Raw genomic sequence first — 117636 nt, 5'->3', positions numbered from 1 at the left:
ACAGCTTTGGAAAAGACCATTTGGCCTGTCTTTTCCTATAAGCAGCAAGCCATAACGATTCCATGAGTACAAATGTTTTCCCCACAAGATACCAGCTCTGGGTTGTCCCAGGTCTGAATAAATAACTTGTCTTCTGACTACTTTTATGGGCTCGCATATATCTTCTCATGATGCCTCTAGCGTTTACTGCCCCTAGTCCAGATATCTTTGTCCCATCAGATTTTACAGGCTACTGTATTTTGTATAAAAAGTATAAAAGTGTCATACTTTGGTCATTTCTTCGCAGTTAACTTTCTTGTAAAACTCCTCACGTGAATGTAGAGGTAATAAATGGTGTGGTTTTTCTCTTCTTAGTCCTGTATTAACTAGGCTCCAACCTCTCCACTGGCATTGAAATTCTTTTTTTTTTTTTTGAAAATTAGTAACTTTTATTGTCCAAGAAACAACTTTATGCAATAATATACATTTCTATACATGGAAACTTGCTGAGTAGCTAATAAGATAGCTACTGCATACATCTATTTTAAAAAATTAAATTAAATTTAAAAAAATAAACTAACTTCGCTGCCTGTAGGCTAGTTTCTTACTAATGTTAGCACCAAAGAACAGGAATGGAACCGTCTGGAAAAGAGGCAAATGGTAACAAAGACCTATGGTGAAGTGATTAGAGCTCCACTCTTCACTATCTTACTAACAACTTACCTACATACGCAATCCTACTTCCTAAAGAACAAAAACCTGGCACAGCAGTTCTGAAAACAACAAAATTCAACACGACTCCTAGCATTTTAGGGAATGAGAACAACTTTGAGACCTCACTATGAAAATAAAATGCACGTCCTCACTTCTCGAGGAGTGATTCTAGCTCTTCCTGCAAAGAGCTGAGCTGCTCTTTCTCCCTGTCTTCCTTCTGTTTGAGTTCATCCAGGACAGCCTGGAACCTGCTCTTGAGGGCCAGGTTCTCTACCTTCATGATGAGGTCCTCCTGGCGCTTCGCCCTGTCTTGGGTCTCCTGCAGCTTGCCTTTCATGCTGTCAATCTGTTTCTGAATCCCCATAACCAGCTGGCTGGTTCCTTCGTCCCCCTGGTGCTGCTCATCGGACTCGTTGAGCTTGTCTTGCAGCTGTCTCTCCAGATCTTCCTCGGTGTCGACGATGTTCACGTCCTCCTCATCCTCACTGCTGCTGCTGAGGTCGTTGAATATCTCTCGAAGCTCATCGTGCTCTAGAGAGTCGTGGCCCTGCCTGTGGCCAGACATTCCTGGAGAAGAGATATCGAGGCCCTGATTTTCTGTCTCCTTTGTTTCATCTTCGGCAATTATCTCCCAGCGGGTGCTGACAGCTTCTGCGTCAGTGCTCAGCAACCTCTTCACTTCTTTCTCCACATCGGGAGACTCGATGTACTTCTTCTTGGCTGTCTTCCGGAACCTTCTCTTTCTGACATTCTTTAGAGGTAGAGTGATTCCATGGTTCCAAACAAACTTCTTCTCTTTGTCCTTATCTTTTTTTTCTTGCTTGCTTTGGGGTCTGCGGGGGCAACTGGCTCCTCCACAGGAGGGTAGAGGTCGCCATCCACTGTGGATACAAGCATCTGACAGATATCCGCCGTCTTATAAAAGGTTTTTTTATCAATGGTTTTCAAGCTTTCCATGACACAAGGCAGATCTACCAACTTTGAGGCCAGGGGAACTCGATCCACTCTGACAATGCCGTGACGCCCATCGGGGTGTAACTCAATAGTGAGCCTGTCTTTCAGGTTGACGTGTCCAGACTGCACGGCCCTCCTCACAGTAGAGGCATATTCTGGAGGCAGTCGTAAAATAAACTGGCTCTCCAGTTCGTGAGGCGCGTCATCTTTGCTCTTACTCATCTTTAATTCCTTGCGAGTGGCTCCTCACCGCGCTGAAAAGTTTTAGCTCGTCCTCCGGCGGCTGCAAAAGGCCACTCGCTGGCGGAGCCAGCGGCGGGGAGCGGCGCTTCCGGTCGCCCCGCGGCGGGAGAAGCCACAGGTCCCGCCGCGGCCACGCTGAGCCCCGCGGCCGCGGAGCCGACTGCCGGCATTGAAATTCTAATCAGTCAACATTGTGTTGTAGCCACAGCTTTCAGGGACTTTCAAATTTGAGTGACTAAGACCCAGGAACACAGTGTCCAGTCACCCCAAGCCACATGAACCCCAGAGGTAACTCATTCTTTTAAACAAAAGGTAGTAGTAGCTTTGCATTAATAGGCCTCAACAAAGCCTAGATACCTCTACTTTTTCTAAGGAGTAAATAGCAAAGCTGATATTTGAGGTGCCCCCAAGGCTGGTATTGCTATCCCTGTTTCACAACTTCAGAAATCAAAATACTAAAAGTATTTAGGAACCAGAGCAGGAATAAGGGACTCAAATATTTTTGACATGTCTGGACTTCAGTCAAGACAAAACAAAGCACATTTTGGACTTTTGGCCAAGGATACAAGTCAAGGCCCCTATCTTTAAACATTCTGCCCTATTTCCACTTTAGGGCTTCTATTGCTGTGACAAAACACCATGACCAAAAAGCAAGCTGAGGAGGAAAGAGTTTATTTGGCTTACACATCCATATTTCTATTCATCTTTGCATCTTTGAATGAAGTCAGACAGGGCAGAAACCTGGAGGCAGGAGCTGATGCAGACGTCATGGAGGAGTGCTGCTTGCTGGCTTGCTCCCCATGACTTGCACAACCTGCTTTCTTATAGAACCCAACACCATCATCCCAGAGATGACACTGTTGGGAAGAGGCAAAAAGCACCTTGTGTAAGTACTGTCATTTTGACTTCAGACTCCACTTTACCTGTAGGGTGAGACAAAGTCAGGTTCCCAAACCCTAGGTGAGCTGAGAACCTTCCAATGGCTGACTTACCTCCTCCTTAAACCATAGAAATAGTCGTTATGCATCTCTAGTTCTCTATAAACAATCATGATTGTTCCTAACAACAGAAAGAACAAATGAGTCTGATTGGTTGGACTGAAAAGCTTACCTTCTATATTGTTTGACTGATGGAACACATAGGGAAAGCCCCTAATTATTAAATCCTGATTGCTCCAAAAATGGAACTGTAACTTGGGCATGGATATTTGTGGGATTTCTGTTTAAATACTTTCTGAAATGAATGTTCGGGGTCACAGTTCAGCTCCCAAGTCTGTTCTGTCACCCTGATTGATCAGGCTTCTGTAGTGCTGTTCAGTAAGAAGTCTTGCTTTGCAGAACCTCTTGTGTCTGCTTGGGTTGATCCAGAGCCTCTAAGGACAGTACCATCCACAATGGGCTGGCCCCTTCCCAATGAATCACTAATTAAGAAAAATGCCCTATAGCTGGATCTTACAGAGGCATTTTCTCAATCGAAGTTCCCTCCTTCCAGATAACTCCAACTTGTGTTGAATTGATATGAGACTAGCCATCACACCCACTCTGAAGAGGAAAGCCTAGCCACCATCAGGGATTTAGATGATGCTCAACCTGGCTTCTTTCTGTTGGGTATAGTCATCTGCTGTGGTGGGCCTATCCAAGGGTCCTTAAAACCAGCCAGGTATAGTGTGAAAAAGACGTCACCAAAGGACACCTAGATAGAGGTGAGGGGTAAGAGTAAAATTAAGAGGGGTCTGGGAGATTAGGCATTGAGTACAGAGGGCTTTAGGGATCCCACTTTCAGCCTTGGAGGGTGATCAAGGGAACTCAGGTAGATAAAGTTAGACTTTCTTGGGGCTGACTCCTGGCCAGCTGAGGTGATCCACAACTGATTAACTCCTGAGGAGATAGTAATACAGAGTGTTGTAATGTTAGGTCAATTGGGAAATCAAATCTCTACCCAGAGTTAGAGACAGAACTTTGATTCCAATCTCTTGAGCAGGAGGAAGTAGTAGCTTTTCATGAATAGGTGTGATGTCCCAGCTCCTGGCTAGAAGAGGAAGAGTGTCATAGATCAAGGAGCTGCAGGCAGATAAGACATATTTTGTTCACCAGCACACAGATTGTTAGGCAGGTAGTCATTAGGCAGGCAGCTGCTGCCAGGTATCCAGACAGACACAGGCTGCATGCATACAGGTTTACAGACAGATACACATAGGCAGGTAAGCAAAGACAAAGGCTCAGGCTTCTGCCTTCAAGACCACATTTATGCAGAACCCACATGGAAGTGTCATTCTGCTACAATGTGTTATCTAGTAATTGACACAACTATTTACTTTGGGGTTCCCTGAACATTCAGTACCAGCCATTATGTGCTGACTCATAGTTATACCCTAACTCCAATAACTATTTATAGGCGGGGTGTGAGTGTTGAGACAGGGTTTCTCTGTGTGGCTCTGGCTGTCCTGGAACTGGCTCTGTAGACCAGGATGGCCTCAAACTCAGACATTCATCTGTCTCTGCCTCTCAAGTACTGGGATTAAAGGCATGCGTCACCCCCTGCCCCCATCCCAGCATCCAATAAGCTATCTTGGTCCATGTTAGATATCCACATCAGCATCATGTTATCTAAATATAAACCGGCCCCTTAAGGCCCTCTGTTCCCAACAATGGGCCCCAATAAATACCAGACAACTCCACCTTCTTATATAATAATTTAAATCCTAAGGTGTAGTGATGCTGATGCTTACCTTTCTAGTGTTACCAAGGAAACAAGAGGTAGGGTCCATCTTCTTCACAGTAATAATTTAAAAACTGAATGCACTAAGCTGGAGTTGTGGGGCCACTCCTTTGATCCCAGCACTCAGGAGGCAGAGGCAGACAGATCTCTGTGAGTTTGAGGCTGCCCTGGTCTACAGAGTGAATTCCAGGATAGCCAAGGCTACACAGAGAAACCCTGTCTCAAAAGACCACAAAAAAAAGAAAGAAAAGAAAAGGAAAAACAAAAAGGTAAACTAGAGAAGTATGAATAGTTACATAAAAATAATTTGTTGAGCCAGGCATGGTGGAACATACTTTTAATTCCAGCACTTGGGAGGCAGAGGCAAGCAGATCTCTGAGGCCAGCCCGGTCTACAGAGCTACTCCCAGGACAGCCAAGGTTACACAAAAATTCCTGTCTCAAAAAACTAAAATAATAACAATAAATTGTGTGCTTTGTATATTTTGTCTGTTGGGGACCTGAGAGAGTGTAAGTCAGTCTGCACCCGTAGATCTGTCCCATCTCTCTGACACCCTGAAGCTACTGTTCTGCTCTTAGTTACATCCTCTGATTAGCTTAAAAGACAGATTTTGCATTAAAAACTATTTTTAAATGATGTCTTACCCATCTATGATTTTCAGAAGTACATATTTCTATGTATCTGAACTTTATAAGCTATACAAAAGCTTACAGAGTTAGTGTTGTATAAGATTAATGCAAAAGTCACCAGGAAGTGTTGCTGCCCAGCACCTCAGTAGCTGAGTGTGACTAAGGGAGAGACAGTAATAGAAGCTACATCCAGAGCCAGGCTGAACAGTGCTACAGCACACCAGAGACTAGCCCTGATCCCTGTTTTGAGCTAACCCCACTCCAAATGGAGAAATGCAAACCTGGGTAGGAAAGAGAAACAACTTGCAGAAGATCACAGAGGACTGACAAGGAATTCCTCCCAGTCTTAGGGTTATTATTGCTGCAACAAAACACCATGACCAAAAGCAAACTAGGGAGGGAAGGGTTTATGATTTCCGCTTCCACTTTGCTCTTCATCACTGGAGGAAGTCAGGACAGGAAGTCACACAGGGCAGGAACCTGGAGGCAGGAGCTGATGCACAACCACAGAGGATGTTGTTTACTGGCTTGCTCCTCATGGCTTACTCAGCCTGCTTTCTTATAGAACTCAGGACCACCAGCCCAGGGATGACCCCACCCACAATGGGCTGGGCCCCCTCCATGAATCTCTAGACAATGTCCTAGAGTCTTGCCTACAGTTTTTTTGTTTGTTTTGGTTCTGAATTTTTATTACTTTTTTAAAAACTTTTTTGTTCTTCTCTCATACATTGTATTCCAGTCTTCCCAGTTCCTCCCCCAACCTCTGCTCTTTCTAAATCAACTTCTCCTCTGCACTCTCCCACCAAAAAAAAAGCAGGCTTCCCAGGGATATTCACTGAACACAGCCAAACAAGATACAGTAAGACTAGGCACAAAGACTCATCACTACTGGGCATAGCTACTGGGCATGGAAAAGGGTCCCAAGCACATGCAAAAGAGTCAAGGACACTCCACTCCCATACTTGAGAGCCCCACAAAAGCACCAAGCTCCACAATTATAAGTTATAACAAGTCTCTCCGGCACAGACCTATATAGTGTCCCTGTGTTTTCACCTCAGTTTCCTACTGCTGGATCTTATGGAGGCATTTTCTCAATTGAGGCTCCCTCTTCTCTGATGATTCTATCTTATGTTAGATTGACATAAAAATTGCCAGTACCCTCCCAGTCACACAGCTGGACATAAATTTGTTCTTTTCAGAAAAAAGAAACTTTTTCATGCTGTCTTAGACATCGCTAACATTTAGACATTTTTCTTTAGTTTCCTTAGCTGCTGATACCTGATTACAATGGATGCTTATGAACCTCCAGAGACCCTGTCCACCCTCTGTAAAAAGGTCCCATTACACATGTGGTATAACCCTAGTCTCTTAATGTCTGACAGGCAATAATCTGCCATCTGGACAATTTTGCCACTTGAAACCTTGGTATTAATTTGTGTGCCCTGACAAAATAATAGCCTATAATAACTAAATAAAAGTTATTACTAAATAATACCAATTAATAATTAGATAATAGCTATTAAATAATATTTAATAATTAAATTAATAACTATCATTTAAACAATAGCAAAACAATAGTCTATAATAACCAACAATAACCCTAGATTTGTAAGAGATATAAAATTTAGGGTTTTGCCAATGCTATGGCCCTATTATCCTACTGAGTCAAAGATTCTAAATTGTACTTTAGTAGGAAAGTTGACTTAATACACACACACACACATACATATACAAACTTGTATATAATTCTTCTGTGCAATAATGCTACTTATCACTGACTCTTTTATATATGTATTACATGTCCTCTAAGATATAAAGCTTTTAAAACCCACTTTATTGAAATGATGTCCTTCAAAGTAGCAATGTTAATAAGACTAACTTTTCCCCAGATTTATATTTCTGTAATCTTGATCTCATTTTGGCTACGCTCTTTAGCAAAGACAAAAGAGAACAGCCCTCCAGATGGTTAATCAGGCACATCTTCAGAAAATGTTGTTCAAAGGAAAGGCAGAGAAGGATGGGAGGGAGTCAGGATTGAAATGAAGTCACGCTGCCCATGGTAGGTTTTGTCTGCAGTCCCAGCACTTGGAAGGCAGAAGATGGAGGATTTCAAGTTTGAGGTCAACCTAGTCTTCAAAGCAAGATCGTATCTTAAACCAACAAAGTAGAATCCCTTGTACCAGCCCCCCAAAGGTCACTAAAAGCTAAATGGTTACTGAAAACTGGTAGTAACAGTTGACACAGAATGTATTCTGCTTATATTTGTTTCAGACATAAACATTTTCCATCCGTCTCAAGATTTAGATGCCAATGCAGAAATGTAATTAGCCTGGAAGGAATGAAGATATCCCAACGAGACTCTTGTGTACCTCACTTTGACTATCAGACTATTGAAACAATGGGCCCAAGAACTAGGATTCCCCCCAGGAACCTCACACTGGAAGGACAGAAATCCTAAAGCCTAGACCAGGCAAAAGGGAAACTTTTCTCCCAGAAAGAGATTTACGGTTTCTCTGACCACCTTACAGGAGCACAGTCAAAACAGGGATGAGCAGAGCATGCAACAGGGGGAAGTATTCATTTGGCTTGAGTTTTTTGAAGTTTTATTTCAGAGGAGGTTGTATAGAAGGCATCAGGGAGTAAACAAAGCTTTGAATGAATGGTTGTTAGAAATCTCTTTAGTTAATCTCTTTGAGCAGTTTTGCGTTTTGTCACAAGGACGTTAAATCACCTATGTAGGGATTATATAAGGAAGGGCATCTGAGGAAAGGGCAACCCAGTCCCTAGGCTGGAGAAGTTCAGGTAGGGAAGCAGGGCATGCTAGCCTGGCGGGCCCTGTAATGGGTAGGGACTAAAGGATGCTGGGAGAACCTGCCTGCCAGGTCTGCTGTGATATGTTAAATAGGCACCTCAGCCATTTTTCCCAGGTTTAAAACCTAATAACGTTCAGGTGTTCTTTCTTTACACTATAACCCCCTCTGATACCATATGTACTCTTCTCCCTGTCAAACACACACATTTCACTGGACACACGTGGTGGCACACACCTTTAGCCCCAGCACTCAGGAGGCAGAAGCAGGTGGACCTCTATGAGTTCGAGGTCAGTTTGGTCTGCAGGTTGAGTTCCAGAACAGCAAGGGCTATACAAAGAAACCCTATCTTGAAAAACAAAAAAACAAAAAACAAAAAAAGGCAACCAACAAACAAAACACACATTTCTATCTTCTTCCTGTTTCTTCCCCCTGGCCCACTCCCTTCTGTGTGGGCAATCTGGCCTGGACCTGGGCAGCAACTAATAAGAATCAAACTTTGGTTTTCCCACTGAAAAATGTCCAGGCCTCCCCCATGCAGTTTCTCCAGCCCCGATGTTTTAATCAAAGCCAGGATCACATTCTGGGTCCTCTCAGGTGCTAAGTCTAGATCGACTCCCCTGCCTTATGGCTGGCTTACAGCTACTTAAAACCAGGTTTACTCCCCACAACAGTCACACTCAGAAACAAAGTCCCTCATTCCTTAGACCCCAGCCCCACCGAGTTACATTTTAAAAACTAATCTAGTTCAGTCCTCGGATTTCCAAACTGCTTCTCTAAGGTGTAAAAGTCCTTCACTCTGCCTCTTTTCTTCCTCTCCCCACCTCAAAGACACATATCTGACATCCAAACTCCAACCTCACCCCACACACTCCACCCCACACACTGGGAGTGCAACTCTCAGTCAAAGCACAAAAGAGGGGGGGAAAGACAAGGCTGAACTGACCAGCCATCCCTTGCTTTTATAACAGAACTCTGGCAAAGGTCCACTGTCTGCCAGATAAAAAGCTGCAGTCTATCCTTTACCCTTCTCAGTGGCTCAATACAACCATATTATATGTTACTTCAACGTCTTCCTAAAGAGTTCATTTGTAATCTATGTCATTTTTACATTCTAAAAGCTAAAAGGCTTATAGCTACTCCAAAAAGTGACTGTGCACTCCTATTATTTTTAAGGTATGTACATATTGTATATAGAGGGGTGTATGTCTATATATAAACATGTTGAAGTATTTTAATTTTATTATTTTATGTCCATGAGTATTTGTGTCTTATGCCTGCAGAGGCCACAAGAGGATATCAAATTCCATGAAACTGGAGTTACAGATTGTTGTAAACTGACATGAGGGTGACAGAAATTGAACCCAGGGACCCGGTAAGAGTAGTCAGGGTTTCTCAACCACTGGGCCATCTCTCTAGCCCCCTAATTTTAAAACTATAACCAGCTTACTGGCTAGCTCATTTAACCCATAATTGGAAAGCCTAACTGGTTGGAGCCAGCAGCCAAAATGTCTGCTTTAATCTAGCAATGTTATTTAGCAGATAAAAAATTTGTGGTCAGAAAAAGAGATATACAGTAAAGACAAATTCAGATGGAAAATAAAACCTCTAAATGTTTTACAGTGTATTTAAAAATGCGTGTGGGCTTGGGAAAGAAAAGAAAAAGGATAACGGTGTTTAAAAAGAAACAGAGTAGCTAGATGTGGTGACGCATGCCTTTAATCCCAGCACTCAGGAAGCAGAGGCAGGTAGATCTCTGTGATTTCAAGGCCAGTCTGGTCTACAAAGTGAGTTCCAGGACAGGCAAAAATACACAGAGAGACTTTGTCTCAAAAAAATATAAAAAAATAGAATAATTTAAAAAAGCCACACAAAGATGGAAAATACACAGGAAGTATGGATACTGTGTGCTATTGTGTGCTCTTTGACTGCTGAGGAAGGAGCAACAATTGCTAAAAGACATTTGATTATAAATGCTGCTGGATTAATCCAAACTATATATTTTAAAAATCCCTTGACTTCAAAATTTAAATCTAAGGACATGTTCCTTTGGAAAAGAGGTTCCTTCCAGACTTGGAAGGTTTGATGAAGCAAGATCCCCCTGGCGCAGGTGATCCAACATCCAAAACATCTGAGACTATGCAGCCTCAGACTACTACATCCAGGATTTGGACAGATGTTTGCATTTTCTCAGGATCCCGTTGGGATTGACAGCTTCCCCAGAAAGCACTTTGGAGAGAACTATGTTCACATTCCCAAATATTGTTTATAAATGTTTGTTTTCATTTAAATGGGGTTGGCTATAAATGGTTAATGAGCACAGTCAATCTCTTTCTAAAGAAAAAAACAGAATATGAGCTAGAAATGAATACTTTACATCGGGTACAAGTTTAAGATCAATTTTGTTATATGTATATTGCTACTCTTGTTTAGATACTGTGTTTATACAGCTCTTTTAAAATGTAATGTATAACTAAAAATACAAATTTATAGTCACCTATAATAATCAAAACTTACAGTTATGTTAGTTAGCTTTTCTAGATATACAAAGATATATTTCAAATGGATAGGCATTCTTCAAAACCTTTCAAAGACCTACCAAATATGGCCTTTAGAATGGTTTACTAGGGTTGTTCATGATAATGAGACACAATTACTCATGGCAACACCAATTGTGTCTGAAAGGAAGATGGGTACCATAGAAACTCATTATGGACTGTGCCTTCAACATGACAGGAATAGCCATTTGAACAAGAAACTGCTCTTGCCTGGACTGCTTGACTGTATGCTGTCCAAACTGGACATGCAGGACCCACAGGAAAGTGGCTGCTGAACTTGCCAAAACAAGATGGACAGTCCTTCAGAGTTCCTGCTTCACAGAAGAGTCTGCCAGACATTCTGCAGGACACACAGAAAAATGACTGACAAACTGCCAATACAGGCAGGACAGTTTCAAATTTCCTGCTTCACTGAGAAGTCTGCCAGACACTCTAGGCCTGAGGACTGAAGATGGATGCCCCGATGTTACAGAGGAACTTTGGGTGACTATCCAGACAGTGAGATGTCTCTGTTAATTCTAGAGTTTATATATTATCCTTAGTTAAAATAAAAGATAAGTTACATATAAAACTTCAGACTCATGAAGATAGGATAGATGATAGAATATTTTCTTTAAATTTTGCTAAATGTTAATGAACTAAATATTGTAACTATAATTCTAGCTTGATAACCTTTGTTATATATAATTTTACTATGTTAAAGTTAAAACCTTCCTTTTTATTTAGACAGAAAAGAGGAGATGATTGGGGGATTTTCTTCGGTACACATGTGTCTCTTATTGGTTGATGAATAAAACACTGATTGGCCAGTAGCCAGGCAGAAAATATAGGCAAGGCTACCAGAGGAGGAGAATTCTGGAGAGAAGATGAAGAGAATGAGTTACAAGAGGGTAGTCATGTAGCTGCGGAAGGAGTACCAGGTCCAGGCATTGTCCAGTAAGCCAAAACCACATGGAGATATACAAATTAATAGAAATGGGTTGATAATTAAGAGAGAATTAGAAAATAAGAAGCCTAAGCCATTAGTCAAACACTTGATAATTAATATAAGCCTCTGTGTGTTTATTTGGGTCCAAATGGCTTCGGGACCAGGTAGAACAGAAACTCCATCTATAGCTTAGTGGTTAAGAACACTGGCTGCTCTTCTGGAGGACCTATGTTCAATACCTAGCACCTACATGATGACCCCCAACAATCTGTAACTCTAGTTCCAGGGGATTTGGAACCCTCTTTTAGATCCTATGAACAGTGTACATATGTGATACACAGACATATATACAGGAAAACACTTATACACACAAGAATAATAAAAAACTTGTTTTTTTGAGACAGGATTTCTCTGTGTAGCCCTGGATATCCTGGAACTCTGTAGACCAGGGTGTTCTCAAACTCACAGAGATTCATCTACCTCTGATTTTCAAATACTGAGATCAAAGGCGTGTACTACCACCACCCAGCAAATATTTTTGTTTTAAAAGGGTTTGGAGCTGGACAGTGGTGGTGCATGCTTTTGATCCTAGCGCTTGGGAGGCAGAGGCAGGTGAATCTTTGAGAGTTCAAGGCCAGCCTGGTCTACAAAAGGAGTTCTAGGACAGCCAAGACACAGAGAAATACTGTCTTGGAAAAAAAAGGGGGGTGGGCATGAAGAGGACAACTAAATATAATGTGGATTCTGAGTTGGATTGTGCGTAAGAAAACAGGTGTAATGATGAAACTGGGAAAAGTCAACCTCCAATAAAGGACTAACTCAGTTATATTCCAAACTGCATGTGACAACAGAATGGCCCTTGACAGCCCCCAAAGACAACTTCTAGCTCTTGGGAGATCCTGTCTGAAAAGATGTTCTCTATCTAGGACCTTGATCCCTGTGATTTGTGGCAAGTCCTTGTGTTAAAAGAAGCCTACATCCTTGGGCCAGCTGTTTGACTTCTCAAGGGGTGGAGACCAAGTGAGGTCTTCCTCACCCCTGGAACTGATCCAGCACCTCAGGACAGCAAGGCTCAGGCGAGCTTCCCTGGTTGTTAGCACTTCTTGCATGCAGCCAGGCATGACTGTTGGAGCAGTAACTACTATGCACAGGGGAGAAGACAGCCTAAGTTATGCCTGCTGTCTCTTGGCCTGCACACCACACACTTTTTCCCCCATGCATGCCATAAACTGAATCCTTACACTGTACTAATTAACTACTGTGGGCAGATGTGTAACACAGTGCATGTAAAGGTCAGAGGACAACTTTTGGAGACTTTCAGTTCTTTCCCTCCACCGCAGGATCAGAGACTGAACTCTGGTCTTTGGCTTGCATGGCAAACGATTTTACTGGCTGACCCATACTGCTGTCTCACTGGCCCTAATTTCTTAGGTATACCATGGGAACATAAGACATTAGCATTAGAGGAAGCTGAATGGAAGGTATATACAAATTCTGTGCTACTTTTTGCAGCTTTTTAAAGGTCTACACTTATTCAAACTAAAAAGTTAAAAACAAAAAGCAATAAAAACACGAGATGACCACTAACAAGGCTGCTATCACATACATGCAGGGGTCAGATACACACAGATGGAAACTAGATGAGCATTGTAAAGACTGATGCATGTGGGTGTCAGACACATGTGGGGTCATTATTTTGTTCTCTCCATTTTTCTACATGGTTTTACTTCTTAATTAAAATTAAAAGTAAGCAAAGAAAGCATGGTGGCATATGCTTCTAAGCCCTGCAGGATAAGAGGCTCGAGGGCATGTTTGGTACAAGCATGCCTTAGCACATTTGTACTGGCACACACATACACACTCTAAACAATTTTTTAAGATGTGGAAATTCTAATAGATGCAAATTAAGTAACTGCCCATGGTCAATGATGGCACAAATGCCTGAAGAAGCCAGATGACCATCTCCAAACAAGGAGGTCAAGGCTACATTTATTTGTTTGTTTGTGTGTGTGTATGTGTGTGTGTGTGTGTGAAAGAGAGAGAGAGAGAGAGAGAGAGAGAGGGAGAGAGAGGGAGAGGGAGAGGAGGGAGAGAGAGAAAGAGAAAAGGAGGGAGGATGAGAGAGAGACAGAGGGAGAGAGAGAGAGAGAAGAGGGGAGAGGAGACGGGAGAATGTAGCAGTTAGCCTGGGCAATGGTGAACTTGTGGCTGTCAGAGCACAGCTTTCAGAAGTAGATTCTCTCCTTCCACATAAGACACAGGGATCAAACTTGGGCCCTTAGACTTGTGCAGCATCTTTGCCTTGTTGAACTATCCCACTAGTCCTTGTCAAAGTCATCTAACCTGAAACTGTCACCCATGTGTAGCTACTACCAACAGCCAGGAGTCCAGACCACACAGTCCTAGTTGACATATTCGGTGACCCTGGGTCACAGGGAACTTCATCTTCCTTTAGAGCAAACTGGACACTACCTTGGGGATACGCTGGGGAGCTGTGTGGTACCTTAGAGGGCAAGTGTCCATGCATATGAACACACCCATGCACATACACATTTTCGAGTGTTCGAACACGCACACATATAACCCCAGTAGGAAGTCACCTACTAGGAATCATTACGCTTCAGAAATCCTGCCAAGAGACCTGGCTCTCATGACTACTTTCTCAATATTATGCAAGTGGAACAGGAGTTCATCTTTGTCACCTGATATTTGGTTCAAATGTCAGATTGGCGATTTATTTATTGTGCAATGGGCATATAGCATTGCCTAGTTCTCCCTTCCTCCCCGGGGAAAGGGTGGAGACCTGCTTCTCCTCAGCACCCCTCAAACATCATGTGTACTCTAATGATAAGTCTGAAACAAACAAGGTCATGTTACAGCAAAGCCATTCCTCCACAGAGCATCCCTTTCCCGAAGGAATCACCTGGAAGCCTTCTCAGCTCATGTAATGTGACTGACTCACCTCCCTGCAGGCAGGACAGGTCTAAGATTTCCCTGTGGAAACAACCACCAGGAAACATGGCTTTAGGCCCTAGCACCTCAAAGGGATCCCTAGCTCTGAAACTGAAGGCTGAATCTTTCCAAGATGGTCTAGCAACTGACACAGCACACCCCACTTGCCCAGGGACACAGGCAGGAAAGGACAAGGCCTTAGTCAGTGTTCTGGCTGGGCCTGTAAATTCCAGCCCTCGGGGAGGAGAAAGGGGTGGAGCCAACAGTCAGAAGTTTGAAACTGTAGGAGAGAGGCCAGCCCAGGCCAGCAGAGCTGCCCCAGGACAGAGGCGAGTCAAGGTGAGTCCCAGGCTGCCAACAGAGAACTGTAAGACCCTGCCAAAGGTGCAGTAGGAGTCTAGGCAGCCTTAACGGCTCTGAACATTGCCTTCTTACCTTCACTTATTTACAAGCACCTCCTACAGGTTTACACTTTGGTAGGGGGAAGCTGGCAACCCACAATAAGAAAAATGCAATGAGCTACTTGTCCTGCCTCTTAGACGTTAGGGCAGACAAAGGGTATCAGCAATGTAGGCAGGGGGCTTGGGCTGTTAAAGGAGGTGCAGGGAACCTTACTGAGGCCTGACACCGAGGTGAGACAGAGGAAGCCACAGTCACATCTGAGGAAAGGGGGTCCAGGCAGAGAGAGAGAGAGCCCTGGCAAAGGCTGGCCATGGCAGGAACCTGGGGAGCTGGGGAAGAGCAAGAGCATTGGCGGAGAGGAAGCTAGAAGCAAGAGGAGGCAGCTAGCAGCCTCCCGGGAAGGCAGGCAGACAAAGCAATCCTTATACATGCCAGGCCCCTCTCAGTACCCCACGGGCCCACTTGAGAAACCTGCATGGGCTGTGGCCTGACAAGGGTACCCCCTTCCTCAGTTCTGTTCTCACTATGGAATGACTAGGCCCTTCCTGTATTCTCAGACTCAGGGGAGGAAGGAGAGGAAAGCAGGTGACAGTCAGCAGGGAAGGTTGACAGGCACACGCTGGGACCAGGGAACACAATGCCACCTTCTTAGCTCCTTCACTGCTTCGGGCAAGAGTGCATCAGAGGGATGCCCAGTTTTTACGGGAATGCTCAAAAGGGCTGCGTTATTGCAGGGTCTCTGAAGGCTGGAGCTCACTAGGAACACTGGGGAGCTGAGCCTCGGCCAGAGGTAACAACAGGGCAAAGATCAGGAGGGGGCGGGGGAGAACACAGTGGCAGTGCCGGCAGGCTAGCTGGTGAGAAGTATATGCTCATGCAAGGACGACTTCCCACAATCTTGTCTCCCTTCTGGACACCGAAAGGAGAACATGACCAGAGACACGGAGGTCAGGTGAGAGGTGAAGGTGGCTGAGTAGTAGCCAAGGAGATGACAAGGGACAGATGGAGTTAGGGTGCTCAAAGAAGGTAAATGGATAACTAGCTATTGACTCACTGTGGGAGAATGGGTGACTCTAAAAGGCCAAGGGTTTGGTGTGAAGGAGGCAAGGGCCATCTTGGCTTTTGAGAACAAGGGACCGAGGGGAACACTTCACAGGAAGAGAGTAGCTCTCCTCCCTTTCTTCCTTTTACAAGCTTCCCCTTCCTCCTCCTCTTCCCTCCATCCTCTTCGACAGTGATGGGGATTGAACCCAGGGCCTTGTTTGTGCTAGGCAAGCATTCCCCCACTCTTCCACTACTATTTTGAGACACAGTCTCACTAAATTACCCAGACTGTCCTGAAACTCATTCTCTACTCCAGCTAGGTCTTGTGATCTCCTCTGCCTCCCAAGCAGAGGGACTTACAGGCCTATGCCATCAGGCTCTACTCCACAATGCTCATTAGTTATCACAGAAATGGAGATAAATGAGGTGAGGGGGACCACAGAGGCCCTGAAGTGAGCATCCCAGTAAGGTAAAGTTTGAAAAGGTATGCGCTTTGTGTCAGACCCCAGACAGTTCTCAGCCAACCCTAGTAGTAGCCTCTCACTCAGCCTCTCTAGGAATATTCTCTCCCATGTATCTCTCGCTGACTTTTCACGAAGACTGTCCCAGGTATTGTTGTGACACAAGCTACAGAGTATGGAATAGAGGATTTGTAGTCAAACCTTGGCTACTGCAGACAGAGCAACACACACTACATTCACTCAAGAACAATGTGTGGGCCATGGCCAGTAGCCATGATGACAGGGTGTGAGTGGGAGTGTGGTGTCATTCAGGTAATCAAGACAATCCCTGGCTGACCGCATCCCTGGGTAACACCCCCCAGTGCTCAGAGCAGACTCTCAAGGCAGCCAGGCCAGAATTGTCTGCCCTCAGATACCAGACAGATCCAGGATGGGGAGCCCAGTGCACCGAGTATCACTGGGGGACACCTGGAGCAGGCAAGTGCACCCTGACATAGACAGCGAAAGGTGCACACCACCCTTCAGTGTGGAGCGGCTCACCAACATCCTTGACAGAGGCGTCCAGAACACTGTACTGAGGAGAAAAGTGGGTAAGCAGAGGCAGGAGCCAAGAGCTGGCTTTGAACCTGCATGTTTTCTTCTAGAATAGGCTGTTAACTAATTGTGTACTCCTCCTTTAATTAATGTTCCCTGTTGCTGCCAGTGCTGCTGCTGCTTGCTGTTTTGAGACAGCGCCACTTGTAGCCCACGCTGACCTCAAACCGCTGTGTAACCAAGGATGATCTAGAACTTCCAATGCTCCTGGTTCCACCGGAGCATAGCTTTCCAGGAGTGGGCAGAGCACATTTCTCTCCTTGGGGGTCTCAACTGTTTCACCTGTTAAATGACTGACAAATGACTTCCTTCCCTAATCCATGAAGCAAGCGGGTGGGAAAATTCAGGGGTGTCAGGAACTTTATCCAAGTCATGAAAGTCCTCTGTTCTCTCTGCTGCAGAAAGCATTATCCAAGGTGACCCAGTGTTCAACTTGAAGGACCATTACTTCATGACCCAGGATGAGCAATACGAGGCTGCAGTTCAAAAGAAATTCCACCTTGAGATACTAGCCCGGCATCTGGGCTGGTCACTAGACAGTCCTGAACGCAATTATGCTGAAAGGTGCTCATCTGGGGCCACCCCAACCAGAGAGGCTTCCCTGCAACACCCCAAGCCCATAAGACATTTCCCTCAGCAAAAGAGGACTTACTGGAACACTAGGATGCCAGATACCCCCTCCCTCCTGCACCCCACCCAGGTTGAAGGTTTATGGACCTGTCTTCCACAGGCTACTCATCTGTTAACCTCTCTCTCCCACAGAGCACTTTCTGGATATGCCAACTTAAACTTACAAGGCATTGCCATGAATGCGATCAGAAGCCTGGGCTCAGATGAGCAGATTGCTAAATGGGTCCAACTTTGCAAAAACTTCCAAATCATTGCAACGTATGCCCAGACAGAGCTGGGACATGGTAAGCCAGAGCTGCTTCATGCCGTGTTCAGACTGCACAGCTCCAGGGTGCCCACTCATAGCTCACAGACGTGCATGCTAATTTGGAGATTAGTGCCTTTTTCTAATGTGTATACATACATTGTATGAGCTCCCACAGAGGCAAGTCATCCCCTTAGGAAGTGTCGGCATGCATCCCTAATGTCCTCACTCTGGCCATAGATGAAAGGGAGAAAGGGCTGTGAGTTCAGTCAGGGGCTCACCTTGTCCCCCACTGAGCCCAGGCCCACCTAGGAGCTCCCAAGTGAGTACCCCACCTTGGCCCAACAGTCTAACTCTCCTCCTTAATCCCAAGGGACAAACCTGAGGGGCCTGGAAACCGAAGCCACCTATGATGCAGCCACCCAGGAGTTTGTGATACACAGCCCTACAATGACTGCCACCAAGTGGTGGCCTGGGGACTGTGAGTATGCTCCTTCCTGCTTCCCTGTCTCTCCACAATGAAGACAAAGCTGGGGCTGAATAGCACTGACTTTGACACCCAACAGGTTGATTTCCTGTTCTAGGATAGTCACCCTGAAACCAACTGACATAGGTAGGATGTTAATTTCCTTAGTACGTGACTGGACAGTCCCAAGGGAGCTCTGATGAGGAAATGCACCCAACCTGTGGGTGATGAAGGCCAAGAACACACCACATATGCACTGCTCCCACACAGCACATATGTGATGCACACAACACACACACACACACACACTACCCTACAGACTGATATGTAACCATACAACACACATAAAGCTATACTTCCCCCTACAGTCTCACACACACACACACACACACACACACACACACACACACACACACACACACATATCACATGCTGCCCCACAAGGCAAACTTTGCCCCTACAGACATATGCATGTGCACACTTCCCATACATAGACAGCATGTAGATGTAAACATACACATACTGGCCCCCATAGACATGCATGTACACAACACACACACTGTTGTCATGCAGTGCATATACACACCTATGCACATACACACCACACACACAAACCCCCAAATGCGTATGTACATAATACACACTGATACCCATATGTAGGTACACAGCATATACTACCCCCATATAGACACACCCGTACATGTACACAACACACAGACACTGCCTTTATCAGAAACATGTACATAAAAATATGCACACTGCCCCATCACAGACATTCATGCATGTATAGAACACATATGTTGTCCCGCAGGCACACTTGTGCATATACACAATATACTGATACTCAGACACACACACTACCTACTCTTGTCCCAAGAGCTACCCATAATATCATATGTTCTAGCCTCCCAAGTTAACAATAAGCTTACTGCCTACCAAAGCACATGACCTGGGACTAGTTAGTCGCTACACATCCTCCCTGTCCCTGCCACTCCATACTCAGACAAGTTCCAATCACACAGATACCAGGTAGCAGACACAGCGATGTCTCTGAGCTCCAAGACAGGGTCTTACCAAAGACCCCTTTGAGAAAGAATTTCAAAGAGCTTCTTACTGGAGACCCAGTAAGAAAATGCCTGGTGTGGACATTGAATAATTATTTGAATTCAACCAAAGCAGGGCAGGTGGCACAGTGGGGGAAGCAAGGCAGGAAAGAGGAGAGGCTAAGGGGGACAAAGATGATTGAGTGGTCAATATCAAATCTGCAGGGGAAAGAAACCCATCTTCAAGATCAGGTTGATGTGGTTTTAATTCCAGCTTTCCCCCTCCAGACCAGTGACCTCCAGTGTGTCACTCTGTACAGAGCCTCAGTTTCCCTATCTGGAAAATACTATTCCTCTTACCTGTCCTGCAAGAACTAGGAAACCTCACTGGGCAGCAGTGTGCACGCCTTTAATCCCAGCACTTGGGAGGCAGAAGCAGGCGGATCTCTGGGAGTTTGAGGCCAGACTGGCAAGTTCCAGGACAGGCTCCAAAGCTACACTGAGAAACCCTGTCTCAAAAAACCAAAATAACTAGGAAACCTTAGCCAAGAGCTGGGCTCTCACTGGGATTTGATAAGGGATGGTTGTGCTTATTATGGGGCTGGCTGACAGCAGAGTGATTGATTAGTTGTTGTGGTAGGGTACAAAAATTATCTCAAAGTTTGCTCACTTCAAACTCCCCTGCCAAGTCACTGTGTTACTCTAGCTAGTTTTCTTGTGACCATTCCTTCTGTCATCAGTGGCTTCCCAAGAACCCAAAGGTGTCTATCAGTAACCCCAAGCTCTGGATACATAGGGCTTGCTGTAATGGGCCTCTCATCTCTCTGCCTAGTGGGACGGTCAGTCACCCATGCTGTAGTCCTTGCTCAGTTGATCTGCTCAGGAGTCCAGCATGGCATGCATGCCTTCATTGTGCCCATCCGGAGCCTACAGGACCACACCCCACTGCCAGGTAAGCCCTGCTGCTTCCTCAAGGACTCCTCCCATAAGATGATCCCATCAACTTGACCAGTCCTGAAGGCCCAAGAGATATGCAGAGGAAGCTGTGATATGTCTCCCTTGGCCAGAAGGAATCCAGTTCACAGAGCTAGTATGAGCTGGCTGTTTGACTGATACAAGATTCAGCATCTGTCTGATTTCGGCTTGCTTACCTGCAGCCTGGATATCATGGTGTATGCCTCTGTGTATCTGTGTGTGTGTGTGTACCTGTGTGTGCCTGTGTATGATTTTGTGTATAGATGTTTGTATCCCTGTGTGTATGTGCCTGTGTGTGTGTATGCCTGTCTGTGTGTGTGTCTATGTGTGTGAATGCCTGTGTCTATGTGTGTGAATGCCTGTGACTGTGTCTGTGTGCCTGGCATACTACATGCACCCAATTAACAGGCATTCTCATCTCTACCCTCTTCTAGGAATCACAGTTGGGGACATAGGGCCCAAGATGGGCTTGGAACCCGTAGACAATGGCTTCCTGCGGTTGAATCACGTGAGGGTTCCCAGAGAGAACATGCTGAGTCGCTTTGCAGAGGTTAGGTGCTGGGGAAGCTATGGACCCAGATGGTCTAGGGAGGGGACTTGCCCTTTATACAGCTGCCACAGGCTCTGGTTCGCCTCAGCAAAGCTGAGTTTGGACCACAAGCCCCCTTCTCCCTGAAAGAGGCTTGGGGGTCCCACAGATAAGAATAAAACCCAACTTAGGAGCACAATGGTATTGGGAAAATCTTGTTACGTGAAGCCCCAGACTCCCCATGTGTAAATACTTAGCACTTGATTTTCAGAACAGTTATGAGGTTCAGTGGCAAGGCAATCCCCAGGAAGGGGAGGAGCTGAGGGTGAGCATATTACTTTCTTACAATCAGTAACAGAACAGATATGACCCACATGTGGGTAGAAGATCCCAGTAATCCAGTCTTTACCTTTTTAGGCGTAAAAGGGGGGGGGGTTTAGGGTGTCTCATGCGAGAATTTTCATGTGTCAATGACCATGCTGCACAAGGGGTCTGCTTTGGGTGAGCAAAAGTGGGGTGCCTGCAGTGACAGAGGCTCGTCTAGGCAGCCTTGGTTTCCACCTAGCATCTGTCTCCGTTGTACACAGGTATTGCCTGATGGTACCTACCGGAGGCTCGGGACAGCACAGAGCAATTATCTAGCCATGTTGATGACACGGGTGTGGCTGCTGTCAACAGGAATCCTACCCTACCTCCAGAAGTCTTGTGTCATTGCTGTGCGCTACTCAGTCATACGCCACCAGTCCCATCTTCGGCCAAGGCAAGGAGTAGCCGAAGGGTGACCTTGACAGAGACGGCTAACACTCAGTCCCACAGTGTGTGCCCTGACGCCATCTGCGCCAGAGCAGAACCCACACGTGCACGTGCACACACATGCATGAAGTTCTGATGAGGTCTATGGGTCTCCCTGCTCTACCACCAGACTGTCTGGCCTAACCCGTTAGTCACTCTGGGTAACCACATCTATCACCCTGCACCATCTTCTGTGACTGGGACTGTTTTTTGACCTCCACTTTGTCCTACGTGGCTGTGACTAGTGCATCTGTGTCTGCCAGTTGTCAAGGCTGGATGGTTGTTGTCAAGTTGTGTCTGCTTTAGACTGCATGTTACTAACCTCATGCTACCTGGCTCAAACTCAGTGCCTAGCTGTGAGAAGGCTAAGTCTAGACCCTTTCTTTTCATTACGTCTGTTGTATCTGGCTCCCATTCCCTCCATTCTGTAACACAGAATGGCAAGGGCTGCTATATGACATCTGAGAGTATGTGTGTATATTTCCAAAAAGAACACACTAAATTTAAACTTCAGGGAAACAACTGTCTTTTTGGAATATGTCCCAGATTCACACACACTCTCAAGATGCAACCAACTACAGTGAGAACAGGAAGTGGGGGCAGAGCATGTCACAGTCTAATGGACTGTGGTACTAAGGAAAGTTTCCATCCCAGCCCTGCTGACTGGCTCTGGGTTTGAGGAGGCCCTCCCAGATTTGTGTCCGACCTGTGCATAGTGAAATCACCAGAATTGAGCTGGAGAACATTCAGCCCGGGTGCCTGGTGGTATTTCATGCGATGGGCCCCAGTCTGTCATAGACACACTGAGGATTAGATGCCAGGCAGACTTGGGCATCATGCACTTTTTTTTCCCTCAGCTTCCATGTCTGCAAAATAGAGGTGCCAGCGACAGTTTCAGGGTGGTGGTAAGGGGGAAATATGGAAAGAGAACTTAGTTTGAATCTCAGAGGCCCTTCCTTTAGAAACCCACGACAGCCTCAGAGTGAAGGCTTTTGAATTCCAGGCAGAGGGCATCTTCCCTAGAAGACTGAATACTCAGAAGAAAGTGGTGAGAGCGCTGCTGCTGGCCTGCAGGCTTCTACTGGGCAGCAGGGGTGTCCCAAGGCTGGTTATGTGCGCATGTGTATGAGGAGAAAATGTTGTCAAGAGATTCCACTCTCTCCCAATCCCATCACTCAGATTTTTACATGCTAGAGGTAGTCCCGGGTGCTGAAGACACAGCGATGGTTGTGGAAGACACAGTTCCTTTCTTACACCCTAAGAGTTGTTAGGCTCAACACATTTCTTAGCACACAGTAAGCACATGGTCATGGGCAATGAAAGGTCGTGAACGCTAGTCATCAGTGGTACAGGGCCACACCCCTACACCTGGTATTTGGGTCCAGATGATTTGGAGTTCAGAACCTTTCACATTTTCCAATAAGATAACAGGTGTGTATGCTGTGGATATTTTTACAGGACAATGTATGAATGTTGATATGTGAGGTTTAAAACATAGCAGCCTCATGTTGGCTTTTCAACGGTCCATTCTTATGACTTTGACAGTGTTAGGGATAGGGGAGGATGATTTGATGTGAAATGCTAAATCTTTTGCTTCTTTTCCCTTCAGTGACCCAGAAGCAAAAATCCTGGACTACCAGACCCAGCAGCAGAAACTCCTTCCTCAGCTTGCCATGAGTTATGCCTTTCATTTCCTGGCCACCAGCCTCTTAGAATTCTTCCACAGCTCCTTCAATGCCATTCTGAACAGAGACTTCAGCCTCCTGCCTGAGGTATTGTTTGCTGAGAGCTACTGCTGGAGGGTGGTTAATGCTGTTCCAGTTGTTGGGAAATGGCTACAGCCTATTCCATGGGCCCTCAGTGTCACAATGTCCCAGGGAATCAGGGTGAATGTATCATAATGCGTAGGTCCACAGACACCTACCTGACGCCTAGAGAGTTCCAAGAATGTTAACAGTAATGTGACTGTAGACGACACAGAGCCACAACCCCAGTGTATGACAGAAACCAAAACAACCCGAAACAAAGTCATTTGAACTCATTTGATGGCACAGTTTGACCTGAATTAACCTGCCTTATTCTACTGGCCACAAAGTAACAGAACCATGAGTATGTTCAACCACGAGTATAACACACCTCACAGGCTCTTCTCCACCTTCTAAAAATCCAAAAACAGGCCCAGAAGCACCGTGGTCTAAGCTATGCATTGATCCAATACTTCCAGAATCTAGGAAGAGACTGTGACTCACACACCTTCATTCTGTGTGGGCACTGTGCTTTTAAAGCATCGCTTCTTTAACCCTTCCCATAGTATCCACCATCTACATTCTTATTGTGCAAGGCAGTTGAAATAGAGAAAAGGAGACCTTCCTCCCATGGATGTGAAAGTCTGAAAGTCTGAAAGATAGATAGGGGCTTTCAAGAACCAAAACTTTAAACCGAGTGGCTGCCTGGCAACTTCTTATCAGTCTAACGAATGTCTGTAGACTCAGCGACTTTTGTATACAACAGAAGTTAATTTCTTACCCTTCTGGAGATGTCCAGCCCCTCTCATGGTGCTATTGTTTGGTAAGGGCCTTCCTGTTGTGTGATAACATGGCAGAGGATATCATATGAAAAAGAAAGAGTGGGAGGGCATTGAGAAAGCAGACTCAAGTTTACAACAAAGCAACTTCCACAATATGGAGCTCAGTCCCATACAGCATTAACTCATCTGTGACACAGGAACCCCCATGGCCCAATCACCTCTTAAAACAGTTAAAATGGCAACTGTAGGGCCAGCAACATGGCCCAGTGGATGAGGGTGCTTGTTGCCAAGTCTGATAACCTGATTTCAAACCCTAGAATCCACATGCTAGAGAGAGAAAACTGACTATTGCTAGTTGTCTTCTGACCTCCACACATGCACTGTGGTCACACACACACACACACACACACACACACACACACACACACACACAAGCGTGTGTCTATGAGAGAGAGAGAGAGGGAGGGAGAGAGAGAGAGAGAGAGAGAGAGAGAATGAGAATGAGAATGCTTTCAAAGGCAGCAACTGTGTTTCAACACAAGTTTTGGAGACACACCAGCCATTGCATCCACAAACACTCTTCATGAAGGATTCACCTTATAGCCTCATCCTTGTCAAAGGTCCACCTCCTGACACCATTTCTCTGGGATTCAGAGTCCAACTTATGAGTTTGGATAGACATTTGGAGCATGGCACCCTCCTGCAACCTTGGAAGTGGGCTGATAGTAGACACACGCCTTCTTTGGCCACCTTTCCAAACGTCTGTCTGCTAGCAAGCTCCCACGACTCTTGTAGGATGGTGGATCCAATCCAGGAAGGCTCCTCTTCTGAAGATTCTAGAGACACCAGCTAGGACAGATTTTCCCTCATTCTTCAGACCCACAGCCACATTAAACAACTGTGTGACTTTGCATGAGCCACAACATCTGAGTACTAGCTTTGTCTGGCACTCCAAGAAGCAGTGAGCTAAACACAGCACCACCCTTACAGCTGTGGCAAGCATGCGTGGGCAAGTGCTAAGTGGGTGTCTAGATGGTACCCTTACACTGCTTTGTTCTTGCAGCTCCATGCACTGAGCTCTGGTATGAAGGCCATGGTGTCAGACTTCTGTGCCCAGGGGACAGAGATATGTCGAAGGGCTTGTGGTGGTCACGGCTACTCAAAACTGAGCGGTCTGCCAACATTGGTCACTCAAGCGATAGCCTCTTGCACCTATGAGGGTGAGAACACGGTGCTCTATCTGCAACTGGCCAGGTAAAGTCCATAGTTTTCCAGACCTCTGATCCACCCTGGGGCTTCCCTAAGCCTGTGCTTTGCAGAGACTTCTGATGCCATGGAGGAAGCAAGCTTTGGAAAAGTACCATTGGAGGGCTGTCCAGTGGGACCCTAATCTGCCCATTTTCCCAAGATTTCCTGCTATTTGAAGCCAGGCCATCACTCTGTGTTGGGGAAGTCCTGTGTCAATAAATCACTGTTGGCCTATAGAGAACCAAGATAGGTGGGACTAGGAGTTCAGGAGAACTCTGGGAAGGAGAAACGGAGAGTCAAGATGTAACGCCATGGGGTAGGAAGCCCGCAACTATTCTCTGGTAAGAGAAATACTTAGATTAACAATTATGGGGTAATTACTTAAGCAGGGTTAGCCAGTAAGAAACAAGCAAGGCCAACAGCTTCATAATTAATATAGACTCTTGTGTGTTTATTTGGGACTGATGCAGCTCTAGAACCAGGCTTCTCTCAAGGAAAAGGCTTCCCTTTACAGCTCTGTCTTACTCAAACAACAGCCATCAGGCTCCTTCTCTGGGGTCTTGCTTCTCTCCTGTCCCTAATTCTCCACAGGCAACCAGGGGGCTCTTTTCAAAGCCTAGAGAAAACACATCTTTGTCTTCTTCACTCGCTTCTCTCTACTTGAAGGAAAATGCCATAGTATGCACTGCTCTTTCAGTCATTATGACCCAGATGCTGCCTGCCCCAACCTGTTCTCAGGTCCTCCTGCCTCCGCTGACCACAGTCTTCTTTCCACGGTGCTCTTGGACCCCTGGCACCCCAAACCACATGTTTCCTTTGGAAATTATCACAATCCACAATTGTCTACAACTTTTTGCTTAGCTTTTTAACTTTGCTTCCTATCGAAACCAGGATTTCCTCGAGGGCAGGCAATTTCCTGCCTTGCCCACCAAAGTATTCCAGGCTCAGCAGAGAGCAAAGACGCCACCTTGAGAGGTGGTTAGACCTCACCAGCCTCTTCCAAATAGGCTACTTCTTGCTAGTTGCCTGGGTTTTTCTTTTTCAAGTTATAAAAATAATAGCATGCATTAGGTAGCTTGCACCCTGCACTTGACAATTTACAAGCATCTCAGTCAGCTCTGTACATCCACCCTGCTAGACATCATTGCCATCATCATGAAGAAACTGAGGCTTAGGGAGGCACAGACAATTCTATAGCATCCCAGTGGTCTCAGGGGAGCTACTGGGAGTCCAGGATTGTCTGAGCACAACTCTGGGTTGTCTCACACAGAAGCAGCCTGGAGTCACTCCCCTTCTTCCTCATGTCAGTGCTCCTTTGTTTTTAAAAAGTCACATGGTACTTACACCCCAAGTCCCCAGTCAGAAACCCTGATGGTGAAGCTTCTGTTGGCACAAACCTCAAAAAGCTTGTGTTCAGGATCTAAGGGAGTCTAGCCCAGCTTTGCATCCCCTGTCACCTGCTAGAGAAGCTAGTACTGTGGGTACATCTCGCTGAGGGTCCTACAGAAGACAGGGGTGAGGAGGCTGGAGTGAAGAGTGGCTGTCAGGAAGAAGCTGGGCAGAGGCTTGGAGCCCCTGGCTCTTCCTGCTGGAGCACAGCATGAATGTGTGTGTCCCTGGGAGTGAGCGAGCTGGGCTGGGGGAGGGGTCCCACAGAGTCTCACATTGTCTCATCTGCCTCTACCTTCACCCCCAGGTTTCTGATGAAGATCTACCTGCAGGTTCAGCTGTCCCCAGGCTCCACACCACAGAAGCCTCTCCCTTGGTCTGTCAGGTACCTTGCCACACCAGGGCCAGCCAGGTGCACAGCTCAGACAGCAGCCCACTTCCTCTGCCCAGATCTCTATACCACAGCCTGGGCACATGTGTCTTTCAGGTAAGTCAGTGCTGAGAATCCCAGTCAGCTGGATGGACACTAGTGGACAGTACTTCACAAACTACCACCATCCCCAGCCTCTCCAAACCTCTCAGCTCCTGTGGCTGTGGGTGTAGAAGGGGGGACGCCTCCCTCCTCAGCCTCTGACCACAGTTATTGCTTTATCCTGGCCATAATGGTAGAAATGATCCCAATCTGGCTAGTGGGAGGAGTTTTTTAAACCTTTAGGTTCCTATGGTGATTTCTAATATAGCAAATGCACTCATACATAAATCATTGTAAACGAACCGATATGCAAATCAATGCCAACAAGTAATGTAATGTTTTAAGTCCGAACTATCCCACAGTCTAAAAATAATTTTGAAAGTCAAGTTGATATCTGCAGCACCCATGTAAAACAGGCAGGCACAGTTATAAGTACTAGCAATGCCAGGGCTGTATGGGGCAGAGACAGGGTGACCACTGGGGCTTGTTGGCTGATAGCCTAGCTCCAGATATATTGAGAGACCCTATCTCAGGAGAATAGGGTAGAGATTAATAGAGGAGGGTCTCTGATACCCTCCTGGAGTTTATGCAAGTGTATGTATCCTCTAACACACATACAGACACACACACATGCGCATACTCATTAAATAAATAAATAATAAAAGTTATTTTCAAAGGTGTAGTTACACCTCAGAATAGAACTGGTTTGTAGTCAGAGTCTAGGAGAGTCCAAAGAACATGATCAAAACCAAGGACTCAGAGCTAGACAGATGGTTCAACAATTAAGAGAACTTACTGTTTTTGCAGAGGACTCGCCTTTGATTCCCAGTATACACATGGGGTGGGTAGTTTACAACTCCCTATAATGTAACTCCAGTTTCAGGGAACCTGACACCTTCCCTGAGTTCCATAGGCACCTGTACATAATGGTACACATAAACCCACACAAACACAAATGCATGAAAATACATGTCTTTTTAAAAAGAATACGTATTATTTGCTTTGCTTTTCTTAAATAAAGGCTCACTATGTAGCCATGGCTGGCTTGGAACTCATTGGATAGACTGAGCTGCCCTCAAACTCATAGAGATCCATCTGCCTCTACCTCATGACTCCTTAGTGCTGGGATTAAATGTATGTATTACCATGCCTGGCTTAAAACATGCATTTTTATTATTTAATTATATGTGTATGAGTGTTTATCTGCATGTGTATCTGTGCACCACAGGCATGCAGTGCCCGTGGATACCAGAAGTGGGCACTGGATCTCCTGGAACAAGTTACAGACAGTGTAAGCTGCCCTGCAGAAGCTAGGGCTTGAACCTGGGTCCTTGGGAAGAACAGCCAGTGCTCTTAATTGCTGAGCCGTATCTCCAACCAATAACATGAATTCTATTAGAAAAAAAACAAACAAAAACCCAAGAATTTGCACATTCTGTTATTTTGTCACCAAATACTATGTTTCAGAAACAACTCAGTGTTCCAGAGTCTGGGAAAAGAGATATATCCTCACTAACTAAATATGAACACCATCACTGAACAGATTTAACTACCAAGAAGGGAACTTTCTCAGCTGTGTCCCAAACCAGAAAGCCAAAAACTGGAGAAAACATTTCCACTGTGCACTAAGAAAGCTTATGTTACAACATGTGTCTCAAGGAGGGTAGCAACTATTTTAGGATCAAAGGCAACTTGAACCATTGCTTATTTATTCCACAATACTTTTAAATGTCTGTAACGTGCCAGGTACTGTGTTCAGAAATGGGGATCTACCATTAAACTAGCCTGATAAACACACAAGACACACAGGGCTAAGGTAGCTGGGAAGGTTGGGGAAGGGAAAGACAGATTACTGGGTCACTAAAATACCATTATGCATCTTCTTGCTTGGAACTCAATGAACCATCTGCTTATCAATTCCCTGACAAAGCAAATTAAATGTTGCTTAATAAACAGTTTGTTTTCACCTAAATTCCAAGTGCCAGATAAGCACACAGGAGAAGAGAACAGGCTAAAGGTTAATGTAATGGCAAATGGTTAAGTGGCCCGGAGGATGGGAGGTGGTTCTCTGGTTTTATCTAGGTACCTCAGGTAGGACTTACAGCAGGATTAGCCTCAGAAGAATAAACATTTTCTGGCCATAAGAAGTCAATCAACAGAATGACCTGAACTTACCTGAGATCCCAAGGCTTAAAAAAAATCCCAAGAGGCTAAAGCAGGAGGATTTAAAAGTTCTAGTCCACTCTGGGCTACCCAGTAATATTGTCTTAACAGAGAAAAGAAAAGTCTTACCCCTATTTCTGATTAGCTGTGTGACACTAATCGAGTTAACTAACCTCTCTGGGACTCAGTTTTCCTACTGTAAATTGGGAATGCCTGCTCTTAAAGAGATACTCATGAAGCATTTCGCTTTATGTCATCTATGAGGTCAGTGAGGCAATTTTCTTTTTTTGAGAGACCCCAGCAGTCTGTCAGTTCTCTTTCTGGCTCATTCAGGGTCCTGAGCCTCTTTTCTTTGGTTTCCAGGCTCATAAAGGATGCGGTACATCATACACAGACCCTCATGAGATCTGGGGTTGACCAGCATGATGCCTGGAACCAGACTGCTGTCATACACCTTCAGGCTGCAAAGGTGAGACCTGTCAGCGGAAGCTGTGAGGCGCTTGTTCCGTTTCCCTGGCAGGCCACCATGCTAAGAAAACCCAAGTTCACATTCTTCCCACCCCTGTTCCACAGGGATTGCCCTCATCTCACATCCAAGGCTGTAGTCTGGAGAATATTAATTAAAGGGCTTAGCTCCACAGCATCTTGCTGGCAGCCTTTAGGAGAATGTAATGAGGCGTTGCTACTGAATTTGTTTCAGGTTTGTCAAATTGCTCCTCCCAGTAAGAAAAGCAGGTCAAGTCTCCCCTTAGCCCCACAGGCAATCCCAGGATGTCCAATCCAATTTACATTCTCTTTTGTATTTGTGCATATTTCACCCCCAGTCTGCAAATATTTGAGCACTCACTCTGCGCCAGCGCTGGAAACTAAACAGCAAAGACCCTGCCTACAAACAGCTATAATCAGGGAGCACTAGGATGGGATGGGAAGTGGCAGCTGGTTAGGCTCCCTGCAGATTCCAAAGGACTTCCCAGAAGAAGGGGGTACCTGGGCAAAGATTTCAAGCAGCAGTTGACTGTCTGAGGGTGGTGGCAGCTTGGAAGAGGTTTCCCAGCAAAGAGAGCACAGGTATCAAAACAGGAAGGAAAGGCCAAGTGCCTCGGAAGCCAGAGGAGAACTGAACTGTGGTGAGGCAAGCTGAGCAGAGAGAGCAGGAGGAGGGGGGTGAGGCGTGAGGCCTGAGGCCTGAGGCCTTCTGGAACACCGTGAGATAGCTGGTTCTTCCTTCCCTTGCAGGGGGAGACTGCCAAGTTTGGCAAGAGTAATCATAACTTCTACAAGAATCATGCATGCTGCAGGGGGTAGGAAAGGGCTGGGCGCCAATCAGAAGGAAGCAGAGGCAATCTGCTCAGTCCTGAGGGTGGCTCTACCATGAACATGATGGAGACTGGGGAGAACTGGGGAGACAGAGATCTATATGTGGCTTAGGTTACAGAACTCAAAGTCGAGCAGTGGGGAAGAGGTAAGAACGCCTCCTGAGCTGGGGCCGCTGATGTGTCTCACTCATCAACAACTGGAAGACTGAAGTGTTCACTCCACTCTCAAAGCCCAGGCCTGAAAAGCTCTTGCAGAGTCCGTCCTAGGCCAGGCTGTCAGGCAGACTGAGCACCAGTGCCACCTGGAGACCCAACGTTCAACCACAGGCACTGGGGCTGGCATGAACTCTGCAGCCTTCAGTTTCTGGGAATCTACTGCCTGCTGTGCTGAGACCCCTGCCAAACAGAGGGTTAGCCAGAACTGCACACTCTCCTCAGATCACAGGAGACACACTTGCCCCAGGTTCATTCGTCTGTCCTACTAACCAGAGGGTTGGCCAGAACTGCACACTCTCCTCAGATCACAGGAGACACACTTGCCCCAGGTTCATTCGTCTGTCTTCTAAACCTCGGTGCTCTGACTTCACACACACCAGCCACTACTTGCCAGGGCTCCATCAGTTAGCATGAGGGAGGCTAGCAGAACCCTTTCTAATATAGAGGGCAGACAGCCCGGAGTGTGAAACAGCTGAGCCAGGACACCTTCCTTTCCTGTGTGCCACAAAGGCGCAGATGTGTCTGTCCTCAGGAAGCTTCCAGGGAGACAGACCTGCTGCTGAATAAGGCCTCCCACTCCCTGGTAGAACGCACAAAGGGATTCCTCCCTGCAGCAGCCTCACATTCCTACCATTTAACAAACAATAGGGGTTCTGAAGGCCTCCCACTGAGGCAGGCGTTCACCCTGCAGTTGTTGGGGTGTGGAGAGGGGGAACCCAGGGAAGGAGTCCAAATGGCAGAGGTTTGATAGCAGCGGTCATTTTGCTCATTGCTCTGCACTCTATATTAAGTGATTACAAACACATGGACAAAGTGCCTTTTTTTTTGTTTTTGCTTGTTTGTTTTGGTTTTGGTTTTTCGAGACAGGGTTTTTCTGTATTGTTTTGGAGGCTGTCCTGGAACTTGCTCTGTAGACCAGGCTGGCCTCGAACTCACAGAGATCCACCTGCCACTGCCTCTCCAGTGCTGGGATTAAAGGCGTGTGCCACTAACTCCCAGCCAAAGTGACTTGCTGGGTCACACTGCAGCTACCCCCATGGTCAGGTGAATAGCACAGCACGTGTTCGGGGCCTTATGCTTCTGTTAGTATGCATTTCACACATACATTCCTCAGTGCACACACGGCGCACGCTGCCTTAACATGGCAGACAGTAAATAGCTGTTTTCTTGAGAAAGGGGGAGGAGGGCAGCCACCCTCGGAGTACTCTAGGCTAGCCTCCAAGACTCCTATATTCTTTCTTCTTTCTTTCTTTCTTTTTCTTTCTTTCTTTCTTTCTTTCTTTCTTTCTTTCTTTCTTTTTCTATGATAAGAGTTCTTTTTTTATGTCAAAAGGGAATGTAATCATTTAAATGTATTTTTCAAAGTTAGATGATAAATAAGCCAGTTTTGAATACTCTTTGCTGTAGAGTTTGTGATTTTGACATAGCGTTGTACAAGAGTGATGCAACTTTTACAGGTAGGAATGTAGCTGGCTTGGTCTTCCTAGCATTGTTGCATGCGATATTTACTTGAATTTGCTCAAACTTAATAACATTACAGTTGGCAATCTAATTAAGCACCTTCCTAACACACTTTCCAATATTTCCAAGAGGTTTGAGAAAAGGAACCTAACTAAATATCCAAACACTACAATTTATTCCTTCTCAGCTTCCTGCTTCCCTTTTATTTATCATTATTTATTCTGTGTGTTTTTCACATCATATATCTTGTTCCCATTCATTCCCTGTCCCTTCACATCTGCCTCTATCCCTGCACTCCCCGCCCCCTGCAATAGAATGAAATTCAAGAGAAAAAAAAAAACAATTTGGGGGGGTTAGAAAGATCATCATGGAAGCTGCATTGTGATCCTGTATACCCCTTTGTCCATACATCTCTACTTGGAAGTGTTCATTGCAATTTCCATACGGGAAATGGGGACAGCTCTCCCATGATCACAATTTTGGGGCTGGCTTAGCTATACCTGCACTTAGTGTTGACTGTGCTGCCCTAGCAGGGTGCTGGGCCTACTCTGCACTCTGCTTAGTGTTGCAGCTGGTGGGGGTCAGAAATGGCTCCCCCACTCTTATGATCATAGGGCTGGTTCTCCTATCTGCCTCAGGCATTTCTTTCTACTTTCTGATACTCTTGAAGCTGTCTCAAGTAAATGAGGGATCCAAAGGCCCTATTTCATAGTGCACCCAGCCCCCAACACACACACACACACACACACACACACTCACACCACCAAAAAGGTCCAGTAAGACAAAAAATAACTACACTTAACTCGGACCATCTTGCCCAGCTTCCGGAATGTCCTGTGGAGCTGGAATGAGAGTTGGTGGCCTGAGCATCTTTGTTTCTTTGTAGGCTCACTGCTATTATATCACCGTGAGGAGTTTTAAGGAAGCTGTGGAGAAACTGGACAATGAGCCAGCGATTCAGCAGGTGCTCCGGTGCCTCTGTGACCTCTATGCTTTACATGGTATACTGACTAACTCAGGTGACTTTCTTCATGATGGCTTCCTGTCTGGGGCCCAAGTGGACATGGCTAGAACAGCCTTTCTCGACTTGCTTCCCTTGATCAGGTGAGTGACTGGGACTTGAAACCATGTTAGACCCTGGTGCAAAGGTTGCTTCTCACTCTAAGACAGTGCAAACTTGGGGTCTGGACAGGCTTATACCCAGCACAATTATACCAGCAGAAAGCATTAGGGCTTAATGAAAGAAACATTAGAGGAATTAGGAGAAAATTAGAAATTAAAGTGCTAAAGAGTAAATTAGCTACCTCGGTTGAACTCTTCAACATTGGCAAGAAGCAGTGTGTAAGGAATGAGAATAAAATCAAGGCTCCTATATATGGGTGTGCTAATAATAATAATTTTAATCATAACCAGTGTTTAATGAGTATTTGTGTGCTAGAAGCTTTTATATGCATCATTTCATTTAATCCATACAGCCTTTGAACTGGATTTCATCTTCCTGTTCTACTGAGGAAGCTTAGGTTTATGAAAGTCAACTGTTGTACCTTTGTATGATTAGGCAGAAAGGGAGGTGGGAACATTCAGAGCTTCTGGCCACTGAGCATGCGTTCTTTACCTGTGTGGTAAGGTGCCTGGGAATTTATAATTATGAATACACTATGCCTATTCAGGTTTTTGATGACTGACTGTGCCTTAAGCAAATTCTTACTAAGTTTAATAAATGTATTTTATGCCAGGCAGTGGTGGCACTCACCTTTAATCCCAACACTCAGGAAGAAGAGGCATGCAGATCTCTGTGAGTTTGAGGCTAGTATGGTCTACAGAGTGAGTACCAGGACAGCTAGGGCTGTACACAGAGAAATCGTGTCTCATATATGTGTATATATATATTTTTTAACTCCCTTACATCCTTTCATGTACTGATTTGTAAACCAATAATACAGATACTTTTAAAATGTAGAGTTGATCCTATACAATTTAGAGTCATGGATACTATTGACATTTATTTTATACATAAACTAAATATTGCTTTAAAAACACATCAATGGGATGGAGAGATGGCTCAGAAGTTAAGAGCACTGGCTGCTCTTCCAGAGGTCCTGAGTTCAATTCCCAGCAACCACATGGTGGCTCACAATCATCTATAATGAGATCTGGTACCTCTTCTGGTCTGCAGACACACATGCAGGCAGAACACTGTATACATTATAAATAAATAAATAAATAAATAGATAAATATAAAAAAGAACACATCAAAACCAAAGTCTGTCTTGACCAGGTAAATAGAAGAAACAGGTATTAAAACACTATGAATTATTTACTAATATGAAATAAAACAAAAAAGAGATAATTTGAGAGTACAACATTTTTGAAACCTTGCTGGGCAAAAATGATACCTATTATATGTGGAGGGAAGTGACTTTTCCCCTGGGACTTCCAATAGTTCTCATTAACAGTAAAAAGATTTTAAATTAAATTTAAAGGTTTGCATAAGAGGTTAAAAACATTCAACCAAATGCTTTTTGTTTGTAAAATTCAGTATTAACAAGCCCCCGTGGCTATATATCATCACCTGACAGATAGCTAGTCGCTAGTAAATGTTTGTTCAGTTGAACCACTAAAGATGGAGCCAGAGAGATGCCTTGTGGGTCAAAGAGCTTCCCACTAAGCCTGACAATCTTTGATCCCATGTGGTGGAAGGCTAATACCAGCTTCCATAAAGGCATCCCCTGATCTTCAAGCACATACTATGGGCATCTCCACCAAAGTAAATAAATAAAAATACAAACAAAAGTAGTCAAAAGTATAACTAAGGCAATTATACCAAGTCTTAAACTTACCTTAATGCAGGAGGATCCAGTATGGGACTTCTAAGGGTGTAATTATTACTCACAGTTCAAGCACAAGTTGGCCTATATTTCTGAAATGATTAGCATTTTTTAAACACATGAAAAAAAACCACTTGGGCTTGGCTGGTGATAATCAGAAACAAAAGAGAACCATTAACACCTCATAAGCATGGTGTGTGCTTGTGTGTGTGTGTGTGTGTGTGTGTGTGTTTTAATCTGCATTCTGCTTTTCTAAGTGCTTGCCTTGGCTCCAGAGACACAAACTGCCAACACATACCTCCAAACCACAAACTGATTTACTTACATTGGGTCCTAAGTTTACTTTCTTGCTGTAGGGTAATTATTCATGAAACAGACTCCATGCTCTTATCAATTCAGCATAACATTCTCTTCCTGGATTAGCCACTATCTCCCTCAGATTTCAGGGATGACAAATCAAGGACAGGATGCTTCTGAGAGACATCAAATCTAGCTCTCAGTGTGAGGCCAATGAATTGATCTGGCTGTCTTAGTACCGTAAGGGGTGCTTAAAACCTCCACTGATGGATGGACTTCTGAGTAATGATGGCAGACTGAACATGCATATTCATTTCTGAAGCCCTCCTAAAACATCAGTATAAATGTCAAATATATATTTGTTTTGAGACAGAGTCTTATGTAGCCCTGGTTTTGAACTTGCTATACAGTCAAGGATAGCCTTGAACTTCTGATTGTCCTGCCCTCCATTTTCCCAGTGCTGGGATTACCACCATTAGCCAGCACACCCAGTTTTTATGCAGTGCTACAGATTGAACCCAGGGCTTTGTGCATGCTGGGCAAGCATTCAACCAAGTGAGGGGCCACCCCCTTAGCCCTTAAAACATTAAACATTTAAAGGTATCAACCCACAGAGAGGAGGACAAAGAAACGTGACAGTTGAAGGACACTACTGACCATGCAGACAGGTTCAGCAGCGAACTCAGGACAGTGCTGGGACTGACAGTGGGGTAAAGGTGAGGTGACAGAATGTACCACACTCCCAGTTCCCCCCGTCTTGAACCTGTTCTGCTAAAAAGCAAGGCCATAGACTAGAGAGCACAGCTGAGGACAAGACTGTCCTATAAAAAGCACTTTTCACATTGGTTCCTAGAAGGCTGGCGGCCTGCATGTATGAAGAGGACAAAATAGTCCTTCAAGAAGCCAGGAGACAGAGCTAAAGACGCAAGCCTCTTTTAGCCAGGAGACAGAGCTAAAGACACAAGCCTCTTTTAGCCCTTATCATCCATCCAGCTCACCCCACAGTGACCTCACTAAAAAGTAAACACAGGCTTCTGCTTGTGTGACTAGTTATCACCCCACTATCAGCTAAGACCGGATACTCGGGATCACCATGTACCAGAGGAAAGCCCTTAGGTAAAAGAAGGAGACCCAAATAAGCAAGAACAAGACAACTTAAAGGATACAAATAAACCTGTAGGGAAAATAAAACTTAGAAATAGAAATTTTAAATCATCAATATCTCCAAAGAGCTGAGAAGGTCAAAATACTGCAGCTATGAAATAAGAAATCTGCCATCATCAGAGAGCAGAAAAGAGTTCTGAGATTTTAAAATGATCATATAAATGAAACATCAGTGAAGGAGTTACGTATGGTAACTTCAGAGGATATAAGAAACAAAACAAAATAAAATACTTTTAAAATGATCATATAAATGAAACATCAGTGAAGGAGTTGCGTATGGTAACTTCAGAGGATATAAGAAACAAAACAAAATAAAATAATTTTAAAAAAGAAGACCAATCAATAAAAATTTTTAGGTATATATTTAAAGAAAACCCATATTCACAGTCTATCATGTGAAAGACAGATCAAGAAAAAAAGACAAAGAAAGCCAAAAGGTGACAAATCATCAATAAAATAATTTACGAAAATTTACCTAGAATGAAAGATACAGAGTTTCAGGTTGAAAGATCCATAGTGGCTGCAAGTAGGAGACAGGCCCCCGACACAAGCACACATGTGGGAAGAAAAGTATTCGCAGGAAGGTAAGGATTTCACTGGGGTGGGGGGCAGAAGCGGCATTGAATTTCAAATGTTCTTGTTTTAGTTTTTGTGTGGTGTTGGGGATCAACACCATGGCCTTGAACATGCTAGGCAGGTCCTCTACCTGTGAGCTATAGCTCCAGACCTGCAAGCATTTAACTACGGCCTTGAACATGCTAGGCAGGTCCTCTACCTGTGAGCTATAGCTCCAGACCTCCAAGCATTTAACCACGGCCTTGAACATGCTAGGCAGGTCCTCTACCTGTGAGCTATAGCTCCAGACCTCCAAGCATTTAAGCAGGCCGCCTGCCGGGAGAAACGGACCAGACAAGCTGAGCACAAAGAAAAAAGCCACAGAGGTAGGAAAGGAGAATGCTTGGCTTGTCTACCCAGAGGCCAGAAACAAGGCAGTAGAAGAGGGGAAGGACGGCCGAGTGGAGGAAAAGACCAAGGTTAGAGAGTGTGGGTATGCAGTGACGCAGGAGGAATGGGTATGTGATTGCAAAGACTAAAGATTTGGGCTTTTACTGTGTGTGAGAATGGTAAGTTTGAGCCAGGCATTGGTGGCGCACGCCTTTAATACCAGCACCTAGGAGGCAGAGGCAGGCGGATTTCTGTGAGTTCGAGGCCAGCCTGGTCTATAGAGCGAGTTCCAGGACAACCTCCAAAGCCACAGAGAAACCCTGTCTCAAACTGCCCCCCCACGGGGGGGAGAGAGAGAGAGAGAGAGAGAGAGAGAGAGAGAGAGAGAGAGAGAGAGAGAGAGGGAGGAGAGAGAGAGAGAGGGAGGACAGAGAGAGAGAGAGGAGAGAGAGAATGGGAAGTTTATGAACACAGCACAATTACTATAACCCTGAAACAACCTAACCCTGTGTATATTCATGCCTGGGGGGTAGGTACATGTTCTTTTGTTTTTTGTGGGTTTTTATTTGTTTTGTTTTAGGTGTGTTTGTTGTTGTTGTTGTTTTGTGTACACATGTGAAGACCAGAGACCAGTGCACAACCTCAGGTGTCCTTTCTCAAGCACCAATGGGTTTTTTTTTTTTGAGACCGTTATCTCTCACTGGCCTGGAACTCACAAGCAGGCCAGATAGACTGGTCAGCGAGCCCAGCAGCGATCTGCCTGTCCCCACTTACTCAGGATAGGATTACAAACATGTCATGCTAAGTGGTGGCAAATGCCTTTAATCCCAGCCCTCAAGAGGCAGGTGGATCTCTGCAATTTCTAGGCCAACCCTGTCTGTGAGTTCCAGGACAGCCAGGACTACACACAAAGAAACCCTGTCTCAGAAACAAAACAAAATAAAAAACAAATGTCCAATACAACACTCGGTGCCCCCTCCCAAAATCCTGAGACTCAAACTTAGGTCCCTGCAGTTTATCAGCTGAGCTATCTCCCAATATATATATATGAATAATATAAAGCAGGAGCTTTATATTTATAACGCTATTGGTTTAACCCACAGCCCCCAAACGAACCATTATAAATAAAGTAATAAATAGCAGCAATGAGATGGGTCTGAAAGCCAATGCAGTGTTCCAGATAAGAGATGATCATGAACTGGTCCAGAGTGGAGCACTGATGTGGCAGGAAGCAGGCAAAACTTGGACATGCTTTGAAAATAGAACAGTCTTTGCTGACAATTAGAGATGGCACAAGATAGGAAGAGGAAATCAGACGTTTATCTATCGTAAAGGGGAACGCTACAGGAGGGCCAGGGTAGATACGACAGACAAGATCAGGACTTTGTTTTGGGATTCAGTGCGTTTTAAAAGCCTGCTAGAAATCTAGCACGGAACCAGTAAGCAGGTGACAGAGGAGGGATAAATTTGGAAGTCAATGGCATGTGGCTGATATTTAAAGCCACGAGGGAGATGATGTCATTGAGGAGTGAGTGAATAAGAAGTATTAGGACCCTCCAAATACAGTAAGGAGACCTAGTCAAGAGTTATTTTGGTGAATTGCTGCAGAACCCAGTCCTCTCCAGAAAGAGCAAGAGAACTGGAGATAAGCAGACAAAATACTCCCAGACTCAGTCAAAAGAGGAGCCAAGATCTAGGGTAGATGAAGGAAAGGAGGGGAGCCAAGTGCTTGCTAATTTTATAACTATGCCTCCACACATGTAAGTGCACCACACCTGTGCAATGCCTGAGGAGTCACAGACAATTGTGAGCCACCATCTGAGTGCTATCAGCTAAACTAAGGTCCTCTACAAGAGCAGCAACTGTTATTAAACACTGAGTACTTTCCAGCACCCCCTACCAAGCTTGTCTTAAGAGAGATGACAGCAAGTTTCTACACTGATGGAATGATCTCAGGGGGTTTCTGACACTGTACAGGAAGGTAAAGAATCTTTCTCCTGTAGGTAAGGTCTGGAAGCATCTAGTGAACCAAGAAGTAGGTAGACTAGGGGCAGGGATTGGAGTTGACCCGTGTAAAGGAGGGCTGGGTACCATGCTCACAGAAAGTCCATGATCAGTGAAATAGGATGCAAAATCACTCTAGTAAGGAAGGGGAGGTGGGTGTTATATACTTGAAGATGGAAGAGACTGAGAAAAATCACTAGGAGAGTGGGTAGGTGAACAAGGGATCAAGATTGCTAAACTGTGGCTCTGCTACCTGAACTCTTAGGACAGCAGTGTAGGCTGGTTTTTCCAGTCATACATTGTCACATGGGTGGTGGCAGAAAATCAGTGAAAACAAGGAGTGAGCTGGGCTACACCAGCATAAGAACAAAAATTGCTGGATATATTCTTAGGGAGAGAATATAATGGATTGTGGAACTTCAGTTGACTACAGAGAGAACCAAGACCACCAGGGTCATAAAGGACATTAAACAAGAAGTACAGCTCATTAGTTATTGCCAAAACAGGATTAAAGACCAATACCATGGCTTGATGGGCAAAGGTACTTGAAGCCAAGACTGACAATGTGAGTTCAGTCTCTAGGTTGATGGTGAAACCTTGATCTCAAAGACTCACAGGTGGAAGGACTGATTCTTTCATCTTGAACTCTGACCTCCATATGCACTGCACAGTTCTAGACCAGCCAGAACTACACAGTGAGACCCTGTCTCAAAAACAAACAACTGAGGCCAAGTTGAGCTACATAAGAAGTTCAGATCAACCAGACCTTATCTCAAAACAAAATTTTAAGTCATACAAATATAATTAGATTAATTATCCAGACACTTCAAATGTTTTGATGTTACACAGTCACCACAATGTCAGCCCCACTGAACATTAATTAGTCACAAATTGCAACTATGTTTGGAGGTAAGAAAGGCAGAAGCAAGAGCTTGAGCAGATAGGGGTAAAGAGAAAACTGCCCAATCCAACCAAGTGTGTGGAGCATGCATGTAATCCCAGCAATCATGAGTCGGGGGTGGGGCACTGAGGGCAGTAGCCTGGGTTGCATAGAGTTCCAGGTCAGCCTGGACCGCATGGTAAGATTTGTCCCCTTTTACTCCCCAAAAAGGAAATCCTTGCTTTTATAACTGTCAGTGAATAACATCTAAATCTGAAACATCAAGAAGTTGCTAGCAAACCAAAATAACCCAAACATAGCTGGGCAGTGATGGTGCACGCCTTTGATCCCAGCACTCTGGAGACAGAGGCAGGCAGAGCTCTGTGAGTTCAAGGCCAGCCTGGTCTACAAAGCTAATTCCAGGACTGGCTCCAAAGCTACACATAGAAATCCTGTCTTGAAAACAAAATTGCCAGCATTACACAAAAATATTAGGAGATATTTGTGTAAATATTAGCTAAAAGACTAACAAAGTTGCTAAAGAGAAGAAAACTGGAGTAGAGATGCTAGGTGTACTAATTGCTTTCTGTTGTAATAAAACACTGACCAAAACCAACCTGGGGAAGAAAGGGTTTATTGATTCTTAGGTTATAGTCAATCATTGCAGGAAGCCAAGGCAGGAACTCAAGGCAGAATCTGAAGGCAAGAACTGAAGATGAGGCTTGGATGAGTGCTGCTTACTGGCTTGTTCTCCATGGATTGCTTAGTTGCCTTTTTGATACAACCCAAGACTACCTGCCCAGAGATAGTACCACCCACAGTAGGCTGGGCTCACCCACACCAATCATTAATCAAGAAAATGCTCCAATGATATGTCTACCAGCCAATCTGATGGAGACAATTCCTCATTAGAGGTTCCCTCTTCCCAAGTGACTCTAGTTGGTGTCACGTTGATAAAAACTAACCAACACACTGGGTGGTTGGCTGATTTTTTTCATTTTTTTCCAGCGTTGGGAATTGGATCTTGGACTTTATGCCCAGTAGGCAAGCCCTGTTTTTTTAAATAACAAACCTTAAAGAACTCTATGATTCTTTATCCTGTGCATATATAACTGATAAACAGTAAAACCCAGGGGCTGGTGGTGGCACTCGCCTTTAATCCCAGCCCTTGGGAGTCAGAGGCAGGGTTAGGAGTTACAAATAGGCATGCAGATCTCTGAGTTCAATGCCAGCCTGGTCTACTGAGAGAGTTCCAGGACAGCTTCCAAAGCTATAGAGAAACTCTTTCTCGAAAAACAAAACAAAATAAAACAAAGTAAAATCCAGCGGGTTGGAGAAATGGCTCAGTAGCTAAGAGCACTGACTGCTCTTCAAGAGGACCCAGATTCAATTCCTAGCACCCACATGGCAGCTCACAGTTGTCTTTGACTCCTGTTCCTGGGGATCTGACACCCTCACACAGATATACATTCAGGCAAAACACCAATGTACATAAAATACAAATAAAGAAAAAAAAAGAATGGTTTAAAAAGTAAAATAAAACCTAAATAATAAAGATGAATTATTCAAGCAGATAATGATGCAACTTCTAATTATTTCCTGCGGATCAATTAGATTCCTAAGAGTAAGGTGAAATGCTCATAGTCTGTCTCCTCTCTCAGGAAGGATGCAATCTTCTTAACTGATGCTTTTGACTTCACGGATCATTGTTTAAATTCGGCACTCGGCTGTTATGATGGACATGTCTACGAACGTCTGTTTGAATGGGCTAAGAAGTCACCAGCTAATAATAAGGTAGTTGAGTGGAACTCATTATAAATTATGTAAAAGAGCAGAGAACAAGCAGTAAAAACATCTCCATGTTTTCCCATTTTAATCGATTCTGCTTGGGTTGAAAATTACTTGGCATAGAGCATCTGTTTAAAATACTTCCAGAGAGTACATAAAAGAAACCAGGGGTGCGGTTTGGCAGGAACTGAAATCAGCAAAATGCACAGCTCATTTCTAAATCATGGCTTGACAAACCCAAGGCACACACATATAGCAGCAAGCTGACTTTTACATTAACAAAACTAAGATAAATCATAGCAGTGGTAAACCATCTTATTTTCAGCCTTTTAGCTCCATTTTATGCAGATAAAAGTGCATAGTCAGAGGTGATAGAAAATTTGAGGTACTGCCAGTTATCCCAGCCTCACGAGGCAAAGTTAAGAACATCAACCGGTAATGTATTTCTAATTTAGGGAGCCCATATTGAAAAGCAGACTTGACACAGATGATTCCAACAAGGGACCCATCTATCTTAGGCACACACATGAGTTGTTTCACAGTGTTGGGTATAGTAGACTTTATAAACAAATGCTTTTCAACTGGTGAACTTTCTCTTTAGTCCAACTTCAGAAACATATCTTTACAATGCAGTGACCAACACTCGGGCTTTCACTCACAAGCAAGGTGATATTAGATTTGCTCTTGACAGTTTGTATTCCGTCACACATCAGAGCTTAGCTTAACACTATCATCCAAAGTCATAACCTCCAGAACGGGTGTCAGACAGGCCAATGTATTTCAGTCAAGGGTCATCCACAAGAAGACATCGTTTTAGGAAATAGAAACAATTTACCTACACATTCACTGCTCCTATGGCTAACCTACTTCTAGTACATTGCTTTTCTAATGATAATTCCTCTGTCCTCGCTAATGTTTAAATCCTGGCATAAAAGCAAAGCAATCCTTCCCAATCCAGCCTGCTTTCCGTGTCTCAAGAGAGACCAACGTCCATTGGTACTTCGTAGAACCATCACACCTCTCCCTGCTCACCTGTCAGCAAATACTGAGACACATAGCTCAGTGGCAACACAGGAAAATACTCCACTCCCCTGGATTCCTCGTGGCTACTAACGACTGTAGTGGGTCATTTTGTTTTTCTTCCTTCTAAAACACTTTAATCTGGAAACCATGGCAGGTTTGTAGAAACAATTCTGTAAAATGCTGACATACTTCTTCCTGCGCTTTCGTCTCCACTTCCTTCTACTTGGCCAAGGATGGAGCTTCTTATGACCTACATAATGACACAAAAGCAGTCAGTGCATCCAGATGCCAGGTACTCATCAGCCGGCCTAATGCTACCTTTTTAAGTGACAGGCGCAGCAGTGTGGCTCTTTCATGCATGGCAGTTTAGGAATGGGAGGATAGATGACTTTGACTCCACTTAGTCAAAATCTTACGTGGTTGGCTGCTAATATACAGCCACATGATCTCATACTTTCTACTTCTTCAGAAAGCACCAATAGTTTCAAAGTCTATTTTTTGATCTGCCATAGTTGTGAAGTACAGCACACATTGTAATAGAAAAAAGGTACATTCCAGGTATTTTAACTAGGTTAAAACAGCAGCTATGTTCAAACATGCCCTGTGAACACAAAGTACAAGTGAGAAAATATTTCACTGGTGCTCTTATGCCGGATGTAACGTGGTATGTGCTAGGCTGCATTCTTAGCTCCAAAGAAGTCTCTCCTGTCTGGAGCACACTGTGCTGAACTTTCTCCCTGAATAGGATGCCATGCTCCCCTGGTGTACTCTGTGATGTCCACTTTTGGATTTCTGGCTGATCTAGAAAATTGCACAGAGGATTCTACCTGTTCACATCCAAGTGACTCCCTATGGAAGCAAGAAGGAATCATCGGGGGTCATTGCAAACCAAGAACCCCCTTATTTTAGTGTTTAAGGGTCTTGTGTAGCCCAGGCTGGCCTTAAACTCCTAGCTCCCAAATGCCAAGATTACATATGCACATCACTTCGCCCCAGCAAGAATCCAATTCTCTCAATAACTATATTGTAAAAACATGCTAAAGAAACAGTGAGAAGTATTAAACACATCTGGTCCATTCATTCAAAGAATATTTATAGCACAATGGTGGTGTGCTAGTATTGAAGAAACAATGGAGAATAAAATGTAGACCTTTGTTAAAGATCTTATTATTTTTTAAGATTTATTTATTACACAGTGTTCTGTCTGCATGTATGTCTGCAGGCCAGAAGAGGGCACTAGGTCTCATTACAGATGTTTGTGAGCCATCATACAGTGGCTGGGAACTGAACTCAGGATCTCTGTAAGAGCAGCCAGTGCTCTTAATCTCTAAGACATCTCTTCAGCCCCTAGGACTTTATAGTTTTACTGTAAAAGAGAAGGAAATAAGCAAGAAAATAGTACGGAAGACTAGAGTTTAGCTATGGAAAAAAAGAATGCAGACACTGCATTAGACAATGATGGGGCCTGTTCTGACACAGAATATTGCCCATCTGATTCTACTTTCTGGTTGCTCGCTTTGTGGTTCATGTTCAATTTCAAAGAGCCTCAAATAGTGAAGGCTTTTATTTGTATTAAATTCTGAAAACAAAGAATAAGCTGTAGCTTTTTCTTTTAATCAGGCACCTGTGTGCATAATTTAAAATCTGCCTAAGAAAGGAGGCTTTTTGGAAAAGTGTTTACTATATGTTCACACAAAATGAATTTTAAAAATAATTTGAAAAATTAAGAATCTTAGGTAACTGCCATGTGGTGGTGGCACACACCTGTAATCCCAGCACTTGGGAGGCAGAGAAAGGCAAATCTCTGTAAGTTCAAGGCCATCTTGGTCTACAAAGGAGGAGTTTAAGGGCAGTCAGAGCAGAGAAACTCTGTCTCAAAAAACAAAACCAAACAAAAAAGAATCTTAGGCAGTGTCACTCATTTAAAGTGAAGTACTTAAATATTAAAGTGAAGTCATTAATTCTAGAAGTGTTCTAATAATGTGATTCCTGTAAACATAGGAGAACCCTGCCTATGGGAAATACATCCGACCCCTGCTACAAAGCTGGAGACCCAAGCTGTGAAAAGCCAACTGTATTCAGGATCAAGAAGCATCATGGTGGTACTATAGCATATACATAAAAAGAATTAAAGTTAAAGCAAAGGGTGGAGCGACTAGTTCAACTCACTTAGTAAGTTAGCATGAATGAATGTTCATCATATTATTCTACTTTTGAGTATGTCTGAAATTATCCTTTGTTCATTTGTGGCATGTATTTGGTTAAATGCTGGAACTTCACTTTAAATACAGCAAAAGTCAATAAACTCATTAGTTACTACTTGTGTTGTTTATTTATCTAGGGAAAGCTGAGATTGAAAAGTCTGAGTGATATCAGCAGGCACTCTACTACCCCTGTGGCCCACAAAATACTTGTAGCATTTACACTCAAGCTTACAAGGACACACATGTAGCCCTTCCAAGGTAACTGGAAGTGCTATAATCTAAATAAAATATAAAGGCTCAGAATGCAACATATCACTTTTTAAAAGTTAACTCTTCCACAGTAAAAATTATTTAAGACTTCAGAAAGAGACAGGATTATCTCAATATATCCAAATATAACCAAACTACATTCTTCATTTTGTTTTCAATTACACAACAACATAAAACAGTTATGGCATGGAATGCAGCCAAGTGATGAACACTTACTTAACTAACAAGAACAAGACCCGGTCAATCCCTAGGACTGAGGGAAAAAACAAGGAAAATTTAAGAATTCTGCTGGCTGCTTTTATTTATATAAAAGCAATCATTTACATGCTAATAATTAGTAAACCAGAGAAAATTTGCCAAAAGCTAACTTCCCTTTTGGGAGAATGGGGACAAGGAAGAGAACTCAGAAGTTTTCCTTTTTCTCAAAATTGAAACTAGTATTACTCCTCCTTCTACAACTTTAAAATATGTATGTATGTATGTATATATATTATTTTTAAGTGTGTGTGTGTGTGAATGGTGTCAGAGCTGCCTAGAGCTGGAGTTACAGGTAGTTGTGACTTGCTGATGTGGGTGCTGGGCACCAAATTCTAGTCCCATACAAGAGTAGCAAGTGCTCTTAACCCAGAGCCCTCCACAACAGTTCTGAACCCAAATCATCTTACTTCATGTTGACTTCAGATAGCCCCATGGCACATGACTGATTTGGGTCTTCATTTAGGAAACCACATATAAACTTACAACAGGAGCAAATGTTCCAGACAGTAACCTCTTCTCACCAGTTCACTAACATACAGAACTATAGCAACTTGTCAGTAACACTGAATTATCCTAGTTTGAATATGAGGTAATTACGGGTTTCTTGTGTGTGAGTGTGTGTGTGTGTGGGGGGGGGGAGGGTAATCTGTCAAATCTTAAATTTTCAAGGAGACATGTAAATAAATATTTTCATCTTATTTTCAAAGGGAGGAATCTTGAAATCTCAGAAGAAATAATCTTGTCTGCCCCAGGGATAAAACCACAGAAGTCCACAATTTCCTTAAAACAAGGAAGTTTGTTACACAATGTTCACAAACTAGATAGTCTCACCATAATTAACACACTCCTGCCTATGAGAAACTTTCAAGCAACAGAATCACATCAACTCTGAAACAAGACAACAGTGAACTAAGTAAATGTATATACATTTTCCCAAGTGTTTCTGATCCTTCATTGCAATTTATTTCTTCTCAGAGTTGAACTTAAGTTTGATAAAAAAAGACAAAAAGCAAAAAACATATATTTGTGGTTACCACAATACAATAGAATAAGATGGCTGGAGTAATTTTGTCTCCATGTGTATGTAGCACAAGCTGGAGTGAGTCACATTCATAGCTGTGACATTTGAAAACCCGATAATATTCACTGTAAATCCTATCTGAAAATGGTTTTTTACTCTTTAGACAAAACTACTTATCTCCAGAGACACAGCTGGCTTTATGAACTAAAATCTGAGGTTCCACTGAGTCCTATCAACTCTACTACAAATGTGCTATAAACGGTTTAATTGAGACATAGGCAATGCATACTTTTGACCAAGAATATGATTTTCCCATTATATAGCAATAAATACAACCCTTAATGTTCATACTCCATTTTTTATTAGATTTTTCTTTCCCGGTAGACAGTACACTTGGGAATAAAACTGTACCAGGCATAAGGTTTCTACCACAGGGACATTTTATATTGAGAATCCAATATAAATATTTCTAGTCAGACATTCCAATGGCTACAGATATTTGGTTGCTTGATTTATATGCATAGAAAGAAACAGTTGTCAAAACTGTAGGAAGCAGTCCTTAACAAGTACCGGCAGATGACTGACCAGTTTTCCTTTAAAACACTACTGCCTACTGGTCTGGAATTGAGCTCACCCTACATGATATTCTGATTTTTTTCAAAGACATCATGAATACTCTGCTTAATCTTTCATTACTATATTTTTAGCCTTCTAGTTGAGTTAGGGACCACATTATCAGAAATCATTTTAGCACTGTTAGGGCAGATTATATATCATAATGATTTTCAGATCTCTTTTTATCAAAAGGTTTCTGGATTCTGAACAGCACATGCATACTTGGGAACAAAACAGGGAGAAGACTGTCCACACATGAAACTTCCTTCTGGTCCTCAATGCTTTCAAATAAATATAAATATTAAAAGGGAGGGCACACTATGATTTAAAAAAGAACAACAGTCTCTTCCATGTCCCCCAAAAACATGAGCTTACAGGAAGTTCTCCCCAGGGCTGATAATCAGTCATCTGTCTTCCGGGCCAGTCTACAGAAAGTCCAGTTGTGCTCTACTGTGTTCTCATTGGCCCGCTCGCTCATGTGATGCACCCGAGTGTTGCGGATTGTGAAACCTTGCTTTGTAATGTATTCCATCAGGTGGACCCTGAGAGAGACTTCCTGGTGATAATCACATGGTCCAAAGGTGAAGGAAACCTGGCAGTCTCTGGTGTCCATCATGTGCTTATTCCACTTGGTGAAATAATTTGAGATGCCTTCTAGTAAGGAATGGACCTTGGTGGTGATGGTTAATTGGGTTATGATGACAGCCACAGGATTGGAATATTTAGAAAGCTTCCGGGTACTAGACAGCTCTACAACTTCTTCAAAAGTATCCATAGGATACAAAGGCTTAGGGTCATTGAGACACTGAATCAAGGGTTCAATCTGGTAAAAATCAGCTTCTTTCCGAAGCAGATCAAATTCCTTAAAGTCCAGGGGGAGGGTCAATTCTGAAGTTCGTAAGAAGTTGAGGACATATCGGAAAAGAGGTCCATCTCGATCAATGAAGTAATTGCCTTGAGGGTCTCTGGCTGTGGGGAAGTCCCCCCCAAACATAGCTCCAAGCATGGAATCTGGATAACGTGTCAATGTGGTAAGGGATGTTGTGTACAAGTGTCCACCTACATTCAATGTGACTGGGTCAGTCATCTGAAATTAAAAAAAAAACAGTTATTAATAGAAACCTCAAAATCTTAGCTTCAACAAATTAAGAATATCAAGACCAATAAGCAAGGATAAGACTTCTTCAAGCTATAATATATTTGGCAGAACCATGGTGCAAAATGGCTTTACTTTCAATAATAAAACTTAGGAGAAGGGCTTCAACATTTGCTTTTATGTTGTTTTTTTAAGATTTATTTATTATGTATAGAACGTCCTGCCTGCATGCCAGAAGAGGGTACCTGATCTTATTATAGATAGCTGTGAGCCACCAGGTGGTTGCTGGGAATTAAATCCAAGTCCTCTGGAAGAGCAGTGGGTGCTCTTAACCACTGAGCCATCTCTCCAGCCCCAACATTTGCTTTCAAATCAAATAAATCCAATCTTTTAAAAGTTACTCTACTCCTGCCAGATGTGACCTTTAGTCTCATACAGTCAAGTCCAGAAACCTGAAGAGGTTTTTGGTGAGATCTGCCTGCCCTCTTCCTCCCTACTGGAATTAAAGGTGTGTGCTATCACACTTGACAAGACATTCCAATGTTTAAATTTAGCAGAAGCTAGAATAAAAATAATCTGATAATGTAGACCAATTAACTTTGGGGATTTTGGTTTTTTTTCCTTCAAATGAGTCATGAAATGGTAAGATGTAATTTTTTTTTTGAGACAAACTTTCACATATCATATACTGGCCTTATACTTACTGTGTGGCTAAGGATGGTCTAGAATTCCTGATCCTCCTGCCTCTGCCCTAGTGTTAAGATCACAGGTATGCACCATCACACCCAGCTTCAAAATATATATAATGAATGTGAGTGTTTTGCCTGCTTGTAAGTATGTGAACCTCATGGAGGCCAAGGGCATGGATGGATCTAGGAATTGGAGTTACCGATGGTGGTGAGCCACAGGCTAGATGCTGGGTACCAGACCCAGGTCCTCTGCAAGAACATAAGTGCTCTTAACTGCTGAGCCATCTCTCCAGCCCCCAAAAGTATCTTAAAGACAAAAAATTTGTTAGAATCAATCTTAGTAATTCTTTTCATGGAAGCAACGATTTCTTTTTTTCTTTTTCCCTCACTCACTCTCTTTCTTTCTTTTTGTTTTATGAGACAGGGTTTCTCTGTGGAGCCTTGGCTGTTCTGGAACTCACTCTGTTGACCAGGCTAGCCTTGAACGCACAGCGATCCTCCTATCTCTATCTCCCAAGTACTGAAATAAAAGGCATGTGCCACCACCATCCTATGATTTCTTTTTCTTTTATGGTTTTTGCTTTTGTTTTTGTTCAGACAACATCTTACTATGTAGATAAAAGCAGGCCACAAACCCACAAACCTTAGCACTCCCAGGTGCTGACATTACAGACCTGTGCCACCATGCCAGGAAATAAGTTCCCAACACTAAATGAAAATATGTAAGGTTTAGTACACACAATCTAGCCTACATTCTCTCCCCAAACTACCACATACCCAAGGGCTGGTAGCAACTTCAAAATGTCACAATCTGATTGTGCATATATTTTTGTAATGCTATTGTTGCAATCTGACCTTTAATTCTGAGAAGGGAACTTCTCAAAATAACATACCTTTAGCTTTAGAAATTTTATTTAAGAAAAAAAAGTCAGTCTTCATGTTCTAAGTAAGCAAAGTATTTCTTACCAGATGAAGAAGAAAATGGGGAGACATGGACACATGTGAAAACTGCAAGTAAGAAGAAACTCCTTCCACCTATTAATCCCTTTACTACAGCAAAGCATTTTCTATTCCATTCTCCCCAGGCCCTTTAGAAATTCCATTCTATGGACAGGGAATTCAAAAGTAACATATACCTAAGATCAAAGCATAATGGTCTGTCTGATTTTAGTGGCTATAAGTAGGTTAATAAATAGGCAGAGAGACGTCAGGAGTTAAAAGCAATGTACTACTGCAGTGGACCTGAGTTTCATTTCCAGTACCAATGTCTGAGTGGCTCACAGCAGCTCTAGGGAACATATGCCCTCTTCTGGCCTCCAAGAACACTGCACTCACTGCTTCACCCACACATCAGAAAAATAAAATAAGGAAATTTAAGTTATTTGGAGAATTTTTCGTTGAGTCTTTTTTATTTTTTTGAGACAGGGTTTCTCTGTGTAGCTTTGGAACCTGCCCTGGAACTCGCTCTGTAGACCTCACTGACTTCAAACTCACAGAAATTCACCTGCCTCTGCCTCTTAAATACTGGGATTAAAAGCCTGCACCACCACTGTCGGCAAGACTTTTACTAAAATGTCAAGCCAAATAATAATGCCCACTCCAAATACATCTACACAAATTAGATGGAGCTGCACAAATTCATAGTTTTCATCCTTGCAAGATAACCCTATAAATGTGCAAAGAGAAAGACATCAAAATTATTTGTCAGCCTTCAAAGTGCGGCAAGACCCACTCACCATATAGCCCCAGTCTCCATTATCCATCTGCTCCAGCACTTCGTCTTCGGGAGCTCAGGAGCCAGAAAGACTTTGAAAGAAGAAAACAAACACATCACCATGACAATGGAGAATAAAGGCTATTCTGCCTGATGTAGAAGATCAAACCTCACAGTCTGCTCACATATGATCACCCAGCACCTACACCAGGACAAAGATATGGGAAGAAAGCTATACCATGCTTTGTCCTTACCCCTGGAGCCCACTTGGCACAAGAGCTAGCCTATTTTTGGAGAAAGAGGAAAGACCATTCTGAGTCTATCACTCTGGGCACCTGAAAACCTGAGTTTGATCCCCAGGATCCTCATGGTGGAAAGAGAAAACTGACTTCTATAAGTTGTATTCTGACTTCCACACACACAGTCATATGCACCACCACATATAATAAAAACTCTGACAAATGATGCCACTGTACTCTGAAAATGTAATAGTTTAGATTTTCAAGGAACGTTATGATTAGGTCTACAACCTTACATCGATTCAGACCTAAAAGATGCTCTACATCAAAAAAGTCATTTAAGGGAAAAGAGGGGTAATTTCTTTGGATCAGCAAACAGGTCAGTTGGCATAAACTAAGCATCTCAGAAAGCACTTAATATCATGAGCTTCAAAAGTAACGGTCACTTCCCAAGAGAAAAACACCAGGATATTATTTTATAATGTAAAAAAACCAATCACACTTAATAATGAAGTATTTCTCTTTGCACATTAATCAAAACAGACAGAAACTGATTTAAGCTGTTAAGGTACAATTCGGTACAAAAAGAACCTTACAGACCTGGCTGAGGGCCACTCAGCCAGCACCATGGAGAGCCAGCCTTAGGCCACTAGCAAAGGCCCATGTGCTAACGATGCGGCTTTGCTTTTGTGGCCAATTCCAGGGCATGCCACTGTTCCGCAGCTACTGAACTGCCTTGGCAGTTCCCGCTTACACACTCTGTTCCCAAAATGAACCTGCAAAGCAAACTGCAGAGTAAATTTCAAAGCTGCTAGCAAAGATGCGAAGAAGCTTGGATCTATCATCCTACACCCAAGAAAAGCCCCAGCCTTGTGTGTGGTCTTTGAAGATCCATTTTCCCCCCACTTTTAGAGGAATCTGGTCCGCATTTTCAGAACAAGAGCAAGCCCTGGCTACAGAAGATGACAAAGGCTCTTTCTCAAAAGGTCACTCAGGCATGGAGAGAACATTTGCATAGCACAGCAGGGGCTGAAATCAGAGCCTGCAGCAGCTACTTTGCTACCTTTCTTTACAAATTCTTCAAAGCAAACAAGCTAAAATGTGGACTGACAGAAGCATCAGCTGTCATCCTTTACCCTCAGCAGCGAGGTAGGGGTGGTCAGGCCTCCATGTGCTATAGTGAGATGGAACAGACGCAAACCCAGAGCTGTTTTACCTTTTCTTTCTCTGACTTAACTCCGCAAAGCCCAACTGATGGACGGAAGTGGAAGGTTTTGGTGTCATTACTGATAACAACAAATCAGTGATGGAGTAAGTTAAAAGGCATTTCCCCAAACTCAAAGCATTCTTTCCCCAGTGCCTTAGTAATCATTCAGACAAAATTTATCTTAGGTCCCCTATCATGGGGCGAGGGAGTCCATGTGAGATACAGATACACAGGAAGAAGGAAGTATAACACTGACCTCGTGGAGTTTTCAGTCTACAAAGGCAACATGCAACACCTGAAGCCCACAATGTAATTCCAAACTGCTTTGCAGTAGGATGGACTGGTGGAGTCCTCGGGAGGAAGAGACCTAGACTCCAAATGGGAAAATGTAGGGCTTCAGAAGATAGCTCACTCAGTGGAACACTGGGAGAAAATGCACAGCCTGAGAAGGGATTCTCGAGTCAGGCAGATGTAGCAGTCTTTCCTCTGGTGGCACACCCAGTTAGCTATAAAACAAAGAGGCAGGGACACCTGGACAAGCTTGTGTTTTCTGACTCCTAGTCTAGAGTTTTCCAAAAGCCCCTCCGATAGTAGACATTCAAAGAACAAAATCCAAAAAAAAAACAAAAACAAAACAAAACAAGAAATTGAACAGCATCAACTTTACATCCCCCATAGCCAACTATTAACCCCATCTACCTGGCACTTTATTTACAATTTTACAAAAACTTAGGCTAACTAGTCATAATGAGTCTGAAAAAATTTCCACTACTAAATGAAAATGGCAAGAACTACTCACTAGTGAGACTGATGGCTGCTGTCCATCTTAAGCAAAGGAAGAATCCCAGTTCATGAACATTCAAATGGCTCGTGAAGAATGGAAGGCCAAAACATAAGAAAATTATCAGACAGAAATGTCACCACTACTATGCCAGGACTAACCTTTCATATTTATGTCTTCACTTTTAAATCAAAACAAGATAACTTTCTGTGCAAACATTAAAACAGCAAAACAAGCTGGGCGTTGGTGGCGCACACCTTTAGTCCCAGCATTCAGGAGGCAGAGGCAGGTGGATCTCTGTGAGTTCAAGACCAGCCTGGTCTACAAGAGCGAGTTCCAGGACAGCCTCCAAAGCCACAGAGAAACCCTGCCTCGAAAAACAAAAAAACAAACAAACAAAAAACAGCAAAACAAATTTTTTTTGATGCTTCTGAATCTCTTCCACAGCAAAAGCCAAGGTCTGGCTACAAACTCGTAACAGATGTCAAACTTAATAATCAAGGAAAGTAGTCGTGGGAATATACACTCACTCACTCACTCCTTCCTTCCTTCCCTCCCTCCCCCACTTTCTTTGTGTGTGGGGGGGTTGGAGGCACTCATGCTCTGATGTGTGCCTTTTACTATCAAGCTAGCTCTGTAATTCAAGGCCAGGATCGCAGAGTCTTATACTTGTATGTAAGATACATCAAAATAAAATGAGACAGTCACTACTAGTTACTTCCAATATAATTAAGATACCTAAAAAATAATAATAAACTCTTCACAAATAAACTCAAAAAGCAAAAAAAAAGGTAGTCTCAATTCATTTGAAACTGGTCTCACGCCTTGCCTGTAAACATCTGCTGGGGTGGAGCATCTCTATGAAAAGTTAGTGACAGGAGCGAGGCAAGGCTCTTGCTTACCCAACAGCCGGGCTCCGAACTGATGACTATCAGAGACATCTCAGACATGGATTCGATAAAACACAACCCCAAAGACTTTCCACAACAGCTTCAGTCTCTCCCACTGAACCCTTTCCCACGGGTGCTAACAACTCATTTCCTTTTCATCTTCTCTCCAATCCAACACAATCTCAAGAGGGGACTTAATGAGAAGTTTAAATAACCACAAGCCAGGCAAAAGACGGCCTTGAAGTGGGCACCAAACAGGCCTGTTTTACTTGAGGGCAACGTCAAGAAATACTTCTTCAGAAAATCTGTGAGACATCCCTCATAACATTCCCTTAAAGGTATTTCCCTCACTAAAGATCCTTCTTAGGGCAGTGACTACAACCAAACATTTATAAAGTTCAAAGAAAGGCCTTTTGGCTTTGTAAAATCAGTTCACCTGAAAATATCTTACCTTTGATACAAATAAAATTCATGGCCCAGAGACTGTAAGGCGACCCTGAAGTTCCCTATGCTTAGGCTTCAAAGGTTATGGTGTCAATTCATGCTAGCAGGTTGTTAAGAAAAATATATCCGGAAGAATTTCTAGAAGCCTGAAAGACATTATGAACTGATTGCCCCAGTGAATCTGAAAAATGCACAAGTCAGTAAGCTAACAACTTAAAAGCATTTGAGAACCCCCAATGGTATCCTTCTTACTCCAGCAGAGCTGCCGTTAGGGGCTATGGTAAATTAACACAAATATTCTAGACTTACTTCTGCTATAGATTGAGGCTCCCCCAGGGCAGAAGTCCTACTCCCATATGTGCTGTAACACAAACCTCCAAATTTGAAGGAGTAATGATACCACTGTAACCACTTCCTTCCCAGTGTTTCTGGGTGGCCCCTTCAAGTGCTTTTCTACTGAGACCTTTGTGCCTGGCATCCCAAAATGAAGACTCAGGAAATTTTCTCCACTTATACTTACCTTCCAAACTGCCTTTGTACTGACTTTCTCTGTTCTTGGGAACGTGGGTGTTTGAAAGTGAAATACTTTTTATAGTAGTTGGTTCAGTGGCATCTAAAGGAGTCCTCTGAGTTAATATCCACATACAGGCCAGCACAAGTTGCCAAACACATAGGATAATGGGATCGTAAAACTAAATTACCGATAAACTAAACCAGAGATGGATTTTTTTTCTTTTTCTCCTCTCTCAACCATGTGGGCTAGAAGAGCTGAAGGCAGAAAGACAGTCTTACAAAAAATTATGAATTATCTAAAGTATCAAACCAAAAGAACACAAACTCTGCAGCTAAAGTGTTGACACAATCCAAAAAGAAAAAAAAATCATAAAATCCCACTGCCCCTCAGTTTCCACTAAAATGGGCTACTATGACCTTCCCCAAAGTAAACACAGCTAGGTAAAAAACTGGCTGGCAGGGCAGCAATGACTTTCCGAAGTCACTGTGCACCCTCCCAGCAGAGAAGGGCTAACCATGAGAAAACGAGAACCTGAGGAAAGTCAGGGAAAGTTCGGTCTGTGCTCCCAATCGCCCAGGCCCTCCTTTCCCAGGAGTTCCCATAGCGGCTGCAGCGACGGTAATAAGTAAAGGTAAAGCATGTCCCAGCACTCACAGACACAACAGACACGTGAGCTCCGTAACTTCTACAAAGCATGACTCAGGGTTGTCTCCAAGTTAAGCAGAACACGAGTATATGTGATCCATTTAAAATAGACCCCAGCTACTAAAATCCAAGATACACTGAAAGATCAAAGGCATGACCATAGCATTGCTTTATGTGATACTGCTTTCCCTAAAACATGCTTTAAGAAAATTCGAACCACAAACCTTATAGATGGCATCATCTATGGCTATCTTCCTATCTGAGACATTACAAAAAACTAAGAATCCGTGAGGGTAACTGGTTTTCAAGGGTGAGTTCTCCCACGCTACCTATCTGCCTACCTGGACTTTTGCTCTTTTGAAAACACTTCTCGGTTTCAGGCCTGTGTTACCGCAGCATTATTCCTATACTTGAATATTTGCAACAGAGTAAAAGATGAGCCTGCCAAGAGGGATACGTTGGAGACAGATACTTGGGATATTCCAAACATTCTTAGCCAAACCAGATCACCCCAGGTCTATTTGTCAGTCAAACACCTTGCATCACCAAATAACTACAACCCGGTTTATCAACTTGCTGTGTACTGAACAGAAACATGACAACTTCAGCAGAATATCCAAACAGGATCTCAGTCACGTTTCGTTTCTCTGTCCCACCCTCAGACACAGTCTCCTCTGCCATCGCCAATCAGGTGCTGCAGGGGCTCTCCACGACCTCGCCAAGGATCCCCTCTGACACCCAACACTAAAACGCCGTGACATCCCGAAATCCCAGGAGAAAGCTGCAATCCGAGCAGAAAACCCCAAAGGCAGGGCTCTAAACTAGGGCAGTGCCGACTAATAAGCGCCACTCTCCAAAAAATAATCCTTTCCGCGCAGAGCTCGGGGATCCCGGGCCGGGCCGCACTCCACGGTCGCCCGCAAGCCAAGCCCGGCCGGCCACGAGCACCGAGCCCCGAACCCGAGCCGGAGTTCGGAGTCCGCGGCGGCCGCGCGTCCCCGAAGTCCCCCGCCCAGGCCGCGCCGCGGGCTCGTGCCAGCCCCGGGACGCGCGGCCGCCACCCGCCGTCCTCCTCAGCCCGACTTCCCGCAGCCCCAGCCCCACAGGCCCGGCTCCCGCCCCACTCACTGCGCGAGCGCAACGGCGACCCGGCCGGGAGACGCCGGCGGCCCAGAGCGCGAGCGAGCCTGCGCCCGGCGGCAGCGTCAGCGGCGGCGGCGGCGGCGGCGGGGACGACTGAGCCGGCGCCCGGAGTTGCGGCTCCAGCTGCCCGGCGCGGGCGGCGCCTTCTCAGTGGAGTCGCGGGGCCGAGAGCGCGGATGCCCCCTATCGGCGGCGTGAGGCGGAGGCCGGGGAGCCGGGCGGCCGCGGGCGTTCGGGGCGCTGCCTGGTCGGCGTGGTCAGGAGGGCTCTGCTGCAGCGCCGAAGCCCCGCCTCTGGCCCGTCCCTAGCCCCGCCCCGCACAGGACTCCCTCTGGGAGCCCCGCCCAGACCCCGCCCCTAACTCCGCCTCCGCGCTCAGGCTGTAGTCCTCCTAGCTGTGGGTGGTGTCTTCTGTGCGTGCCACGGCCTTGCCAGTCCCTGCAGCTGTTTCTCCCCAGCTGTTTTCACTAAATTGACGGAGCTCATCGCGTGCTGGGCTTGGGGAGTGCAGCATCCTCCCAGACCGAAGCAAGTTCCGAGACTCAAGAAAGCAGCCAGTAGACAAAACAAGACAAATTCGAATCCTGCTGGGAGGGGCCCAACTAGAAGGCTGCCGTGGAGAAAGAGGGACGAACTCTTGCTTTCAAAACCCTCCTGGTCTTATATGTAGGCAGGCCGTTCTGTAAATTAATAACTGCGAGGGACCACCTATCCGGCCTTTTGGGAAGCGGAGATCAGCCAGTTGAAGGGCAGAGCTATATCATCATATGCAAAACCTCAAAAGAGCATGACCTGGATGGGGTAGGCAAGGATACTGTCCCCACTTCAGCAGGGAGGCCAAGGCAGTAGAGCTAATTGGACTCTGCATAGACGATATCCAGAAGCCGTTTGCTTACAGTTAGCTGGGTTTTTCACTCGTGTGAAAAACCACTAGCCTTAGAAACTCACCTGGGCTTGGTGTGGTAAAGGTGGTGCATGCCTTCAATCCCAGCAAAAGTCAGAGACAAGACGGTCTCCTGTGAGTTCTAGGTTAGCCTGGTCAACATAGAAAGCTCCAGGCCAGCCAAGCTGCATAATGAGACTTTGTCTCAAAAGAACAAAACAGAAACTCACCTGGTTTATACATATGCTTGTTTGTGAGGTGGTTCTGGAATCTAGTTTTTATGAAAATGATCACCAAGGGTCATACCTAACATTTGATTTTTTTCCAAAAATCAAATTGATAGGTTAAATAAGTAACATGGACTTCAACATAATGGAGGGCTATGTTGACATGTTCACTAAGTGAAAATACAAACGAAGTAAGGATACAGGAAAATGCTTACACAAATCAGTATACAAAATAATGCATGCAGTGTCCTAATGTTGATTTTTGTTTGTTTGTTTGAGGGGGGTGGAAGGTGATTGGGTTTGGTTTTGGTTTTTTCGTGTCAAGGTTTCTCTTTGTAGCACTGGCTGCCCTAGAACTCATTCTGACTGGCTTTGAACTCCAAAGATCTGCCTGCCTCTGCCTTGAGAGTTCTGGGATTAAAGGCCTGCACCATCACCACCCAGCTAATGTTAATTTTTAATGAATATTCATAGAAAAAAGTCGAAGGATAAACCATTGAATATAGTGTTCCAAGGTAACAGTCTAAAAATGTCAGTGATCAGTGACTTATTCTTTTAGAGACAGGATTTCTCTGTGTAGACTGGACTGTCCTGGCACTCTGTAAACCTAGCTAGCCTCAAACTCACAGAGATCCTCCTGCCTCCTGAGTGCTAAAATTAGAGGTGTGTGTGCCACACTCAGCTAAGTCTGATCATTCTTGTCTCAAAGGTTATATAGATATTATAAATGGCATTTCCAAATGTATAATTCATTGAAGTGACTTTGGTATTTTTGTATAATAGCATTTTATCCAGCAAACTTAATTCTTAGTTTTAATAAGACTTGAAGTGTGTTTAGATTTTCTGTATAAATAACCATAGAGTACAAAAGTAATGGCAATTCATAGCTTTTGTCTGGACTTTATCTAATTGTTTCCTTTTTGTCTGCTGATTAAATTTGCCCACATTGAGCTGAATACCACCCATGACAATAGGCATTGTTATGTTGTCCTTTTGATTTTAGAATGTCACCACTAAGTGTGGTGTTGGTTCTTAGTTCTGACAGAGAATCTTTGTAGAGTTAGGAAGCATCTGTTTGCTATGAATGGGTATTAATTTAATGAGTTCCAGTCTTGAACTGTTGTTAAACCATCCATGCATTATTGGTGACGTATTATTTTTTAACAATACTGCTGGATTTTGGTGGTTAATATTTTATTAGGAGTTTTTTGCTTCCATGGTATGAAAGAGATAGGCCTATTTTTGTATATTATTCTATCCTTCTGTGGTTTTGCTATCAAAGTAACCTGAGACTCTTAAACTAAGAAGTGATTGTTCACAGCAGAGAGGCTTCTCTGTGACTGAGGTTTTGTGTAGTTCAGTACTCCTGTAAATCATCCAGAGCTCTTGGTTAGGGATTGATGATGGAAGGTTACCCTGGAAACTATTTGACTCTGCACACAGCTCAGAGGTACCAGCCTGTAAGGGAACACCAGCTCCTGGCTGGCAAATCCCACCCATACACCCACACTCCACTCCAATGATTCCTGGGAACCTCCAGGTGTCAAGGCTCCTGTGCTGAAGAGAGTCTGGATGGTCTTGTCTGCCCCATGGCTGGGTTAGCCTGGAAGAGGCTGTTACCATAGCAGCTACAAATGCTACCGTAGGGAATCCAGACCAACAGGCTGCAAGAAGACAAAGGGGAAAAGAAAGCCACAGTTGAAAAACCTGCCTGTTGGAATTCAGCCTGTCAATCTGAGTTATCCCTTACCCTACTGCTGGTTGGTGTACCTCACCTCCCACATGACAGAATGTTGAATCTTCAATGGATCTCCTGGAAACCCTCCTCTACCTGCTCAGGATTTACCTGCCTTTCACTGCCCTTTCTAATTAAGATGGTTAAGGAAGTCTCTTTCCTGGCCAGATGAATCCCACCTAGGGTCCATCCCTGTTTCTAGCCCTGGAGCCTCCCTAGAATGATCCCTTCTGTTCTGCCTCTGCTGACTCTCTGCAGATAAACAGTCACAGGACTCTAGCTGACACTGATCAACAGACCTCCCCTTTCACCTAGTGATCCCTCCCTTTATTTTCCTGTTATAAATCCATGACCCACACTATTCAATCTGGGCCCACCTCCTACTTAAATGGGTCCTACTAAAACTAGTAGGACTTTCTGTGGTATTGAACAATCATGACCCAGGCCTCTACAGAGGGGCAGGTGCCCAGCGCCTCAGGATGCCATTCTCTCTGCTTTTCTCCTTTTATAACTCCTCCTGTCACACTCAGAGGGGCTTCTCTTGCTTTCCCCATCTCTTATACCTGAGTTTCAGTGGCAACCTCCCCTCTCTAACATTCTCCCCAGACTGGCTCAGGCACTTCTATGAAGTTCATGGCTGTTTCTATGCCAAGCATTCCCAGGTCCATACCTCCAGCCCAGGCCCTGCTCACCTCTAGAGTGATCCCTCTCTAGGTCCTGCATCTATAGACACCCCCAACAATGTGCCAGACACTGTGGGAAGTGCCTTTATCCTCGGCAACAGTTAGTTTTCTCTTGCTTGGTAACAAATCATCTCAAAATATAGGGGTTTAGAGTACCTGTTTATCACTCATGTTCCCTGGGCTGAGGTCTTGCAGAGCCACTGTCATCCGTGGTTAGTCATCAGAAAACTAGAGAAGTCACCCCTTCACTCATGTGACTTTTAGCATGAATCATTAGTTCCTTGTCACATGAGCTGTCCCTGACAAATGGCAGCAAGCATCCTCAGCATAAGTGACATGCCAGATGGTAGCCGTGTAAGTCAACCTCAAAAGTTGTATGCCCACATCGTTTGTTTTTTTTCCTCACAGACCCAACCTTTTACAATATGGGAGGTGTGAACAGCAGTAAGCGAAGGCCATGAGGGCCTACTCTGCAGGCTGCCACAACTGCTCTGGAGATTGACTGGCCTCCCCTTCCCACCACACACACGAGAAAACTAACTACTCGAGAGGGCTGAGAGCATCGGTGAAGCCGCTCAGCTAGGTACGTGAAGGGAGCTTCACACCACCCCTGCTTAGCTTCACGTGGCTCCTCCTCTCTTACAGCTCACCATTTGCCAGTCGACCCCCCAGCTTCCTCCCTGATAACTTCAAGCCACACTCTCCCACCACCCTCCAACCTCCTCAGCCCCAACTGAGCTCAGCAAATGGCACCACTGTCCTCCCATCTGCCCAAACCAACAGCTTTGAGTCACGCCTGCTCCTTCCTCCCCCGCACTCCCCAGTGCCAGGAAGCGCAGGCTTGCCAAGTCTCCCCCTAAGCAAAGCCAGCATCCGTCTCTCCTCCTCCCTCAGCTTATGCATCACCAATTGCACCAGGCCATGCCACCAGCAGCTCCACTATGGCCATCTGCAGAAGTGTTCTCTCTGGACTCCCTCACTCCTGCCTCGCACCTCCATCTGCCCTCTCTTCAGTGTGAGTCACTATCTCTTGCAAGTGGTTCCCCAGCCCCAGCCCGCCAGGGTATAGTCCGGTCCCACTCACATGTCCAGCCTCCTGCCCTGACCCTCTTTCTTCTGGTTGGGCCCTCGCCTCTCTCACAGTTCAGTTTTGAAACCTCCTGCTCACTTGTTCATGTCAGGAACTTCACGGACAAATCTGCTGTTCCCTATATGCAGAACACCGTGCCCCTGCCTTTGAATTTCTGTTTTCGCCTTCTCCCTTCAGCAAGCACACTGTCACTTTTTGATCGCCCCCAAGAGTCGTGGATCCTTTAGCTATAAGGTACGGGGCCACCTTCCCTCTCCTTGCCTCCTTTTCCGTTGGACCGGGAACTCCCTAAAGGCAAAGGCGGCATCTGTGTGACTTAGAAGAGCAGCACACAGGAGAAAAGCCACACACGTGCTGGGCACTTAGCACATACTCAGCAGTAACATGACAGTTTGGAGCATTCTCTGCATTGCTCCTTGCTCCCGGGCACCTCACACGCCAGCAGAGTAGACAGTGTTCCTCTCATTAGGTGAGTCCTAGGACACCCCACCCCCATACCATTCCACGTCTGTGCACATGCTGTTCCCTCTGTTCATTCCGGTCACGCCTATTCATTCATCAGCAGTGTGGATGGCCAGATTTGGCAAATGATGACACTCAGTTCAATTTGGAGCGGAACTAAGCAACCTTTTTAATATAGGTGTGCTCAATCACGATACTAAATATGTCTTGTCTTCTGTCTGGCAGCCACATCGGGAATCAACACCCCTGCTTCCCTCTTCAGGCCGCTAAACCGGCAGTTTGGCTAACATAATGGTGATACAGGTAAAGAGGAAGAGGAAAATATGGGTCCTCTGCTCACCCTCTATCCCCACCCCAGGCTCTGAAACGAACCCGCTGCTTGCCCCCGCCAAGCACAAACTCTGACATCATCTGTTGCCAGTGAGACCTGATAGCTTGGATTTGGTGTTAGTCTCCATTAGGAGCCTCTTTCATCCAGGACCACCTGGTCCATAGAGGGAAGCATTAAAAAAAAGCAACAAAGAGAACGGAGTAAAGGAGATGGGAAAAGAACCCAGAAATGAAATGCTGCCTGAAGACATGAAGCAGGCAGAATGTTCTGGACAGCTGCTTGCAGCAGAGAGCTCCCCTCCTGACCTTGCATCTGTTTCTCAGTGCCACCGCCCTCCCACCTCAGAGCTTCAAGATCCCCGAGAAAGTGACACAGAAAGGAAACGTTTGGGTCTCTTCGGTTTTCAGAGTCAGCTGTGTGAGCATTAGAATGGTAGACCCCAGAAGGAGCAAGGTCTAAAGAATGCCAAGGCAGGGAGGCAGGACTCTCGGAGCTGCGCATGTGAGGTCAAGCTGCTATGAACATCCAAGCCACTAACCGGAGGGCAGAGGTCACACGTGTTCTCATGACGACTCACATTACCTCCCGCAGCCCCTCAGAGCTGAAGGTGTTGCTGGGAACCCAGGTGGTGGATGTCCCACTAAGGCAACTGGTGACACAGGTTCTCTGAACTCAGATTTGGCTGTGCAGTTCTGTCTCCCCATCAGCCAAGCATGAAAAGCAGGTCCACTCTGCAGCTCCTCAATGCTAGGTCTCTCTCTCTCTCTCTCTCTCTCTCTCTCTCTCTCTCTCTCTCTCTCTCTCTCCCTCTGTCTCTGTCTCTGTCTCCCTCTGTCTCTCTCTCTCTCCCTCTGTCTCTGTCTCTCTGTCTCTCTCCTCCGTGTGTGTGTGTGTGTGTGTGTGTGTGTGTGTGTGTACACGTGCGTGCGCATGTCTCTCTCTTTCTGTCTCTTTTTCTGTATCTCTATCTCTTTCCAATCCCACCCTTTTCCCCCAATCCCATAGTTCCCGGTTTCACCAGTGAAGGTTGGTAGGTGTCCCCCTCTAACTGCTCCAACTCAGAAATAAATTCCTAAGCAGACTCCACCTTTCTGTGCCTGGTTGCTGGTCCCAGGCCCATTCAACATGTGTCCCAGCCTGCAGGGAACCCCTTTGGCAGAGGGGAGCTGTAGCAGTAGTTTTCAACACCTCCCCCACTGCCAGCAGCTGCTTAGGTAAATTTGACAAGAGTGTTTTTCCTTTTTACAAGATTTCTAATTACCTGCTGTTCCAGGCCTTCTCATTTAATCAGCTTCCAGAACTCTGCTGGGAGCGACAGAACCAGAGAAAGGAATCTGGTTCTCACCGGCATGAGAGCAAGGCCTGTGGGTGTCCTTGGATCCCATGGCCTCTTTACCATGATACTTCCCATAATTACAGAGAATGCCCAGGCCTCAGAAGACCTGGTTTCTGTCTTTAGTACCATGGCTGTCTCCACATGCCAGCTTTGAAAAGTTTCCTGGTCCCGACAGGCTCTCTGTGTCACCCAGGCACTAAAGCTGCCTGGTCACAGCATCGCCAGCTGGTCAGCAGAAGGCTTTTGAGAACTCCGCATTCTGAGACTCCTCCCTGGCTGTTCTTGAACCCACACACGTCAGTCCCACATTTTCAACCTTGCTTTGCCTTCTTGTCCATTCCTAGCCCAAATGCTTCTGCATGTGTCTGTTAGTTTGGCAAGAATAAATTCACTTGCCTTTGTCTGGTCTTTCCAGGCCCTCTCAGGCTGCGTCTCTCCAGGCCTGAAATTCCCCCTTTTCATGTTTCTTCTTGCCTGTGTGTCTTTGTCCTCCCTCAATTAGCAAGGGCCACCCACAAATGTCCCCCAACTCAAATACAGGAGTTCTGCATGACAGTGTCAAACAACGATGGTTATAGTGGAGTAGAGGATACAGCACTTTGGCTGAAGGAATTCATTTTATTCTGTTTTTGAGATAAGGTCTCATGTAGTCCAGCTGGCTGGCTTCACACTCACTGTGTGATGGAGACTGGCTATGATCCTTCAGTCTGTACCTTCTGAGTTCTGGGATAACAAATGTGCATTTCTATACCCAGCTTTCAAGAGGAAGTCATTTAAAAGAGAGGTACAGAAAGTGATCTCTTGATTCCCTAAAGCAGTTTGGAAGTCCCTCATATAAGTTTTCTGTCTTTGCTCCAAGGAAGAGCTCCTCTCTATCTCCAAATTCAAGGAATCTGATAGACATAAAGACTTTGACAAAATCCAACATCCATCCATGTTAAATTCCTGAAAAAAAAACTCGGAATAAGGAACATATTTCAACATAATAAATGCTATAAACAACAAAGCTATACCCAACATCATATTAAATGGAGAAAAATTTGTATAATTTCCACTAAAATCAGGTCTACTTTTCCCACTATTGTTCAATATACTACTGGGAAAATCAGCTACAGCAAGATAAGCTATTAGGAAAGAAGATGTTGGAGTGTTTTTATTTGCAAATGGTATTCTATATGTAAGAAACCCAAGAACTCAACCAGAAAACTTAGACATGGCAAACAGTGTCAGTAATGTGCAGGATACAAAGCTAACACACAAAACCTAGTGGTTTTCCTACATACAGAGAAGGAAATCAGGGAAATGGTTCCATCCACAGTAGCGAGTAAACCTAACCAAGGAAGTGACAGACCTCTACAGGGAAAAGTTTCGAATTCTGAAGGAAGAAATTGAAGCAGACACATGCTTATGGCTATTTGGGAGAATGGCTACACTACCAAGAGTAGATTCAGTGTAAGTCCAACCCAAATTCCAGAGCCATCCTTTTTAGAAAAGATCGTATGCGAGACCCCAGGAAGCCTAAGCAATGCTGAGCAGAAAGAGCAGAGCCGGAAGAGAGATCACTGCACCTGACTTATAGAGTGATAGTAATAAAACAGCATGGTATGGACACAAAAGCATACGTGTATATCAGTGATTTAGAATCCAGACCTAGCCGTCAATTCACACAACTATAGCCACCTTATGTTTTAGAAAGATGCCAAAAATACAGTACATATATGCATGCAGGCAAACATGCATGTCTTAGTTATAGTTCTATTGCTATGATGAGACACCATGACCAAATCTTAGGAAGAAAAGTAGTTTTTTGGCTTTTTTGAGACAAAGTTTCTCTGTAGCTTTAGAGGCTATCCTGGAATTTGCTCAGTAGACCAGGCTGGCCTCGAACTCACAGAGATCTACCTGTCTCTGCTTCCCAAGTTCTGGAATTAAAGGTGTGTGCCACCACTGTCTGCCATTCCTTTTTTGTTTGTCTTACTTTTTGTTTTTGTTTTTTGTTTTGGAGGCAGGGTTTCACTGCACAGCCTTGGTTGTCTTGGAACTCACTCTGAAGACCAGGCTGCCCTTGAACTCAGAGATCCACTTGCTTCTGCCTCCTGAATGCTGGATTAAAAGTGTGGCCGCCACCTCCCAGCTGAAAGAAAACATTTAATTGGATATGGATTAAAGTTCAGTCCGTTACTCGTAGCATTTTGTTTTCTTTTGGTTTGATTTTGTTTGTTGAGACAAGGTTTCTCTGTGTAACAACCCTGTCTGTCCTGGAACTCACTTTGTAAACCTGGCTGGCCTCTAACTCACTGAGATCCTCCAGAATGAGGTCTAATTCATTTTCATCATGGCGGGACGCACACAGCATGCAGGCAGACTCAGTGCTGGAGAGGTAGCTGAGAGTTCTACATGTAGATCCACAGGCAACAGAAAGAGCCTGAGACATTGGGCCTGGCTTGAGCAACTGAAACCTCAAAGCCTGCCCCAGTGACACACTTCCTCTAACAAGACCACACAGTCTCTCCTGAGATTCATGTAATCTCTTAGCTGTAATCACATAAAAAATCAAAATGAAAAAAACATATTACGTATGTCCAACATACAACAGCACAGGATACAGGATACATATTACTGTTCCAAAGTGAAGGAAAGGGAGCACAGTGAGGAAATACTGAAACAAAACAAGACCAAAAATCATCTGGGCAAATGTCAAACTTGTTCTGGTAGAACCCCCTCCCCCATTTCTCTCTCTGCATCTGCTGCATAGCCTATTAAATGATGACTGTTGTGATTTTAAAAAGCAGCACTCGAGAAAAAAAAGCCGCGTGACAGAGCATGGGTGTAAGGGTTTTTTATTGGGGGAAAGTGAATGGGAAAAGAGGGGAGGGACAGAGCTACCTCTGGGGACAGGAGCAGCAGAAGAGAAGTGAGAAGCAGAGAGAGGAGTAAGGGGAGAGAGAGACAGAGAAACAGGCAGAGAGCGAGAGGGAGGAGGAAGAGGATGGGGAGGGAGAGAGGGAGAGGGAGACAGAGAGCAAAAGAAAGGGAGAGAAAGAGGGAGAGAGGGAGAGAGGGAAGGAGGGAGAGAGAGAGAGAGAGAGAGAGAGAGAGAGAGAGAGAGAGAGAGAGAGAGAGAGAGAGAGAGAGAGAGAGAGAGAGAGAGAGATGCCAGGTGGGCAGGTCCCTTTTAAAAGGGAACATAGCGAATGCACACAGGTGGTGCTCTTAGTGGCTGCAGTTGAGGGCGTGTCCTGTCAGAACCCCACAGACAGGCCACTACAGATGCCTGACTATGAACATTTTGTTTATTATAGAAAGGTGAGCGGTTGGAAAGGGGGGGGAGGTGAGGTGGGATGAGGATGCTATGTTATCAAGACCTCCTGCTGACCTGGGGGGTATCCTTCATCATTGGGGGACCTGGAAAACTGGGGTCCTGACCATGTTCTGGAGAAGCTAGCTGCCTCACTTCACTGCCCAGGCTCAGTGGAACTGCCAGCCACTGCCCGGACCTGGCAAAAAGCTGTTCAAGGTGGATCCAAGTCAACTCCTTTCCCATCACTACCGCATCACCAGGACATGTTTGGTAGTCTTGCACCTCCAGCTCTGTGGCCAACAGTTGGTAATCCTGCAACAACAGCTAACTAAGAATGGTCAGTGGGTCTCCACAGAACATCCCAATGGGAGCAAGGAGGTATTGTATACACGATGACACAGCCCACATGAGTGAGACAGAGAAGACCCAATGGTCTGCAATTCCTAGTGTCCCAGGAATTCAGAGGCAGTCAATTTTGAAACAGGCACAGGCTCCTCAGTGATATGTCAAACACAGAGCCAGAGCCAAGGGCACTGAGCCTGAGAGAGACACAGTCACGTGGTATCGGGACTTTGAGAAAGCCAGAAGGCAAGGAGAACACTGCTCAAGAAGTGAAACCTCACATCCAGGGAACGGTCTTTGGCTGGTTCCACTCCCTGTTAGCAACTCTCCTTGGCAGGTGTTCCAGGACTCTGGTGTCTCCAACATCTTGAGGTCTCCAAGGTTCACAATGACAGCTTCAAGCAATGGCTTTCCTAAGCCTCTATTTAGGAACACCCCTGACAAATGCTCGATCTCATTTGCTTTCCTTAGGTATGGAGGGAGATTCCTTTCTTCTATCCTTGACTCTAGAGCCAGAACTACATGGTCAAAGCTGCCAAGTCCTGATTTTTGGGCTTGGAATATGCCCCGCCCCCAGCCTTGCTCAAATACATTTTCATCAGCTTCCTGTTTCCAATAGTTTCTTTCACTGCCTATGCTTGATGGTCCCGGAAATCTCTCTATACAACAGACGTGACTTGAACTCAGAGATGCACCGGGCTTTGCCTCTGGAGTGATAAGATCAAAGGTGTGTATCACCATGCCTGACCTTAAAGTTTTTAGTGAATTCCTTTTCATTTTCTTTAATTCCTTTTTACAAGTTGGGTGCTTAGCTGAGTGGGGTCTTTCTCTGAGGTCACCACTTCTTTCATTCCATTTAGCAGCAAACTTTTCTTTAATCTGTTAATCTGTTTACATTTCCTGACCCCCCTTTTCTCCTCCAACTGGACATTTTGTATTTTTCCTTGCTCAGTTTGCTCATTTTCATTATAGATACAAGACTGGCCACTAATAGCCATACAACAGTCAATGCTAAATTGTTTCGACATCTCCTCTGCCAAAGCTGTTAATCTATAACTCTTTCTTCAATTTTGTCTTGGGCAGATTTTTTTCCAGATAAGGGCATAAAGCAGCCATATTCTTCAACAAAATGTCACAAGAATAGTTTCTAGGCCACATACTAATATTCTTCTCCTCTGAAACCTCTTGAACTGGGCCCCCAGAGTTCAAATCACCCTCCTCATACCACTGTCTTTCATGATCTGACTAGAATGTCTTACTAAAGCTGGATTAAAGGATTAGCTGCTTTTCTAATCCAAAGTCCACATTTCTCCAAACAAAAACATAGTCCAGTGAAGGGAGATGTTATTCTGTATATGTTTCTCTTATTGGTTGATGAATAAAACATTGACTGGCCAGACAGGAAGATAGGCAGGGCTTGGTGAAGAGGAGAATTCTGGGAAGTGTAGGCAGAGAAGAGTCATCATAGGAGCCTGGGAGGAGAGGATGCAGGTCAGACATTCTCCAGTAAGATAAAACCATGTAGAAATATGTAGCATAGTAGTTATGTGTTAATAATTAAGGCAGAACCAGTCAATAAGCAGCCCAAGACACTGGCCAACAGGTTTATAATTAATATAGCATCCATGACTGATGTGTCTGTGAGACCAGCCTGATAGGAAGAACCATTCACAACAAAATGGCACTGGCAACATCATGGATTGTATGAACTTCCATGTGGAACCCGACAAAAACTTAAAAAAGGGATTTTAAAAACAAAAGAATAGAGGCAAGCACAGCTTCTTGATAGCAGCATTTTCTCCGGCTAGAGGCAAGCAGACTTGAGACTCCTTCAGGAGCAGTTTCCTGAGTCAGCATATTTGACAAAACGCACTGGGCTCTTTTACCAAACAAGTGGTATTAATGAGCAGGTAGGAGTTAGAAAAATGTAGAGGTTTACAGTAAAGACAGGTTCAGATGAAAAAAAAACCTCTAAAGGATTTACAGTATACACACACATATATATATATATATATATATATATATATATATATATATATATATATGTAGGCTTGGGAGAGATAAAAAAGGGTAATTTGTTAAAAAAGGAATAGAGTAGACAGTTGTGATGCACATTGATAGGATTTGATGGGGGAGACAGAGGCAAGCAGATTTCTACAATTTCAAGGACAGTCTGCTGTGCAGAGTGAATTCCAGGACAGGCAAAAAACAAAAAAGTACACAGAGACACCCTGTCTCAGAAAAAGAAAAAATAAAAGGATAAGAAACAGAGTAATAAAATAGCTGCGTAAAGATGGAAAATACTCAGAGAGTCTGGATACTGTATGTTATAGTGTTGTCATTAAATTGTTTAATTTCTGAGGAAAAAGCTACAGTTGCTAAAATATATTTGATTATAAATGTTGCTGATTGATTCAACTTATATGTTTTGAAAATGCTTTGACTTCAAAATTTAAGTCTAAGGACAGGTTACTTTGGAAAAGAATTTCTGCTTTTGATTCCACAGAAAAATGAAGAGCTATGGATTCCTTCCAGACTAATGTGGTTTGATAAAACAAGACAACCTGATGATCCAGGTGATCCAACATCCAAGACAAATTGGACAATGCAGCCTCACAGACCACTACAGCCAGGATTTGGACAGGTTTCTGGATCTTCTTAGGACCCCCATGACAGTGCTCCCAAACAGCAGGAAGTAATTTGGAAAGAATGATGCCCCAAATCAAATATTGTTTGTAAATGTTTGTTTTCATTTAAATGGGGTTGACTATAAATGGTTAAGGATCACAACCAATCTCTTTCTAAAGAAAAAAAGGGAATATGATATAGAAATGAATACTTTACATTAATATAGACCTTGGCTTATTGATACAAATTTAAGATCAATTTTGTAATATGTATATTTCTTCTCTTGTTTAGGTAGTGTGTTTGTATAGCTCGTTTAAAAATGTAATGTATAATGAAGTACAGATTATAGAAAGTTATCTGTAGGGAGAGATCTCAGGTACCTGCAGCACTGACCACGCCTGCTTGGGTGTGGTCACAGGTACATGGGGAAAGGGAGATACAGGGCAAGGAAGGAGGAGTCACTTGCTCTCTTGGGGTTTCAGTCGAGATTGGAACACTAACCTCAGTTTTTGGCTTCTCACGTAAGTGATCTCTCCCTAATAAAATAACATATGACATCCCTATCCTGTGTATGGTAACCTTCCTGATCATCTGGTGTCAGAAGTGGGCATGGTCAGTGCTGCAGGTATATGAGATCTCTCCCTACAGTTACCTATAATCGTTAAAACATATAGTTAGGTTAGTTAAGTTTTCTAGGCTTTCTTCAAACCTTTTAAAGACCTAAAGAATATGGCATTTAAAATGGTTTAGGGTTTACCTACAATTGCTCCTGGAAACACCAGTTACTTCAGAGAAGAAGATGGGCATCAAAGAAACTCATTAAGGAGTTTGCCTTTGACAAACCTCCATCTCACTGGTTCAGCCTGAAACCAAGGGCATCTGGATGTGGTGTGTTCCCTGTCCCACTAAGCCAAATGCATCCTCATCTTCCTGGACACCAAGGGCCTGGGGGATGTGGAAAAGGTAGGATGAGGCTAAGGCTGACTCTTAAGAACCCTTGTGATCCAACTGATTGATCTGTTTATAGATGTAAGCTCTACAGACTGAATTACACAGGTGAGATAAACACTGATCTATTTACATTTCACTATTTGATAAAATCAGTTTTGTTTTGCTTTTCTTTCTTCTTCTTTTTTTTTTTGAGACAGGGTTTCTCTGTGTAGCCCTGGGTGTCCTAGAACTTGCTCTGTAGATCAGGCTGGTCTCAAACTCATAGAGATCTGCCTGCCTCTGCCTCCTGAGTGCTGGGATTAAAGGCATGCTTTAAATCTTGCCATTTGGGTGACTGACTTCAATCCAATAAAAGTTTATTTAGCAGTTAAATTCCTGGGTTCTAGGCATATCAGCTAGATATTAGTGAACAAAACAAAGGATTTTCCTTCTGAGAATCCTCCTGGTTTCATTAAGAATCCCACCTGTGTGTATTCTGATATAGTCCAGTACCTTAAGAGAAGCAGGATGGAGATAGGAAGAACAGGGCCGTCTCTGACCTCTGACTTCCAGAAGGAGAGCTGGGCTGGAACTTTTGAGCTAGCCTGTGTTGGGTCAAGGGTGTTGAGTCTCTAGCTCTCATTCCTACGCATCATTGCAAGTTTGCCCTGCAATCCTTTGTCATTCAAAGTGCTGTCATATGAGAGCTGTTGTCCATCAGCACTCCCCTAACTGGAGGAACAGGATCTTCGATTTTTAAAGGTGACCCAGGCAGCACAGTGCTACTTCTACTAGGAACAGTCAGGTAGACAGATGCTTTGATGAGAAGGTGGATGACATTAGCTCATCTCAATGGATGAAGAATGACTTCCTTTTTGACTTCTGAGAAGCCTAGAATACATTGTGGGGATGGGGTTAAGGAGTTAGGCTTACATTTTTGAGAGACTATTTATATTTTGTGTAGTATGTATGTCTGCTGTGGTATATGCATGCGAGTAAAGGTATCTTTGGGGTTTTGAGGCTTTGGATTCCCCTGGAGCTGGAGTTACAGATAGTCAGAAGCAGCCTAATGTGGATTCCAGGAACAAACTTCTGTCCTCTGGAGAACATCAAGTGTTCTTGCCACTGAGACATCTGTCCAACCCCTTAGGTTCACACTTTTTTTTTATGGGGAAACTTATCAGCTGTCTATAGGGCATTCTGGAAGTTCTTGAGAGAGCTAACTCTGTAGGTAGTGAAAGCGCATGTTTGTCCCACAATAACTACTTAGATGAATTTGGTTTCTTAAGCAGGTGAACTGGGGCTGGAGAGATGGCTCAGAGGTTAAGAGCACTGACTGCTCTTCCAGAGGTCCTGAGTTCAATTCCCAGCAACCACATGGTGGCTCACAACCATCTACAATTCAATCTGGTACATATCTTATTCTGGCATGTAGACAAACTGTATCTGTAATAAATAAATAAATCTTTTAAAAAAAAGCAGGTGAACTAAGTGGTTAAAAAAAAACTACTGCTGTGTACGAGATGTTGTGTGGTTCATTGAGTGGCTGTGTTTGTGTGTGCCTGTAGGCACATGCCACACCTCTTTCCACCTTCATCTGGGTTGCAGAGATTAAAATAAACTGCTTGGCTGGTGCAGTGAGAGCCTTTCCACCCTGTGTCATCTTGCCTGCTGATTCATCGTTTATTCCTTCCCTTGGTTTTAGACATCTGAGAGCAGTGTCTAAATTCACACGTTTTCCATTTTCCTCCAGAAAGGCATTAGTAACACTGCATCTTTGTATTTGGCTCATGTCATATAGTCCACTGCCCTAAGGTTTATACATAGTGTTTCCAATGGCAGGCTTTCTGTCATTTTTAAATGCTGTGTTCTTATTCCACATTGCCTTCACCCATCCAGCCACTGAGGAGCATTCACAGTCGATCAACATTGTGACTATTCTGAATAATTTCGAAAGAAACATGGTGTTTTTCTTTGCTGCAGCTTCAGGCGATGAAACATGAACCACCACTCTCAGCATGGAGTTTATTGGGAAAGGGAGCAAAGGGAGGGGTAGGTGCTAACTGATTGGAAACAGAAATGGAAAGAGAAAGAGCAGGAGGGAAGGGGCTTGCTTAAAGGGGAAAGTGACCAGTTTAGAACAAAGCTCAAGCTCAACAGTTGGGTTCGTTGAAACTGGAGTCATGGAGTTGCCTTGGCCCAGCTCTGCTTGACCCCAGATCAGCATGTTTTCTGCATGCAGAGACCTTACACAGCCACTTAATGCATTCATGACGCAGCCATGCAACCTTTGACAGCCTTTGAGTTGTCAGCCTAATGCCACGTTATCAACACAGAGCATAACAAGAAGCAATCACCCTGTGATTACAGATATTGGGCATGGGTGGGGCTAGGGAAGGTCCCCAGAGAAGAGAGATCCCAGGGCAGAGCGAGAAACCATTACTTATGTATAGAAATAAGATCTCTGGATCATACAGAACTTGCATTTTTATTATCTTAGGAAATAATTTAATACATTCCAGAGTGTCTATACCAATTTTTATCCTATCCAGTACCAAACAGGGTCCATTTTTTCTCTACCTTCTTCAAAACTTGTTATCTCTTGTCTTTTTACTGAAAATCACCTAAAGACCTCTGATGATTTTTCATTTCAATTTTGACTTCCAGTCCCTTGAAGATCAATGATGTTCAGTATCTGTCCTTAAACTTAATAGCCACTTGTATGCTCTTCTTTTAGAGATACATATTCAAGTTCCTCCTCATATTTAATTGGGTATTTGATTTGTTTTGCTGTTGTTACATGAAATTTTTATGTATATTGAGTATCTCTTAGAAAACACATGGTTCACAAACTTTGGTCTCCCATTTTGGTTTGTATTTTTCTTAATTATTTCTTCTCCTGGCAAGAAGCTTTTTTAGTTGGATTCTGCCCTACTTGTATTTTTGATTTGGTTTCTTGTATTTTTTTATGTTGTAGCTAAAAATGCTATTGTCCAGATTAATGTTTAGAAACTCTGTTTCTTCCTATTGTTTTATGCTTTTTGTAATTTCATTTCTTATGCAAATGGAATATTAGGGATTTTGTCCAATATCTTCTGAAGTATCTCTTTCTGCAGACATGGATAGTCACCGTTTTGCCATTTCTAGCCTACTTTTTAAGATTTGTATGTTCCTGGGACCTTTTGGAATTTGCCTTTCTGTGTCCAGGTATTCCACTTACCTAGCTGCTTGCTGTGCTCATCTACATGTTTACATCACAGGATCTCCTGTTTTGTATGTCTGTATCAGTGTCCCTTGCAAATGTATGGCATGTTTTCTTTTCCATTCATCACTCCAGGTTGAGTCCTCCTTGGCTGTTGAAGATGCAGCTCTTCCTGTCCTGTGCTGGTCTGATGCCTTTGCACATGCACACTGGTGGATTGCTGTGTCCAGTTTCACATCGTAGCACTTATCTCTGCATCTGCTGGCAGACTTTTATGTAGAGTGCATAGGATCTAATTCTGTTTTCTGCAAGTGGATGCCCTGTTTCCCCACCATTTTTTTGTTGAAGACACTGTCCTCCTGCTGTGTGTATTCTTGACACCTTGGCAAACACCAGGTGATAGTTAATTCATGGATTTATTTCTGAACAACTTATTCTGTCCCATCAGCATGTATCTTTGTTTTGTTATTATCATACTTTAACGATACTCATAGACACATGGTTATTGTACAAATTAATGAGGTACAGCATGATATTCTGAGACAGACATGGCTATTGTCACTTCCTTTGTTCTTGTAGTATCTGTTAACAGTGCTTTGGGAAAGATTTTTGGATAAACCATACTGTTCTGATGACTATAGCCTAGTACTTTGTTTTAAATCAGAATGTGGGCTGCTGTTCTTGCTTGAGTAATTTGGTTAAAGAGGGTATTTTGTGATTTCATGTGAATTTTAGGATTTTTCATTATAAAGAATATCATTGACATATTTGTAAGTACTTTGAAACTATCTGTGAAGCAACAATCATATTTTAAAACTAAAGTTCTGTCAGGACTTTGTGTCTACTTGTCTTCTCATCAGGGACTTTGTCTAGTTTGAAATTTTGCATGCGTTTGTGTGCTCTGTCATAATCTCTGTGAGGTTACCTGTGCTGTCACAGTCTCTGTGAGGTCACCTGTGCTGTCACAGTCTCTGTGAGGTCATCTGAGCTGTCACAGTCTCTGTAAGGTCACCTGCGCTGTCACAGTCTCTGTGAGATCACATGTGAATCAGAACAAAGAAACATGTGCAATCTTTTGTTTTATTGCTCTTGGCCTTTCTGATCCATAGGATGAAATCACCAAGAAATTTTAATTTGTAGTTCCCTGGTGGCTAAGAATGTTGACTCTATTATTATGTGTTTCTTAGCCATTAGTGTTTCACTGTTTGAGAGCTCTCTGTTAAGTTCTATACCGAAATTGTAAATCATGCTATTTGTTTTCTTCTTGTTCAGTTATTTGCTTGGTTTTGGTTTTAGCTCTATATATTTTCAGAACACTACCCATCTATCCAATGTATAATGGTTATAGACTTTTCCTATTCATGAAATCCCTCTTGTTAATTGGAATCTGGGTCTTGTTCAGAAATTCTATTCCTGAGCAAATGAGTTCAAGCCCATTCCCTAACCTCTCTTCTATATGATTCAGGTTGTCTGATCTTACACTGAGGTCCTTGCTCCACTTGGAGCTGTGTTCTGTGCACAGCGATGTGGGTTCTACTAAGTTTCTCACTCTGATCTTAGATTCTTTCTCTATTCAGAAAAAGCACTCTTTCACCCTTTGCTTTGAACTTCAGAGTTCCTGAAATAACAAGGCCACAGGGCCAGCCCAAGTGGAATCCCGAGGAGTGCTCTCCTCAGCCCTCTGTTCTCCTGGGTCTTCCAGTTTGATCCTAAGAATGACTCTTGGATCCTTGCCCTGGCTGTGCTTCTGAGCAGCACCTTAGTCTACAACAGCATGAGCACCATCAGCCACCAGGCCCTGGAGCAGCTGCAGTATCCTTGAAGGACCTGAGCAGCCAGGTTTCACTGACTGCTCTGCAATGCATATGGAGGCTCTGACCTGAGCTGTCACTGTGTGGCTTTAGTGGGCAGAGGAGACCCTGGGCAGAAAAGAGTGTTCATCAAGATTTAATTTTTCTAAGAGAATCATGAGAAAGTGCATGGATTCACTTTTCCTTAACCAAATGCCAGTTATGTCACAGAACTCACAGAGCTGATCAGAGCAAAGTCCTCCCCAAGTCCTGATGGAATAAAGAATTCCATAGAGTTTGTGAGTTTCTTTTCAGACTTCGTCTGGACTGTTCATGCTGGAGCTGAAGTTAGATGGAGACAGCATCACTGAGGATGAGGACCTGGAGAATGCACTGAGACTGATCCCAGGTATAGTGAGGACTGTGGCGGGGGCTGGGAGGGGCTGGGGTCTGTTGAGCTGCTCCCATATTTTGTGAGGTCCTTTTGTATTGCAGTGGGAAGGAGCTCTGCAGAAATGTTGATAGTTCATTGGCTAATAATGTCTGGGAACTAGTGTTTAAGCCTAGAGCACAGCAAAATTATTCCAAGTCAAGGTCTGTACAGTTTGTATGTTAGCATCTGGAGTATATAGCATCTATACTTCTCCAAGTCCAGACATCTGTATTACCTATTTTTGTGTCTGCCTTCCTTTAACAAATAATTGGATGCATAATTCTCATTCATAAATTAGTCATAGATCGTCCATCTCAAAACATATTTCACAGAGTTATACATCTTTCTTCTCATGGAGAAACATTTGTTTTTAATGCTGGGTTGGTTATGTTATCTGCAAAACATCTATGCTCTAAGTAAACTGACAGCTGTTCTTTTAGTCTATGACTTCTCTTTATCCAACGTCATTTATCACAATAGACTGCTTTTCTTCATGATACAGTATCAGTATCAGTTATATTAATGGTCTAGAAACTATGTGCATAGACATTATTATCGATATTGGAGCTACTGAAGCCTTTTGTGGATGCCATTTCTGATTTGCTCACTGCTTTCATTTTTCTGTCTTTGTTTTCTCAAAATATGAAAAACACAGTAGGTGAGAATGCATTCCAGTTTCACATGAGAAACACTGCTTCCACATGCAGACACATGACACACATATACACAGACCCAGGACAACATACATACATGTGCTACACACATCTACATAAGAGAAAGAAACAAAATTCTCAACACAGCATTTTCCTGAAGTACTGTGGAATGTTGTTCATCAGATCTCAGGATTACCTATCCTACATATGCTCATCAGCCTGCCACCCCTCCCCAGCTGGGAAGAACACTTTTATTTTCAAGATTGTGTATTTGACATTTACCAAAATTGAATTCTTTTAGTGTCATAGTAGTTTTCCTATGGTGACCATGGCATTGTTCTTAGAATTCTCCTGTTGCCATTTCTTGGTTGTGATTTTTCTTTTGGGTCCCACAGCTCCTTTGCCACAAAGGAATGATTGGGACAGAAATCACATTTAGCCTTTTGCTGTTCAGTCAACAGGACACACATCAATGGTATGCTTGATGCCATGGTCAGGTCTGGGGATTTTACCCATATGCTCTTCCAGGGAGTCAAATGACTCCTGAAATATTTTACCAAACTTCTACCAAGTGTGAACTTTGTATAGTTTTGACATATGAAGAAGTGTTTGTTTATGGTAAAGAAACCTTTGGGGAAGAGCATTTAAGGTGGCCTCTCCACTATTGCTTAGATTGCCAGTTGGTGTCATCCTTGTAGATCTCTGGAAATCTCACTAGTGCCAGATCTCTCCTCAAACCTATAGTGACTCCCTCTATTATTGTATCTCTCATCCTGCTCTCTATTCTTCCCCAGGGTAAACCTTTCTTCTCCCTCATGTCCTCCTTTCCCCTCCTCTTATCCCCCCTCTCTCTCCCCTTCTCATGCTCCCAATCCGTTCAGGAGATCCTGTCCCATTTACCTTCTCTGGGGTACCATGTATATCTCTCATGGACCTCCCTGTTTTCCAGAATCTCTGACAGTAGTATTGTAGACTGCCAATCCCCTGTTCCATGTCTAAAATCCATATATGAGTGAGCTCATACCATGTTTATCTTTTTGTGACTGGGTTACCTCACTCAGCATGGTTTCTCCTAGTGTTATCCATTTGCCTACAAATTTCAAGATTCCATTGTTTTTTTTTTCTTGCTGAGCAGTACTCCATTATGTAAATGTACCACATTTTCTCTATCCACTATTCAGTTTAGGGGCATCTAGGTTGCTTCCAGCTTCTGGCTATTACAAATAATGCTGCTATGAACATAGTGGAACAAATGTCCTTGTTGTATGAATGTGCATCTGTTGGGTTTATGCCTAAGATTGGAATTGATGGATCTTGTGGTAGACTGATTACCATTTTCCTGAGGAATCTCCACACTGATTTCCCAAGTGACTGTATGAGTTGGCACTCCTACCATCAGTGGAGGAGTGTTCCCCTTTCTCCACATCCTCTCCAGCATAAACTGTCATTTGTGTTTTGGATTATAGCCATTCTGACAGGAGGAAGATGGTATCTCAGAGTTGTTTTGATTTGCATTTTCCTGATAGCTAAGGATGTTGAGCACTTTCTTAAGTTCTCTCAGCCAATTTAGACTCCGCGATTGAGAATTCTCTGTTTAGTTCTGCACCCCACTTTTTAGTTGGATCCTTGGTGTTTTGAACACTTGCTTCTTGAGTTCTTTGAAATTTTGGAGATTGGCCCTCTGTCAGATGTGGGGTTAGTGAATATCTTTTCCCATTCTGTGAACTGCCTTTTTGTCTTGCTGACTGTGTCCTTTGGCTTACCAAAGCCCTCAGTTTCAGGAAGTCCCATTTATTAATTGTTGATCTCAGTGTCTGTGCTACTGGTGTTATGTTCAGGAAGCTGTCTCCTGTACCAGTTCATTCAAGGGTACTTCCCACTTTCTCTTCTAAGAGGTTCAGTGTGGTTAGATTTATGTTGAGGTCTTTGATCCATTTGGACTTATGTTTTGTGCATGACAATAGATATGGATTTATCTGCTGTCTTCTACATGCCAGCATCCATTTATGCCAGCACCATTTGTTGAACGTGCTTTCTTTTTTCCATTGTATAATTTTAGCTTCGTTGTCAAAAATCAGGTGTTCATAAGTGTGTGGGTTAATATCAGGGTGTTCAATTCAATTCTATTGGGCTACATGTCTATTTTTGTGCCAATACAAAGTTGTTTTCAGGACTATAGCTCTATAACAGAGCTTAAAGTCAGGGATGGTGATGCCTCCAGAAGTTTATTTATTGTAATAATGTTTTGGCTATCTGGGCCTTTTGTTTTTCCATATAAAGTTGATTATTGTTCTTTCAAAGTCTGTGAAGAATTGTGGCAGTATTTTGAAGGGGATTGCATTGAATCTATAGATTGCTTTTGGCAAGATTGCCATTTTTACTATGTTGATCCTACCTATCCAAGAGCATGGGAGATCTTTCCATTTTCTGGTATTTTCTTTAATTTATTTCTTTAAAGACTTAAAGCTCTTGATGCACAGATCTTTCACTTATTTGGTTTGTGTTACCCCAAGTTATGTTATGCTGTTTTTGGCTATTGTAAAGGTTGATATTTCTCTGATTTCTTTCTCAGCCCATTTATTGTCTGTATATAGTAGGGATACTGATTTTGTTTTTGTTTTTGTGTTTTGTTTTTTCGAGACAGGGTTTCTCTGTATTGTTTTGGGGGCTGTCCTGGAACTAGCTCTGTAGACCAGGCTGGTCTCAAACTCACAGAGATCTGCCTGCTTCTGCCTCCTGAGTGCTGGGATTAAAGGCATGTGTCACCAACGAGGCTGATACATGTGTCACCAACGAGGCTGATACTGATTTTTTTTTAGCTAATCTTGTATCCTGCCACTTTGCTGAAGGTGTTTATCAGCTTTAGGAGTTCCTGTGTGGAGTTTTTCAGGTCACGTATGTAAACTATCATATCCTCTGCAAATAGTGAAAGTCTGACTTCTTTCCAACTTGTATCCCCTTGATCTCCTTTTGTTGTCATATTGCTTTAGCTAGAACTTCAAGTACAATATTGAAGAGATGTAGAGAGAGTGGACAGCCTTGTCTTGTTCCTGATTTTTGAGGAATGGCGTTCAGTTTCTCTCCATTTAGTATGATGTTGGCTGTTGGTTTATTGTATATTGCTTTTATTATATTCAGGTATGTTCCTGTTATCCCTGATCTCTCCAGGACCTTTATCATGGAGGGCTGTTGGATTTTGTCAAAGGCTTTTTGAACATCTAGTGAGATGATCATGTGGTTTTCTTTTGCAGTTTGTTTATATGGTGGATTATACTAATAGATTATCATTTTTTGAACCATCCCTGCATCCCTGGGATGAAGCCTACTTGATCATGGTGGATGATTTTTCTGATGTGCTCTTGGATCCAATTTACCAGTATTTTATTGAGTATTTTTGCATCAATGTTCATGAGTGATACTGGTCTGTAGTTGTCTTTCTTAGTTGTGTCTTTGTGTGGCTTGGGTACCAAGGTAATTGAAAGGGTTTGACAATGAACCTTCTGCTTCTATTGTGTGAAACACTTTGAGGAGTATTGGTGTTAGCTCTTCTTTGAATTTCTTGTAGAATTCTGCACTGAAACCATCTGGGCCTGGGCTTTTGGGCCTGGGCTTTTTTTGCTTGGGAGACTTTTAATGACTGGTTTTTTTTTTCATTAAGGGTTATACGTCTGTTTAGACTGCTTATCTGTTCTTGATTTAATTTTGGTAAGTGATATCTATCCAGAAAGTTGTCCATTTCCTTTTAAATATTTGAATTTTGTAGAGTAAAGGATTTTAAAGTATGACCTGAAGATTCTCTGGATTTCCTCAGTGTCCATTGTTATATTCTCCTTTTTATTCCTGATTTTGTTGTTTTGCATGTTCTCTCTCAGCCTTTGGTTAGTTTGGATAAAGGTTTGCCTATCTTGTTGACTTTTCTCAAAGAACCAACTCTTTGTTACATTGATTCTTTGTATTGTTTTCTTTGTTTCAACTTTATTAATTTCATTCCTCAGTTTGATTATTTCCTGGTGTCTTCTCCTCAGGGGTGAGTTTACTTCTTTTCGTTCTAGAGCTTTCCATTGTGGTGTTAATTCTCTAATGTTCATGTGAGCACTTAGTGCTATGATCTTTTCTGTTGGTACCACTTTCCCATAAATTTCGGTATGTTGTGTCTTCATTTTCATTGAATTCTAGGAAGTCTTTAATTTCTTTCTTTATTTCTTCCTTGACCAAGGAATGGTGCAATTGTGTGTTGTTCAATTTCCATGAGTTTGTGGGGTTTCTGCAATTTGTGTTGTTGAATTCTAACTTTAAACCATGGTGATCTGGTAGGATACAGGGGTAATTCCATTTTTTTGTATCTGTTTAGGTTTACTATGATGCCTAGTATGTGGTCGATTTTAGAGAAGGCTCCATGTGGCCCTGAGAAGAAGGTATATTCTTTTGTGTTTGGATGGAACATTCTATAGATGTCTGTTAACCCCAATTGGGTCATAACTTCTGTTAGTTCTTTTGTTTCTTTGTTAAGTTTCTGTCTGGTAGTCTGGTCTAGTGGTGAGAGTGGGGTGTTGAAATCTCCCATTATAACTGTATGAGGTCTTATGTGTGATTTGAGTTTTAGTAATGTTTCTTTTATGAACATGGGTGCTTTTGTATTTGGGGCATAGATGTTCAGAACTGAGACTTTTTCCTGATGGATTTTTTCCTCTGATGAATATGAAATGACCTCCTTCATCTCTTTTGATTGATTTTAGTTTGAAGTCTAATTTGTTAGATAGCTAGGTACACCAGCTTATTTCTTGGGTACATTTGATTGGCAAACCTTATCCCAAACCTTTACTCCGAGGTAATGTCTGTCTTTGAAGGTGAAGTGTGTTTCTTGTATTCAGCAGAAGAATGGATTCTGCCTTCGTATTCATTGTTAGCCTGTTTCTTTTTGTTGGCAAATTAAGACCATTAATATTGAGGGAAATTAAGGACCATTGAGTTTTAATTCTTGTTTGTTTTTGATTTGCTGTTGGTGGTGGTATTGTTTGTGAATTTACTCCTCTTTTTCTTTTGGCTTTAGTAAAATGAGATTATCTATTGCCTATGTTTTTGTGAGTGTAGTTAATTTCCTTAGGTTGAAGTTTTCCTTCCAGTACTTTCTGTAGAGATGGAATAGTGGATATGTATTGTTTAAATTTGGTTTTGTTGTGGAAACTTGTTTTCTCCATCTATAGTTATTTCAAGCTTTGCTGTGTATAGTAGTCTGGGCTGGCATCCATGGTCTGTTAGTGTTTGTAGAATATCTGTCCATTACCTTCTGGCTTTCAGAGTTTCCCTGGAGAATTCAGGTGTGAATCTGATAGCTTTGCCTTTGTATGTTAGTTGATCTTTTTCCTTTGCTGTTCTTAATATTCTTTCTTTATTCAGTATGCTCTGGGTTTTAATTATTATGTGCTGAGGGGACTTTTTGTGGTCTACTCTGTTTGGTGTTCTCTTGGCTTCTTGTACTTTCTTTAGGTTGGGAAAGTTTTATTCTATGATTTTTTTTTTTGGTTTTTCGAGACAAGGTTTCTCTGTAGCTTTGGAGGCTGTCCTGGAACTCACTTTGTAGACCAGGCTGGCCTCGAACTCACAGAGATCCGCCTGCCTCTACCTCCCGAGTGCTGGGATTAAAGTTATTCTATGATTTTGTTGAATATGTTTTCTGCACCTTTGAGTTGGGTTTCTTCACCTTCTTCTATACCTATTATTCTTAGGTTTGGCCTTTTCACAATGTCCCATATTTCCTGGATATTTTGTGATATGGATTTGTTGGACTTAAGACTTTCTTTGGTCAATGAATCTATTTCTCCTAGTGAATCTTCAACGCCTGAGATTCTCTCTTATATCTCTTGTATTCTGTTGGTTATGCTTGCATCTGTAGTTCATGATGGTTTACCCATTTTTTTCTAATTCTAGCATTTCCTCAGACTGTATTTTTTTAATTGTCTCTATTTCAGCTTTCAACCCTTGTATTGTTTCAATTGTTTCTTGCAATTTTTGGTTTGTCTTCTTCCATTTCTTTAAAGGATTTTATCATTTACTCTTTTAGGGTCTCTATCATCATCATGAAGTTGTTTTTAATGTTGTTCTCTTCTGCTTCATGTGTGTTGGAATGTTCAGGTCTTGCTGGTATAGAGTCTCTAGACTCTGGTGGCATCATATTTGCTTTTCTGTTGTTGAATATGTTCTTATATTGTCTCCTCACCATCCCTTCTTCCAGTGGGTACAGGTGGGGCCTCTTCTTCTCCTGGTGGGCACGGGTCCAAGGTTCTCTTCTGCTGAGTGCATGCAGGTCCAATACTATGATTGGTCTCATGGTGGGTCTGAGGCACTCCCTCTCCCAGTGGGTAGGAGCTAGGATTAGGACAGTGTTGTCAGCAGAATCGTGGTTGCTTGGTGAGCCAGGTGTGAGTTTACCTACTCACAGTCCCCAGGCCGAGATCCCAGAGTGGGCAAGTGGAAGGAAGTCGGGCCCAAGGCAGGGGCCAGAGCTCACCTCTGCCCTGAGTTGGGGTGAGAGTAGGCCCATGCTCTCAGCAGGCTTGCAGTTGCTTCAAAAATTATATTTTTCATACAGTGGAATTTTTAAGTGAAGGTAGCTGTTAACTTTTTTCATTATGAATTAGAAAGCCACAAACACAACGGGACAATATGAAAGAGATTAATGACTCGCTGAAGGAGATGTGTGTGTGTGTGTGTGTGTGTGTGTGTGTGTGTGTTCATGAGTGTGCAAATGTAGCCATGAGAGATTTAGAAATGCAGTCTAGTCTTAAAATCTTGGATTGCATCCACTTATAACTTCATATTTATCCCCTAAAACTCCTGGTTCATAAAGGACTGGGGACTCTGGTGACCACCTGCATGGAGGCCATCAACAGTGGAGCAGTGCCTTGTCTGGATGATGCTGTGACAACTGGCTCAGCCTGAGAGCTCAGCAACTGTGCAGAAGGCAGCTGACCACTACAGTGAGCAGATGTCCCAGTGACTGAGGCTCCCCACAGACACGCTCCAGGAGCTGCTGGTGAGCACACAGCTTGTGAGAAGGAAGCCACTGCTGTCTTCATGAGCACTCCTTCAACGACAAAACCCAGCAATTCCAGAAGAAGCTGCTGCTAATGTTTGTGTCATTAACTGGTGTGACTCTAGTGTGGCTTCATGTCTGGAGCATTGCTGGGTCTTCATTAACATGGGTGCTTGTCTCATTCAGTGATAAGCATTCTGTGTGTTCATAGTGAATGCAGTTTTGGAAGACTGCATGTCTACCCCTAAACTTCACCTGCTTTTTTTTAAATCCAAAAAATCTGTAATGACCGGAATAATGAGTATACAGTGTCCTAAATCCTTTCCCCAGATGATGTTTATGAATTGCAGCTCTGCACAGAACACCTATAGCTCATCCCTGAACTTGCTGTATTCTTATGTTTCTATGAAATATTTTGTTGCTAGAGTCTCACTGCACGTTACCACTTATATATTGCTTCTTTTTTATCATTGTGTCATTGAAGGTAGAATTATAGGATGTGACACCCACAAGGAGTGAGAGATGTAAGATGCAGACCCATCTTTTTACAGAAGGTTAGGAGGGTTAGGAACATAAAGGACATTTACTGCGGTCTTGCATAGATTTTTTTGGAATCCTAATTCAGGTTTTAGCATTTCATATTTACATGTGGTCTTATTACACTCGAATGCTTTCTCTTGGTAAATAGGGTACTCTTGTACAGTTTCTGGGAATTTTATCTCTTCTATTACTTCAACATGTCAGATCTCTGTGCATCTCCCTTGTAGGAATTAATAGATGAGAAGAAAGGGATTTTCATGCTGAAGAATGAAGAAGCATCTGATAAATACAGTCACGAAGAACTGAAGCGGCTTTCAAATAATTTTATGGAAATATTTCAACAATTTTTGTTCCTGGAGGACACAATCTCTACATGGAAATGAGAGAGAAGATTGAATCTGACTACTGGCAGGTTCCCAGGAAAGGGGTGAAGGTGAGGAGCAGGGAGCCTGGGACAGGGTTGGAATAGAGAGCATGGGAAAGGGGTGAGGAGTAGAGAGCATGGGAAAGGAGTGAGGATTAGAGAGCATGGGGAAGGGGTGAAGGTGAGGAGTAGAGAGCACGGGATAGGGGTAAGGAGTCAGAAGCACAGGAAAGTATGGATGCATGGATCAAGATTCACAGGATTTGGCTCAATATAGATTATAATCATTTTATTCGGGGAGAAGTCACTTATAAAAAAACCAGATGGCCACCGCAAGTTCCCGCTCCAAAGATCCACACCAGGCTGCTCTGTGACCAACTGAAAGCCAGACACCACACCTGTTAGCTGACCCCAGGCCTAAACCCACTCTCCGTCAAGTCCACACCTGTGACCAGGCCCAAGCAGGCATGGTCAGTGCAACAGGTGTGTGAGGGTGGCTGTCTCACTACAATTCCCCTTGTAGTCTAAAGAAAAAGATTTAGGCTTGATACACAGATGGCATATATCACGCATGCTCTATGAGAAGGAAATGTATGAACATACACACTTAAGACCTATTGCCAGTGAAGCAATAAGAGAAGAGGGTAAGAATTACATATCCAGTCCTAGGGTAAAGGCATAACAGAGATTACTAAAGAGTTGTCATAAGCTGGAAAGTTTAGGTCTTATACCTAATATTTCTATATAGGAAGAGAAAACAGTAATTGTGACAGTCTAATATTCAACCTCATCAAAGACCTGAGAAGGAGGATAACAATGATAGGGTAGGCAGGAATGCACAGTTGAGCAACTTCAAAGGTGCAGTGAAGACAGAAACAGCAGGCTACCTGGACAGTCATCTAAAGTCTCACAGCAGTATAGGAGCAACCAGCTTTGGCTAAGGCCTAGAGTATCTGACTGACCAAGGTTCAGTAGTCTTCTATGTTTGTCTCTTGCAAACACAGTAGTACAGCATGCCCAAAGTCAGTGGTTGAGGTGGGTGCTGTTCTTTGCCCAATAGGACATCAACTGAGGGGAGAATGAACTCCAGGAGTGTCATCAGGAGTGTCCAACATTTTCTCGGTAAAGCTTGGTGCTGTCAGGAGCAATTGTGTCTCATGTCAACAGAGTACTAATATTAAAACATTTAAGTGCCATATTCTGCATGTCTACAAAGTGTTTGAAGATCAAATATCTATGTCTGATTAATCCTATAGGTAAGAAACATGGGTGATAATAATCTGTAATTCTTAGGAACTTAGTTGTACAATGGATGAAGCTTTCCAAAAACTATTTAGCAAGGGCAATGGCTTCAAGAAATGTAACTATATACATAAATGTAATTCTCAATGACAGAGATAGAACTGAAATGTCTTGACTAGAGGTAGAACTGTAAAATGCAATATGATAAAATATCCTAAACTGTATCAATATACAAAATGTTTATACATCAAGATAGTTTTATATTTGTGTGTGAAATATCGTAAACAGAAAGGAGACCCTAAAACAGACAACATACAAGAATCTAACAATTTAAGTTACCTATAGCTAACAGTTGCTAAAGTTAGTCTACTAGAAAATATGTTAATCTACCTATATCCCATCCTAACCATACCTTTACCATCCATACTCTTAAACTTATCTAAAAGAGATACCCGAGTCTGAGAATCACCTTCCATACCCAACCCTCAACAACTTAAAACCAACCCTAAGCAGGCGAATTATCTCTCTTTTTTTTTTTTAGCGAAGCTAAAGATTCTATGCGTATTTGCCTAGATTCTGGATCTGTTAACCCTATTTGCACTTCTTTAGACAATCTTTGTAAAAATTTACTATAAGATTCCCTTGCTTCCTGCAACACCTTGGTATAGGGCTCAATTCTCTCCCCTGGTTCAAGAACCTTATCCCAAGCATTCAAAGCTTCTGTACAGCATAGAGACAAGATGTGTTCATTATATGCAGCTTGAGTTTCTGGATCAGCATAAAGACCCTCTCCAATAATTTTATCTTGGGGAGCTTTATAACCTTTTTTTTTTTAAAGCTTTGACGTTCAAGAGCTTTAGCTTCTTCCCTCCATAAACCCCTCCATTCAATTTGAAATTAATTTTCAAGGATAACTGATATTAATTGACCCCAATCCTTAGGGATCACCTATTACTCTTTGCCCATGACCCTACTAATTGCCTCACATATGATCAGTTCATGCCATAAGAGACTACTGCTTCCTTTATACTTTTTAAATCTTCCATACATATTGGTTCCCACTGACATTCAACAAAACCTTTTGGGTGCTTTTTCATTGCTGGTTTTTCAGTACCAGCCACGGGGAAAGCCATCAGAGATGATATAATGACTTAGGTAAGTCTTCCTGGACTCTGAAATGTGCAAATAATATTAAATATTTTCCATTCTCTATTATTTGTATTTCTGTTTCTGGTTGTATCAGATTGAAGGTATTTTAAGGCCTGTTACCTATTCACCATTGTTTCTCTGAGTTTTTGAACTTCCTGGACCATATAAGTTTCTAAAGATTTCATTAAATCAGTCAGTTTTTTCTCTTCATGTATATATGATTCTAAACATTTAATATTCTCATCCTTAGATATTATCTGAATGGTGTGTAAACTGCCTTCCAGAAACAATATTCTATTTGCTAGCTTGTCATTAGTTTCAGACACAGAGCAAATTTTTTCTGTTAGTATTTCAATGTTACATTTGATTTTTCTATTTTATATGTTGAATCACTAGATATGGAACACATTTTTTCTGTTAGTATCTCAATGTTATTTTCCATATTTTGCATTCTGTTTCTCAGATCTCCATTGCCATTTTCAATATTCTGAATCCTTTTTCCAAGTTTTCATTATTCGTTTGTAAAATCTGCATGGCTTCTATTAATTCCTTATTATTTGCTCTATTCTCAAACACTTTCTTTAAGGATATAAAGGTAGGTCATAATCCTCCTCCAAAATCCTATCCATATAAGAAACAAAAAGATTCCTAACGTCCTACATTGTAAGATTATCTGCCATTGGTCTGGAGTAGTTAATATTATTTATTATTATTAGTTTAAAATACAAAGAAAGCAATAATTACCTTCAGTAATATCCTTGTCCCGGAACTTTGGTGTTCCCTTTTACTTGTAGATCTCAACGTGTAGTAAGTTATTGGCCAGTAGGTGGCGCAGGTGTACCGCCAAATAGAGCCTGACAGCAGGGGGTGCTCTTTTTTCTGCCCGAATTCTTTCTAATTTGTCAGATTCTGTAAATTCTAAGTGAAAGCTTCGGCAAATTCAAATCAAGTGAAATTTTGTCAGAAAAGGAGAAAGGTGAAGCTCACACAAATCGCGGGGACCTACAGAGCTAGCAGGTTCCAAATAATTTGGCAGCTTGAGTACATGCGTAGCGATGGAGCAGATCACAGTAGCAATCGGTCAAACTTCAGTTTGGTGCCTGAAAAGGTCTTTGGAAGAGTGAAACTACAAGAGCTCAGAGGCCAATCACGTGGACATCGAAGTCACTGTAAATGACAATGATAGTTATGTAAAGGGATATGGAACAAACCTAAAGTCAGCCAGCAATGAAAAGAATGAAGGGATGGGGCCTCGCTGAGGACAGTGCGAAGGGGAATGGATGTCTACAACCGCTGAAGCGCTTCAGGGAGGAGGGGGAGTTGGAAGTAAGAGAGCAGAGCAGAGGACCTCCTACCTCAAGGTTAGTTCCTAAGACATAAGGAAGGTAGAACTTCCAGGGTCTGTTTTAGGTAATTTTCAGAAAGCAAAGCCACCAGGGACCAAGAAGATGCTGTGGTCTCAAATCTATAAGAAGGAAGTGTTCTGGTGATGGATGTTTTCCAAAGGCACAGAGAAGGCCCTGGTGATAGGTCTGCCTGATTTCAAATGTCAGTCTTTGAAAACGTGGGGGATGGACAAATTGTGAACCTCAGTGCATCCACAGACATGTCACCAGTTCTCAAAAGTGTAACTAAATCTGTCTCTCTGTCTCTGTCTCTGTCTCTGTCACTCTCTCTCTCTCTCTCTCTCTCTCTCTCTCTCTCTCTCTCTCTCTGTCTCTCTCTCTCTCTGTCTCTCTCTCTGTCTCTCTCTCTCTCTCTCTCTCTCTCTCACACACACACACACACACCTTTACAGAGAGACTTTGCTGGCCAATGAGGAGGTAAGCAGAAACCATGTCCAACTGGGCTTTTGGCAGCCCTCTTTAAGACTGAAGTAGGCTGATAACACATTTTACTTTATTTTATTATTATTCAGTTGACATAAAGTCCAATTGGACATCTGATGACAACTCCAAGATATAAGTGCTGCTTATTGCAGCATTGGTGATATGTTACCTTGCCATTCATTGTTTTGGGATGATAATGCCCCCACCTCCAGGCTCATAGACAGGCTGACAAAAAGAGTTGTTTGTTTGTTTTTTCTAACTCTGATTTAACAACTTTAAATGGAAAAAACCTGATAGCCACACAGATTCAACATTTCATTTGGAGTGCATTTGGACTCTTTTTTTATATTTTATTTTTAAATTTAAATTAGAAACAAGGTTGCTTCACATGTCAATTCCAGGTCCCTCTCCCTTTCCCTCCCTTCCTCCTGAGCCCTCCCACCAACCCCCCAATATCCCCTCATTTCTCCAGGAAGGGTGAGGCCCTCCATGGGGGTGTCCATAGTCTGTCATTTCATCCAGGACAGGGCCTAGACCCTCCCCCAAGAGTCCAGGGTGAGAGTGCATCTCTCATTGTTGGATGGGAGTCCAAAGTCCATTTGTATACCCGGGATAAATACTGATCTACTACCCAAGGCTCAATAGATTACCTAGGCCTCCTCACTGACATTCACATTCAGGGGGTCTTGGTCAGTCCCATGCTGGATTCCCAGGCATCAGCCTTGGATTCGAGAGCTAACCCTCGTCAGGTCAGCTGTTTCTGGGGGTTAAACCAGCCCAGTCTTAACCCCTTTGCTCATCAGTCCTCCCTCTCTGTCACTGGGTTTCTTGAGTTCAGCTCAGTGCTTAGCCGTGGGAGTTTGCCTCTGCTTCTATCAGCCACTGAATGAAGGTTCTGTTACCCAGACTCTCTTGGAGTGGTAAATGTTAGCAGAGATCCATTACTACTCTGAGAATTTTGATAGCATCACAGGTCTCTGAAACAGTAGGTCTGGATCTTTGGGAATGAATTCTTGTCTGTAGACAACAGGATTAGGAGCAGAGGCCAAGGAAGGAGCTAGTCCCCTGTCCAGCAGTTGTAGGACAAGTCTGGTTGCTGGCTCCAATGAGCTAGAAGCAGAAACCTTAGGCTTAGAGATCCTATGTCTTAGATTTAATAAGCACCTGGTCAGACTTTCTTTTTTTTCTGAAAATTACATTTATTCATTCATTTAAGTTCATGGATGTATGCAGGCATGTCATGGTCTGTGTGGAGATTGCAGGAGAGCTTTCAGGACCAGTTCTCTAATTCTACACTTGTATCCTAAGGATTGAATTCTGGTCTTCAGGTTTGGCAGCAAGTGCATTTCCAACTAAGCCATCTTGCCAGCCCCTTTTAGCCAGTTTGAAGTTAGGTTTCCTTCTCTTAGTCCTCCTATCGCCATCATTTAATCTGAAGCCCAAATTCATAGGACCTTAGCGGTACCCAGACTGGCTCAATGTGGACATAGAAAGAAGCAAAGATAAGTCAGATAATACTGTTCAAGTGTGAACCCTCGTCAGATGCTTAACTCATCATGTAGCTTCTACCGGTAGTGGGTGCTGGTGGGGTTCTTACAGCCTGCTGCCTGCTGCCTGCTGCCCGGTGCTCAGTGCCTGTGGCCTGCTGCTTCCCTCAGTAGTTCAGTGGTTTGTTTATTCTGCTGGAGCTGCTGCTGTTGCACTGAAGCCAGACTATCTGCACTCTGCTTGAGGAGCTGGAGCCTGCCAGATGTAAGGAAGCTGTCAGATAGGTTTGGGTAGGACTACTGACGGCTTTTCTCCCTCGCAGCTTACACAGCACCTTCTGATACCATGAGAGCAAATCCTCAGGGGGGAAGCTGCAAGGTGAGCTCCAGGTGTGTGGTGTCTGAAGCATGGGCGTCTTATATTCAACTTTAGGAAGGCAACCAATGGCAACGATGGCAGCTGTGATTATTTTGTGATACTCTTGGATCTGCCCTGATGAGCAATTTGAAGGGAGGTTTCCCATGCTTGGCACTTAAGCCCCACTCCGTAGGCAGGTCTGTGGCTGGAGAGTCATGGAGACCCTACCATTGTCATTTCCTAAAACGATATAACTATCTGTCTGTCTGTCTGTCTGTCTGTCTGTCTATCTATCTATCTACACACACACACACACACACACACACACACACGTAAGAGAGAATGTGTGGCATCTGTCTTTGTGTATCTGGATTACCTCACTCAATATAATGTTTTCCACTTTTATCCATTTACCTGTGAATCTCATTTTCTGTAGCTAATAGAATTTCACAGTGCATATGGACCATACCTTCATTATCTAGTCCTCTATGTTGATCCCATTTCCTAGCTATTGTGAGTACGGCAGTAATGAGCATGACTGGCCAAGTACATCTGCAGTAAGCTATTGAGTCTGTGCAGAAGAGCAGTATAGAGTGTTAGATCTAATTTAGTCTTCTGAGATTTCTTCACATGATTTCTACAGTGGCAGCACCAGTCTGCAATCACATTAACAGTGAATGAATGTCTTCTAGAACTGATTGGATTGTTGAACCCCATGAAATCCCAACCATATGGTTGCATAAGGCAGACTTGTACAATGACAAGAGCAGTCCAAAATTCCAACATGGATGGGGTTTCACAAGGCCTCCACCTAGATGAAGAACTACAGACAATCAATGCTGCTGGGAGAGACAGTCAGTGTTCTCCAAGTAGGAATCCCTGATAGATTGTCCAGTCTAACTGGTCAGCATCAAATATGCATACATCCAGTAACACTGAAAAGACTCTGTAGATATCACACACACACACACACACACACAGAGAGAGAGGAGAGAGGGAGAGAGAGAGAGAGAGAGAGAGAGAGAGAAAGAGAGAGAAGGAGAGAGAGGGGGAGAGAGAGAGAGAGAGAGAGAGAGAGAGAGAGAGAGAGAGAGAGAGAGAGAGAGAGAGAGAGAGCTGTCTGAAAACACAAGGGACTATTAGGAAAAACATGGGTGGTAGGAATGGCCTGAAGGCAAAACCAGCCAGTCATCAGAGTCTTGGGGAAAAAGCCAAAGAAAACCTTGGCAGCTGGGCAAGGACTTCTGTGGGAGCCCTGTGTATAGCTCTGGCCTGGGCCTGGACCAGTGACTTCAGAGTCACAGGCAAATGGCTTTTTCATGAATTCATACCATTAAGTTGTATGGCAGGACGTTTCTGCCGGGTTCTGAAGCTGTTTAGTACAGAATAAACACATAGAGGCTTATATTAATTATAAATGGTTTGGCTTATGACTCAGGCTTCTTACTGGCTAGCACTCTCTTAATTATTAACCCATAAGTATAAATCTATGTACTTCCACATGACCTTATCTTACCAGAGAATGCCTGGACATCCTACCTTCCCAGTAGCTATGAGACATCTCTCTGGCAGCTCCTCTTTGCTTCCCCCTTCCCAGAATTCTCATGGTCTGGTAGCCCCCCTTATACATTCTGTCTGACTATGTCCTACCTGTTTATTGGATGAAACAGCTTTATTCATCAACCAATAAGAAAAAATTATATTCACAGCATACTGAAGGACATCCCCCATCAAAATTGGGTGCCAGTATGTAGCACAAATAATAAAAACCCAGAGAAAGATATTGGGGTTTAAGTTGGATATCAGTAAAACAAAGCAGCCAAGTCACTAGAGAGCTCTTATCTCTACCAGGCCTATGGCTATCCTCTCCTCATCATGGCTGGAGACTAATTGCCAGAATACTGAGTGCTGAATGTCCACATCATACCCCAAGCTCCTTTGTATATACCTCTCTACTGCTGGGATTAAAGGTGTGAGCTCTATTTCTCTTTTGAACTGATTTACTCTCATGTAGCTTTGGGTAGCTTTGAATTCAGAGATCCATCTGCCTCTGTCTTCTATTAAAGGTATGTGTCCTCATTGCCTGGTCTCTATGGCTGTAGCTAGCTTTGCATTCTGATCTCTTGACAAGCTTTATTAGATCTAAACAATGTATCACCACTTATTGTTTTCCCAGCATTTCATGGAATCTATAAGACTGAGTACATAATGAAATGCACTTGTCTCTTCAACTGTTCTTTCCAATTTATTCTCCCTTGATGAAGCCAAAGGATCAGGTTTTCCATTAATCTTCCAGAAGGCACCTCATCTGTGCTCCTGTGCATTTGCATGGAATAGAAGAGTTGTTAATAATAATCACATTACTATGTGGCATTTTGACTTTATTTTATAAATCTTTAAGCTCAATTTATATTAGTTTACAGAAAGCTTGACAGACATTTATTTCTTGACTGTATAATACTCCAGGATTGAGACACATTAAAATATGTTACTAATCATAGTCAATGTTGTTTAAGCAGTTTCCAAATTTATCACCAATACAATGATAGCAATGACTTTTCCTTTTGCTGTGACAAAAGACCCCCAAAAAGGCAACTTAAGAAAGAAAGGGTGTGTTCTGGTTCATGATCCCATATGATTGTGGAGTTAGCATTGTGGAGAAGGCCTAGGAAAGAAGCTGAGGCTGGCTGATCACATGGCATTCATGGTCAGGAAGTCATCAGTGGTGTGTGTTAGTGCCCAGCTTGCTTTAGGCATGTAACTGTGTCCCCAGTCCAGAGGAATGGTGCTGTCCACACTCGGGGTGGTTTTCCTACCATAGTAACCAGAGGTGATCTCCACAAGCTAACCTAGAGCAGACGGTGCTCACAGGATGTAGAAGAGCTTGTGTCCTTAATGATTCTATATCTAGTCCAGTTGACCAATAGTAACTGTCAGAGCATGCAATGATGAAATTCACATATTCCATTTGAATAGTTCTAAAATTGACTCCTTAAAAGCATACATTGCCTGTGCAAACATGTATACATGCAGACTTGGCACAGATGTCCTCTAATAAGAACTTTATGTTTAAATTTACTGAATAAAATGAAAATATGAAGCTTCAAAATAAGACAAAATTTATATCCATGGTTTATCATTTTATCAAAAGTGAATCCTATTCAAATGCTGAAGTAAAGCCTTTTATAACCTCCATAACCATAAAAACAGGAGCACAAATGGCTGTAGCAAATGCTTTTAAAATATTCCCTAAAACAGAAGCACTGTTTCTTTTCATGTCATCGATGTTATCCTTCAAGAGCGCTATTTCTCCATTCATTTCCTCAGATTTCTTCCTAAATCCTTCTTCAAGCAAAGCCTTTTGATCCTAAAACAGTGACCATGAGAGAGAAGTAAATATTGTAGAACCCCAGCATTGTATGGGTTATAGTTTCAAACTTTTAGCAAGTGGTCTTTAGTGACCATTACATGATTTATCTTACCATGAAAAAGATCCTCTGAATTAGGTGTACCCATTGTGCGGAAGGATAGTTGATACTTCACTGATGTTGACCCACAGTGTGTGTTTTGGTTGTAGTGCTAGCAGCAGTGTGTAGAGACATTGCCATGCTCACGCCCACTGAAATGCCACTGGTTGCATTGTGCAGACCTCAGATCACTGAGTGTGGCAACCATATCATGCAGATGGTGATAACATACCCATTGTTTTAGAAATCTATCACTATTTTTGACAGAATCGCTTCAATGTCATGTGCTGCTTCAAACAGGCTGTCCTCCCTGTTGGTAGGTATAGAACCTGCAGAAGCTGCTAATTCTCTGTGCTTTTATCTAGACATTTCTTTTAGCTTTATGTCAGTATCATCTTTGGATTGGGAGGCAGTGGGGTGAGTTTTAAGGTGCCTAATAAATGGGCCTTGATAACCCAGACACATTCCTGGCCTTATGAACCTGCCTGGTTGGGGAGTTTGTTTAGTGAGTCCTCAGGAGATCATTTTTAAATATCCTGACAGTAAATCAAATGACTACAGTCACTAAAACCCCAAAGGAGCAACTGAAATCCTAAGCAGGACCTCTATAGACACGCTACATTTTGGTGGTACTTCCTCTCATGACCTGGCTACAAACTTTCTCCTGCATCCCCAGGGGATGAGGACCACTTGGGGGAGGAATCCCACCTGAAGCTGCTTCTCCAGCATCACTTTCTGGTCTTTGATGAGCTGCTCTCTCTCCTGCTCCAGCTTCGTTCTTAGTTGCTCTAGGTTTTCCTTGTGACTTCTCTCCTGAGCCTCCATCATTTGCTGCTGCTCCTTCTGCTTCTGTCTCAGCAGCTCCTGCTCCTTCTCAGCCGCCTCCTTCTGGGCCCGCTCCTCTGCCCCAGGAAGATCAGGGAGAGCAGAAGTGATGGGAGATTCAGGGAGGATGAGGGGAAGAAAGTGATGGGTCAAGTAAAATGTCTACATTCCAGATACCAGAGAGCAATTCAAACCTGAAAAGAAACAACAGACTCCACACTGGTCCACACCATGGAGAGAGTTTCTGGAGGTGATGGAGGAGACCCTGCCTATGTGACTGAAACACATATGGACTTCCTGTTGCTCTCAGAGTGGTGATCCACAGAAGGATAGAGGGCTGCTAATCTGGGGATGAGTTTACTGTGGCTTCTATTAGGAAGCCATTGTGGTTATCTGACCCCCCCTGAAAGCCAAGAGACATGCACTGTACCTGCAATGGCCTTCTCCCCAGCAGTGAGGGCTGTATCTGCCTGCAGGATGGAACTCTCAATTGTGGTCTGTGACTGCAGAAATCTCTGGAAGACTTCATTTGCCTGTAGGACCAAAGAGCAAAGAACCCTGATAAATCTTGGGAGAGTACCTGTGTGTCTACACAGTCTTCCCTGTGCCTCACTGTTAGAATGCTATGGTGCAGCCTGCAGATGCCCATGCTCTTCAGTTGGACTTCATATTTCCTGGTCCATGGGTCCCGAGTCATCCCTGCTAGTGCCACCTGCCTCTAATTCTCCCAGATCCAGGCTGACCACGTTGTGTGCAGTTGTGGTCACTACAACCTATGATGATCTCAAATATTGTGTCCCCATGTAAAGTGATGCATAGTTGTGCGGACTTCACTTCCCTTTGCTTATGAAGGATGCGTTCATGAATGAGTCAATTCACCTGCCCGGACAACGTGGTACAGGTGTGTAAACTCTCCACAGTATTGGAGGGCATCACCCAAAGCATTTTAGATAATGAGAGAAAGTCTAGGGAAAGACCTCACCACGGTGTCTTTGACAGAGGAGAGTAATATGTTAGGTATGTTCTTATATTTCTTAGTACTCCATAGGTAGACAGATCTGACAGTCTCACAATGTGATTAATCAGAATAGTTACCTGATATTTAGCTGAGCACGGTTCTGGTGTTAGAACTTGAGGGTAAAGCACTTACCTTGCTTTGCAAAGCCTTAGTTTTGGTCAAAAAATACAGACATGTGAAGCTAAAGCTGCCCTGCTATCCTCATGCTTTCTTATTCATCTCAGGCAGTGCTGCGTGCTCATGTTTTATGATACCATATCTCCTCTGAGCTTTGCATCTGTGCTCCCTACTCCTCACCCCTTTCTCGTGCTCCCTACTCCTCACCCCTTTCTCATGCTCCCTACTCCTCACCCCTTTCTTGTGCTCCCTACTCCTCACCCCTTTCCTGTGCTCCCTACTCCTCACCCCTTTCTCGTGCTCCCTACTCCTCACCCCTTTCTCGTGCTCCCTACTCCTCACCCCTTTCCTGTGCTCCCTACTCCTCACCCCTTTCCTGTGCTCCCTACTCCTCACCCCTTTCCTGTGCTCCCTACTCCTCACCCCTTTCCTGTGCTCCCTTCACCACTACTTCACCTCTTTCCTGTGCTCTCTTCTCCTCACCCCTTTCCCAAGTTCCCTGCTCCTCATCCTGTCCCATGCTCCCTGCTCCTCACCTTCACCCCTTTCCTGGGAACCTGCCAGTAGTCATGTTCAATCTTCCCCATCATTTCCGTGTAGAGCCTGTGCCCTCCAGGAACAAAAAATGTTGAAATATTTTCCACAAAAACGTTTGAAAGCCGCTTCAGTTCTTCGTGACTGTATTTATCAGATGCTTCTTCATTCTTCAGCATGAAAATCCCTTTCTTCTCATCTATTAATTCCTACAAGGGAGATGCACAGAGATCTGACATGTGGAAGGAATAGAAGAGATAAAATTCCCAGAAACTGTACAAGAGTACCCTATTTACCAAGAGAAAGCATTCAAGTGTAATAAGACCACATGTAAATATGAAATGCTAAAACCTGAATTAGGATTCCAAAAAAAATCTATGCAAGACCGCAGTAAATGTCCTTTATGTTCCTAACCCTTCTAACATTCTATAAAAAGATGGGTCTGCATCTATATCTCTCGCTCCTTGTGGGTGTCACATCATGTAATTCTACCTTCAATGACACAATGATAAAAAAAAGCAATATATAAGTGGTGACATGCAGTGAGACTCTAGCAACAAACTATTTCATAGAAACATAAGAATACAGTAAGTTCAGGGATGAGCTATAGGTGTTCTGGGCAGAACTGCAATCCATAAACATCATCAGGCTAAAGGATTTAGGACAGTATGTACTTATTATTCCAGTCATTGCATGTTTCTGGATTAAAAAAAAATCAGTGAAGTTTAGGAACTGGACATGCAGTCTTTTACAGTTGTATCCACTATGAACACACAGAATGCTTACCACTGAATGAGACAAGCACCCATGGTCATGAAGGTGCAGCCATGCTACAGACTTGAAGGGGTAGAGTCATGACAGTTAATGACACAAACATTACCAGCAGCTTCTTCTGGAATTGCTGGTTTTCGTCCTTGAAGGAGTGCTCCATGAAGACAGCAATGGCCTCCTTCTCACAGGCTGTGTGTTCACCCAGCAGCTCCTGGAGCGTGTCTGTGGGGAGCCTCAGTCGCTGGGCCATCTGCTCACTGTAGTGGTCAGCTGCCTTCTGCACAGCCGCTGAGTTCTCACGCTGGGCCAGAGTTGTCACAGCATCATCCAGACAAGGCACTGCTCCACTGTTGATGGCCTCCACGTAGGTGGTCACCAGAGTCCCCAATCCTTTATGAATGAGGAGTTTTAGGGAATAAATATGAAGTTATACGTCAATGAGATCCAAGATTTTAAGATACATTTCTCAATCTCTCATAGCTACATATCCACACTCATAACCATGCATACACACACACACACACACACACACCTCCTGCAGCAAGACATTCATAGTTTTTCACATTGTCCCTTTTTTGTTGTTGTCTAGTTCACAATGCTAAAAGTTAATATCAATCTTCACCTAATAAATTTAAATATATGTGAAAATATGATTTGTTATTAAATCTTTAAAGGAATACATTGTATAAAGTGACAAGATGAATACATCAATTCTTTCTTAACTGTATAGATTTGTAGAGTTCAAACACTAGGTATTTGTACTGGAACTATTTAAATATCCCAATTACATTTCATTTTGTCACTCAAAAATTAGTTAATATACAAGCATCCTCCATGAAAAGAGAATATATCAGCTTTAATGGTTTAAACATTGATTTTATAGGTGATTGAGTACTTTTGACTTTATTATCAGTTGACAATTCTACACAGATATGTTACAGGCATAGATCTTATAGATCTTAGTGATGAAGTCTATAAAGGAGTTGTAATCTACAATTAATTATAAAACATATAGAGTAGGTACTAAGCATACTATCATTGCATAGACAATTTAAAAAAACAAACATGTTAACAAGTTCCACATATACTACTCTATACAGAAATGTGTTCAAAAACAAAATAAAGCACTCACGATTTCCAGTGACCTTTATCCCCCCTCTGAGGGTCTTTATCTTTGCATCATTGAAGATGTAAGAAACAAAAGCCCTTGTTTGTTCCCGGAACTTAGGATCCAGTTGGTCTTCTGAGACAGTATCTATTTTTTGTAAGAGTTCTTTGTCATTCGTTGGCCGGTCAAACACAAAGCACTTCCGTTTAGGAAAGAAACGTCTGATGCACTCCCTGGGCAAATTGGATGCTTGGATTCTGGGATTGTTGCCTAGGGTGGGAGAAACACAGAGCAAGGGGAACAGTCTCAGAACAGAGAGCAAACGATGGAGGCTCTTGTCTATGTGGGGTGTTCTGCACTCACAGGTCTCTGTACCATAAACATGCAACACTTCTTTGCATGTCACAACTATACCAAGTGTGCACATAGTAGAAGTTTGGTGAAATGTCCCAGGAGACATTTGACTCCCTGGAAGAGCATATGGCTAAAATCCTCAGACTGGACTATGGCATCAAGCATACTATGGTTGTGTGTCCTGTTGACTGAATAGCAAAAGGTTAAATGTGATGATGACCAAATCATTTTGTAGCAAAGGAGATGTGGAACCCAAAAGAAGAGCCACTAGAAGAATAGTAGAGCACTAGAAATAGCAACATTAGAATTGCAATCCTTACAAGGCTTCCTCAGCTCTAGTTGGGCTAACAACGTCCATGCAAGTAGTTTATACACCATTAATATAACTGATGTAGACCTGATGTTACTGATCCTGACACTGTGGCATAAATAAAAGTAGACTGTTGTGATAAATTATGATGGATACTGGGAAGGTATAGACTAAAAAGACCCACCTGTTAGTTTACTTCAACTATAGCTATTTTGTAGGCAACATAACATATCACCACTAAAAATCAATGTTCCTCCATGAGAAGAACAATGCATAACTGTGAAATACATTTTGAGAAAGGGTTATTTTATTTAATGAACTTCAATTGTATGCTCAGTTCTTTCCTAAAGAGAGGAAAGCAGAAACAAAAATAGGCAATAAAGATGCCTGGACTTGGAGAAGTTTAGATGCTATATACTCTAGATGATAAAGCAACACTGTAAAGAACTCGGGTTAGAATGATTTTGCTGTGCTCTAGGCTCTACTTTTCTCAAAAGAAATTAAACACCAGTTCCCAGACATTATCAGTCAACGACCTATCCATATCTCTGCAGACTTTCATCCCACAGTAATATGGAAGAACCCCATGTAAGAATTCAGTCATTATGCTGGCCTGCCCCTGAACCCCACCCACTTATGCTGTCTTGCCCTCTCTGCGCTCTTCTCTTGTGCCTTACCCTCTTTTTTAAAATTATCACTTTTTATTTTAATTTTAAATAGCTTGTTTTACATGTCAATCCCAGGTCCCTCTCCCTCCCCTCCTCCAGCACTCCCCATCCCCCCCAGCCTCCCACCCTATTGTCAATTCCTTCCACATAGGGGATATCTAGAGTCTGTCATTTCACTCAGGGTAGGGTCCAGGCACTCCCCTAAGAGTCCAGGTTGAGAGAGCATCCCTCTCTGTGCTATGGACACACGATGTCTGTTTGTATCCCAGGGATAGACACTGATCCACTGTTCAGGACCCCATAGGTTGCCCAGGCCTTCTCACTGACACTCACATTCGGGGGGGTCCAGATCAGTCCCATGCTGGCCTCCCCGCTGTCGGTCTGGGGTCCAAGAGCTCTCCCCTGTTCAGATCAGCTGTCTCTGCTGGTTTTGCCAGCCCATTCTTTGCCAATTTGCTCATCACTCCTCTCTGTCACTGGGTCCATGGGTTCAGTTCAGTGTTTAACTGTGGGTGTTTGCCTCTGCTTCCATCAGTCACTGGATGAAGGCTCTCGGATGGTTATAGACATCAAGTTCATTATCAGGAATGGGCATTTGAGGTACTCTCTCCACTATTGCTTAGCTTGCCAATTGGTGTCATCCCTTTAGATCACTAGAGGTCACTCTGGTGCCTGATCTGTCTTCTAACCTATGATTCCCTCTTCCCTCTATTCTACCCCCCTCCACTCGACCTCTTCTTGTTCCCCCATGACCTACTCTCTCTTCCTCTTCTGCTCTTACCATCTTAGTCTCTCTCTCTCTCTCCCTTTTGCTTTCTCCCCCCCTTGTCTCTCTCTCCTCCTCCTCTCACTCTGCCCCCTCTTTAATAATTGTGTCTCGTGTTCCTGTTCCATCTCTTGCCTTTCTAACTTAAACAAAATAACAACATTTGGTGCTGTGAAACACAACAGTCTCTCTCTCAGTAACTCTCCCATTGCCTGTTGGCAGCTGCCAGAGACACGGAGATCCTGCTCTCGAACCAACAATACACTTTTCATCTACCCGATCACTGCAACCCGGTAAGACACCCCTTCTCCTGGTTGGTACATTTCCCTTGGCCACGCTCTAGGGATGATGAGCACCGAGATCGAACTGAGCCATCTTCGGCCTCACGCATGGAAAATACACGTCAAATTGGCAGCTTACATTTTATGGGACCTTTCTGGCTACTTCCAGTGGACAGGTAAATGAAAGGAGTTACTATTTTTCTAAGCTTTCTTCTACCTCTCTGCTCAACAATCTCTTTCCTTAAACTTACCAGTTTCCCTCCTCTTTCCTTTCCAGCATGCTCAAACTCCCCCTTCCCCGCCTCCCCGACACAGTAGTGTCCTACACCTTCCCATCCTTTTTCCACCTGGGAATGTTCTGTTTCTTCTCTATACAGATTCCAGTGGCTCACAGTGAGCTTGGCCTAGGGCAGTGTCCGCTCGGGATGCTCTGTGAGTTTTTCATTTTTTCACCCGCGAATGAGGTTTGAGGTTTTCGGGTTTTATAGAGATTGGTGCATTCTTTTCTCAGACCCACGAGGGATCTCTTGAGTTTTGTACTTGAGCACTGTCCATAGATGGTACTTTCGATTCTCAGACCTACAATGGTTTTTTTCTGGAGGTTGTGCCCACATGGACTCTGGTGTCCTGTTGGTTTCACACATCTTTGTGCCTCACTCGTGGAGAAAAAAGCCACTTCTGCCAGCTGACGGGAAAGTGCATATGACAGCTGCCATCTTGGCCATGTGGCCTAGATTGGGAACATATTTCTGGAAGCAGCCATCTTGACCACATGGCTTAGCCATAGGTCCGCCCACTCTATGGGGTACTCCTTTCCCTCAGCCTAAGCAGAGGGATAGTAGCCTGCTTCTGCCAACAAACCCTGCTGACAGATACAATTCATTTACGTTTTGCCTTACATTTTTGCCTCTGATTTCTTTCACTGGCTCTGTTGCTCATGGCTCGTTTATGAAATGTGTCCTCTACCAGGCACACCATTTCACAAACAAGCCATGCACACAAAAACCTTGTCGGTTCAATCTACCGTGGTTTAGGCTACTCTGTCTCTTTAAATCTCCTGTCTGTTTGCTTCAACGTGCAAATCAGAGATTACATTCTAGTTATTCCTTTTTTACTTTTATCTGGTCCTGTTTGATATATCTGATTGTCTCTCTACATGTGATTACATTTAGCTTTATATGAATAAATGTAAGTTAACTCTATGCAACTGAAATTTAACTGTGCTAAGTCTCAAATATTTCTAAATTGTTACTTATCTGCAAATGATGGTAAACATTTAAAGTTATAAAGGTCTGTTTCACCTTAACGAAATATTTATACCACCCAGTTCTTCCTGTAAGTTGTTTACACAGGTTAAGCTTTGATTACAAAAGGTGGTTCTTCTCTACTTCTTTCTCCTTTATACGCATAACTCTAACCTACTAAATTAAAACCAGTCACAGTCAGGCTAGAGAGCTCTGAAAAAAACATCCCTCCATAGTCTCCCAGCTTCAATCCAGTTTTCCAGACAGATCCTGCACTAATCTGTAGCCATATAAATTAATTATAGGGATAAAGCCTTACCTAGCCACCCATGTGCTTAAGGCAAGTAACTAAAGACAATTTTGTCTGCTGAGATATACTAAATAGACAGATAATCCTCAAATGCTTAGAGATCTAGACAATATGGCATTTAAAATATTTTATTGTAAAGCTTTTTATAACAGAGAGAGCTGGCTCCACCCCATTTCCTCCAAGAAGACTGGTGGACACTGAAGAAACTCCACCCACAGAAGTGATAACACTAACCACTGTACAACCTTGCTTTTCACCTGAACTGCTGCAAAGGACTCTTCAGACCATTATCAAGAGGACAGTGAACTCAAATTTCTCCAAGTTTTTTGGGCCAACGGTAGGCAAGCCTTCCTCAAGTTCCTAATTCACAGATCCCATGCTATTAGCAGAAGGCAGGCCTCCGTAAAGCTGTTAGCTGTTGCACTCAACAACTATGGAGGACCTTGGAGATGGCTGTCCATGTGGCCAGCTAGCAAGTCTTTCTCATTCTCTAATAATTAATTTAGGTAAATTTTTATCCTTCTCAAGAACGCTCATGTTTTTGACGACTAGCGACTTTGTCAGTTTAAAGCAACAACCAAAGCTCCAATTGTCAGGTATTTTAAGGTTTGTCTATTCGAAATTAGGAAGTGTAAGGTGTATGAAGGTCTAAGAATGCAAGGTCTGAGATGGTAATGTAAGGTGCATGAATTAAAGTTATGAAGGTCAAACATGTTCCAGATTTCTCTCTCGTTATGCTACTGTTCACAGTTTTAACATTAATCAATAAACTTCTGATAAGCTACTAATCCAACTCCGACAGAGTACTAAACAACATATTATACCACTATATGATAAGTGCAAGGTCAAAATTAAGGTGCTTTTCATCGTCTTAAAGATATCTGTTTGTTTTTAAAGCATTAATGCTTTCAGTTGAGTCATTTCTGACATGAGTATACTGCCAATGTGTCTAATACATTTTCACAAACTCAAAGGATTCTTGTAAGTTCCAGGGAGCCGATTGGACCCACCCAAACAGGTGAGAATCACTCCAGGTATTATTCAACCTTTTCCTGGTCCCTTGAATCCCTTCCCTCATCTTGAGACTCCCTGGGGAACCCCTCCCTCATCTTATAATCCTCCCCTCAAGTACCAGGACATAAGAAAAAAATTTTCCTAAACTTAACCTTGTCCTCTACTCTGCCAACATCTTGCCAGGTTTACAGAGGTGTCAGAGTTCCACACAGCCTGGACTGTGATGAAACAACCAGCTACCCCAGGAAGTAGCAGGATCCCAGATTTCTGAGGTCCCCCAAAGATGGTCAATGCCCCCCCAGACTAGCAGGAAATAGTCTTGAGAACTCGACGTCCTTATTCCCTAACCTACCATGCCTAAATCCTCACTTTTTTAAATAATAAGTAAAGATGAGAATGTATGGATTCAGTCATTATGGTGACCTGCCCCTATCACCTTGCAGAATGCACTCAGGCAGTACTCTGGTCAGCCCTGGGTTCCATGAGAGCTAGTCTGCATGCAGGTGCAAAGGACCCCTATTAAAGACAGACCCCGCCCACTTATGCTCTCTTGCCCTATTCTCTTCTCTCTCACTCTTACCCTTTTCATCTCTCTCTCTCTCTCTCTCTCTCTCTCTCTCTCGTTCTCCCTTCATCTCTCCCTCTTCTCCCCCTCTCGCTCCCCCCTTTAATAAACTCCATGGATAATGTATCTCAGGTCTGTGTTCCATTTCGTGTCTTTCTAACAAAAAAACAAAACAAAACAAAACAAAAAAAACAAGACCCCTCAGAGGATAGGGAGCAGCTCAGCAGATCTCAGCCCCGCCCTGCCCCCGCCACAGGCCTCCCTGTACCTGGGATCAGCTTCAGTGCATTCTCCAGGTACTCATCCTCCGTGATGCTCTCTCCATCTAACTTCAGCTCCAGCATGAAATCCCGAACAGTCCAGACGAAGTCTGGGAAAGAAACTCACAAATTCTGCCGAATTCTTTATTCCATCAGGACTTGGGGAGGACTTTGCCCTGATCAGCTCAGTGAGTTCTGTGACATAACTGGCACTTGGTTAAGGAAAAGTGAATTCATGCACACGTTCTCATGATTCTCTTAGGAAAAATAAATCATGATGAACACTCTTTTCTGCCCAGGGTCCCCTCTGCCCACTAAAGCCACACAGTGACAGCTCAGGTCAGAGCCTCCATATGCATTGCAGAGCAGTAGTGAAACCTGGCTGCTCAGGTCCTGCAAGGATACTGCAGCTGCTCCAGGGCCTGGTGGTTGATGGTGCTCATGCTGTTGTAGACTAAGGTGCTGCTCAGAAGCACGGCCAGAGCGAAGATCCAAGAGTCATTCTTAGGGTCAACCTGGAAGACACAGGAGGGCAGAGGGCTGAGGAGAGCACTCTCAGGAGTCCACATGGGCTGGCCCTGTGGTCTTGTTATTCCAGGAACTCTGGAGATCAAGGAAACGGGAGCAAGAGTGCTTTTTCTGGATAGAGAAAGAACCCAAGATCAGCCTGAGAGACTTAGATCCCACATCGCTGTGCACAGAACACAGCTCTAAGTGGAAAAAGGCCCTCAGTGCAAGATCAGACAACCTGAATCACACAGAAGAGAGGGTGGGGAATGGGCTGGAACTCATTTGCCCAGGAACTGACTTTCTGAACAGGACCCAGAGTGCATAGACTCTAAGAAAAATTAACAAACTGGATCTCATGAACATTAAAAAATATGTAGCAAGTATACATTGGATAGATAATTATATCTATCCAATGGTTATAGATGGTTATATATAAAGAGCTAAAAACAAGCTGGACATTGGTGGTGCATGCTTTGATCCCAATACTGAGGAGACAGTAGCAGGTGAGTTTGAGGCCAGCCTGGTCTACAGAGTTCGTTCTGACTAGTAATCTGAGAAAACAAGGATACATTTTGGAAATGAGGTTGAGGAGTTAGGTTAACATTTTGAAAGATATATTTGTGTGTGTGTGTGTGTGTGTGTGTGTGTGTGTGTGCGCGCGCGCGCGCATGCATATGTGCCTCTTTCCACCTTCATCTGGGTTGCAGAGATTAAAATAAACTGTTTGCCTGGTGCAGTGAGAGCCTCTCCACCCTGTGTCATCTTGCCTGCTGATTTATCCTTTTATTCCTTCCCTGGGTTTTAGACATCTGGGAGCAGTGTCTAAATTCACACGTTTTCCATTTTCCTCCAGAGAGGCATTAGTAACACTGCATATATGTATTTGGCTCATGTCATTTAGCCCACTGCTCCACGGTTTACACATTTGACCACCAAGCATTGATGGTGGATGTCTTTATTCCCAGCACTCTGGAGGTAGAGGCAGGCAGATGTCTATGAGTTTGAGAGCAGCCTGGTCTACACAGTAAGTTCTAGGACAGGCTGCAAAGCTACACAGAGAAATCCTGTCTAAACATAAAGTAATCTGACCTTATCTAAGAGTAAAATCTAAATAGATCAGTGTTTATCTCACCTGCGTAGTTCAGTCTGATAATTTAGATCTATTCCTGAGCAGATCAATCAGTTAGATAACAGAAGTCAGAAGGGTCAGCCTTGGCCTCATCCTACCTTTTCCACGTCCCCCAGTCCCTCGGTGTCCAGGAGGACCAGGGTGTGCTCTGGCTTGGTGGGATGTGGCAAGCACCACATCCAGATGCCCTTGGTTTCAGACTGCACAGTGGAGCCCAGAGGGAAGCCTGAGGGAAGAGGTGAGGAGTCGGGCTCAGTAGGTGAATACCATGCACAGATAGCCTCAAGTGGGAAACCATCAGTGTCCAGCAGCGTCATGTGTTAAATGTCAGTGCCCAGAAGCCAGCACCGTTTTGAGGGATTCCAAAGATGCGAACTGAAGAGTTGAAGCCTAGCTGGAGGGTATGGTCACCATTGGAGAGATAATGGGAGCTATAACTGGATCCCCAGTCCCTTCCTCAGCCTCTGCCACCTGTCTTCCATGCAGCTGCTTCTGTGATTTCTCCATGGTCCCAGGATCAATGACTCCAACGAGTGCCTGGATAATTCCCTCCCCTTAAATTGTTGTCTCTGGTGCTTTGGACACAGCCACAACAAAGCACCTAAGAGGACAATGCACAGGAAAACTGATGTAAACAGTAGAATTGGCAGGGTGTGAAACTCAACACTCAGAATGCTGCTTCATCTTTCCAAACCTTCTAGTTCATGAGTCATCTAGTTCAAGCTATAGGGGACATGTAACATTAGAATGAAGCCACACAAACAAGGCTCCAAATGGAAACAAAGAGGAATCCACCAATCAGAAAACATGGCGCTCCCTGGTGACTGCAGTGAGAGTGTTTGAGCCAGTCATGGTTGGACACACCTGTAATCCCTGCCATTAGTTAAAAGCAGCTAGGACTACATAGCTGGAAGTAGGTCGACCAACAAAACTGACTCCAAAAAAAGATACTGTTTTTAAATGTTTTACAAATTCTGAGAATTGTTATGGGTTCCAAGTCAGACACACACAAGAAGAAGAAAAAAGGAAAATAAAAAGGAAATTATTATAATAGGTTTTATATTCAAAGTCATTAAAGCAGCAAACAAAACTGGAGTATTCAGTTATAAAAGGATATAAAGTACTTTTTAAAGTTTTTATATTCAGTATTCATTTCTAAATGAATAATTTTTACGATTTACTTATTTCACTTCGTGAATGTCAGAATTGTGTCTGCCTGTATGCAAGTGCCCCATGTGCATTCCTGGTCCCCATAAAGGTGACATAAGGGTATCAGATCCTCTAGAGCTGGAGTTACAGAGAATTCTGAGTATCTATATGAGTGCTGGGAATGACCTCATGTCCTTTGCAAGAGTAGCTAGTGCTCTTAACCTCTAGACCATCTGTATAGCCCCTCTCATGGTGGATAAAGTCTCAAGTATCCAAGAGTTTCTATCCTGAAGAAAATGTTTTATTGAGAAAGAAAACTTGCTGGTTGAGACAGGAAATTGACACACAGGATCCCATTGCTTAGGGCATCAGAAAAGGTCCTGTCTCTGGCACTCATCAGAGAGAATTTCCTTAATGGAATGGAAGGAAAGAATACAAGAACTGATTAATGGGGAGCAGTAATTGGTCATGCAAGTTAGCATGAGAGGGAGGCTTTCCTGAAGGAGTTTGGCTTTCCTTTGTTGTAATTGGAAATAAGAATTAAGATAATATGAGAAAGACAGGCAAACCTTTGGCCAGTCCCCAGCATGCCACTCACCGTGGTTCTGTCCTGCTAGATGGTTCATCAGGTAGGACTTCCCTGTGCGGTACAATCCCACGATGGCCACGACTACCACTGGCTGTGAAATCTCATCCAGAATCTCTATGGCTTTCTGGTTCACAGACAGATGCTCCTTGTGGTTTTCCACCAGACAAATGGGGGCCATCATTTGTGGTCTGGTCATAGCAACTTGCAATGCTAGAAGAATCTACAAATAGAATAAAAATCATTCTCTGCCTGTGTTACTCAAACCCTAGGTGGTTTAGGACTCATGACATTCGTACATTCGCTATTGGCAGTGAGTAGATACAGAGGCCATTCTCCTCTTTCTTCATCGTTCTTCCAAAATTCTAAAGAAGGTTTTGTTAAGACATGGGCTCCATCATCTATAAGGTTTTATTTCAATGTAATAAAACCCAAACAACGGTTACTTTCATTAACGATAAGACAATATGCTAAGGCTTGGAATGAATCCTTTAGTATGTGACCTCCCAAAATCTGTAAGTACCTGCTAGTTAGGGATTAGTGCACACTGTCAAGGAGTTCACTGAGTTTCCAAAACCTTAACGACCCAGCAAAATGGCAGACCTGTGGTTTCTAAGCCCTTGTTCTCTCCATGAATAGGTTTGAAAGTGGCTGAAAATGTATAGGAACTTTTAAGACACCCATGAAGTATACAAACACTGAGACGTCCAAATGAATAAACAGTGTGAATTCCATGTGTATTTACTTTTCACTGCAGAACTCTGCCTCCTATCTGTCACCTCTTAAAATCTGTAAGTACCCGCTAGTCAAGAATCAGTGCACCTTTCCAACAAGATAAGTGAGTTTCCAAAACCTTAATGACCCAACAAAATGGCAGGCCAGTGGGTTCTAAGACCTTGTTCCCTCTGTGAACAGATTTTAAAGTGGCTGAAAATGTGTAGGAGCTTTGAGAGATACCCATGAATTATACAAACCCTGAGATGTCCACATGAATAAACAGTGGGAACTCCCATGTGTATTTAATTGACTTTTCACTGCCTAACCCTGAACACATCCTATATGTCACATATTCTGTCTTCAGGAACCAAAGCAGTAATCATTGCAACAGGCTAACCTGGCACTAATCTAGTGTCTGATTTACCTAACTTGGATTTCAAGTAGGACTGTTTGTTGAATATGGTATCAAAATCTTAATATGAGTGAATAAATAGATAAAATACACTTTGTAAAATCAAAAAATTTTCTGGCATACAAATAGACTTTGAGTGCCCATCCTACAATGAGGGATGCTCTCTCAGCCTAGACTCTTGTAGAAGGGCCTAGGCCCTTCTCTGGATGAAATGACAGACACTGGAGATCCACCATGGAGGGCCTCACCCTCCCTGGGGATCGGAGTGGAGATTGGGTCAGGGACTAGGGGGTCTGGCTGGGAGGGCCAGGGAGGAGGGGAGGGAGAGGGAGCTGGGATTCATATGTGAAATGAGTTTGTTTCTACCTTAAATTAAAAGAAGAAAAGAAAAGAAAAAATGCCAGGATAAACACACTCAAAAAAAATTAAAAACTTTTGTGATCAAATGATTCCTAAAGAGTATAGAAAGGCAACACACGATTGGTTGATGAGTGATATAAATTATGTATGTGATCAAAGATAAAACAAATTTAAGATTATATTAAATAAAGAATAGCTACAATTCATCATAGTCAACTCTGTATCAAAATGAGCAAAACACTGTACTAGACATTTATCCAAAGAAGTTTTAGGCATGACCATAAGCACATGAGGTAACATCCACTATTGCTAATAGCTCTGTAAAGAAAAACTCTAAAATTTTAAAGAATTTATTTGAAAAAGATATGTTGTACAAACTGGGAAATACTAACCTGAAGGATAAAGTGTCTACATTTCCATGAAACCATGTCCATTGCTTTATCAGGAAAACCTGGAAGCAAAACGAAGAAACTTCGGTTACCTGAGTTCTGTCTTGTGGGACTGGTGACCTGGTTTAAAAGTCTACAGTCATGTGGTCTCATGTCATTTTCGTTTTTTATAGCTTACTGTGCCTGAGTCTTCCTTCTGGCTAACATACATATTTACTTGAAATGAATTTCTTGGTTTTGTTTGCAGTTTTGAAGGACCAAAAGTTAAAATTAGTAAAAGCTTAGAAGCCTAGGCCCTGAAAAGGGAACTTCTCATGATTGGGGATGCAGTGGCTGGCACCTGAGCCCCACTCTCAGAGAAGGGGAGGTGACCCTCTACCACTTGGGTCAAAATTCCTGTGTCTGCTAATTGCTAGTCATATGGTTATCCCTTGGCCCAGAGGGTAACTGCCAGACCCTGTAACCCTATAGCCCTGCAAACTCTGTGCCCTGTCTTCTTACTCAAATCTATCTTGCCTAAAATGTATTGTTAATGCATGGAAACTCTGAAATTTGTTATCTTCAAGTTTATGGTCTGCCCCTTTAAAAGCTTCTCTTTGGCTGGTTGGCATCTCATTTCCCTGCCATGGAGTGAGATCCAAGCTGGCCAGCTTGAACCATAAAAAGAAACATTTTGCTTTTGCATCAGAAGTGTCTGCTCCTGGGGTTGATCTCTTGGGCTCTACAAACTGGTACAACAGTTTAAGCAAGAATGAGGTTATTTTAATAACTACTTTTGCTTTTGTTGCTCAGTAATCTTTTAATCCCAGTCTGCATTGTCACCCAAAACCACAAGGTGTCATCTCATACCCAGGAGGACAGCTACCACACAAAACAAAAGCAAATAAATGTGAACCAGGATTAAACAATTTAGATGTCGGTGCACTGTAGCTAAGAGTGGAGAGTCATACTACCTCATGGAGCATAGTCTTGGTGTCCTATAAAATTAGCTGCAGACCAGACAACACATAACCTGCCTGTCTTGACCTTCCCTCCATGGCCACTTTGATTGTAAATCAACTCCGTCTTCCAGACTAAACTGCTTCTGACTGGAAGAAAAAGTAAATATACCTGGTGCACGTGCCGTTCTCAGCTGCTTCTGGCTGCCTCTGATTCCCTTCCTGCAGCTTCTCCACTCCTCTTTTCATAAGCCGGCCCACCACACACTCTGCCAAAAAAATCACATGCTGCCGAGAAAACGAAAGTGAAAGTCATCGGAAGATTTGTTAATTTAGCCCAGATGCTGGAGGGCAGGAAATGCAGCGTTACTCTCCCACTGAGGAGAGCTTTGACCTTCTCTTAGCCTGAAAACCCTCCCTGGTGTCCTTTGTATAGTAAAAATCACAGTAGACTGGAGGCAACAAACTAAGAGAAGTTAATCAATCAGGGATTGTTGCAAGCATGTTTCTGTCAGTGGAAATTCCCTCTGCTTCTTTGGTGAAGAACTTTAATGTTTTCTGAAACAGAAACCATTAATCTAAAAATGGTTTTTAAAAGAAGCAATTAGAAAATAATTAAATGAAATTTAAATGTCTCATTTCACACAAGTTATTAATGTTTGCTTTCAACTAAGACCTGTAGTGAACTGACATTACAAAGCAGTTTAAAATACCATCTTCCACACAGCTAGTTTCCTTTCTTATAGCTGACATCTAGGGTGGTGAGCTCCTGCCTGTGAGAGACCAGCCACTCAGACAAGCCTTCTCCAGCAGCATCCTTAAAGAAGACAGGGTGGGCAGCAGCTGTGTGAAGAGCTCTGGTGACAGCGACCAAAGCAGCCAGGGCAACAGGGACAGCAACACTGAAGCCGACCCAGACCCTGCTGCCTTCCCTCCTGCCATCAGCCCCAAACCACCCAAGTGCAGGGCAAATCCAGAAAAGGCAGGAAAGGAATGTGCTCTAGACAAGTTAGTCTTTAAACTTTAGCAGCTATCACTATGCTGACTTATCTTATTGTTGTTGTTTACTTTGAAATTGTATTTGAGTTACAACTTTTCTCCTTCCCTTTCTGCCCTCCAATCCCTCTCATATAGTGCTTGCTGCTCTCCTTCAAATGCATGGGCTCTTATATATATATATATATCCCTGGGGAAGAACTGCTCACAGATTAGTATACTCAGTCCCCTGCAGTTCTTTGTGTAGCATCGAGGTCTCCTAGACTTTTCCCTGGGCAGTTGGCATATTCATTGCTGTTCTCTTCTTCAGCCCATGTTTGGGCAGTTATGTTGATGTGACTCCATTGGTATAGTTAGTAGGGCTTTATGGAATGCCAGCCCCCAAATACTGACATGGAGGCCCATATGAAAGCTTGGCTTTAGTTTAGGTTTGTTCTCAATTAGCTCTTAAAACTTAAATTAACCTGCTTCAATTAATCTACATTCTGCCACTTGGCCTTTTACTTCTCTTCCATTTTGTACTTCTGACTTGCTGTCTGTTTTGCTGGTGTCTGTCATGCAGCTAGAGTCACAACCATGAGTAGCTTTCTCTACATGGAAGGCTGGCCTTGTTCTCTCTTTCCTTGCTATTGGCCATTCTGTGATCCCACAACATTTCCTCCTGTTGTCTTAGTAAAAAGGAAAGGGTTTTAACTCCAACACAGTAAAACTGTACAATGAGAACCATTATCAGGTATGGACTACATTTACAATGTCCAGTCCATTTGTATATGGCAAATTTGGAGAAAATATTCAATGATCTATGCTATCTTGGTGAGCTCAAATTTTATACCTAAATTATTTTCCTTTTTTTTTTCATTTTAGGTTGTCTTTATTTTCTGTAACCAACATACTTAATTTTGTATTTTAAAATAGCAGACACTATTATCAAATATTAATGAAAAAATCAATATTTCAAAATGGTGGCCCATGAGTAGAAAAGTATACTTTTCAGAATACATGCGCATCTTTTTAAAATAAGCTTGTTTCACATGTCAATCCCAGCTCCCTCTCCCTCCCCTCCTTTCCCGCCCTCCCAGCCAGGCCTCTCAGCCCCCCACCCAATCTCCACTACATCCCCAGGGAGGGTGAGGCCCTCCAGTGTCTGTCATTCATCCAGGGCAGGGCCTAGGCCCTCCCCCATGTGTACAGGCTGAGAGAGCATCCCTCATTGTGGGATGAGCAGCCAAATTCCATTTGTATGCCAGGGATAAATACTACCCAAGGCCCCATGGATTACCTAGGCCTCCTCACTGACACCCACATTCAGAGGGTCTGGATCAGTCCCATGCTGTGCACCCAGCCATCAGTCTGGGGTCCAAGAGCTCCCCCCTTGTTCAGGTCAACTGTTTCTGTGGGTTAAACCAGCCCAGTCTTAGCCCCTTTGCTCATCAGTTCTCCCTTTCTGTCACTGGATTCCAGGAGTTCAGTTCAGTGTTTCTAGAAGAAACCATCCTGAGTGAGAAACATGGTATGCACTCACTCATATATGGATTTTACACATGAATCAGGGGAGTGCCAGCATACAATCCCACTGCCAGAGAGTTTGGGAAATAGAACTTTTATCCAGTGACTGATGGAAGCAGAGTCAGACACCCATAGCTAAATTTTTTTTCTACCATAACTTATATTGCCAGCCTAAAATTATCTTTTCCTGATCTTAAAGCTTTTTCTTATATAAGCAAGGTAAAATTTTGTGTCTTTCAACCATATACAACTTGCAGCCTCTGAACCCTGTGTCTGAAGAGCATGGTGTTTTCAGCAATATGGAATTACCTTGTGCCTCTGGGGGATAACTAAGGGCAATAGCAAGAGACTGCATGCCTTCGGACTCTCACACAGATCTGGCTAACAACTCAAAAGAGGGATTCTTATGTCTGGTATTTGTTTTTTGTTAGGAGGTCTTTGGGAGCTCCATTGGCCTAGATGAGAAAGGTTCGCTAAAACTACATATCACTGAATTGTGGGCATTATACTTTTTATTATTTTTAGTAAATAGTGAGATTCCTTGAGGTTATTTCATCCATCCATATTGTTATTTTGCATGCATCTCTCCTTCTCCTGTGTTTGCCTCCCTCCTCCTTTCCTAAGGAGAATACCTTTTCTCCTATCAGATAAATTATACCCTAAGAATATGAACCATTCACCAATTTGTGTGTCCTCCTTTGCTGGGGTTGATCCTGTATCAGTCCTATGATGCAGGGGCCATCCATTCTGGACTGATGTCTTTAGGGCTGTGTTTGGAATAAACAGCCAAACAGCCAAAAACCCCGGGGGTCCGACTCTGAATTGGGGAGTGTGGATCAAGTAAGTCCCAACTACCCAGCGGAGTTAAGGACGAGACAGAGACATCATGTCATTTCAGGAGGGCATTCAGTTAATACTGGAGACCACGGTTTATTCAAATAGCTGTCCAAAAGCAGGGGGATTGGTAGAAGACAACTATTATCATGTACATAGGGCTGACTAGGAAACATTTCCTTTAACCATAGAGATGGTTCTAGAATGCACATACACGAGCCCTCAGACTTTCCGTAATGGCATGCCTCACTAGTCTTCAGACACATCCCACTGGTCCCCAGGCATGTCCCACTAACCCTCATGATGGATTTGGTGCCTAGGTCTATTGTTACATAAACTGGAACCCATTCTCCACTGTGGCCAGGCCATCTGGAGGTAACCAGCTGACATCTAAAAGACAATAGGAGATTTGAGCTCCTGGAATTGAGCTGAGACCTGTATCTGAAAATATCATATTCAGATCCGGACAATCATTGCATTGGGGCCATGGTAATAGTCTTTGTATCATTCCAGGTTTAGTATACACACTGCCCGCCTAAGTGAGCCCAAGGATTGACTTTAACACTCAACTCCCACTCATACAATCTACAGGCACTCACAAATCAACAAACGTCAGAGTTAACTGTGCAATAGATCAAATGAACTCAGAAGACTTCTCCAGAATATTCTATGCAATCGATGATGCCACATCCTCCTCAATAGCTCATGGGTCTTTAGCCAAAAGAAAACTCATCTTAAGCTGTAAAGCAACTTTTAACAAATAGAAAGCTATTTTTTTGTATCTTATCAGGTCATAATCTCAATAGATAGAGTCTTTGAAAAACTAAATTCATTCTTGATTATAGCCCTAAACAAGCCAGGAAGAGAAGGTTCACACCCATACAAAATTAAGGCTCCTGTGATAATCCTACCAACAACATTATATTGAATAGAGAATAACTCAAATTAGTTTCTCCAAATACAGGATAGAGACAAGGGAAACAAAGCCTCAAATATTATTTAATACAGGGTTTGAATCCTCAGAGAAATAGAATGAGACAGGGAGAGAGGAAGAGACAGAGAGAGAGAGAGAGAGAGAGAGAGAGAGAGAGAGAGAGAGAGAGAGAGCCTACCTGGCTGACAAAGCACTTGGCTAACATACAGAAGTCCCTGGATTTGGTCCTCTGAACCACATACCAAGAAAAAGGCTCTGAAAACCATCCAGGGTCCAGCAAGGTGTCTCTGCAGGTTAATATGCTGGCTCTACAAGACTAACGATATAATTTCAACTAAAGAATGCCACAAAAATTTGAATATAGTGGCAAGCCTTTGAAATCTCAGCACAGGGGAATTGCCTGGAAGCTGAAAGGCCAGCTCACCTGGAGTAACCAACATGGCAGACAGTCCAGGAGAGCTTGCTTCAGCCAGTTGGAAGGGGAGAACTGACTTTCAATAGTTATCCTGTGATCTCCACACATAGTATAACACATAAACACACACACATGCACACACACCACACACATGCACACATGCATATACATGAACACATATGCATGCACACACATGCACAGATCCACACATGCACAGATCCACACATGCATACCACACACACACACACACACACACACACACACACACACACATACACATGGAAAAGACTGAGAGCAGCTGTGGGAAAGCTTTCTGGATTTAAATAAGCAGAGCAGGTTATGGAAACATGCTTGCACACCTCTGTATATACCCATAGTTGCAGAATTGTTCACTGTAAGTCGGTAAAGTGTATAATTTTAACTATGCAAAACTAAAGCCATTCCCAAGGAGGAATGGTAAAGCCAAAGTCATCTACACTATTAATTCTTGTTTCAGACCCTGAAGTGAGCTGGGCAATAATCTTGTGGAGAAGAAATTTTAATTTTCTATGCACCAACATAGTGTGTGTGTGTGTGTGTGTGTGTGTGTGTGTGTGTGTGTAAACTTAAATGAAAAATAGTCAAGAGGATGTCTTTAATTTCAGGAAAGCTGCCCCAACCTGATCATACAGTGTTCAAATGCACTGAGATATCACGTGGTACTCCCAAAATACATGCAATGTGGCTGTGAGGTAAGTAACAAATACTTAAAGAGCACAAAATTCATGGGGTTGGGATGACCCAGCTCAGCGAGAACTTCCAGAGAGCTGGTCAGTCTGAACTGTGCCCTAAGTCAGGCCCACATCAGTGCTGGAGGAGGAGAAACCATCACCCACCATTATGTAAGTGACAAAATGAAAGTAATGGTTTCAGGAGACAGGGTAAGGGGGGGCAGTGTTTAACAGATGGCAAGAGAAACAGGATGTGAATATGTGCTTAACACAGAAAGGGACAAACACTGTGGTCGTGGCAGCCAAGGGTATGGCTTGTTAAGCACCCAAGTTGTTAATATAAATTAATTTATAGCTTCTTTTTATATCTGAAGTGACCAATTTTGAAACAATTCACTGTTCACATTTTGATCCCTGTAACCTAAAGGCTGACACAGGAGGATTTGGGGCTTGGGTGCCTGAGCTAAATACAGAACTCTATCCCTAAAGAATAAGAAGAGGAAAAGGGGGGTACGAAATGTAGTCTGTTAGCCTGAGGTCAGATGGGGCAGTGTGTGCAGTATAGGACTCTTCATAGAGCAGTAAGTTAATGTTGAAAAGCAAGTCATTTTCCTACTCTAACAGTCTCTGTACCATTTTAGCATGGGTTGGGGAGGGTCACATGAGCCCTTCCCCCTCTAGCTGTGAAGCTGTAGACGTTGACACTGGCAGGAGAGGGCAAGTCAGTTTTCTTCAGAAGTGTGGTCCTTGGTATGTTGACTGTCCATGGATTGTTCTACTTCCGGGGCGCAGGGGCAATGCTGACTGGACTCTAGGTTATTGAAGAGGGAGAGCAATGGGGATGGAGGGAAGGATGGGAAGAGAGGATGGGGGAGGAAGTTGTTGGAAGGGCGACTTTGGGGGAATTCTGCTGTAGCAGTGGAGGGTGAGGGAGCTGAGTATGATTAAATTCATCCTATGTATGAAGTTCTCAAAACTTTCAAAGAATAAAAAAGGGTAAAAGATTTTGATAAAGTTAACTTTTGTCAGAGTACAATAGATACAGAGAAAGTACAGTCTGGGCAGTGGCCCCACTCTGTAAGATTGAGGACCTGAGTTCAGATCCCCAGCACCAGGTAAAGAGGCTGGTAGTGGGAGGAGGAGGCGGGGACCCCTGGGCCTTGCTGACCAGCTACTGTAGGTAACCAGAAAGCCTGGCTCATTCCTCAGGTTCAGCGTGAGAGTGAGGATCACATCAGTGTTGACTTCCACAGGAATGCACACCCATATACAGCCACACATGCACACACATTCGA

At 43.4% G+C, this 117636-nt stretch overlaps 4 protein-coding genes and 1 pseudogene across 11 annotated transcripts; 2 read left to right on the top strand and 3 right to left on the bottom strand.

The window, feature by feature from the left end:
• Positions 1 to 441: 441 nt before the first annotated feature.
• On the bottom strand, positions 442 to 2048 carry LOC121140905 (transcription initiation factor TFIID subunit 7-like). Its single transcript, XM_040747556.1, is given in 2 exon segments — positions 442 to 1507; positions 1510 to 2048. Coding segments are annotated over 2 exon segments (1026 nt in total). The 5' UTR covers positions 1870 to 2048; the 3' UTR covers positions 442 to 841.
• A 12696-nt stretch (positions 2049 to 14744) lies between these two features.
• On the top strand, positions 14745 to 45705 carry Acox2 (acyl-CoA oxidase 2). 2 transcript variants are annotated; one of them, XM_005076382.3, is made up of 15 exons: positions 14772 to 14824; positions 16755 to 16982; positions 17388 to 17550; positions 17749 to 17900; positions 18234 to 18341; positions 20202 to 20321; positions 20779 to 20894; positions 21461 to 21633; positions 23275 to 23437; positions 25256 to 25446; positions 27137 to 27316; positions 29828 to 29933; positions 33344 to 33561; positions 42237 to 42369; positions 45388 to 45705. In XM_005076382.3, exons 2-15 carry the CDS (start codon positions 16823 to 16825, stop codon positions 45448 to 45450), a joined length of 2046 nt encoding a protein of 681 aa, XP_005076439.1. In that variant the 5' UTR covers positions 14772 to 14824; positions 16755 to 16822; the 3' UTR covers positions 45451 to 45705. The 2 variants fall into 2 exon arrangements, with proteins under 2 accessions (XP_040603488.1, XP_005076439.1); XM_040747554.1 differs by lacking the exon at positions 16755 to 16982 and having other exon boundaries at positions 14745 to 14824.
• Positions 45706 to 47477: 1772 nt separating this feature from the next.
• Positions 47478 to 57199, bottom strand: Kctd6 (potassium channel tetramerization domain containing 6). Of its 7 annotated transcripts, XM_021230832.2 has the most exons (6): positions 54822 to 56998; positions 53499 to 53524; positions 52956 to 53066; positions 52093 to 52268; positions 51276 to 51345; positions 47478 to 48841 (listed from the first exon to the last, which is right to left on the bottom strand). In XM_021230832.2, the coding sequence occupies exons 5-6, from the start codon at positions 51300 to 51302 to the stop codon at positions 48155 to 48157; spliced, it is 714 nt and encodes a 237-aa protein (XP_021086491.1). In that variant the 5' UTR covers positions 51303 to 51345; positions 52093 to 52268; positions 52956 to 53066; positions 53499 to 53524; positions 54822 to 56998; the 3' UTR covers positions 47478 to 48154. The 7 variants fall into 7 exon arrangements, with proteins under 7 accessions (XP_021086491.1, XP_012973440.1, XP_021086488.1 ...); XM_013117986.3 differs by lacking the exon at positions 52093 to 52268 and having other exon boundaries at positions 54822 to 56999; XM_021230829.2 differs by lacking the exon at positions 53499 to 53524 and having other exon boundaries at positions 52093 to 53066; positions 55335 to 56998.
• Positions 57200 to 60950: 3751 nt separating this feature from the next.
• Positions 60951 to 86224, top strand: LOC110342077 (annotated as a pseudogene).
• A 7284-nt stretch (positions 86225 to 93508) lies between these two features.
• Positions 93509 to 111254, bottom strand: LOC101823391 (guanylate-binding protein 6). The gene is given in 13 exon segments (XM_040747552.1): positions 93509 to 94511; positions 95320 to 95513; positions 95867 to 95969; positions 97108 to 97314; positions 97986 to 98266; positions 99009 to 99254; positions 104765 to 104873; positions 104875 to 104962; positions 105162 to 105271; positions 106494 to 106621; positions 108143 to 108353; positions 110012 to 110070; positions 111119 to 111254. Coding segments are annotated over 12 exon segments (1929 nt in total). The 5' UTR covers positions 110054 to 110070; positions 111119 to 111254; the 3' UTR covers positions 93509 to 94301.
• Positions 111255 to 117636: the final 6382 nt, after the last annotated feature.

The sequence above is a fragment of the Mesocricetus auratus genome, unplaced genomic scaffold (genome assembly GCF_017639785.1).
Source record: "Mesocricetus auratus isolate SY011 unplaced genomic scaffold, BCM_Maur_2.0 Super-Scaffold_100006, whole genome shotgun sequence".
Lineage (NCBI taxonomy): Eukaryota > Metazoa > Chordata > Mammalia > Rodentia > Cricetidae > Mesocricetus > Mesocricetus auratus.
Note: the sequence above shows the minus strand (reverse complement) of the source record. Positions and strands in the feature narration are given on the sequence as shown.

Bases quoted from the DNA above. Each gene is read 5' to 3' on its own strand.
- Acox2 (XM_005076382.3), top strand. From the start codon at position 16,823: ATGGGGAGCCCAGTGCACCGAGTATCACTGGGGGACACCTGGAGCAGG. The intron at 20,895-21,460 runs GTTAGGTGCTGG...CGTTGTACACAG, and splicing joins TGCTGAGTCGCTTTGCAGAG to GTATTGCCTGATGGTACCTA. The intron at 33,562-42,236 runs GTGAGTGACTGG...CTCCTCTCTCAG, and splicing joins GACTTGCTTCCCTTGATCAG to GAAGGATGCAATCTTCTTAA.
- Kctd6 (XM_040747555.1), bottom strand. From the start codon at position 51,302: ATGGATAATGGAGACTGGGGCTATATG. The intron at 48,842-51,275 runs GTGAGTGGGTCT...TTTTAATTTCAG, and splicing joins ATGGAGACTGGGGCTATATG to ATGACTGACCCAGTCACATT.